This window comes from Pseudophryne corroboree, chromosome 2 (assembly GCF_028390025.1).
Source record: "Pseudophryne corroboree isolate aPseCor3 chromosome 2, aPseCor3.hap2, whole genome shotgun sequence".
Lineage (NCBI taxonomy): Eukaryota > Metazoa > Chordata > Amphibia > Anura > Myobatrachidae > Pseudophryne > Pseudophryne corroboree.
Window position 1 is genome coordinate 847779851 of NC_086445.1, and position 144179 is coordinate 847924029.

Here is a 144179-nt window from a genome sequence, read left to right on the forward strand (position 1 = left end):
TGTAGCAATCTCTGCTATTTAATACCAACCCCTGGCTACTGTTATTGTAAAGAATAACATTGTTGCTTCAAACACCAAAGATACTGAGTACATTCAAATCCTGGCTCTGGTCCAGAACGGACTTTTAGATATCCAGCTCTTTGTCCTTTTATTATAATTTTATTCTAGTATATTGTACAGTTATTTCAGAATTGTTACCATTAAATTGTTATTTAATTATATATGAACCCAGTAAAGGTTTTTTATTAAAAGCAAGTTTCTCAATTATTCAATGAATCCAAACACATTTTACCTATTTTAGCTGACACATAAATAATCATTTGTTAGCACATCAAGCGCACACAATCTGTTGGTTTTGCAAATAAGTTCTTACTGCATGTTGATTTCTCAGATTCTTTGGAGGATCTTGTGGAGGTGCATCTTGTGTTCATCCATCATGGGACCCCAAATGAGGATTCCATCGACAATAATATCACAAGAGTATCCCTCGAAGAGATGCTCCATGCAACATTGCAATACAGTACTTCGCTGTCAGGGCATATGCCATTAGGACTTTCAGAGGAAGGAATACCTGCCCACAGGTATCATGAACATGGTAAACATGTATGATGCCAGTGATGTCCAGTGTGATCTTCCAGAATCTGCATTTGGCTATTACTTGCGCCACAGTTCTGAAAGGGTGTAGCAGTCTCATAAGAGCTTTGCTCACATGCACAGGGTCATTTCTGAACCATCTTTTTTTAGTGCATCCACCACAGCAAACATCCATGGGCTTGCTTCTACCACTAGAGCAATGATGCTGTCATGTGATTTTACTCCACTATCATTTTGTCCTTTTGTCCTTCGAGGCACATATCATGGGAGAAGCAGTCTCATCTAAATGCATAAGATAGGTTCAACAGGTCAGTAAAGTCTTTTAACTCTGGAACATCCTGCTGAATGTCAGCACTTAAAGATTTTAACCCCAATGTTATGCTGTCCAGAAAACCTAGGAGTGGTTTGATCATACTAGCCACAATATGAAGCTGCAGCAGGTAAGATTGTAGATTGCAGCATGGCCACACCCATGTTTTTGATTACCTGGCCAATGTGAGCAATTGGATTCACAGTGTGAGAGCAGTCAATAGATTGTTTTTGGGGCTTGTGCACTGGACGCATTCATAAGACATGATGTTACACTTGGAACCAGTGTAATTTTTTTAGATGACATTATTTGTCTCATTAACATTATGGTGGTAAATATTTCATTCTTTTTGGCCCTGAGGTCAATACTTTCACAGTGGAAATTGGTGTCAGGGGTGTTTTCAGGTGGAGCATCTACCCTGAGGGGAAAGGGGTGACCCGATGCCGTGAGGCAGAGGGAAGCCTCAAGACCCTTTCCACCTAGGCGGCCTTTTGGCTCCAGGGGTCGGGAATTAAAGGGGTCCCTTCGAGCAATGGGGGACCTGAAGAATCTCTTTCCCCTCATTGGGCCTTTTGGCTCCGAGCAGATGGGGAGTAACGGGGCCCTTTTCCTTTTGTAGAGGGTCCAAAGTCCCATGTCCCCAGCACAAATGTTTTGCACTGCACTTGGTGATTTGAAGTCACGCACCTTGGGCTTCATCAAAAAAGACAAATCTAAAGTGTGAACTGATTCAAATGTGGTTGGTATAGCACAGCTGCTAGGAAGCATCCATGCAATTTTGCTGGGTCCAAGACATCTGTGAATAATATTTTAGACCCTGGTCTCAGTACACCTACAAAAAAGATATTTTCTCCTGCAGGGTCCACAGTGTATCCACAGGATACATTGGGATATGGTTGAGCGATAGCAGATCTTGCACCAATCAGTCAAAGCTTTCTGGCCTCCCAGCATGCAGCGGGCCCGTCCATATATCCCTGCCTCCTGGCTTAGGCAAATCAGTTTATTGTTTGGTGTGGCAGGAGGCAGACCATGGTCTAAGGGCTGCTGGTTTTTAGCAGCCATAAGCTTTTTTATTTTATAATTTACTATTTTTTTCTGTGTGATCTTTCTAAACCTCGTCTTATAAAGAGTCGCTCCAACAACTCCCAACCGGGTCGCGACAACGCTTACCCACGAGTACAGTGCTGTTTCGGCGGGCATCTGTGTCGAATACAACTAGCAGGTCCAGCAGATGCTACCAGGCTGTGGCCGGAGCAGGGGGGGGAAGGTAAGGCATCGGTTTTGCTTAGAGGGGGAACACGGACACAGCCGCACTGTTTGGGGGGAGACTACCAAACAGTCACTGATGCGGCTGCCACCTAGAGTGCACCAGCACTAGGCCTTAGGAAACATAGGCTCCAGGGGTAGCATGAGGCTGCGATCCCTAGGGTTGATGTTAGCAGTGGGGAGTCAGATGCTCCCATGGTCAACCCTCCCCTTGTTCATAACCAGTTTCCTCCAAGTCTCCTGCCATAAAATGAATTCCCGCTTCCGACCAAGATGCTTTGTACTAAAGGACCCAATAGCAGCATAGGTGGCTGTGTTCACTATAGGTTAACGGAGCGGCGGTGTACACTTATTAGTAGTGATGAGCAGATTCGGTTTTACTCGGTTTTACTCGGTAGTGATGAGCGGGTTCGGATCCTCGGAATCCGACCCGCCCGAACTTCACCTTTTTTTTACACGGGTCCGAGCGACTCGGATCCTCCCGCCTTGCTCGGTTAACCCGAGCGCGCCCGAACGTCATCATCCCGCTGTCGGATTCTCGCGAGACTCGGATTCTATATAAGGAGCCGCGCGTCGCCGCCATTTTCACACGTGCATTGAGATTGATAGGGAGAGGACGTGGCTGGCGTCCTCTCCGAGTCCGTTGTATTATATTAGAACTTAGTTATAATTGTGGGGAGGATTGGGGACGGGGAGCAGCTGTTAGGGAGTACAGTGCAGGGTTTTGAGTTTAATCCGTTGTTTCTCTGCCTGAAAAAAAACGCTCCACCATATCTGTGCTCACTCAGTGTGCTGCACTGCTGCATGATATATCTGTGCTGAGTGCACTGCTCACACTGCCTAATTGTGGGGACTGGGGAGCAGTTATAGCAGGAGTACAGTGCACAGTTTTGCTGACAGTGACCACCAGTCCAGTATACGTTTGTCTGCCTGAAAAACACTGTGGTGTTTTTTTTTTTTTTTCTTTCTTCATGCTAGTTTGTTTAGCAGTCTGCTGACACTGCAGTGTCCACCAGGTCCGTTATACAGTATATTATATATATAATTAAGCACTAAGCAGCAGTACGGTAGGCCACGGCTGTACCTACCTCTGTGTCGACTCGTCACTCGTCGTCCATAAGTATAAGTAATACTATCCATCCATCTACATTGTATACCTGTGGTGTTTTTTTTTTCTTTCTTCATACTAGTTTAGCAGTCTGCTGCTGACACTGTCCACCAGGTCCGTTATACAGTATATTATATTTATATATAAGCACTAAGCAGCAGTACGGTAGGCCACGGCTGTACCTACCTCTGTGTCGTCACTCGTCCATAAGTATAAGTAATACTATACTATCCATCCATCTACATTGTATACCTGTGGTGTTTTTTTTTTCTTTCTTCATACTAGTTTAGCAGTCTGCTGACACTGTCCACCAGGTCCGTTATACACACAGTATATTATATTTATATATAAGCACTAAGCAGCAGTACGGTAGGCCACGACTGTACCTACCTCTGTGTCGTCAGTGCACTCGTCGTCCATAAGTATAAGTAATACTATACTATCAATCCATCTACATTGTATACCTGTGGTGGTTTTTTTTTCTTTCTTCATACTAGTTTAGCAGTCTGCTGACAATGTCCACCAGGTCCGTTATACAGTATATTATATTTATATATAAGCACTAAGCAGCAGTACGGTAGGCCACGGCTGTACCTACCTCTGTGTCGTCAGTGCACTCTTCGTCCATAAGTATAAGTAATACTATAATATCCATCCATCTACATTGTATACCTGTGGTGTTTTTTTTTTCTTTCTTCATACTAGTTTAGCAGTCTGCTGACACTGTCCACCAGGTCCGTTATACAGTATATTATATTTATATATAAGCACTAAGCAGCAGTACGGTAGGCCACGGCTGTACCTACCTCTGTGTCGTCACTCGTCGTCCATAAGTATAAGTAATACTATACTATCCATCCATCTACATTGTATACCTGTGGGGTTTTTTTTTTCTTTCTTCATACTAGTTTAGCAGTCTGCTGCTGACACTGTCCACCAGGTCCGTTATACAGTATATTATATTTATATATAAGCACTAAGCAGCAGTACGGTAGGCCACGGCTGTACCTACCTCTGTGTCGTCACTCGTCGTCCATAAGTATAAGTAATACTATACTATCCATCCATCTACATTGTATACCTGTGGTGTTTTATTTTTCTTTCTTCATACTAGTTTAGCAGTCTGCTGCTGACACTGTCCACCAGGTCCGTTATACAGTATATTATATTTATATATAAGCACTAAGCAGCAGTACGGTAGGCCACGGCTGTACCTACCTCTGTGTCGTCACTCGTCGTCCATAAGTATAAGTAATACTATACTATCCATCCATCTACATTGTATACCTGTGGTGTTTTTTTTTTCTTTCTTCATACTAGTTTAGCAGTCTGCTGCTGACAATGTCCACCAGGTCCGTTATACAGTATATTATATTTATATATAAGCACTAAGCAGCAGTACGGTAGGCCACGGCTGTACCTACCTCTGTGTCGTCACTCGTCGTCCATAAGTATAAGTAATACTATACTATCCATCCATCTACATTGTATACCTGTGGTGGCTTTTAGTTGTGCGCAAAATATGGAGAACAAAAATGTGGATGTTAAAAAAATAGGGAAAGATCAAGATCCACTTCCACCTCGCGCTGAAGCTGCTGCCACTAGTCATGGCCGAGACGATGAAATGCCATCAACGTCGTCTGCCAAGGCCGATGCCCAATGTCATAGTACAGAGCATGTAAAATCCAAAACACAAAAGATCAGTAAAAAAATGACCCAAAAATCAAAATTAAAAGCGTCTGAGGAGAAGCGTAAACTTGCCAATATGCCATTTACGACACGGAGTGGCAAGGAACGGCTGAGGCCCTGGCCTATGTTCATGGCTAGTGGTTCAGCTTCACGTGAGGATGGAAGCACTCATCCTCTCGCTAGAAAAAAGAGAAGACTTGCGGCAAAAGCACAGCAAAGAACTGTGCGTTCTTCGAAATCCCAAATCCCAAAGGAGAGTCCAATTGTGTCGGTTGCGATGCCTGACCTTCCCAACACTGGACGGGAAGAGCTTGCGCCTTCCACCATTTGCATGCCCCCTGCAAGTGTTGAAAGGAGCACCCGCAGTCCAGTTCCTGATAGTGAAATTGAAGATGTCAGTGTTGAAGTACACCAGGATGAGGATATGGGTGTTGCTGGCGCTGGGGAGGAAATTGACAAGGAGGATTCTGATGGTGAGGTGGTTTGTTTAAGTCAGGCACCCGGGGAGACACCTGTTGTCCGTGGGAGGAATATGGCCATTGACATGCCTGGTGAAAATACCAAAAAAATCAGCTCTTCAGTGTGGAAGTATTTCAACAGAAATGCGGACAACAGGTGTCAAGCCGTGTGTTGCCTTTGTCAAGATGTAATAAGTAGGGGTAAGGACGTTAACCACCTCGGAACATCCTCCCTTATACGTCACCTGCAGCGCATTCATAATAAGTCAGTGACAAGTTCAAAAACTTTGGGCGACAGCGGAAGCAGTCCACTGACCAGTAAATCCCTTCCTCTTGTAACCAAGCTCGCGCAAACCACACCACCAACTCCCTCAGTGTCAATTTCCTCATTACCCAGGAAAGCCAATAGTCCTGCAGGCCATGTCACTGGCAAGTCTGACGAGTCCTCTCCTGCCTGGGATTCCTCCGATGCATCCTTGAGTGTAACGCATACCGCTGCTGGCACTGCTGTTGTTGCTGCTGGGAGTCGATCGTCATCCCAGAGGGGAAGTCGGAAGACCACTTGTACTACTTCCAGTAAGCAATTGACTGTCCAACAGTCCTTTGCGAGAAAGATGAAATATCACAGCAGTCATCCTGTTGCAAAGCGGATAACTGAGGCCTTGACAACTATGTTGGTGTTAGACGTGCGTCCGGTATCCGCCGTTAGTTCACAGGGAACTAGACAATTTCTTGAGGTAGTGTGCCCCCGTTACCAAATACCATCTAGGTTCCACTTCTCTAGGCAGGCGATACCGAGAATGTACACGGACGTCAGAAAAAGACTCACCAGTGTCCTAAAAAATGCAGTTGTACCCAATGTCCACTTAACCACGGACATGTGGACAAGTGGAGCAGGGCAGACTCAGGACTACATGACTGTGACAGCCCACTGGGTAGATGTATTGCCTCCCGCTGCAAGAACAGCAGCGGCGGCACCAGTAGCAGCATCTCGCAAATGCCAACTCGTTCCTAGGCAGGCTACGCTTTGTATCACCGCTTTCCAGAATAGGCACACAGCTGAAAACCTCTTACGGCAACTGAGGAAGATCATCGCAGAATGGCTTACCCCAATTGGACTCTCCTGGGGATTTGTGACATCGGACAATGCCAGCAATATTGTGAGTGCATTACATCTGGACAAATTCCAGCACGTCCCATGTTTTGCACATACCTTGAATTTGGTGGTGCAGAATTATTTAAAAAACGACAGGGGCGTGCAAGAGATGCTGTCGGTGGCCAGAAGAATTGCGGGCCACTTTCGGCGTACAGGCACCGCGTACAGAAGACTGGAGCACCACCAAAAACACCTGAACCTGCCCTGCCATCATCTGAAGCAAGAGGTGGTAACGAGGTGGAATTCAACCCTCTATATGCTTCAGAGGATGGAGGAGCAGCAAAAGGCCATTCAAGCCTATACATCTGGCCACGATATAGGCAAAGGAGGTGGAATGCACCTGTCTCAAGCGCAGTGGAGAATGATTTCAACGTTGTGCAAGGTTCTGCAACCTTTTGAACTTGCCACACGTGAAGTCAGTTCAGACACTGCCAGCCTGAGTCAGGTCATTCCCCTCATCAGGCTTTTGCAGAAGAAGCTGGAGGCATTGAAGGAGGAGCTAAAACAGAGCGATTCCGCTAGGCATGTGGGACTTGTGGATGGAGCCCTTCATTCGCTTAACCAGGATTCACGTGTGGTCAATCTGTTGAAATCAGAGCACTACATTTTGGCCACCGTGCTCGATCCTAGATTTAAAACCTACCTTGGATCTCTCTTTACGCCAGACACAAGTCTGCAGAGGTTCAAAGACCTGCTGGTGACAAAATTGTCAAGTCAAGCGGAACGCGACCCGTCAACATCTCCTCCTTCACATTCTCCCGCAACTGGGGGTGCGAGGAAAAGGCTACGAATTCCGAGCCCACCCGCTGGCGGTGATGCAGGGCAGTCTGGAGCGACTGCTGATGCTGACATCTGGTCCGGACTGAAGGACCTGCCAACGATTACTGACAAGTCGTCTACTGTCACTGCATATGATTCTCTCACCATTGAAAGAATGGTGGAGGATTATATGAGTGACCGCATCCAAGTAGGCACGTCAGACAGTCCGTACGTATACTGGCAGGAAAAAGAGGCAATTTGGAGGCCCTTGCACAAACTGGCTTTATTCTACCTAAGTTGCCCTCCCTCCAGTGTGTACTCCGAAAGAGTGTTTAGTGCCGCTGCTCACCTTGTCAGCAATCGGCGTACGAGGTTACTTCCAGAAAATGTGGAGAAGATGATGTTCATTAAAATGAATTATAATCAATTCCTCCATGGAGACATTCACCAGCAGCAATTGCCTCCAGAAAGTACACGAGGACCTGAGATGGTGGATTCCAGTGGGGACGAATTAATAATCTGTGAGGAGGGGGATGTACACAGTGAAAGGGCTGATGAATCGGACGATGATGATGAGGTGGACATCTTGCCTCCGTAGAGCCAGTTTGTGCAAGGAGAGATTGATTGCTTCTTTTTTGGTGGGGGCCCAAACCAACCAGTCATTTCAGTCACAGTCGTGTGGCAGACCCTGTCGCTGAAATGATGGGTTCGTTAAAGTGTGCATGTCCTGTTTTTACAACATAAGGGTGGGTGGGAGGGCCCAAGGACAATTCCATCTTGCACCTCTTTATTCTTTCATTTTTCTTTGCGTCATGTGCTGTTTGTGGAGTATTTTTTTGAAGGGCCATTCTGCGTGACACTGCAGTGCCACTCCTAGATGGGCCAGGTGTTTGTGTCGGCCACTAGGGTCGCTTAGCTTAGTCACACAGCTACCTCATTGCGCCTCTTTTTTTCTTTGCGTCATGTGCTGTTTGGGGAGTATTTTTTTGAAGGGCCATCCTGCGTGACACTGCAGTGCCACTCCTAGATGGGCCAGGTGTTTGTGTCGGCCACTAGGGTCGCTTAGCTTAGCAATCCAGGGACCTCGGTGCAAATTTTAGGACTAAAAATAATATTGTGAGGTGTGAGGTGTTCAGAATAGACTGAAAATTAGTGGAAATTATGGTTATTGAGGTTAATAATACTATGGGATCAAAATGACCCCCAAATTCTATGATTTAAGCTGTTTTTTAGGGTCTTTTGAAAAAAACACCCGAATCCAAAACACACCCGAATCCGACAAAAAAAAATTCGGTGAGGTTTTGCCAAAACACGTCCGAACCCAAAACACGGCCACAGAACCGAACCCAAAACCAAAACACAAAACCCGAAAAATTTCAGGTGCACATCACTAACACTTATAGCGTCTGGATCCACTCAGCGTTAGCAAACGTATTGGCCAATCCTGGAAGCAGGGTAAGTCTCCCTGTATCCCACTCTCCTGGGTACGGGCTATACAGCACTAAGTCTCTATCTACCCTTGTTATGAATAGTTGGATAAGTGCATAATGCATATGAGTTTGATAATATTACTGTGGTTTCTTTCGCTATGCGTCTGAATACGGCTAAAACTTTTTTATAAGGTAATGCAGTAATATGTTTCTCCTACATACTTGAACTGTATCTGTAGTTGAATATGTAATCATATTACATATTATACTAATGTATAACCTGTGACTAACTGCTAGTGTGATTGCTGACTTTGCTATAAATTCTGTCAGTTTTCTCTGTTTACTCCAATCCTCAATGCTGGTGCTAAGCGGGGTAGGGTCGGATTGCATGTCACTTTAACACATTTAAAGTGATTACAGTCACAAATTGTGTATTACACTGTCAAAGTGTCTGATTATTTATAATGTCTAAGAGCGGCAAAGGTGAGGAAAATACACTTACAGCAGCATCGACACTTATATCATGTTTGTTATGTAAAGCTGGGTTAAACTCTCAGGATCTGGTTCAGGGTGGGTTGTGTGCAAACTGATTTAGCTTTCACCAAGGTCTCTTGAAAAATTCAAGGCAGACGCAGGTGCAAGTTGATCCCCCATGGGTTATGTTTGCACAGACATTATCCAGTATAGCTGAGCGGATAATTCCAACTTATGTATCAGCGATAGGTTACACTATTAACCCTTATGTGCAGCATTCCACCTGCGGTTTATAATTTCCAACAGGGGAAGCAGTAGCCTCTCAACAAAAACAGGCTGAAAAGCCAGTGTTAAGCAAATCATTTAGACACAAAACAACATCTTCACAGTCTACACGTTTCAGATGAGGATTCATCGGAGGACGAAGACTCATTACACTCTGGTTCTGCATATGAGGATAAGGAAGGAGGTCTCAGCTCAGTTGACATATCTGAGTTGATTACTGCAATGAAATCCATTTTATCCTTAGAAGAATCAGCAGAGCCTGTGTTAAAAATCCAAGGCACCTGTATTTAAATGTCCCAAAACAGTTAAGACTGAGTTTCCTGGATCAGAACAGCTGACGGAAATTATGGAAGAGGCTTGCGCTTCGTCCAGTAAGAAATTTAGAATACCTAGGAAATGGAATTCCAATTATCCTTTTCCGACTGGGGACTGTTTAAAGAGGGAGGTAACCCCTAAAGTAGATACACATGTTTTGCGTAGTGCGAAAATCTACATTACCTCTGCCTTCAACTTCTTTAAATGATGTCACAGATAGGAGAGTAGATAGTTTGCTAAAAAAACATTTTTTCCCGGTCTAGGGCAATCATTAGACCAGCCATGGCCTCAGTCTGGATGGCTAAAGCAGTGGCTGCCTGGGCGGATGCATTGGAAGGGGAAATTTCAATGACATCTAGAGAGCAAAAATCCCATGTGGCACATATCAAACAGGCTGCAATATTCTTGGAAGAAGCAGCCTTAGATATGGGTACTATTGCCTCTCAAGCATCAGCCTCAAAATTAGCTGCTCACCGAGCAGTTTGGCTACGCACCTGGAAAGCTGATTCAGAATCCAAAAAAGTTTTGGAGTTGTTACCTTTTACTGGAGATATTCTCTTTGGTAAAGAGTTAACCAGTATTTTGGAGTCAGAAGCAGACTCCAAGAAAGTTAAGTTTTCTTCTACTTACAAATTTAAGCCTAAAATTCCAGCTTTTCAGCCCTTTTGGTCTCAAGGAAAAGCAAAAGGAAAGGGTGATAGCAAACAATCCCAGTATATCAGGTCTGGTAAGACTAAAAAGCATTGGGCAACCAGAAGCCAAGCTTCTAAAGCAGAAGATAAGCCATCAGCCTGACGGTACGGGCCTCCACCTGGGGGACCCCAGGGTGGGAGGCTGACTTCTTAATTTTGCACAAATCTGGCAGCAGTCTACCACGGATGCCTGGGTGCAAGAGGCGGTATCTCAGGGTTATGCATTTGCTTTCAGGAAAAACCCTCCTCAAAGGTTTTTTGTACCAGCCCGTCTTTGGTAGAGATGAAGTCCAGGGCTTTGCAAGAGGCAGTTCAGAAATTGCTTCAGTCAAGAGTAATCATTCCGGTTCCTCCTACACAACGAGGACAGGGTTTCTACTCCAACCTGTTTTTAGTCCAGAAGTCGAACGGGTTGTTCCGGCCCATACTGAATCTAAAAATGCTGAACAAATACATTTGGGAACCTCGGTTTCATATGGAGAATTTACGTTCCACCATTTTGGCTATGGAACCAGGGGATTTTATGGTGTCCCTGGATATACAGGATGCTTACCTACATGTTCCTATAGCCCTGTCCATTCAGCGCTATCTCAGGTTCACTATCCTCCAACTGCAATTTCAGTTTCAGGCTCTGCCATTTGGTCTTGCCACAACCCCCAGAGTATTCACTAAAATTATGGTAATTATGGCAGCTTATCTCTGCCAGCAGGGGATAAGAATATTTCCATACCTCGACGATCTTTTAATCCTGGCACAGTCTCAGGAATTGCTTCTGTGTCATCTGCAACAGACAATAGCGTGTCTGCAGAAGCACGGTTGGCTCATAAATTTGGCAAAATCATCTTTGGTTCTGTCACAACGGATGACTCACTTGGGGGCTGTATTGGATTTGAGCCTTCAGAGAGTAATTTTACCTCTGACAAAATTAACCAAACTTCAGTTAAGGATCTAGGAGCTTCTACACAGTCTAAGAGTATCCATTCACGCAGCAATGTGTGTGATGGGATTAATGGTGTCAACATTTGACATGGTAGAGTATGCTCAGTTCCATTCAAGGCCTCTGCAACGTCTGATCCTTACCAAGTGGAATGGTTTTCATCAGACAATAAAAACACAAACTATAGTTACATAGTTGTTGAGGTTGAAAAAAGACAAATGTCCATCGAGTTTAACCTATATTATAATTTTTTATGTTAATTAAATGCTGTATCCCTGGATATTTTTTTCCACTAGGAATTTATCTAATCCATTTTTAAACTTATTGATTGAGTCCACTATTACTACCTTCTCTGGCAGAGAATTCCATATCCTTACTGCTCTGACTGTGAAGAACCCTTTTCTCCGTTGAGTATGAATTTTTTTTTCTTCTAACCTCAGGGGTTGTCCTCGTGTCCTATGTAGTGTTTTTTGGTAAACAAATAATTTGATAAATCCTTGTATTGTCCCTTAATGTATTTATAAATATTCATAATGTCCCTTCTCAGTGGCCTCTTTTCCAGTGTGAACATATCTAACCTTTTAAGTCTTTCCTCATAATCCAGTGCCTCTAACCCCTTAACCAGTTTAGTGGCTTGCCGCTGAACCCTTTCGAGTTCCATGATATCTCTTTTTATAGTATGGTGCCCAAAACTGTACACTATATTCCAAGTGTGGCCGCACCAATGATTTATACAGTGGCAGGATTACACTCTCATCCCATACCCCGTTTTAGGCATGCTAACACCTTATTAGCTTTTGTTGCTGCATTATGACATTGCGTATTGCCACCAAGTTTATTATCAATGAGCACTCCCAAATCTTTTCAACTACCGTAATCCCTACATTTTCCCCATTTAGTTTATATGCTGCCTGATTGTTCTTAGTCCCAAAGTGCATAACTTTACATTTGTCTATATTGAACCTCATTCTCCATTTATTCACCCAGTAATAGTAGTAATAACCTTGGAGGTATCAAAGTACTGTAGTATGCTATCCCTTAATATACCTACTAGTATTTTCCCTACTATAGATGTCAAACTTACCGGTCTATAGTTCCCGGGAAGCATTTTAATACCCTTTTTAAATATTGGGGCTACCTCTAATTGACTCGCTGAAAATCAAATATAGAGGTTTCGATATCTCTACGTTGAGTTCTATAAGAACCCTGTTGTGGAGTCCATTGGCCCAGGAGATTTATTTATCGTAGTTTTATTTAGTCTCTCCCGGACTACTCCCTCGTTTAACCAAGTACCAAGCAACGGGTCATTTTTATAGATTATGTTATGCTCTACTCTCATCAACCTGTCCTCTTTCGTGAATACTGATGAAAAGAATTTATTAAATAAATCCGCTTTTTCCCTATCATCATTAATCAAGACATCCAACTCGCCCTTTAAAGGCCCAATATTCTCCCTTTTTAACCTTTTACTGTTTATATACTTTAAGAACTTTTGGGGGTTTGTTTTAGTTTCCTTTGCGATTTGTTTTTCGTTTTCTATTTTAGCTGCTCTGATTGCTTTTTGGCATTTTTGTTACATTCCATGTAGAACTGGAATGATTCCACCATTCCATCAGACTTAAATGCTTTGAAAGCACACCTTTTTTTATCCATTTGTTCCTTGACCTTCTTATTAAGCCACATCAGTTTGAATTTCCTACTTCTGTTTTTGTTGACTTTGGGAATATATAAATTAGTGTACTTATTGGGGGTGATTCCGAGTTATTTGCTTGCTAGCTGCTTTTAGCAGCATTGCACACGCAAAGCCGCCGCCCTCTGGGAGTGTACCTTAGCTTAGCAGAATTGCGAACGAAAGATTAGCAGAATTGCGAATAGAAATTTCTTAGCAGTTTGAGTAGCTCGAGACTTACTCACACATAGCGATCAGTTCAGTCAGTTTCGTTCCTGGTTTGACGTCACACACACGACCAGCGTTCGGCCAGCCACTCCCCGGTTTCTCCAGACACTCCCACGTTTTTCCCTGACACGCCTGCGTTTTTCCGCACACTCCCAGAAAACGGACAGTTTTCGCCCAGAAACACCCACTTCCTGTCAATCACACTCCGATCACTTCAACAATGAAAAAGCTTCATTCGGGCGTGAGTAAATCTACTAAGTTTTGTGTTAAAATACTAACCGCATGCGCACTGCGAACCACGCGCATGTGCATTTTTGCTTTAATCGCCTTGTTGCAAAAATCAGCAACGAGCGAACAACTCGGATTGACCCCCATTGAGCGCAGTTGTAAAAACGTCCCACATTTCAGCAGTATTCTTACCATGAAATACAATTTCCCTTTGTCCTGGAGGGACCACTCCTCTGTTTGCTAGAGGGAACGGTATCCTCCAGTGCCGTCAAATTTATTGGGGTTTGGCAGATCAGAGAAGTCCTGTCTCCCACTCCCCCTCTTCTTCTTCCTTCTAACCGTGACCCAGCTAGGTACTTGATTGTCCTTGTCCTCGTCTACCGGTGGCCCCCCTGCAACTCCTCCACCGTTCTATCTAAGCTCAGTTCGAGATTGTGAATACTCCTCAGTCGCGTAACGGTTTGCTCTAGATCAGTTACCTGGGCTTCCATGGCAACCGTTCGTGTACACCTCGCGCAGATGTATTCACACTGGGCTGGTTGCTCCAGGTGCGCATACATCATGCACGACATGCACTGAGTGAGATTCCCAACCACGGACTCCCCCATTTTGTCTAAAGACTCTAACTCCCTGTACCTTTATAAAAACAATACAAACAATACCAACTATGTATTACAATGCAAACAGTACAGACTATGCTACACAACACAATACTATAGCCTAGCTGTGGAGAGAGACAATTTTCAACACACTAAACTAATTGCTAGTGCAATGTATAATGTATAAGAGTGTATCAATGGAAAACAGTCAAAAAACAAAACAAAACGGTCAATACAATAATAAATATGATACTTGCGTGTCCGGGGGGAGTCACGACCACCTGCAGCAGCACCTACTTACTGGTACCAGCTTCCCCTGGTTGGCTCTTTCCAGCAGCCCTGCACCAGGTTCTTCCTCTGGAAGTAAGAAGGTCATTAGCCTGGTGGCTACTGACAGCCCATCTGGACAAAGGGAGACCCTTTTGGATATCAGAATGGGAAATTCTGACAACAGATGCCAGCCTTCAGGGTTGGAGAGCAGTGTCAGGAAGAAATTGCTTCCAGGGGCAGTGGACCAAGAAAGAAAGTGGCCTGCCAATAAATATATTGGAACGTCTTCAAGCATTATACATAGTGCTGAATCAGGCAAAGGACATCCTTCAGGGGAAACCAGACCAGATCCACTCGGACAATGCAACGGCAGTAGCGTACCTCAACCATCAGGGAGGAACTCGTAGCCGGAAAGCAATGAAAGAAGTAAGTCACACGTTAAAGTGGGCAGAACATCATCTTCTAGCCTTGCCAGTGTTCTTTCCAGGAGTCCTAAACTGGGAAGTGGATTTTCTCAGTCGGCACACCATTTATGTAAATGAATGGGCTTTAAACCCGGAAGTCTTCCAAACCCTGGTCGACAGATGGTGGTTGCCAGAGATAGATCTCATGGCATCTCGTCAGAACCACAAGGTGCCCACATACGGATCAAGAACAAAGGATCCCAAAGCGATCTTTGTGGATGCCCTGTCAGTGAGATAGGACTTTCATCTGGCCTATGTGTTTCCTCCCATTGCACTGTTACCCAGGGTGGTGAGAAAGGTAAAAATAGGATTTTGGTACTTACCAGGTAAATCCTTTTCTTTGAATCCAAAGGGGGCACTGGAGTACTCTTGGGATATGGACGGCTTCCACAGGAAGAAGGCACTGAATAAATTAATTTTGAAACTACACCTCCCCTCCATATCCCTGAGTACCTCAGTGTTTTTTACTGAGCCGAACAGGAGCGATAGAGAGGTTGACAATGGAGAATTACATATAACATAACGGACAACAATAAAGTTGACACAACATTACTGACAACTAAACAGTTGACACCATAACCGATTAGAACTTGTTAATCTGAACCAGTCGGTGAAAATGTGTTACCATAAGATCTACTGAACCTACCCCAACCAGGTAAACTGCTCTGGGTGGGCGTCCAGTGCCCCCTATGGATTCAAAGAAAAGGATTTACCTGGTAAGTACCAAAATCCTATTTTCTTTTTCATCCACAAGGGTCACTGGAGTACTCTTGGGACGTACCAAAGTTTCCCCCGTGGGCGGGACAGCTGTTTGGCACCTGTAACACTAGGCGGCCAAAGCTAGATGCTGATGCCGCAAACGTATCAAACTTGTAGAAGCGCACAAACGTGTGCACCGAAGACCATGTAGCCGCCTGGCAAAGCTGTGTCGTAGAAGTTCCACGACTCACTGCCCATGACGTTCCCACAGGACGTGTGGAATGAGCTGTTACTGATGTAGGCGGCTGTAACCTAGCATGAAGGTAAGCCTGACGTATGGTCAGTTTAATCCAACTGGATAAGGTCTGCCTAGAAGCTGGCCAACCCATCTTGGCAGCATCATAGAGAGCAAACAACGTATCCGTCTTACGAACTGTCGACGTTCGGGATACATAAATGCGTAATGCGCGTACCACATCCAACCTACCAGAGACTCCTGTTAACACAGGAACTACTATTGGTTGATTGATGTGAAAAGATGACACTATTTTTGGTAGAAAAGCGGAATTCGTCCGAAGTTCCGCTCTGTCATCATGAAACACTAAATACGGTGGCTTGCACGACAAAGCACCCAAATCTGAAACACGCCTTGCTGAAGCTAAGGCTAAATGAAAAATTGTTTTCCCAAGTGAGAAATTTAATATCCACTTGTTGTAAAGGTTCAAAAATAAAAAGACTGTATGAAATCTAAAAACCAGATTCAAGTCCCATGGTGCAGTAGGTGGAGTGAATGGAGGCTGAACTCTGAGGACATCCTGCATAAAGGTGTGAACCGACGGCAATAGGGCCAATCTACTATGACAATAAATTGACAACGCCGATATCTGCACTTTTAGTGTGGATAAACTCAGACGTCCATCTAACCCCATCTGTAGAAATAACAAAAGATGGAATAACTTAAAAGATGATGTCGGAAACTTCCGAGCTTCACACCAACCTACGTAGGCACGCCAAATTCTGTAATAATGAGCTGCCTTAACCGGCTTCCTAGCTCGTAACATGGTTGGTATAACCGATTCTGGAATGCCCTCTCCTCTTAAGAGGGCTGTCTCAACAGCCACCCCATCAAACGCGGCCGCGCTAAATCGAGGTAAAGGAACGGACCCTGCTGTAACAGGTCCGAACGTAGTGGGAGCGGCCAAAGACCGACTGCGAGTAGACCGCGGAGATCCGAGAACCAAGCTCTCCAAGGCCAAAGAAGCGCCACTAGTATAACTGTGACGGACTCTTCTTTGATCCGTTTTAGCCACAGAGGGGGCAGCGGAAACGGTGGAAACAGATACACGAGACTGTATGGCCACGTGATTGTGAGAGCATCCACCGCCACTGCCTTTGGATCTCTCGTTCTGGACACGACCTGGGGCGTTTGATGATTGTGGCGAGATGCCATCAGGTCCACCTGCGGGTAACTCCACTTCTGGACTAGCATGTGAAACACTTCTGGATTTAATGCCCATTCTCCTGGATGAAAATTCCGACGGCTGAGATAATCCGCCTCCCAGTTGTCCACTCCCGGAGTGACTACTGCCGACAATATAATTTGGTGATACTCGGCCCAATAGAGGATTCAAGCTACTTCCCGCATTGCCATACGGCTTTTCGTTCCTCCTTGTTTGTTGATATATGCGACCGCCGTCGCATTGTCTGACTGCACCTGAACAGCCTGAGCCTGCAGCCTGTGCACTGCTTGTCGTAGCGCATTGTAAATTGCCCGGAGTTCCAGGACATTTATAGACAGCAATCTTTTGTGACCTGCCCAGAGACCCTGGAGCTGATAATTTTGAACTACAGCTCCCCAACCTCTGAGATTCGCGTCCGCCGTGAGAATTATCCAATTCCAGGCGCCGAACCGTTTCCCTGCGGTTAGATTCTGTACTTTGAGCCACCAGAGTAGAGACACTCTGGCCCTTGGAACCAACCTCACCCTGCGGTAAATCTGCAGATGCGAGCCCGACCATTATGCGAGCACATCCAATTGAAAAGGACGTGAGTGAAGTCTTCCGAACTGAAGCGCTTCGAAAGCCGCCACCATTGTGTCTAATAGGCGAATGCACAAATGAACCGAGACTGTGCGTGGCTTGAGCACTAATTGTACCAGATGACGAATGACCTGTACTTTCTGTTCGGGTAGGTAAATTCTTTGATTTACCGTATCGAGAATCATACCTAGGAATTGAAGTCGTTGAGACGGAATCATTCAGGAATTCGCGTAGACAATGGTAGGAAATCTGATTCCCCCCCCCCACTTTGTCTGCGATCTATCTCGTTTGGAATCCGACTCCGCCTGTTAGGAACGTAGCCAAAGTGGACGTTATGCGCCACTAGCGAAGCTGAAAACGCAAGAACCAACTGCCAATGTCCAACGAAGCTGTAGGCAGCAAGAAGTGTAAGGTGGTCTTTATTTAGGGCAAACCTGAACTGGAGTGTCCTGCCACTGCAGCCTTGTTACCTCAAACCCTTACCAAAGCAGGGCGAAGCAACAGCCCTACTGCTGTGTAGGGTACACTCCGATAGGTAGTTAAACACCCAATAATTGCAATTGTCTCTCATTGAAAATTGTTCAGCCTTCGCTGAGAACCTGACGTACTGGCCTGGTGCTATGAGGGCTGGCGGTAAATCGACCGCAACAAACTAACTGAAACAGTAAAAAAAAAAAAAAAATTTTCTTTTTCAGGCAGTACATGCCCCCGCATTCCCCCCAAAGAGGACCGGTAAGGGTCTGTCTGTGCAGTTTTTACGCAGAGTACTAACCACTATACGATCACGGCAACTTAAACGAGCCAGGTAGGAGACGAACTACAATCTTGTTATCCGTAGTCAGATGCGTTATACATTGCGCCACTGGCCCAGATTCGTATTTGTCCGACACACTGTGTGACCGACTTTGCAGCGAAGCTGCTTGTTTGACTATGCATTAGACTTAGTGATCATGTACCCCCACCAGTAAGTACACCACGGAAGTAACGTGTGTATAAACCTGCATTACCGTGCATGTGGTTACCAGCAATAGTGAATCTTCCTGTAGAGTCATGCTGTACAAAAACAATCAATAAATTAAACTCCTAACAACACCCCGCTCCTCCAGAGGCTAAGTGTTGTAGGGCAGCAACCTCCGGGAAAGAACCAGGAAGTAACGTTAAAAAATGGTGTCCTACCATGTTTTTGTTTTTTTTTTAAACACCTGTTAAACCAGGATCTGAACCAGTGTCCATGCAATCACAATGTTCACTGTGGCCGGGAAGCCTAACCACTTGGCTACAGAGCCACCTGTAAAAACAATAAGCAAAGCTGCTGCAGGTGAGCCTGAACTCACCATGTTTGCAGTGCTCAACGGTTACTGTTTAATAAGCACTGTGTGCTGACCAATTAGTCTTGCTTACTGCAAAACTAGATTTTTAATGTCAGCATATTATATATATATATATATATATATATAAATATATCTACACATACATACAACAATGTATATTCACACATACTCAGACCTTAATAAATATATATATATTCCATATACGCATACATACACATATATATTATATACCCATATACATATATCCAGATACATCCTGATACAGGACCTCACACAGGCTTAAAACCTGAGATGACTGCTGCATAACCACAGCTTAGTTAATGGGCCCTATCTAGTGGCCGGCGCCGGCAGCGCGCTCTTGGGAGCGGTCTCTGGAGAGCTATCATGACTGTAAAACCTATGGTAGGTTTATATTGATAGTGTAAGCCCAAACTGAGCTACCAGAATGTTTTTTTTTTTTTTTACAGTTTAAACTAGCATGCATTAGTATGCAATCTAGTTGGATCACCAGTCTCCCCAGATGGCAAACAATATGCAACACTGCTTAGCTTCCAAAATCAGATGAGTTTGGGCGTATCCAGTGTGGTGTGGTTGTAGATTAAAAAATACCTACAGCACCTTGTACTCCCAGGTGGCTAATCAGGCCCAAAACTGCTTAGCTTCCAAAATCAGATGAGATTGGGCGTATCCAGTGTGGTGTGGCCAAGTGAATTAAGCCAAAGCTGCTGCAGGTGAGACCTGAACTCACAATGCTTGAAGTGCTCCACAGATACTGTTTTATAAGCACCATGTGCTGACCAATTGTTATAACATATTTTACTTTACAACAGTGAACAAAGCCAGTATTTGGCTGCCATGGCCATGATTCAGATTTGCAGACTTTAGGATAATATCATTATAAACAGTTATGATATGAATAATAGTAAGGGAAGTGAGTGTATATCCATGTTTTAGACATGGCAGGGAAACTGCTTATTAGTAACTGCTGGTGTCTTACTCATGCAGACAGACAATACAAAAAAAAATACAAAGACAGACAACTTGCGCGACTCAGTAAATAGCACTAAGGTGTCTCTATAAATATATATCTGGCCAAGTGCAGTCCACGCCAGCAATATTCCTGATCCCAAATTCCCCTTAACACCCCTGCGCTTTCAATGGAGGAGAGATGTAACACAGGAAATTCTGGAAATACAACAGGAAAAACAACAGGAAGCATGGTTAATATGTCCCCATGCTCACAGTATAACACAAAGTGCCGACTTATAATTATGTAGGCAGATTTAATAAACATCTTATGTTGCACTCAAACTTGCACATATAACTTGTATCCTGTTTTAACAAAGACTTCATAGCCTATTGTAATACATATGCAGCGCTGCTGTATTCCCTTTATCAATAAGAGTTGAATCATGAGCTTTTATCCAGTGACCCTGACATTTCTGTGTGCAGGGAACATCACTGTGGCAGCAAAGTTACTCATGGAGCGGCCTATGCATAAAACCATGTGGCTGACGCGGCTCAGATCGGCGGGGGACCACACACACACACTATCCCACACAGTGGGGCGGCAGCGTGAGCTGACTGCCCCGTTCAACATACCTGGACCCTGTGGTGAGGGCTATGACGGGGCTTCTCTGTAAGTTCCGTCCAGCCTTTACTGCAGGTTTTAGTCCTGCACGTGGTAGTGAGGGAGCTCTTTTTAGAGAGGTCCGACACCCACAGCTGCTAAAGCAGCTTTCACTATCCCGGACCCACGCCTATTGGAAGGGGGGAAGGGATGTGGTAAATCGTTGAAAAAAGAAAAACTTAGAAAAAATTCCATGAAATGTGGACAAACTCCACAAGCCTTCTAACTGTGTCGAGCACAGAAAAAACACTGAGGTACTCAGGGATATGGAGGGGAGGTGTAGTTTCAAAATTAATTTACTCAGTGCCTTCTTCCTGTGGAAGCTGTCCATATCCCAAGAGTACTCCAGTGACCCCTAGTGGATGAAAAAGAAACAAGGAAAAAGTGCCGTGATACTAATAGCTCCATCTTGGCCCAGAAGACATTGGTACACAGATCTGCAGAGGATGTTGATGGATGCTCCATTCCTACTACCTCAACGTCCTGATCTACTGTTTCAGGGGCCTTGTCATCACAGACATCTGGATCGACTGTCTTTGATGGCGTGGCTCTTGAGACCTCCATCCTGAAGTCAAGAGGATTCTCACAACAGGTAATTCAAACAATGCTTAGAGCAAGGAAACCCCCCTCAGCTCGCATTTATCACAGAATATGGCAAGCCTATATTCAATGTAGCAGTGAACGGAAACTTGACCCCAGGTCTTTCAGAGTTTCCAGAATCCTAGCGCTCCTTCAGGCAGGAATGGATAAAGGTTTAAGGGTAGCTTCCTTGAGAGTGCAGGTGTCAGCACTAAATGTATGGTTCCAAAAGAAAATTGCCAACCTACAGGATGTGCGCACTTTTTTCCAGTGAATGCTGCGCATTCAACCTCCATTTGTTCATCCTATAGTGCCTTGGGACCTAAGTTTAGTTCTAAAGGTCCTTCAAGTTGCCCCATTTGAACCACTTAAAAGAGTGGATTTTAAATGGTTGACAGCTAAAGTTCTCTTTCTACTGGCCATGGCTTCAGCTAGAAGAGTTTCAGATTTAGGCGCATTGTTATATCGTCCTCCATTTCTGATTTTTTTATCCAGATAGAGCAATTCTCAGAACTAAATCTGGGTATCTTCCTAAGGTGGTGTCTAAATTCCACCTTAACGAAGAAATTGTAGTCCTGGCTTTCCAGGGGCCGGACCTATCTGCGGGAGAGGCATCGTTGGACGTAGTCCGTGCCGTAAGGATCTATGGAGATCGTACCAGTGCTATCAGAAAGACAGATTCTCTCTCTGTTCTCTATGAATTTCACAAGAGAGGATGGCCTGCTGATAAGCACACACTGGCGAGGTGGCTTCGGATGACGATTTCGGAAGCATATTCTCAGGCTGATCTCCCGGTTCTGGATAATGCTCTGCTCACTCTACTCTTAAGGTAGGTACATCATGGGCAGCACAATGTGGTGCTTCAGCAGGACAGATATGTAAGGCAGCCACATGGTATTCCATTAACACATTCATGCCGTAGATACAGTACCTTTGCTTTTCAGGACGCTGAATTCGGGCGAAGGATTCTCCTGTCTAATCAGGAGCGTCCCCACCACTAAATTGCTTTGGGATATCCCAATGTATCCTGTGGACCCTGCAGGAGAAATATAGGTTATGGTAAGAACTTACTGTTGACAACGGTATTTCTCCTAAGTCCACAGGTACCACAGGGATCCTACCCTGATGCACCTGATTTGAGGATCCTTTTACTCACTAACCTCTTCCCTCTTGTACGGAAGGGTGTGCATGTGTGTTCTTCTCGCCTGATTAGGGCTCTACATGATGCTCCTGCCTTAAGCTTTGGAAAATAACTGATTTGCCTGAGCCAGGAGGCTGGGATATATGGATGGGCCCGCTGCATGCTGGGAGGCCAGAAAGCTTTGATCGATTGGTGCAAGATCTGCTGTCGCTCAACCATATCCTAATGTATCCTGTGGAACCTGTGGACTTAGGAGAAATACTGTTATCAACGGTAAGTTCTTCCCATAACGTATATATCTGACATGAATTAGGCCACACAAACACACTATCTGCTTAAGGCAAAGGAACATTGGGAGTCATTCCGAGTTGTTCGCTCGTTGCCGATTTTCGCAACGGAGTGAGTAAGGCGAAAATGCGCATGCGCATGGTACGCAGTACGCATGCGCTAAGTATTTTAGCTCGAAAATTACTAGATTTACTCACGTCCGAACAAATAATTTCCATCGTTGAAGTGATTGGAGTGTGATTGACAGGAAGTGGGTGTTTCTGGGCGGAAACTGGCCATTTTCTGGGAGTGTGTGGAAAAACGCAGGCGTGCCAGGAAAAAATGCGGAGTGTCTGCAGAAACGGGGGAGTGGCTGGCCGAACGCAGGGCGTGTTTGTGACGTCAAACCAGGAACGAAACGGCCGGAGCTGATCGCAATCTGTGAGTAGGTCTGGAGCTACTCAGAAACTGCTAAGAATTTTCTATTCGCAATTCTGCTAATCTTTCGTTCGCTATTCTGCTAAGCTAAGATACACTCCCAGAGGGCAGCGGCCTAGTGTGCAATGCTGCTAAAATCTGCTAGCGAGCGAACAACTCGGAATGACCCCCATTAAGTAAGAAAATCCTCTGTAATAGGTGAGATATAATCCTTTTCTCAGAATAGTATACCACTTTTACATATCTGTGCTAAAGGAAACAACTAGTGCCATACTGACGTCATTGTGTACCAACCAATCTCTAAGATTCTTATTCCAGGTATCCATAGTAGACGGTCAGTTGTATACCGATCTATATGGGAAACCTACTGATAAAAACATGGCATTACATGCCAGCAGCTTTCATCCATCCGTTGCTGATTACTACATTATATTCTTTGTCCATGATTATTTATTTTTCTATTCAGGTTACTCTTTACCTATGGTTGCCATTGGGGATATGTTGTTGCGAGCTGCACTACTTTGTGCCTACATTTATTTAGGATACAACTAGTTTTATGTCTTTCATACTAGGTCCCAGACCACATTGTTTCAGTTTGTGCTATTAAGTATTCCTATATAAGTACAATATGCTCCTATGAACAGCTTGTCATTGCTTGTATTCAATTGTATGTCTTGCTCTTCCTCCTGCCGCTCTGTGCACTATCTCTGCCTTACTCTGTTTACACAGTTTCCAAGGCAACCTGGGTGTGATGTCTGGGCCTGACACAGGATGCCGAGTGATGATGTCATGGCGCCTGCACACTGCCAGGGTGCACACTGTGGGTGATCAATTTCACTGGTTATGGTATCTATTTAGGTAAGTTGTTGTGTACAATTTCTTTGTACTCTGATGAAGGGTTAAACTCTGAAACGTTAGTACTGTACTTGTGGTGGTGCAGTGTCTATTATTTGTAGCTACTGTATAAGTGCAGTGAGTGCAGCCTCAAATACATTGTGTGTGTATATATATATATATATATATATATATATATCCTTTGTAGAAAAGCCGCACTCACATGTCGTTCATAATCACAGCAGCTGGGGTGCAGAATCCAGGAACAGGACCAATCCGAACAAAGTTCCACAATACATGTGCACAAATGAGGATGCACTCACCAGACTTCTCCAGAAAACGATAAACTTTAATCCAGACAGCACATACTCACAAAAAGAAGGTCAACGTTTCGGCTCACAGCAGAGCCTTTCTCAAGACCAAATTACCAGGTTGGCAACCTGGTAATTTGGTCTTGATAAAGGCTCTACTGTGAGCCGAAACTTTTACCTTCTTTTTGTGAGTATGTGCTGTCTGGATTAAAGTTTATCGTTTTCTGGAGAAGTCTGGTGAGTGCATCCTCATTTGTGCATATATATATATATATATATATATATATATATATATCTGCATGTAGAATGGCACTCTTGGTTCAGATAAATAAATACAGCCGGGATGCCCTCTGCAGAAATGCGTATATATAAAGAGGTGTCCATGTACAGTAGACCAGGCGGCACTCCTTCAGTCTCTTCTAAAGAGTAAAGTTGAATTCATTATACAGTAGTCAACGTTTCAAGGCCGTGCGGCCTTTTCGTCAGGCTGTGACTTTATAAAAGACCAAAGTTGTAGCAAATCTTACTGCATGTTACAGGTTCCAACGTTTCAATGTCACTGTGGCATTTTTATCAAGAAGTACATGCACAAATAAGCTACAAGAAAAAATAAAAAATCTTATTTGTGTATGTACTCCTTGATAAAAATACATGTCAATCCAGTAGATGGCAAACCAAGCATTTTTTTTTGTGTTAGACCCTGAAGGAAAGACTGCAAATATAGTTTACAAAGACATTTTATGATCAATGTGTACAATATAAAATCTACATCACAATATTAGATGCAACTACTGTGTTTGTAAAATTAGTTCCGCTAAGCAATAACAGACATCCACATGAGCGAAGCCGCAGGCAAGCGCTAGATATTAAATATTTCTGCTCTTCGCTGCACCGTTATGCTGTGGTAAGTGGTGCCTTTAGTTGTGTTGGATATACATACTATAACCACCGATGTGTTAATGTTCCTTTACTAATTCAATAGGAAAAAGGGGAACAATAAAATAACATTCAAATATCCACAGTCATATGTACATAAAAAATAATCTTGTTGGTTGCTGTGCAATTATTTAATTTGTCCCTGTGTGCAGAGGTTGGTAGAAGTCAGTCACAATGTTAATAATGAAAGATGTGCTGCCAGCCGGCAGTAATAAATACTGAGTGTAGATGGAAGTGGTAAATTGGTCCCTTAAGGACCAACTCTAGATGACCTATTCTAACCCTGCCTATTGCATGTCACTTCTTTTAAGTCTGGCGTGGACTTCTTGTGATGATGTAATCCCAATTGGTGTGCTCTGTCTCTGATCCATATGTTTTTTTCTATGTTCTTTTTGTATTTCTCTTATGTAAATAGCAAAATTTAAATAGACCATGGGGGTGATTCAGACCTGATTGTAGATGTGCCAAATGTAGCACATCTACGATCAGTTTCTCTAACATGCGGGGGGACGCCCAGCACAGGGCTAGTCCACAACGAATGTCAGGCCCTGCCCCCCCTCGCACAAGTGCGAAAGCATCACACGGCGCCGATGCTTTCGCACCCGCCAAGTAGCTCCCTACCTGTGCAGCCTAGTTGTGCTGGCAAGCGGCTACCCTCTGCATTCTGGCCCTCCCACGCAATGGTCCGGACACACCTGTGTTGTCCAGACCGCGCCTCACCAACGGCGTTCTAATGCCGTTGGCACGCCCCCTCCCGCCCCACGACCGCCTCTGTCTGTCAGCCAGGCAGAGGCGATCGCACCAGTGAGATGCTTTTGCATCTCACTGGGTGCGCACACGCAGTGCGACCGCTGTGTGTGCGCACTGCGAAAGGGCATCGCGATACAATCGCTGCAGCAATCGGGTCTAAATTAGGCCCTAAGTACAGCTCACCATTCAGTAGAGTTGGCATTTGTACTGTAAGAGTTCTTCTGCAAATATTAATGAGATATTAATGCTCTAGCAATTGATGCAATTGAAGATGTGACCTAGTGACAAAAGAACAGTATTTGTGTTATCATTGGAGTATGATGTTACTTGGGTTATGGCATGGTCCAAAAAAGGACCGGAAATATATCAGAAAGCAGACAAAGAGGTAGGAAACCCAAGTGCAGAGTTGATTTGTACTGTAGCATGTAGATAGGGATAATAAAATAGTCTAACATGGCCATTCCCCAATGTCAGACACAATCAATCACAGATAATGTGGTTTAAGGGACTTCCATTTCATCAAATAATCGCATGCTAGTATTTGGTTTCCACATATTTCCCCCTTGTTTGCACAACGATTTTACTAATTCTTATGTAACGCAGAAAAATGTCTGATTGAATTTGAAAGCAGTTTATTCACGGACAGCCTCAAGTGAATTCTCAGTGCTATTGCAAACAAAGGACCAATTTATGATCTAACAAACAAAATTTAATCTCTGGACTATATAACATCTTATCTCTTTCATAACTTCAAATACTTTGAGGAATTTATTTTCAGAGTATTTTCTTTTATCACTTCAAACTATGCAAAGTTTGGACAACCCCAACATTTCAAAATAAATATAAAAAATTCTATGACATTTCCTGAAATAAAAGTAAAAGACAATACATGTAACATCAGCGTTATTTTCTCTTCCTGGGGGAAAAAAATAGATCTTGTTAATTTATCTAGCAGCACTTAATGTCTGTTGGGATCTTTTCAAAGGATTTGTAGCTAATTTGAGAGATTGATATGTGGCTACAAAGTTTACACGTTTATTTATTGCTTGAGTCCCTATGTTAAGATTTCTTGAACAATTTTTTACAGTACTGAACATTTCACTTTCATCTCCAGGAGACAAAAACAGAGAAATGAAACTGATACTCTCAACAGCTCTCTATATCATTTTGTCAAGTGCCTCTCCTTTAGAACCTCTTCAGTGGTGCTGGCACTAATGGGCCCTACACAACATCTGTCGATCCATTGCCGAGCTGCCCGATGACTGATACGGGTGACGGGCGACCCGGCGGCGGAGAAAGGCAGTGACGGGGGGGGGGGAGTGAAGTTTCTTCACTTCCCCCGTCACCCGGCTCCATAGCAGTGCAAGCAAATATGGACGAGATCATCCATATTGGCCTGCATGCGCAAGCGACGGGCACCAGCGATGAATGAGCGCGGGGCCGCGCATCGTTCATCGCTGGTGCCTCCACACTGAAAGATATGAACAGTATCTCATTCATTAATGAACGAGATCGCTGATATCTTTCAGTATTCTCGCCCAGTGTGTAGGGCCCATAACACGTCACTCTCATCTTAGCTGCTGTGTTAGACAAGTTGCAGAGGTGCTTTAAAAGTTCGGAAAATCCTACTAAAATGGAACCCCCTATAGCATGGTGTGGTCCCCGAACAGCAGTGGAAAGCTTAACACTAATAAGAGGAGACTATGAGATGTTGGGTTAAACATTGAGCTATACATGCTGTTAGAGAGGAGCAGCAAGAGAAGGGCAAAGATCAAGAAGCGTCATGTGCTTGAAGGGATATGTGAGTGGGGCCTCAGTCGTACCATTGAAAGTTTGACCAGCTCTATGCTAAGTGCAGATTATGTGTCTGAGTATTGGCTCCAATGTGAGTGATTCAGCGTCTCTATATGCAACCACCCCATACTACGTTACAGATTAGTTTGATTAGCCAACCCCATGTGACTGCCCAACACATTTTTAATATATATCTTAGTGCATGCATCTGAATCTGTAATGCACCTCTCTACGAACCCCATTAGGAATGCATGAACAGTGCAACTCAGACACAAGCACAGATGAAAAATATAGCACAAGAAGAAAAAACACACTGGCCAATAATGTCCACTTGATGGCAGATGTATGACAGATCACCAGGCTGCCTGGGCTGTGGCAGTGTGTGTGGCAGTGAGAGGCAGAGCCTGTCCTGGCAGGTGTACGGCACAATTAGTGATGTGCACCGGAAATTTTTCGGGTTTTGGTTTTGGGTTTGGTTCCGCGGCCGTGTTTTGGGTTCGGACGCGTTTTGGCAAAACCTCACCGGAAATTTTTTGTCGGATTCGGGTGTGTTTTGGATTCGGGTGTTTTTTTCAAAAAACACTAAAAAACAGCTTAAATCATAGAATTTGGGGGTCATTTTGATCCCATAGTATTATTAACCTCAATAACCATAATTTCCACTCATTTTCAGTCTATTCTGAACACCTCACACCTCACAATATTATTTTTAGTCCTAAAATTTGCACCGCGGTCGCTGGATGGCTAAGCTAAGCGACACAAGTGGCTGACACAAACACCTGGCCCATCTAGGAGTGGCACTGCAGTGTCAGGCAGGATGGCACTTGAAAAAAATAGTCCCCAAACAGCACATGATGCAAAGAAAAAAAGAGGCGCAATGAGGTAGCTGTGTGACTAAGCTTAGCGACCCAAGTGGCCGACACAAACACCTGGCCCATCTAGGAGTGGCACTGCAGTGTCAGGCAGGATGGCACTTGAAAAAAATAGTCCCCAAACAGCACATGATGCAAAGAAAAATGAAAGAAAAAAGAGGTGCAAGATGGAATTGTCCTTGGGCCCTCCCACCCACCCTTATGTTGTATAAACAGGACATGCGAACTTTAACGAACCCATCATTTCAGCGACAGGGTCTGCCACACGACTGTGACTGAAATGACTGGTTGGTTTGGGCCCCCACCAAAAAAGAAGCAATCAATCTCTCCTTGCACAAACTGGCTCTACAGAGGCAAGATGTCCACCTCATCATCATCGTCCGATTCATCACCCCTTTCACTGTGTACATCCCCCTCCTCACAGATTATTAATTCGTCCCCACTGGAATCCACCATCTCAGGTCCCCGTGTACTTTCTGGAGGCAATTGCTGCTGGTGAATGTCTCCACGGAGGAATTGATTATAATTCATTTTAATGAACATCATCTTCTCCACATTTTCTGGAAGTAACCTCGTACGCCGATTGCTGACAAGGTGAGCGGCTGCACTAAACACTCTTTCGGAGTACACACTGGAGGGAGGGCAACTTAGGTAGAATAAAGCCAGTTTCTGCAAGGGCCTCCAAATTGCCTCTTTTTCCTCCCAGTATACGTACGGACTGTCTGACGTGCCTACTTGGATGCGGTCACTCATATAATCCTCCACCATTCTTTCAATGGTGAGAGAATCATATGCAGTGACAGTAGACGACATGTCAGTAATCGTTGGCAGGTCCTTCAGTCCGGACCAGATGTCAGCACTCGCTCCAGACTGCCCTGCATCACCGCCAGCGGGTGGGCTCGGAATTCTTAGCCTTTTCCTCGCACCCCCAGTTGCGGAGAATGTGAAGGAGGAGCTGTTGACGGGTCACGTTCCGCTTGACTTGACAATTTTCTCACCAGCAGGTCTTTGAACCCCTGCAGACTTGTGTCTGCCGGAAAGAGAGATACAACGTAGGTTTTAAATCTAGGATCGAGCACGGTGGCCAAAATGTAGTGCTCTGATTTCAACAGATTGACCACCCGTGAATCCTGGTTAAGCGAATGAAGGGCTCCATCCACAAGTCCCACATGCCTAGCGGAATCGCTCTGTTTTAGCTCCTCCTTCAATGTCTCCAGCTTCTTCTGCAAAAGCCTGATCAGGGGAATGACCTGACTCAGGCTGGCAGTGTCTGAACTGACTTCACGTGTGGCAAGTTCAAAGGGTTGCAGAACCTTGCACAACGTTGAAATCATTCTCCACTGCGCTTGAGACAGGTGCATTCTACCTCCTTTGCCTATATCATGGCCAGATGTATAGGCTTGAATGGCCTTTTGCTGCTCCTCCATCCTCTGAAGCATATAGAGGGTTGAATTCCACCTCGTTACCACCTCTTGCTTCAGATGATGGCAGGGCAGGTTCAGGTATTTTTGGTGGTGCTCCAGTCTTCTGTACGCGGTGCCTGAACGCCGAAAGTGGCCCGCAATTCTTCGGGCCACCGACAGCATCTCTTGCACGCCCCTGTCGTTTTTTTAAATAATTCTGCACCACCAAATTCAATGTATGTGCAAAACATGGGACGTGCTGGAATTTGCCCAGATGTAATGCACGCACAATATTGCTGGCGTTGTCCGATGTCACAAATCCCCAGGAGAGTCCAATTGGGGTAAGCCATTCTGCGATGATCTTCCTCAGTTGCCGTAAGAGGTTTTCAGCTGTGTGCGTATTCTGGAAAGCGGTGATACAAAGCGTAGCCTGCCTAGGAACGAGTTGGCGTTTGCGAGATGCTGCTACTGGTGCCGCCGCTGCTGTTCTTGCAGCGGGAGGCAATACATCTACCCAGTGGGCTGTCACAGTCATATAATCCTGAGTCTGCCCTGCTCCACTTGTCCACATGTCCGTGGTTAAGTGGACATTGGGTACAACTGCATTTTTTAGGACACTGGTGACTCTTTTTCTGACGTCTGTGTACATTTTCGGTATCGCCTGCCTAGAGAAATGGAACCTAGATGGTATTTGGTACCGGGGACACAGTACCTCAATCAAGTCTCTAGTTGGCTCTGAATTAACGATGGATACCGTAACCACGTTTCTCACCGCCCAGGCTGCCAAGGCCTCAGTTATCCGCTTTGCAGCAGGATGACTGCTGTGATATTTCATCTTCCTCGCAAAGGACTGTTGGACAGTCAATTGCTTACTGGAAGTAGTACAAGTGGTCTTCCGACTTCCCCTCTGGGATGACGATCGACTCCCAGCAGCAACAACAGCAGCGCCAGCAGCAGTAGGCGTTACACTCAAGGATGCATCGGAGGAATCCCAGGCAGGAGAGGACTCGTCAGACTTGCCAGTGACATGGCCTGCAGGACTATTGGCTTTCCTGGGTAAGGAGGAAATTGACACTGAGGAAGTTGGTGGTGTGGTTTGCAGGAGCTTGGTTACAAGAGGAAGGGATTTAGTGGTCAGTGGACTGCTTCCGCTGTCACCCAAAGTTTTTGAACTTGTCAGTGACTTATGATGAATGCGCTGCATGTGACGTATAAGGGAGGATGTTCCGAGGTGGTTAACGTCCTTACCCCTAATTATTACAGCTTGACAAAGGCAACACACGGCTTGACACCTGTTGTCCGCATTTGTGTTGAAATAATTCCACACCGAAGAGCTGATTTTTTTTGTATTTTGACCAGGCATGTCAAGGGCCATATTCCTCCCACGGACAACAGGTGTCTCCCCGGGTGCCTGACTTAAACAAACCACCTCACCATCAGAATCCTCCTTGTCAATTTCCTCCCCAGCGCCAGCAACACCCATATCCTCATCCTGGTGTACTTCAACAGTGACATCGTCAATTTGACTATCAGGAACTGGACTGCGGGTGCTCCTTCCAGCACTTGCAGGGGGCGTGCAAATGGTGGAAGGCGCAAGCTCTTCCCGTCCAGTGTCGGGAAGGTCAGGCATCGCAACCGACACAATTGGACTCTCCTTGGGGATTTGTGATTTTGAAGAACGCACAGTTCTTTGCTGTGCTTTTGCCAGCTTAAGTCTTTTCTTTTTTCTAGCAAGAGGATGAGTGCTTCCATCCTCATGTGAAGCTGAACCACTAGCCATGAACATAGGCCAGGGCCTCAGCCGTTCCTTGCCACTCCGTGTCGTAAATGGCATATTGGCAAGTTTACGCTTCTCCTCAGACGCTTTTAATTTTGATTATTGAGGCATTTTACTGATCTTTTGTGTTTTGGATTTTACATGCTCTGTACTATGACATTGGGCATCGGCCTTGGCAGACGACATTGATGGCATTTCATCGTCTTGGCCATGACTAGTGGCAGCAGCTTCAGCATGAGGTGGAAGTGGATCTTGATCTTTCCCTATTTTTTTAACCTCCACATTTTTGTTCTCCATATTTTAATGCGCACAACTAAAAGCGACCACAGGTATACAATGTAGATGGATGGTTAGTATACTTTATGGATGACGAGTGACGACACAGAGGTAGGTACAGCAGTGGCCTACTGTACTGCTATATACAGTATAATGGACCTGGTGGACACTGTCAGCAGACTGCTAAACTACTAGTATAAAAAAAAAAGCCACCACAGGTATACAATGTAGATGGATGGATAGTATACTTTATGGATGACGAGTGACGACACAGAGGTAGGTACAGCAGTGGCCTACCGTACTGCTATATACAGTGTAATGGACCTGGTGGACACTGTCAGCAAACTGCTAAACTACTAGTATAAAAAAAAAGCCACAGGAGTGTTTTTCAGGCAGACAAACGTATACTGGTGGTCACTGTCAGCAAAACTCTGCACTGTACTCCTGCTATAGCTGCTCCCCAGTCCCCACAATTAAGCAGTGTGAGCACTCAGCACAGATATATCATGCAGCACACTGAGCACAGATATGGTATGGAGCGTTTTTTTCAGGCAGAGAAGAGAACGGATAAAAAACTGGTGGTCACTATCAGCAAAACTCTGCACTGTACTCCTCCTAACAGCTGCTCCCCAATCCTCCCCACAATAGTAAAATAAACAAGCAAAGCAAAGCAATCAGATCAACAGTAGTGTCTCGTATAAACGGAGAAGACGCCAGCCACGTCCTCTCCCTATCAATCTCAGTGCACGTGTGAAAATGGCGGCGACGCGCGGCTGCTTATAGAATCCGAATCTCGCGAAAATCCGACAGCGGGATGATGACTTTCGGGCTCGCTCGGGTTAGCCGAGCAAGGCGGGAGGGTCCGAGCCTGCTCGGACCCGTGTAAAAAAAGGTAAAGCTCGGGTGGGTTCGGTTTCTCGGAAACCGAACCCGCTCATCACTAGGCACAATATGACAGATCATCAGGTTGCTTGGCCTATAACAGTGTGTATGGCAGTAAGGGGACTACAGCTACAGGAAACATGTCTCTATATTACTAAAAATATATATGGCCACACTCATACTCACTAGACTTGCAGTAAGAAAGCACTCAGTGGGTCAGCACACAGAATACATTATTTGGGCACTATTATAGCGTGTTACCCAGCGCAAGCAGTGTCGCGCTGGCCCGAGGGGGGTGGGGGGGTGGTGGCGAGGTGCCATCTGCCCCTCAGGCCGGTACAGTTTTGTGCTTCAGGGCATCATTCTGCATTTACAAGCCTGGCTGCAGGAGGCATGAAGGAGGCAGGCAGAAAGGATGCTCCCCGTCAGCTCTGTGCTAATACACAATCAGAGCAGCCGGCAGCTCCGCCTCCCTTACCTTCATTCTCTCAGTCTCACTCAGCAGGCTATAGTAGGTGTAGGTACAACCGCATATGTCCATCATGACATCCGAGCAACCCGTTGCCAAGCAAGAAGAACCGTGAGAACTGACTACAATAAAGCATGTCAGCTTTCTTACACTGCCGTAGCGGATGGGGGGTCATGAAGTGTGGGGGGGAGTACTGTAGGGTAGATATTGAAGGGGATGGGGTAAGCTTGGTTGTGTTGCCCAGGGATGGGAGTGGGGGGTACAGTAGATGATAATTGGAGGGTCCGTAGGGAGTGGTGTGGGGCAGTTATTAATAGATGCTGGGGTGTGTGTGTGTGTGTGTGTGTGTGTGTGTGTGTGTGCTGTGAAGTGTTAATTGAAGGGTGCTGGGGGGTAGGGGGTTGCTCTAAGGTGGGTAGTGAAGGGTAGGGGTGTATTGAAAAGGGTAGTGGGGTTAGAGGTGGACATTGAAGTGTGGGAGTGCTGTGAGAGCTGGACATTTAACAAGAGGAGTGCTGTGAGAGGTGTACATTGAAGAGGGGGTGCTTTGGAAGGTAAACATTTAAGAGGAGGTAGTGCTGTGAGAGTGAGAGGTGGACATTGAAGAGGGGGTGCTTTGGAAGGTGGACATTGGAGAGGAGGTAGTGCTGTGAAAGGTGGACATTGAAGGGGCTGAGGGAGTGCTGTGAAGTGTACACTGGTTGGGTGGGGAATGCTTTGAGGTTGTTATTGAAGGTAGGGAGTGCTTTGAGATGGACAATGAAAATACCATGGGGCTGCTGTGTGGTGGGCAGTGAAAGGGGCAGTGAGTGCTGTGAGGGGGTCAGTGAGTGCTGTTAGGTGGGCAGTGTGTGCTGTATATCAGCGTGTGGTGCAAGGGGCTGAGTGTAATATAAAAGCTATGGAGGGGGTTGTAGTATCTATGTAAATAGTTTATGTGCTAGATGAGGTAGTGTACCTTTAAGAATCTGGCTGCACAGATGAACATGTGATCAGGAAGTAGAAGGAAGTAGGAAGTAGAAGGAGAGTAAGGAGAAGGAGAGCAGCATGTGGAGTTGATGTCTATCTATAACCATGCAAGTACTACTTACCAATAAGAAATAAAATACATAATCTTCATACTGTATGATTCATTAAAGTAAAGATATGTACATCAGGACATAACAGGGGTAATGAGAGACAGCTATAATCAGGGATATACAGTATGCAGAGGCCACTTGATTGCATTTTTCCCCCAGACTGATAGTTGCCAGTCAGCCCCTGGGCGCAAGTCACTGCCACTTACTGTTTCACTCACGGCTGCTACATCCGGAGTGTGGCTGTGTTATTGCTTGTGCTGATGTGCCAGTATCATACAGCTGTCTTCTACCTATCCTCTTGCCAGGCAGGAGAGGGCAAAGAGCAAGGAAAGCCTGGTGATGCCTCTGCTCCTGGCTAATGGCACTGCCGGGAGCTGATGGCAACTTCTGGTTTGTGTTTCACAGTGTAGAACACAAATCCCGGAAGTGCGGCAACCGACCGGGCAGTCGCATGAATCAGCCCTTCTCGGTAGGCAGGATGGGCAGGCCCAGCAGCTGTGAAGGCCAGCCTGACAAAGGGACTGGCCTGGCAGAAACCCTTCCAGGTATCCCGGTGGCCCAATCCACCTTGATGTGAGGGATGTCTGGGTGCTGGTAGGGTGTTGGCAGCAAAGGCAGGGTGATGTATGACTAGGTACTGCTTAGGTGCTGGCAGTGACGGCAGGGTGATGTATGACTGGATGCTGCTGGGGTGTTGACAGTGAACGTAGAGTGATGTATGACTGGGTGCTGCTGGTGTGTTGACAGTGTAGGTGGGGTGATGTATGTCTGGATTTTGCTCGGGCATTGGCTTCTCGGATTAGGGTGTTTGTACTTTATGTGAGCGGGGGAGGGGGGGCACCAACAACTATAAAACTATCTTGCCGCTGGGTTTCTAGTATTAAAGTTACGTCCCTGGGGTCCTGCAGATAAACGTAGCTACCACAGCATTCAAGGTCAGTTGAAATTAGTGCTGTGGATAGTTTGGCTGTGTTAATAAATTGTTCCAGCCAGCAGTTTACACCCCATTGCATGGGGCTGGTTAGCACCAAAGAGAAGTAATTAAGGGTAGATGTATCAAAACATTGAGAGAGATAAGTGGAGAAGTTGGATATAGCAACCAATCAGCTTTTATCTATAATTTATCTAGCACAGTCAATAGAATGATAAGAACTGATTTGTTACTATGGGCACCTTCTCCACTTTATCTCTCTTGAAGGCTGTTTACATCTCCTATTAAATGGCTGAGAAAAGTAAATTGCTGATAAAGGAAAGCAATATGTACTGCTAGATGCGTGTATTGCAGCACGTTCCTATCTATAGCAGAGCATAGGTAAGTACGAGTGGGAGTACGGAGGGCCAAAAGTGCTGCCACTATGCCTTAAGAAGAATGAGGCACTAATGGGTCTGACATCATGGATCCCTACTGCTGCCTGAAAACAAGGTACAGTATGTGGAGCGCAGCGCTCCACATAAACCCCACCAGAGACTCACTGCCAGTCAGAGGCATCACTTACCTACTGGACACCCGGTGCGGCAGTGAAAAAAAGGGGACGAGGCTTCTCTGTAAGGGGTGGGTCTTCACTTGAGGGGCGGGGCTTCACGGCCCTGCACCCGTTTTCACTACTTGGGGATCCAAAAAGGGGCAGGGCTTTGCTGGAAGGGGATGGGGAATTTGTGTCCCGACACCCATTTTTTTGTCACTTGGGGAGTTCGGAAGGTGCGGGCTGCCTCCTGGGAAGTGCTGTGCTGGCTCCTGCACAGTGACAGGAGCCAAGTGCTGCATATAATGTAACAGTGCCACACTCGGCTCCTGTCACTGAGCAGAAGCCACCATTTTGGTGTCACCCCTCGACGGGTGACACCCAGGAGCGGGCCTTACCCCCCTTGTGATGCCACTGCTTCCAGTAGTAAATTTATTACAGAAAAAGACACATCGGGAGAGATGTATCAAGCCTTGGAGAGACATAGGGGTTTATTTACTAAGATTTGTGTTCCTGCCGAATTGGTGGGCGTTTAAACTCAAATTTTATTGGCTGTCTGTTTCTGCAACTTTTTGAAATTATTTTCGGTAATTTATACAAACAGCACTGGACTCTTGGGCCGACCCTGGTTCCAAAAATACGGGGGACAAAAGACATAGGGGTCCCCCGTATTTTTAAAACCAGCACGTTCCAGGGGTGACTAGTTGGGGGGTAATGCTACGGCTGCAGGGACCTTTATTAAAGTGTCCCCCGGCTGTGGCTTTATCTTCTCGGCTAGTGGAGCCCGGTGCTGGTTTTAAAAATACTGAGGACCCCTATGTCTTTTGTCCCCCCATATTTTTGGACCCAGAGCCGGCCCAAGAGCCTGGTGCTGTTTGTCTAAATATGGGGGGACCCCAGTCATTGTTTCCCCAGTATTTAAACAACCAGGACCGGCTCAAAGAGCCCGAGGCTGGTTATGCTTAGGAGGGGGGACCCAACGCAATTTTTTTTTTACATTTTTAACTCTTTTAGACCCCTTGCCACAGATAAGCATGCACGGATCTCGCTGATCCATTCATGCTTATCTGAACACACCACCAAAATGCAGGTCTATTTTAAACCAGCTTTTTTTTACGAATTGTATGCTTTCCTGGCAGTGTTTGGCTATTCTCGGCAGTGATTGTGAATACGAATTCTTAGTAAATTACAGAGTTGTATCAAATAACAGGAGTGTGTGACCGATGGTCTATTAATTCGTATTTGTGAACTCAGCCGGGGAAAAAATATGAATAGCCCCAACACTGCCGAGATTTGTTTTTAGTAAATTCCCGAGATGACACTTAGAAAAAAAAAAAAAACTCTGACAAAATCGGGACCTTAATAAATATACCCCATAGAGTCCTATCCACTCAGCACCTGTCATTTTTCAAACACAGCCTGTAATGATACAGCCCTGGTTCAAAGCCACAGAGATGAATTGGCATGCAAATTCTTACTACATTTACTACAAGCACTTAAAGATGATATCCACAATTGCCCATTGGTAGATTGGCACTGTATAGAGGACACTAAACTGAGCAACATATATATAATTTATTATGCTAAAGAAACACTTTCACGCTTGCATACTGTTTACACATGAAAACCCCTTTACAGCTTTTCGGGTAGCAAAAAGTTTGAAGGAAAGCACAGGGCTACGAAAGTAGGAAAGCTGTAAGAACATATATACAATAAAGACACTACTCTTTATTTTTTCGTTTAAGTGACAGAGGTAGAATGTTTCCTCCCCAGGTACAGCTCCAGCATGCTTCTATGGCAAACACTGCATATTTACAGAAAACAGTTTTCAACAAAAATACAAAAGGTTACTGGGATTTAGGTCCCATGGAAGTTAATAAATAAAATAAGGAAACAGAAAGAGTACCGTGTCACTTCCCTCACCTCGTAAATCCATCATGACTTGGTGCTCAAAGCCTAAATAGGATTGACAATTCCTTAGTGACAAGATTGTGTATATGAGTAATAGTCTAAAAGCTCAATTTATCCTTTAGAAGTGTGTCAGCTTCCTCATGAAATATCACCACCACAATATCTTTAAATTCAAGTTAATAGTGGAAATAAGAGTCTACAAATAATGTCTCCCTTACACAAACAATGTTATCTCTTCTCAAGATACTGTTAGACCTAAAAAGGAAAATAAATGGGCAAGTTATGTTTTTTACATTGTTACAATTAATCACCAAAACAAATAAAGAAAGCTTTCTGTATACTTCATTTTAAATTAGCATTACATGCCCACAATACCCTAAAATGTCTTGGGGTGAAAGCAATTTATTTCCTATCCCATTAAACTCGGTAGACAAGATTGATTGAGTGAACCTCACATAACGCGATTACATTGCAGCATTGCGGAGGTGATCGGATTTTACCAGAGATTAAATATCATGTGTAGCTGAGAACATTGAAAACAATTAGTTACAAAATGAGACGAGATGAATCATTGAAGATCACAGTTCTGAGATGCTCTGTAGCCCAGCCCATAATAAGATGACCATGAGATATCTTACAATATAAAGAATTCAGTTATATTCCCAGCATATTTGTCTTAAGAAAATCATCAATACTTTTTGATCCTAAAGATCTACAATCAGACTTTATGTTTATTCTAGTGCAAACATGATGTAAATATTTTATTTGGCTAGATAATCAGGCATAATAACGATATAACTGATAAATACTGAATTAGAGATCATGGGCGTCTACTAGTATATGGTGAAATAAACATAGAGTTGATATCACCAAGTGCAACTCTCTATCACCAACTTCTGGTGCTGCCATTGTGATGCTTTTCAAGACTTTGAGGGTCAAGCTCAGTATTATATGATTTGTTTTTAATTATGTTATATACATCACCTTACAGTATTTAATATATATCTGAAATGTTATGGGAGGAGGGCCTAGATTGCAGACCCTAATTCCAAACATACAGTGGGATCTAATGGAGTCCGAGATCGTTGGACATTTTTTTTAAAGGTGCAATCACTTACAAGGCATGGTTTTAAGTGTTAATAAGATGCATAAGCTATGTATTAAGAGTGTGATACAGTGTATGGGTGAAAGGTAATGGTAATAGGTGTTACATAGGAAATAAAATAATACGGTGCTAACAAGGGTTGGACTGGCCCTCAGGGGTTATTAAGAGGCCCAGCCCATGCACTCTCTAATTGTTAGCCAAGCCTCTGTGGCAGCTGACCACACCCCCTCTAGAAACTGGCCACACCCCTACCACAGGCATTCCCCTGGTGGGTCTTCACGCCCCAGTCTGACACTGGTGATGCCTCAAGGCATCCAGGCTACACCAACCCAGGGGGCTCCATGCCCCAAACTCATCCCTAAAACTGACAAGTTGTATAAATGTATTCAGGACTTACCACAACACAGCAATTTATAGTATTTGATATATCTGAAATGTTAGTTTCCTATCAAAGGCAGCTGACTAATTCATAACAATGATGCTGATACTGAGTTAGATACATCTCTTTTCCTGCATGCAGCTAGTGAGTTTTAACATACAGCACATGTGCAGAAGTGATTTTAAGCCTACACTATTTGCGTTTCTCAATCAGATTCTGAGTTGGACAGATCTTTGTCAGATCTTGCTTTACGTAAAATGGGCATTTTGGGGTGGGACATGAACAGCGATAATGCGATCACACTGGACTGTTTTGTCTTGTTGCGAGAATCATGGGCAGGTACCTAGAGTTCTGTGCTATACTGAGACATGCACATGGAGATGTGAAGCATGCGGCCGGTGCAATTACTGACACCAATGATGAAAGCTGCTGCTGTGGACGGGATTACAGTTGTCGGAACGCTTTCTACTTGAAGACGAACAGATCCTCACATTAGACTCTCGGAAACTTGGAATAGCATAAGGTAGTAATTCAGGCAGGGCCGGTTCTAGGCCTTTTTGCGACCCGGGCGGGAAATAGGGGCGTGGCTTCATACAGGGGGCGTGGTCAGTTACGCCCCCTGTACAGTAGAGTAGCGCTGCTGAAATGCTGTGCGGTGCGCGAGGACGTCATCGCGCACCGCACAGCAAAGGTCCTCTCGATGAAGGGAAACTAGACGCTTAGCGTATGCGTCTAGTTCCCTTTGTGGAGAGGACCTTTGCTGTGCGGTGCGCGATGACGTCATCGCGTACCGCACAGTAAAGGTCCTCTCCACAAAGGGAAACTGGACGCTACGCGTCTAGTTCCCTTCACAGTGGGACACAGAGGGCAGCAGCAGCGGGACACAGCGGGCAGCGGGGGGCACAGCAGTAGTGGATCTTGCTATGGTGCGGCGCCCTCCGGATGTCGCCGGCGCCCTCCGGAAGGCGGCACCCTGGGCAAAAGCCCTGCTTGCCCGTGGCAAGATCCGCTACTGAATTCAGGTTGCCGCAACATCAAACGCACAGTCACTTTGTGTCTCATGCAGAATCAGGCTCAATATGTGCAACAGCTGCAGAATATGAACTGCTTAAATATAGTGATTTTCCCCTTAGTTGGGAATACAGCTTTAAGTGATAATAATTAATAGTTAACCAATTTTCTCTGAAACTGGTAAGATAAGTAATAAATCTGCACACTAATGCATGATCTAGACTCTGTTCCAGTCACTGCTTTAGTGAGGTCCCTAACCATTCTGAAGCCAGAACTCTGAATGGATGCTGCAATTCCGTCCCTCTGAGACTTGCACAATATGTAGCCCTGGAGATACAAGCTATATTTATCTTATTCTGCATAGTAACCACTAAATTGTTGTACGCTCCCGATTTCCTTTCATCCACATCAACCTCTATTACCTTTTAGTGTCCACAGTCTTAAACTACTGTCTAAATAGCTGTTAAAACACTTGTCAATACTGGCTTGTTTAAAGAAGCATTAACAGCAAAGCTGAAAATTACTAAACTATATAACTTCTTAGTTACACTTAACCCTTGTGTTTCCTTGTAACCAATGTGCTGAAATATAGCTTGCATTAAGCATCCATAGTAATCAGCGATGTTTATTGTCTCCATACATGTCCTCGGCGTCCCTGGTTAGCCACTGGTTAATACGTTAGGTTATTCAGTGAGAGTAATCATTGGTGACAGCGCAGCTGTGGGTGTCAGGAGCGAGCAGGTCAACAATAGAAGATTCCGCTGAATGGTTTTATAAGACGTGTTGCTCAAAACAACATGAAGATAGATTCCTATATTGTTGTTCAATATTTAGCATGGATTTTGCAGACATGACAATAATATAATTTGGTATATTATCCCTCAGTGCACAGACTGTAATATGCTGCGTGGCCAAACTCCAGATCACATTTACCGGAAAGCCCAAGAAATACAGAACTGGAATGTACATTGTACATGATGTGCACTTGTACATAATGGAGCTGAAGCAAAGTAGTTAGTAAAAAAGGAAGCAGGATGATACAAAAAAAGAAAGGTGTACAGAAAAAAAGTGCATGCAAAAAAGTGTATGTTCACCATATGGGTAGCTAGGAAAGGACAGACAAAGGCACCCACTGACTGATTCTGTGAGTAACCAGGGACACAGCTGTCACAGGTGACAACAGGCAACTGAGGCTAGAGGCCAAAAATCTAGAAGAAGCAAAACTGACGGTGAAGAAATTCGTATACTTCCAAAGATAATATAATAATAATAATAATAATAATAATAATAATAGTAAAATGATATATGAATGTTAAATAATAATAATAATAATTTGCTGGCTGTCGGGATCCCGGCGTTTAGGATACCGACGCCGGAATCCCGAAAGCTAGCAATGCCGGCAGCCGAAATACCGGCGCAACAGGACTATTCCCATTTGTCCACGACACCCATAGAGTGGGAACAGAACCTGTGGCGAGTGCAGCAGCATGCCCACAAGGGGACTCTTTGTGCTCACCATGCTGACGGCAAGCTGGCGGCACACTGGCGGCCGGGATGTGCTGTCATTATATTGACGGCAGGCAACCCGGCCACCGGAAAATCATACTGAAACCTTTTATATAAGTATCTATACCAGCATAGTCTGAAGAAGATTTATCCACAAATAGCAAATATGTATGATAAAACCTCAATTGTAAAAACAGAAGAGCAAAATAGGTAAATTGTAGAAGTAATCGTTGGATCCATTCAATTAAAACAATTGGTTAACTCAGTTTGCTGAAATGTAGGTGTTATCCTAATGTTAACTGCTGGTAGATGCAGGTTACCAGTTAGGTAAATGTACGTGACGTCTGAACATTAGGTATCGGTCGGTGCACGTACCGAACCACAAGGAGCAGTCACTAATGTAAGTGTAATATGTGGCCTACCTTGCATCCCGCTCACCCTCAATGCAGCACGTGTAGCAGACGATCTAGGCGTGCAGGCTGGAAACGGACACGAAAGGAATTCTAGGAGGAAGGACACTGTGTGAATACCATCTGTGAAATGCATAATATTTATTGCTAGTATTTATATGAACATATGTACAAATTGTTGTCTTATTTTTGCCTAAGCAACCTGGCATGTACTCATATACAGTATGTGATGATTGTCTATTAGACCTACATACAGATTGACATTTATTTGGTTCAAACCCTGGATATACTGTATGTATAAACCAGTGATTCCCAAACTTTCATGTATCAGGGCATCCTAGAGTATCAGCATTTTTTCATGGCACATCTAGGTCAGAAGATTCTTATTAAGAAATTCAGCTAGAGCTTCCGGTTCCGGCAGCCTGATAAGCGGACGCTGAGCCTGTGAGCTCCGCTACACTGGCCACCCCAGCTTCTCTTTTCAAGGCTACTAAGCCTCTCAATGACGGCTCTCGCTGCCGGAGACTGTGGGGGACGAGTACCGCTGCATGGAACGGTACTTATCCATTGTGCCAGGGGGTAAATCACGCAGCAGGAGGAAGGAATCAAAGATGGCGATGGGCGCTGTCTCCTCTCAAGTGCAGCACGACCAGGCTCACCTCTGCCAGGAGGACGGCTCCCACACTGCAGAATCTGAGGACTGCTCAGAAGAAGAACCTCTTCCAGCCCAGCAGACTAAAGCACAAGGTGGGAAGGTTAAACCTCAGGCAGTGAAGGTAACAATGCCTGATAAAACACTGCAGCAGCCTCCAGAAAAAGTTTGCTCATGCAGATATGGTGACAGCCATTAGCAGGCTATCAGTCCCTTGTTTAAAGAACAGACGCCCGATATTAATAACCAACTCGCACAACTCACACAGAGAGTCCTTGGCATAAAACAACGTTTAGGAGAGACTTTTACAGACGTAGCCAATCTTAAAAAATCTACATCTAGAAACACTAAAGATATCTTGCAATTACATAACAAAATTCAAGATTTAGAAAATAGATCTCGTAGAGGGAATCTCAGAATTATAGGCCTGCCAGAAGCTGTCAAGGGTCAAGATTTATTTGATTGCATAAAAAAATCACTACCCGAAATGCTCATGTGCAGGATAGATGCTCTGATCTGATTTTAGAATGGGCTCACAGGTTAGGCCCGATTCGGCCACAGGAAGGCGCCAGGCCCCGGGCAGTGATATTCAAACCTTTGAATTTTCTTCACAAAGAATTACTATAGTCAACGTCTCGCAAGATAAAACAGCTCGTCTGGGACGGACATAAAATTCTGCTATTTCAGGATTACTCAGCCGAGTTGTCCAAAGCTAGACGTGACTTTGCTCCTTTATGTTCCCGCCTCATCCATGAAAAGAGAAAGTTGGCTCTCCTCTACCCAGCGCGGCTGCGCTTGTACAATGGTTCACAATTTGCTGATTTTCTATCCCCCTTGGATGCAGAGGCATATCTCAAGGAGGCATCTGGGGCCGTTGCGAATAATTCAAGGCTGTCTGACTGTGAATGATCTTTAGCATAATTTTTACAGGTGTTCGGACTGTTATTCTTCCTTTCTGGATTTTGTTGCTATGTTATTCTGATTATCATTACCAGATGATGCGGTAATTGGATTGAAAACTGCCTGACTGAACCTCTACACCCCACGGAACTTTTATATCCCACTTTTACATATGTACTTTTGGAGATCTCCACATCAAACCTGTATTCCTATTGTCCAGGCACAGTATATTTGATAATCCACATACAGGCCTGCGCTGTTGCTGAACTGTCGTATCTTTTCTATAGGGTAACTAATTGCTATTTTGCTTAAAGATAATATCGTTTCTAGTGTATACTAGCTGCAAATGTATACAGTTTTTACTATAACACTTACTATGCAGAATTAGCCTAACAGGTTCAATTGATCAACCTTGACTGGTGCCCTGTGGCCTCCTTTCCCACATTTGGCATGGAGGCTACAGCTTAATCTCAGCTTGATTTGATGTTTAGATATTTATAAGCGGAGACTTTTTTGTACTAAACCTTATTCCACACAACCTTTATTTTCTTGTTAAGCCTATTAGTATTTCCATACAGTGGGGTTGCTGGTAATTGTGGGGACCCAATCCCCCCCCCCCCCCCCCCCTCTGGAGTTAAATTGATTGGTTAACTTGCTGGAACAACTCAAAAATGTTTTGCATTATGTTACAATCTGTGATTTTGCTGATTCCTCCATGGTTATATGCTGCTTTCTTATAGCTTTGTATAGGCTGGTGGCAGGTTGGAGGCAGAGTTCAATGTTTTGCGGTTTCCACCCTAAGCGACTGGTGGTGCTTAATGTATATGGAAGTGATCCCACTGTTGTTGGAAAAGTTATTTCCTGTTCTTTTCGTTTGTATTTTCGAACACCACTTGGTGTTCTCCCCCCCTTTCATCCCCCCCCCCCTCATCTCCTATGTATCTATATGTCATTGATAATGTCCCCAGTATTGAAGTCATTTATGCATTTGTTAGAATGTCCCCAGGTATAGTCATTGGAATACATATAGGTAACTGGAATGTGGGAGGACTTAACTCCCCTAAGAAGCGCAAATGTGTTCTCATGTATTTAAAAAAGTTACATTTAGACATTGTATGCTTGCAAAAGACGCACCTTTTACAAAGTGATATCCACAGGTTGAATATTCTAGGCTGGAGAGTCCTGATGTCTGCCTCTTATAATTCAAAGGCGCGAGGGGTTGCACTTATATCACGATCTTCCTTATCGATAGAGATCTCAGATGTCAACATTGATCCTATGGGTCGTTATATTGTAGGTAAATTATCATATGGAAAGATGATATTTGCTTGTGCTTCTATATATGCGCCAAACGTATACTCTTTACAATTCCTGACGAAACTTGTCTCTATTTTACTGCCAAACTCTCACTTACCCTTGATAATTGGTGGGGACGTAAATCTAGTCTCCCTCTCCCACCTTGATAGACAGGCTCCCACTCCCTCCAACGTTAAGCTTCCAAAATTCGGAGTGCCAGAATTTGCACGAAACCTCCAAATGGTCAACTCGTGGAGCACGCTACACCCGACTGACAGGGATTACTCCTGCCTGTTGGCAGCTACTGGCCGAATGTCTAGGATAGATTACATACTGACGTCAATAACTCTTCTTCCAAATATATCCAGAGCTGTGATGGAGCTGATAACAATTTCAGATCATGCGGTTGTCTGGATTGAGATACAGTTAGCTACTGATAAGGGTTGCTCAATACGGTGGAGGTGTCCTTCAAATATTAACACTTCTCAATCCCTGAAGGACGCAATATTTAGATTCTGGGATGATTTTGAAATAGACAATTGTGAGACGAAATTGACTAATCCCACACTGTATTGGCAAGCCTTTAAAGCAACGCTCAGGGGGGTTATAATTTCACATACTGCTACCCAGAAAAAATATGCCATTTTACAGTTCACTTAAGCGCAAGATACACTAACTTCCTCCTTTCAGCTATATAAATCTAACCTGTCGGTGGCTACTAAAACCTCCTATAATAAGGCCAGACAACAATTTGAAAACCTATTCATCAAAATGGAGGCGTCTTATACTTTTACAAAAGGCTGCAAATTTCATCGGTTTGCCAATAAGTCTAGTAAACTCCTTTCCAACCTGTTGAGCGGACAACGAAAACTGTCCACAATTTACCCCTTGAAAAAGGGGGATGGGACTACTACCTCATCAAATACTCATATAGCAGAGGTTCTGAAGGATTTTTTACTGCCTTATACTCAGCCCCACAGGTAGATAGTCCTCAGGATTCTTCTTTTTGGGAGCGTTTATCTATACCGCAAATGTCAGATCCTTTGGGTGAATCATTCATTTCTAAGATTTCCACAGAGGAGGTTGCCTCGGCAATCTCTAATTTAAAAATGGGTAAAGCACCGGGCCCGGATGGCTTTACCCTTGAGCTCTATAAAATACTAGCACCCTGCATTATACCCATTCTGGTGATGCTTTTTAATTCTATATTAGACTCTGGGGACTTGCCACTGCATTATAACACAGCACATATCAAAGTTCTTCTTAAACCCGGCAGGGATCCCTCTGAGCCTGGTTCATACAGGCCAATTTCGTTATTGAATATCGTATACAAAATGTTAACAAAAATTTTAGCAAATCGATTGAAGTTGGTTCTTCCAAATCTTATTCATGAGGATCAGACGGGATTCGTGCAGGGTAGAAGCTCTGCAATCAGTGTGCGAGGGGTGTTGCTGGTGGTGGGCGGCTCCCGGAGTGCCATGTCGAACACTCCACAGGCTATACTCTCTTTGGACGCGGAAAAAGCGTTTGACACGGTGCTCTGGGACCACCTATATGATGTACTGCTGCGTTTTTCCTTCCCTAGGAGATTTGTAGGCTTTCTTTACACACAACCCAAGTCACAACTGATATGTAATAGCTTACTTTCAGACCCCTTCTGAATAATGAGAGGCACCCGTCAAGGATACCCCCTCTCCCCTCTATTATTTATACTGGCATTGGAACCATTGGCTATTGCCATACGGCAATTTCCGTTATACCAAGGAATTAGGATAGGCAACAGAGATTTTAGAGTATCATTGTTTGCAGATGATATGCTGCTTTACATTTCTAATCTGGCTCATTCTATACCAGTAATTTGAGATTTAATTTCTCAATTTGGAAACATATCGGGTTACAAAATAAATGTAAGCAAATTGGAGCAATTGTTTATAAATGGGAAGAACCATCACACAATGGGGGTCATTCCGAGTTGTTCGCTCGTTGCCGATTTTCACAACGGAGCGATTAAGGCAAAAATGCGCATGCGCATGGTACGCAGTGCGCATGCGCTAAGTATTTTAGCACATAACTTAGTAGATTTACTCACGTCCGAACGAAGAATTTTCATCGTTGAAGTGATCGGAGTGTGATTGACAGGAAGTGGGTGTTTCTGGGCGGAAACTGGCCGTTTTCTGGGAGTGTGCGGAAAAACGCAGGCGTGCCAGGAAAACACGCGGGAGTGTCTGGAGAAACGGGGGAGTGGCTGGCCGAACGCAGGGCGTGTTTGTGACGTCAAACCAGGAACGAAACGGCCTGAGCTGATCGCAATCTGTGAGTAGGTCTAGAGCTACTCAGAAACTGCTAAGAATTTTCTATTCGCAATTCTGCTAATCTTTCGTTCGCTATTCTGCTAAGATAAGATACACTCCCAGAGGGCGGCGGCCTAGCGTGTGCAATGCTGCTAAAATCTGCTAGCGAGCAAACAACTCGGAATGACCCCCAATGATGGAAGATAGAGAGTGGAACATAAAAATTATGCCTTCTCACTTAAAATACCTTGGTATCCTTATTTCTAACAATGTATCTACTATTTATAGCTTGAATTTTAGCTCCATCATTTCAAAGATGGAAAAATCACTAGAGCAGTGGCATGATTTACCTTTATCTCTTTTAGGCAGAATAGAGGTGGTTAAGTCTATTCCCCTACCCAAACTGATGTACCATATGCAAATGTTGCCCCTTAAACTGACTAAGAAGGACATTAAACACATTGATAAGATCTGTTCTAAATTTATTTGGAAATAAAAAAAGCCTAGGATTGCTTCATGGAAATTGAGATGCCCAAAAACGAGTGGGGGATTGGGCTTACCAGACCTTACACATTATTCTAGAGCACTTTTATTTAGATTTGCGCTTGATTGGTTGACGGAGAGCAGTACGTTCACAGACTGAATTAGAACGAGGATATTTCCACCCATACTCTCCAGGAGCTCTATTGCTCACCCCGAGACGTCTTATCCCTAAACATATTGGTACTAATTTGTTATTTAAGGATATTTACGAAGCTTGTGGCGCAGTAAACACCACATTGCATAGACAGACGACTAGAAGAGAATGGATACCCATTTGGGGTAATCCCTCCTTTACACCAGGTTTGGAGAACTCTGCTTGTTTGAGACTGATCTCAAAGGGTCTTAAGGCCGTGTCACAACATCAAACCCTTTAGAGTTTTACAATCTGAATTCAATCTCCCCAGTAGTAGTTTGTTCTCCCTGATGCAAGTAACACATTTCGCCTTGTCTATACCCTCGGGCCTCGAGACAGAAACATCTTTAGATCCCTTGAACCACATTATCTCCCGATATACCAAAAAAAACCAGGATTTTAATACCTACCAGCAAATCCTTTTCTACTAGTCCGTAGAGGATGCTGGGGTCCACTTCAGTACCATGGGGTATAGACAGTTCCGCAGGAGCCATGGGCACTCCAAGACCTTTCAAGGGGTGTGAACTGGCTCCTTCCTCCATGCCCCTCCCCCAGACCCCAGTTATAGGAACTGTGCCCAGGGAGATGGACATTTCGAGGAAAGGATTTACTTTTATACTAATGGTGAGATTCATACCAGCTTACACCTCAACCATGCCGCACAACATGGCATTCAACATAACACACGCCAACAGGAATGAACCATTTGCAGCAACATGCTGAAAACAAATGTAACACAACTTGTGTAACTATAATGAAACAAACTGCAGGTAAAGTACACACTGGGTCGGGTGCCCAGCATCCTCTACGGACTAGGAGAAAAGGATTTACCTGTAGGTATTAAAATCCTGTTTTCTCATACGTCCTAGAGGATGCTGGGGTCCACTTCAGTACCATGGGGTTATACCAAATCTCCAGTACGGGCGGGAGAGTGCGGATGACCCTGCAGCACCGATTGACCAAACTTGAGGTCCTCATCGGCCAAAGTGTCAAACTTATAAAATTTAGCAAATGTGTTTGACCCTGACCAAGTAGCTGCTCGGCAAAGTTGTAAAGCCGAGACGCCCTGGGCAGCCACCCAGGATGAGCCCACTTTCCTAGTAGAATGGGCCTTCACCGACTTCGGTACCGGCAAGCCTGCCGTAGAATGAGCGCGCTGAATTGTCCCTTTGATCCAGGACACCCAATCTTGCTGGGAGCATACAGGACAAACAGAGCCTCTGTTTTCCGTAACCGAGCTGTTCTTGCGACATAAATCTTCAAAGCTCTAACCACATCTAGAGACTTTGACTCAGTGGAAGTGTCAGTAAAAACTGGCACCACAATAGGTTGGTTTATGTGGAAGGACGAAACCACCTTTGGAAGAAATTGTTGACGAGTTCTTAACTCTGCCCTATCTTCATGGAAGATCAGGTAAGGGCTCTTGTGAGACAAGGCCCCCAACTCAGACACCCACCTTGCGGATGCGAAGGCCAAAAGCATCACCACTTTCCAAGTGAGAAACTTCAATTCTATCTCTTGCAGAGGTTCAAACCAATCTGATTTAAGGAACTGCAACACCACATTAAGGTCCCATGGTGCCACTGGAGGCACAAATGGAGGCTGGATGTGCAGAACCCCTTTCACGAACGTCTGAACTTCAGGAAAGGAGGCCAATTGTTTTTGAAAGAACACTGATAAGGCCGAAATCTGGACCTTGATTGACCCTAATCTAAGGCCCGCATCCACACCAGCCTTCAGAAAATGGAGAGAACATCCAAACTCAAACTCTTCCATAGGAGCCTTCTTGGATTCACACCAAGACACATATTTTCTCCAAATACGGTGGTAATGTTTAGACGTTACTCCTTTCCTGGCCTGAATAAGAGTGGGGATGACTTCCAATATCTCTGAAGATTCTTGTTTAGACGAGATGCCATCATGTCTACTTGAGGAACTCCCCAAAGACTTGTCACCTCTGCGAAGACTTCTTGGTGTAGGCCCCACTCTCCTGGGTGGAGATCGTGTCTGCTGAGGAAGTTTGCTTCTCAGTTGTCCACTCCCGGAATGAAAATTGCTGACAGAGCTCTTACATGTCTTTCTGCCCAGAGGAGAATCCTTGTCACCTCTGCCATTGCCGCTCTGCTTTTCGTTCCGCCTTGCCTGTTTATGTACGCGACTGCTGTTACATTGTCCGACTGGATCTTCACGGAACGATCTTGAAGAAGATATACCGCTCGTAGAAGGCCTTTGTAAATGGCTCTCAATTCCAGAACTTTTATGTGAAGGCAGGCTTCCTGACTTGACCATTTTCCTTGGAAGCTTTTCCCCTGTGTGACAGCTCCCCAGCCTCGGAGACTTGCATCTGTGGTTATTAGGACCCAGTCGTGAATCCCAAACATGCGTCCCTCTAGTAGGTGAGAACTGTGTAGCCACCATAGGAGGGAAATCCTGGTTTCGGGGGACAGGATTATTTTCCCGTGCATGTGTAGGTGGGATCCGGACCACTTGTCCAACAGGTCCCACTGGAATACTCTGGCATGAAATTGGCCAAACTGTATGGCCTCGTAGGCCGCTACCATTTTCCCCAACAACCGAATGCATTGATGGATCGACACGCTTGTTGGTTTCAATATTTGTTTGACCATTTTTTGGAATTCCAGAGCCTTTTACACTGGAAGAAATACTCTCTGTACTTCTGTATCCAGAATCATCCCTAAAAAGGACAATCTTGTCATCGGTTCCAACTGCGACTTTGGAAAATTCAAGATCCGACCGTGTTGTTGGAGTATTGACAGGGAGAGTGCGATGTTCTGCATCAGCTGTTCCCTGGATTTCACTTTTATCAGGAGATCGTCCAGATAAGGAATTATATTGACTCCTTTGTGACGAAGGAGGACCATCATCTCCGCCATCACCTTGGTGAATACCCTCGGTGCCGTGGAGAGTCCAAACGGCAACGTCTGGAACTGATAATGGCAATCCTGTACTGCGAATCTCAGATAAGCTTGGTGAGGAGGATAAATGGGAACAAGCAAGTAAGCATCCTTTATGTCTACTGACACCATGAAGTCCCCCTCCTTCAGACTGGAAATCACTGCCCTCAGGGATTCCATCTTGAACTTGAACCTATTCAGGTTTAAAATCGGTCTGACTGAGCCGTCCGGCTTCGGAACTACGAAGAGGCTTGAATATAAACCTTCCCCTTGCTGTGACAAGGGTACCAGGACAATGACCTGATCCTGACATAATTTTTGAATTGCCGTTGTTACTGGCTCTCTTTCTGGAAGGGAAGCTGGCAAGGTCGATTTGAAAAATCGGCATGGGGGGACGTCTTGAAACACTGGTTTGTACCCATGGGACACTGTTTGTAAGACGCATGGGTCCAGGCCAGATTGATTCCAGATTTGACTGAAAAGTTTCAGATGTGCTCCCACCCGAGCGGACTTCCGCAAGGGAGCTCCAGCGTCATGCTGCAGATTTGGCAGAAGCAGGGGTGGACTTCTGCTCCTGCGAACCGGGAGATGCTGCGGATTTCTTTCCTTTTCCCCTTCCCCTACCTGCAAAGAAGGGGGAACCCTTGGCCTTTTTGTATTTGTTGTACCGAAAGGACTGCATGTGAGAGTGATGTGTCTTTTTCGCCGGTGTAGGAGCATAAGGCAAGAATGTTGACTTACGTGCGGTAGCCGCCGAGACTAATGCATCCAGCCCATCACCAAACAAGGCCTTACTTTTATACGGGAGAGCCTCCATATTTCTTTTGGAATCTGCATCAGCATTCCACTGGCGAATCCACAACACCCTCCGAGCCGATACTGCCTTGGTAGCGGCTTTTGAACCCGAGTCCAATATCCTTCATAGCTTCCAGCATGTATGCGGCAGCATCTTTGATATGACCTAACGTTAGGAGTATCTCATTTCTATCAACTGTTTCAATTTCCGATGACAAGTTATCTGACCATTTTTCGATAGCATGACTCACCAAAGCGCAAGCAATGGTGGGTCTGAGCAGCGTACCATTGGCCACATAAATAGATTTTAACGTAGTCTCCATTTTGCGGTCTGCCGGCTCCTTTAGTGAAGCCGTCCCAGGTGCAGGGAGAATCACCTTCTTTGTTAACCTTGACAGTGCACTGTCTAACACCGGGGGTGACTCCCATCTTTTCCTGTCCTCTAATGGGAAGGGATAAGCAATCTGAATCCTTTTGGGAATATGAAATTTCTTTTCAGGATTCACCCAAACTCCCTCAAAAAGAGTATTTAGCTCGTGGGAAGGAGGGAAAGGTACCTTACATTTCTTTTCCTTATAGAAATAAGCCTTCTTCTGAGGTACAGTAGGGGTTTCCATAACTTTTAAGACCTCCTTTATAGCAACAATCATATATTGTACGCTTTTTGCCAATTTGGGATCTATCCCCCTGGAATCACTATCGTCGACACAGGAGTCAGAGTCCGTGTCGGTATCAGTATGTACAATGTTTGCAAACGGTCTCTTATGTGACCCAGAGGGGTCGCCTGCGGATGAAAAAGCAGAACACTGAAAAATCACATCTTCCACTGATTTTCTCCAGCTTTCTGCATGAGACTCAGACTTATCTAATCTCCTACTGATATGATTCACACTATCACGTATTTCTTTCACCCATTCAGGCTCGTGGTGTGCCGGCAGCGCCACCACATTACAACTCTGCGTCCCTAAAATGGCTCCCTCAGGGGAAGAACTCCCTGCCTCAGACATGTCACATACGTGCACAAACACCCCACAGACACTCCGGGACTTATAGGGGACAGACCCACAGTAAAATCTTTCAGAAGGACACAGATAGGAGCAGCCAGTTCACAAACCCAGCGCCAGTAACACAATGCCTGTGAAACATAAAATGCCCACTGACATGTAGCGCTTTTTTATAATGTAAACACACAATATAAAGCACCAATTTCACTGTGCCCCCCCCCCTGTTTTGCACCCTGATACTTGTATTCAGTAGTGGAGGAGGACCAGCGTTGTCTCTGCAGCCTGAGGAGAGAGAGAAAAACGAGATTTGTGGTAAGAACTTACCTTTGTTAAATCTCTTTCTGCGAGGTACACTGGGCTCCACAAGGATAGACATTGGGGTGTAGAGTAGGATCTTGATCCGAGGCACCAACAGGCTCAAAAGCTTTGACTGTTCCCAAGATGCATAGCGCCGCTTCCTCTATAACCCCGTCTCCCTGCACAGGAGCTCAGTTTTTAGTTAACCAGCCCAATGCAGTAGCAGGAAAAGAGACGACAACAGTTAGTAGCCACATACACCAGACTCTCACGACAGGAGAAGTGTCAGCGGCTAATGTCATACCAACCCAAAGAAGCTAAGTGCATCAGGGTGGGCGCCTTGTGGAGCCCAGGGTACCTCGCAGAATTAGATTTAACAAAGGTAAGTTCTTACCATAAATCTGCTGCGGGGTACATTGGGCTCCACAAGGATAGATATTGGGGATGTCCTAAAGCAGTTCCTTATGGGAGGGGACGCACTGTAGCGGGCACAAGAACCCGGCGTCCAAAGGAAGCATCCTGGGAAGAGACAGTATCGAAGGCATAGAACCTTATGAACGTGTTCACTGAGACCACGTAGCCGCCTTGCACAATTGTTCAAGGGTCGCACCACGGCGGGCCGCCCAAGAAGGTCCTACAGACCGTGTAGAATGGGCCGTAATATGAGCAGGAGCTGACAGACCAGCCTTCACAAAAGCATGTGCAATCACCATTCTAATCCATCTGGCCAAAGATTGCTTGTGAGCAGGCCAGCCACGTTTGTGAAAACCAAAATGAACAAAGAGAGAATCAGATTTCCTAATAGAAGCAGTTCTCTTCACATAGATACGGAGAGCCCGTACCACATCCAAAGACCGCTCTTTGGGAGACAAGTCAGGAGAGACAAGGGCCGGAACCACAATCTCCTGATTAAGAAAAGCACTGAAGCCGGCGCTGGTTGTTTCTCCAATAATAAATAATTAGAAAACTATGGATGATTGTAAAAACACACTTGAATTTATTAGCTAAACATCAAATAATGAAGCTAAAATTAAAATACACATATACACATGAAATTTAGGGCATATATAGAGCTGTGAAGCTATTAAAATGGCTGCTAATAAGTGTCCACTATGGATCCCGGACTAGAACACTGGACAAAGTTCCCTGGGGAAAAATAATCAGTACAGCTGGTGTTACCCGTGAGGACGGAGGCTTCCAGAGGCTTTAAATTGACAGCAAGCAAGCTGTGCCACTTGTATTCAAGCTGGGTCTCTCCAGTCGGTGCTGTAATGTGAATGTCCCACAGAGAAAATTCCAAAGCAGGTGTTCCAAAGCTGATTGTTATAAGTCCATATCTGGATCCGTTGTAGCGTGGAGCACTTGTAATAGTAGTAATAGCAGCTTTTACACTTAACGCGTTTCCCTAGGCTCGGTCACCTAGCTTCATCATTAATCTCCTGATTAAGGTGGAATGAAGAAACCACCTTAGGTAAATATCAGGGACGAGTCCTAAGAACCGCCCGGTCACGGTGAAATATTAGATATGGAGAATTACAAGACAAGACACCCAAATCCGACACTCTTCAAGCGGAGGCAATAGCCAGCAGAAACACCACCTTAAATGAAAGCCACTTTAGATCAGCTGAACGAAGAGGTTCAAACGGAGACTCTTGTAACACCTCCAAAACCACCGACAAGTCCCAAGGCGCCACAGGCATGACATAGGGAGGTTGGATACGCAACACACCTTGAGTAAAGGTATGAACATCAGGTAAGGTCGCAATTTTTCTATGAAACCACACCGACAAGGCAGAAATATGAACCTTGAGGGAGGCCAGGCGCAGGCCTAAGTCTAGGCCCTGCTGAAGAAAAGCCAAAGCTTGGCTGTACTAAACTTGGAAGCATCATAATTGTTAGATGCGCACCAAACAAAGTAAGAATGCCAGACCCTATGGTAAATCCGAGCAGAAGCCGGTTTCCGGGCCCGCAACATAGTTTGAATGACCGCCTCAGAAAACCCTTTAGCCCTCAAGACGGAAGCTTCAAGAGCCACGCCGTCAAAGACAACCGAGCCAGGTCCTGGTAGACACAGGGGCCCTGAACGAGGAGGTCTGGGCATTGTGGAAGTAGAATTGGATGCTCTGACGAGAGGCCCTGAAAGTCTGAGAACCAGTGCCGTCTGGGCCACGCTGGAGCTATGAGAAGCAGGATTCCTCCTTCCAGCTTGAACTTCCGAATTACCCTGGGCAGGAGTGACACCGGAGGGAACACGTATGGCAGCCGAAACTTCTATGGCACCGCCAGCGCATCCACGAACGCTGCTTGAGGATCCCTTGTCCTTGCTCCGAAGACCGGAACCTTGTGATTGTGTCGAGACGCCATCAGATCCACATCTGGAAGGCCCCACCTTTCCTCTAGGAGTTGAAACACTTATGGATGGAGGCCCCACTCTCCGGCGTGTACGTCCTGGCGACCGAGAAAGTCCGCTTCCCAATTCAGGACTCCCGGAATGAATATTGCCGATATGGCCCGTAGATGGCATTCCGCCCATTGAAGAATCCGTGAGACTTCCTTCATTGCCAAGCGGCTTCGAGTGCCGCCTTGATGATTTATGTAAGCCACTGTGGTGGCGTTGTCCGACTGTATTTGAACAGGACGGTTCTGTATTAAATGCTGGGCTAGGTTCAATGAGTTGAAGACCGCCCGCAATTCCAGAATGTTGATCGGGAGGAGAGACTCCTCCTTGGACCACCGACCCTGAAGGGAGTGTTGCTCCAACACCGCGCCCCAACCCCTTAAACTGGTATCCATCGTCAACAGGACCCAGTCGGGAATCCAGAAGGGATGACCCCTGCACAATCGTTGGTCCTGGCGCCACCAGTACAGCGACAGATGGACCTCCGGAGTCAATGAGATCATGTGAGACCTGATCCGGTGAGGCAGGCCGTCCCACTTGGCCAGAATCAGCCTCTGGAGAGGGTGAGAATGACATTGAGCATACTCCACCATGTCGAATGCTGACACCATGAGGCCCAGCACCTGCATCGCCGAATGTATCGACACTTGCGGATGAGAGAGGAAGCAACGAATCTTGTCCTGAAGCTTCAGGACTTTCTCCTGAGACAAGAACAACCGCTGGTTGTGAGTGTCCAATAGGGCTCCCAGGTGCACCATGCTCTGTGCAGGGACCAAGGAGGATTTCTTCCAGTTGATGAGCCACCCATGGGCTTGCAGAAACTGGACAGTCAGATCTAGGTGATGTAGGAGAATTTCCGGGGGAATTTGCCAGGATCAACAAGTCGTCCAGATACGGTAGGATCCTGACCCCTTGACGACGGAGTACCGCCGTCATCACCGCCATAACTTTTGTGAAGACTCGCGGAGCCGTGGTTAAACCAAAAGGTAACACCCGAAACTGGTAATGGAGGTTGCCAACCGCAAACCTCAGGTATTGCTGATGCGACACAGCTATAGGAATATGCAGGTAAGCATCCTGTATATCCAGGGAGACCATATAATCCCCAGGTTCCAAGGCCAGAACAATAGAGCGAAGGGTTTCCATACGGAACTTGGAGATTCTCACAAACTTGTTCAATGCCCTGAGGTTGAGAATGGGCCAGTAGGACCCATTCGGTTTCGAGACTAGAAACAGCTGAGAATAGTACCCCTGGCCCCTCTGAGCAAGAGGCACCTGTACTACCACTCCTGTGTCCAGGAGGGTCTGTGCCATCGAATGAAGAGTCTTCGCCTTTGTCTGGTCCGAAGTGACCTCTGTCAGGCAAAATCGATGAGGGGGACGGTTTTTGAAGGCTATGGCGTAACCTCGAGTGATGACTTCCCGTACCCAGGCATCTGAAGTGGTCTTCAACCATTCCTGGGTGTACCCTAGAAGCTGGCCCCCCACCCTGGGGTCCCCCAGGGGGAGGTCCACCCCATCATGTGGCAGGCTTATTGGTCTTGGAAGCTGGCTGACGGGCAGCCCAGGCTCTTTTGGGCTTTGGCTTATCAGGTTTGGAAGTGCGGGCCTGTTTGTGGTATGCCTGACCTTTTGCTTTACCTGAAGGACGAAAGGGATGAAAGGAAGTACTTTTAGCCTTCAGCACAGAAGGAGCAGTACTTGGCAGACAGGCTGTTTTGGCAGTAGCCAAATCAGCCACTATCTTATTTGAGTCCGAACAGGATATCTCCCTTAAAAGGGAGTACCTCCAGGGTTTTTATAGAATCCAGATCCACAGACCAAGATCTCAGCCACAATATCCGGCGAGCCAGGACTGATGTAGTAGAAGCCTTGGCAGCCAGAACACCGGCATCAGAAGCCGCCTCTTTATTATAGTGAGAAGCTGTGACAATATATGATAAGCATTGTCTAGCATGGTCAGAAGAGATTTCAGCTTCCAACTCTTGGGCCCATGCTTCAATCGCTTCTGCAGCCCATGTCACTGCAATAGTGGGCCTCTGTGCAGCACCCGTGAGGGTGTAAATCGCTTTCAGACAACCCTCCACACGTTTATCCGTAGGCTCTTTCAGAGACGTGACGGTAGTGACAGGTAGAGCTGAGGAAACCACCATCCTTGCCACATGCGAGTCCACTGGAGGAGGTGTCTCCCAATTTTTAGACAGCTCTGGGACGAGGGGATAGCGAGCAAGCAGCTTCTTGTGAGGCACGAACTTCTTACCTGGATTTTCCCAGGATTCCTGACGTATATCAACCAGGTGATCAGAATGAGGTAAAACTTGTTTAACCACCTTCTGATGCTTGAATCTATCTGGTTTCTTAGGAGGAACGGATGGCTCGGGATCATCCGTAAACTGTAGAATCAACTTTACAGCCTCCAATAGATCAGGAACATCCACTTGTGAACTACTATCCTCATCAGTATTATCAGTGTCAGAATCTGTGGGGTCAGTGTAAACGCCATCTTCATCAGACGAGGTGTCAGTGACAGCAGTGGATTGTGAGGAAGTAATGGCCCGCTCAGAGGACCCCTTGGTCTTAGGCGAGCGAGGGTCAGACTTTTTAATAGTCAGTGACTGGTTCAATTTCTTTAACTGAGCGGACAAGTTATATGCCCACGGTGGATTAACCGCGGGGACCATATACGGATGGACCGGCATAGGAGGTCCCATAGGGGGCGTTAGTTTAGTAACTAGTGTATTCAGTAGTATGGAGAAGGTAGCCCACGGCGGGTCATTCTGGACCCCCGTTGCCACAGTCCCACTGGGGGGCAAGGAACCCCCAGAACCAGAGCCCTCAGCTGCTATATTTTCCTCAAAAGTAACTGCGGCTTCAGCACCACTCCCAGTGTGTTCAGCCCCAGAACCGTTATCCTCATAAGCAGACATGTTATAACTTGCAGTATAAGGTAACAGTACAATTTGTCAGCAGCACAATACCTGACCCAAACCCCTGCGCAGTGTAGTCAGCACAAACAGGGATTCGGGAGAGATACGGTGACTAAAATCACAGAGAAAAATACAATGAAAGTATATCTTCTGATTATCCTATATTATTATAATAAACCTGACGCACCTAGCCCCCACAGGTTATAGAATATAGGGATAGCAAGCTGAGTGAGAGATACGAAATGAAAGTCACCCAGCAGGCCAATGCACACGCAATAAAGTCACAGTTTGTACAATGCAGACGTTATGACAAGCAATAATACTGCACTGGACTAGCTTATATATAGCTATGTAATCAATAGATATAACACTGCACAGTAAAGACTGGATGTATATCACAGGGTACTTGTACCAAATAACCCTGACCAAATACACTTTTTCTTAACTATCACTGTCTAAATGACATGTAGAATACTTAAGTGTCTTGTAAAGGCACAGCGCTGACTGTCAGGCGGCTTTACAAAGGAGGATTTGCCCAAGCAGTCCCAGGAACAGTGTAGCAGAGAGAAATGGCGCCCAAACACTGACTGTGAGTAAGGGAGAGAGAGATATGCAGCTCCAGGGCGGGAACATTTACTGTAAATGGCGCCCTGGGGCTGGGGGAGGAGCTACAGGTCTAAGCCCAATCCCCCTGCTGGACATAACCACAGGTACTATGGGCTTAACATAAACTGGTTTATAGGAGAAACCGACCTGTGCCCGCGCCCTGGTGGCCTAGAGGGGTCGCCTGTACTGTCAGTGTCCACACCAGCGCGTGCGGCCCGCCTCCCACCGGCCACGCTGGATCGTGAAAAAGAGCGGGTCCCACGAACGGGACCCACTTACCACCTTCCGAAGTGCGGCCACGCAATCCAGGAGAGCCCCAGCCATGTGTGACTAACGTGAAGAAAACCGGAGCCTCCTGCTGTAGGTACCCGACAACCAGGACACGGGAGTGTACACCGCCCAGGGCCGGATTAACAATGGGGCTGATGGAGCTGCAGCTCCAAGCCCAGCATCAAAATAGGCCCACAGCATCTTTAGACTGCTATGCTGCTGCAGACAGATAAAACAAATTCCTGCTACAGCAGCTTGCCAGTATTCGAGGACCTGCCGTCTTCCGGCTTCAGAGACATCCCCTACATCCCCCGGCCGCCAGTCATGGGGCATGCAGGTACCCCCCCCACTCCCTCCATAGATGAGGAGAGAGAGCATTATTTTATTAAGCCCCACCCCTCGCAGCAAAATGCCGCGATTCGCGGGTCCATCTGGAGGGGGCGGAGCCAATATGAAAGATACCTCTAATATCATCATGTCCTTTTGGCCCCGCCCCCTCCTGATGGACCCGCGGAAAAGCGGGTTTTAGTCGCGATGGTGCCTATGTCTAGTTCACTGGGCCGGCTCAGAAGTACCTCCCTGACAATAGGCAGACTGAGCCAGGGGAGCAGTGTGAAAGTGTTCCCTGGACGCCCACAATGCGATCCTTGGCCTGCCGCTGATGAGAGCTGGAATGAGCAAGCCTATGCCGAAACGCTGACAGAAAATGCTGCTTTGATGTGTTTGTGCTAATCAGCAGCTTTGCTTATTGGAGCGGAGCTGCAGCTGTGCTGACTGGCAAGTAAGTCTCACAGAATGCAGCGGCAGCCTTGTGGCTCTGCCTCTTAGCTGCTGCTGACAGAGAAGTGGCACTTTGCAGCATTAGGGCTACCTGCTGCAGCTACAGAGCAGACAGCACTGTACATCACCAGCTCACCAATGAATGAGGAACTGGAGGATTGGGAGTGGAGAAGAGGAACACTTGGTTATTGAGGTATGGGCCAGAGGACAAGATATACATTTATGATGTCATGAAATTCGTTCACAGCTTTTAAGATGCTGCATTTCCATACAGTGCGTTTGTAGACGTATCATCAACATATCATTGGTCACACCTTCGAAACTTGCACCAACCCTATGGCAGGTGCTTTTTCTCAGTCTATGGGGGTATTCAATACGTGCCGTTTCTTTCGACACATTCAAAGCCTGGCCTGATTTTTCGACTTGTCAAAAACCACGTGGATCTGCGAATTCGCCACTGATCCACGTGTTTTGTCAAATTTGCGGACGTTTTCTACAGTTGTTTGGTCCGTTTTCGACTATGCCGATTCTACACACTAAAAATTGAAAAGGCATGTTGAAAATTGAGCAAAATCATGTTGAAAACGCCCGCGATTGAATAGCCAATGCTTGAATTAGTGCCGGTTTTCTGACTGTCTGAAAACTCTGCACGAATTGAATACCCCCTAAGTCCTCATATGTAAGCTACTGTGTGTCTTTCAGAGACATGCCCCCGACACTCCCATAATACACATTAGCATGCGTCAGTTTTGCTACCTGTTACCTCACAGGAAGTCCCATAAAAATTCCCAGAATTCCCTGCATCCAAATCTATACTGTGGCTCTGCGCAGACAATCGGGACACGTGTGACAAAATATTGCACATTTGCTTGCATATTGCCACTTTGTCCACCTCTGAATTAGCTCAAGATTCAGCCCACGGCTAATTGTTGGGTAATTACCATGAGGGGCAAGGAAAAGCTATTCAATTAAATTGCCTTTTCACTGTGCCTAAAATCGGGGATTACGGTGTGGAACTCACTTATTCCGCGTAAATAGTAGAATCAATGGGTTTAACCCACGCATGAATCCCTGATTGTGCCATTTTCTCAGAATTGTTTCCTCAAAGCTCCTGACGCATCCCTGGACATTCTATGACACTCCCTTCCCCCCATTTAGGATGAAAACTGGAAAAAAAAATTATGATTTTTATTTTGGGAATTTTTCTATTTTCTCTGTATGTAATGACGTCCGAGTTCATAGGCCGTGCGGGATGTCGGCCGAATTCAGACATTTTTTTAAAGGGGCAATTACTTACAAGGCATGGTTTTGCCTTTAAAAAAAATGGCCCGCGCGGCTGCCAAACTCTGGCGTCATTACATCCGGCCCTATGACTCTGTTTCAATAATTGATTTGTTGCAGATATAATTTGACATTCCAGTGCTGAGATTTTTCCATGTTTCAAACACACACACATACACGTACATACACACACACACTTATATATACACCACTCGTTACACCCCCATATCAATATCCACACCCCGCCATGCTGGTCACATCCCTTGCAGCGGCACACAATAGGCCCTTTATAAATTTCAGCTCCAGGCCCACGAGGACCTTAATCTGGCACTGACACCGCCGCTGGGGAGTGATGGAGCTGCAGCAGGGAATGTCTCCTGACATCTAAACTCTGCTGCAGCCCTTGTAGTCTTCACTTTTCTTCACAAAAAAAGCTCTTCTTAGGGCTGCCAGGAGCAGCCCCTCTGTTACGTGCCTGCTATCTGCAGCACCAACTACAAAACTGAGCTCCTGTGCAGGGAGGCGGGGTTATAGAGGAGGCGACGCTATGCATCTTGGGAACAGTCAAAGCTTTTGAGCCTGTTGGTGCCTCGGATCAAGATCCTACTTTACACCCCAATGTCTATCCTTGTGGAGCCCAGTGTACCCCGCAGCAGAAATGGCACTGAGCAGTGTGCTGGCTGACTGAGGAGGAAGCTCCGCCCCTGCAATGGCGCGTTTCTCCCCAGAGATTCTGATCATTATATTTATACAGGTGGGTGTAGGGCTGTGCCTCGGCATCTTATGCCCCCTTTCTACCAGTTTTATAAGGTTTCATGCTGCCCAGGGCGACCCCCCCCCCGCGCCCTGCAGTGCCTGTGTTGTGTGGGCAGTATGGCGCACTGCGCTCCCGCCAGCCGCATGGTACCTTTAGCCATCACCTTTATTGAAGATCTCTCTTCTAACACTCACCTGTCTTCTGACTTCTGGCTCTGCAAGGGGGGTGACGGCGTGCTGTGGGAGTGAGCATCTAGACACAGCTAGTGTTCAGTACCCTTCAGGAGCTAATGGTGTCCTGTCAGCCAGAAGCAGAGCCATGAAACTATTCAGGAACTTGGTTCCTACTTCTGCCCCCTCAGTCCCACGAAGCAGGGAGACTGTTGCCAGCAGTCCTACCTGAAAATAAAAAACCTAACATAAATCTTTTCTGAGAAACTCAGTAGAGCTCCCCTGGAGTGCATCCAGTCTGCCTGGGGTCTGGGGGAGGGGCATGGAGGGAGGAGCCAGTTCTCACCCCTTGAAAGGTCTTGGAGTGCCCATGTCTCCTGCGGAACCGTCTATACCCCATGGTACTGAAGTGGACCCCAGCATCCTCTAGGACGTATGAGAAAAGTATAAAACCAGATTAATGTATGGGACATTGATGAAACCTAAAGCGCCCAAATTAATTTATCATACACAAATGATCTGGTTCAAAGATATACCGTCTTTGATAACGGACACTGCTTTATTTAAATATTATGACAGAACCCTTTGGGCACTAAGGGCTTCCGTCTTACAGGAGGTTCATGTTAAGACGCTTTTTAGAGCGTATATTGCCCAAGGTCAGAGAAAACATTTTGTAGAAGATGAATCTGGCCGGTGTCCAAAATGTGATGCATCCACAGCGACAATATTTCATAATTTATGGGCCTGTGGAAATTTTTTAAAATTTTGGTATAAATTGGTTTATTATATAAATTCCACCTTAGCATTACACATAACTTTAGACCCTATCCCCCTACTTTTCGCGAATTTTGACAATTGGACTTTTTGTGAATTCCGTTCTTGCTTGATTCCCTTTCTGACGAACCTTGTGACAGTGGCAAAAAAAAGTGATTATGAATTCTTGGATTTCTAATCAAACCCCATCACTGCAGGAAGTTGATGAACTCCTTATGAGATATATGTATTTTGATCGCTACGAGACGACTCGGGATGCCTCAGGGAGGGGTTCGAGTTTCCTTCATAAGTGGGGAGTGTTCATCGCCTCAAAACCGGTGGAGCTACAGAACCAAATTTACATTTCTCTAGATACTTCTAGGAAATCATAGATATATGAGAAATGTTGGTCATACCTGTTCTTAGGATGTTTAACATAATTGGCGCTGCCCCTTAAATAACTATCTGATTTAATGCACTCAACGTAGTTGATATGGAGATGGGACTGTTATGGTCTTCGTGTTCGATCTGGATAGACTTAGGAGATGACACCTAACCCCCCCCCCCCCAACCCTCCCCCCTATTCTTTCCTTATATTTTGTTGAGTTGTCCACATTTCTCACTCTTTCACAGAGTATACAGTATATGACAGTCATGATATGTCGAGTTATACTGCCGGCATGAGAGGTATATTATTGTCCCGCTTATTCTTCAAACAGTCCTGATGATGCTTAGCATTGAATACTACATACTTCAAAGCGGATTGCCTTTATTCTTTCTTTTGCCTTTTATATGTCATATGTAAACCATTTTATGGATGAGTCAACATTGTTATTATGATTTCTGTTTCTAATATTTTGTTGTTATATATTTGAAAAACCCAATAAATATATTAAAAATAAAAAATAAAAAAGAAATTCAGCTAAAATTGTAAAATTACGTAATTTGTGCTTACTGTACCGGTCATCTTTAGGTTAAATTAAGTGGTGATGGACAGGACTTGCTTCTGTTTGTCCACATATTTTATGATTGGCAGCCACCAGTAATGCTTTTGCTTATTACATTAACCATAAATACTTTCTGGTCCTCTACCCTACCATCAACTGGTGGAACCCCTGCTAATGTGTTCCGCACCACGTAATGGTGCCACACCACCCAGTTTGGGAACCACTTTTGTAAACCATTATTGTGCATTTGTTATTTCCTAAATATCTAGGTATAGACAAATTTATACTTGCAATTTAAGAAAACAGGTCTTAAACTGAAAGTGATATGGAAATATAAACAATGTATTTAATCATATATATTAAAAATGTTACAATACTAAAATGCAAATAAAATATCAATAGTCTGTTGCAACAGTATATGAATAGAACAGGCACTATTAGCACAGCTCATTGAATTCAGCTTGGCACTTATAAATTGTGGGCAGTTCTTAGGGTAAGACAATTCACGGTCCTGGGAAAAAGTTATATTCAACCTGCAGGTGTAATTACCGACTCTGCATTCTGACCCTCCAAATGGCTCGTTGATGGACTGATGATGGAGTCCTAGTTAAAGCCTCGGTCTTTGGCTATAGTCCGACTTAAACATGCGGCAACTCCCAATAACGGACCCACAATATCTGTTTGTCTCCCAATATGTTGTCCAGTACCCAGTGGAACTTACACACACACATGCTAGGGTTAATTTTGTTAGGGGTCAATTAACCTACCAGTATTTTTTGGGGATTGTGGGAGGAAACCCACGCAAGTACGGGAAGAATATACAAACGCCATACAGTTAGAGCCATGGTAGGAATCGAACCCATGACCTCAGTGCTGTGATACAGCAATGCTAACCATTACTCAATCCATACTACCTGAAACATGACATGACCGAAACTGCAGAAAATGAAAATGAATTAACAAAGGACACTTTGTCATAGACAATGGCCCTCATTCCGGGTTGATCGCTAGCTGCTGTTGTTCGCTGCGTAGCGATCAGTTGAAAAAACAGCAAAACTGCGCATACGTATGCACCGCAATGCGCACGCGTGGCATACGGGTACAAAGAGCATTGTGGTTTTGTACAGGTTCTAGTGACGCTTTCAGTCACACAGCTGATCGCAAGGAGATTGACAGGAAGTGGAAGTTTCTGGGTGGCAACTGGCCGTGTTTGGAAAAACGCAGGCGTGGCCGGGCGTTTGCTGGGCGAGTATCTGACGTCATTACCGTGTCATTCGTCGCAGCCATCATCGCACAGAATAAATAACTACTGGGCTGGTCTTGTTCTGCACAAAATGTGTTTGCAGCCGCTGTGCTACACAGGCGTTCGCACTACTGCAAAGCAAAAATACACTCCCCCGTGGGCGGCGACTATACATTTGCATGGCTGCTAAAAGTAGCTAGTGAGCGATCAACTCGGAATGAGGGCCTATATTTTCAGTGATAGTGACCAATACAAATTCCTTAATATCCAGAGAAAAAATGTACTTAGATTCTAACAGTGGTCACTATGCAACAAGTTGTGCCGCTATTTATACTGGATGGCAACAACTAGTCGGGGAGGTGTACACATCTCCACATGTGTATGGTTCTGATATGTGCCAAAATATTTTTGCATGCCCTTTTCTTGGAACAATGTATGCCCTTGTTGCTATCATTTCTGCACTATATATGTAGGGCTGTGTCTGTCGTCGTGCATGTTTGTGTCAAGATTTGCATACAGAGTGGGTATAGAACGGATTCAAAGGTCATCTATATACTGTAAAAATGTAATTCACATAAGCATGAGTTCTGGTAATGGTCATGCAGGTTACACAGGAAAACATCTGGATGGAGAACAATTATTTTAGTCAAAGGGGTAAATTTACTAAGGTGGGAGATTTTTAGAACTGGTGATGTTGCCCATAGCAACCAATCAGATTATATCTATTATCTGCTAGAAGCAGCTAGATAAATGTTAAATAGAATCTGATTGGTTGCCATGGGCAACATCACCAATTCTAAAAATCTCCCACTTTAGTAAATTAACCCCAAACTGTGCTATTAGTGCCAGTCGCATAATCTGTTAATTATTTTTGTACTTCTGACAGTGAGAGAAAATCCAGCATGTCTACTGAAGTATGGGCGTTAGTAGATCACGGTATACTGTAGTTCAAGAAAATAAGGTTATACTGAGGAATTGGAGGGTACTGAAAGATAGCGTAGTGTGATACATTTTTTTTACTCATCTATTTAATTGAAACCTCTCAGATGTGGTGGGATGTTATACAGTCAAATAATTAGAAACATAATTATGGGATAAGGTATATGCCTATTATGAATTATATAATATAATAATAAATAAACAATTAAATATTCTAAAAATCATATAATACATATGCAGTGAATCTGACAGATTACCTGCAATAGTATGTTTTTCTGTTTCCATAGTTGCAACGTTCTTCAAACCTGTGTGCTATTATTAATCAAAGTTCTTTCAAAAAGAAATTGTCTTGATTTGACAATTTAAAACTTTGCATACTGATGTGTTCTCCATTTACATTACTGAGTTTTAGTATGTGTTTTGGCACATTAATTGGCATTCACCTGTCACTGTATCTGGAATGCGCAGTGCAGAATTCCAATCCATATGCAGTATTGTTAGCACTGCTATTTATATTATAACTCTGCCAGAGTTTGAACATGCTGTAGGATGGATTATTTACTAATTACTGTATAAATAGGCAGTAAATAGGCAGCACTTGAGTTTATAAACACCACAGATTACATGATTATTAACAACAAATCATAAATCACTTCTCTTTCTGTGGGATTAAGCTGAAAAAAGAACATTAGGCTCATGTGGGGTTGGACGTAATTATCTTTTGTGTCTTTTCCCCGTTAAGTGCATCTTGTTTTATATGGTGCACGCATACCAAATGGCCATATGCTTGCAGAAAGAGTCACATATAGCACTTATGACTCCTTACTGAGACTGCGATGGGAGGAAGTGTGTCCTACGCTGAGTCCCATACAGACACATACAGTAGGTGTCTTTTTGAAAGCTGATCACTTGTGGATACGAACGACATGTATTCAGCTTGTAAAGGATCCCACCTGAACCAGACTCTAGAGAGTGCCCTTGATGAAGTGGCTCCAGCTACCCATTACATTCCACGTAGGCTTAGATGCCAACAGTGACTTTCTCACATACCAAGTGACTCTCTCACATATAAGACCACGTACCACTCCTTTCATCGGGCCCAGGACACTGCCAACAAACATATTTCCAATCTGTCATCTCTTCTCATGCCACCAACCCCAAGCAAATTTTTAATACATTTAAATCACTTCTTCACCCTCCCTCACCTCCCCCACTAGCTACTATCTGTGCACAAGAACTTGCTTCCTACTTCAAGGTTAAGATTGATAAAATCTGAGATAAAATGGTATGCTCTAACTTAGCCAGTGACCTGCTCAATTCCCTACCTGAACCATCTGGCACTTTCTTTTCATTTGATCCCACAAGTTAAGATGAAGAATCAACACTCTTTTCATCCTCCTACTCCACTGCCTCTCCTCTTGATACTATACCCTCATAAGTCAGTAAAACTTTGTCTCCTGTGCTTATCCCTACCTAAACTAAAATCTGTAATTTCTCTATCTCTACTGGTATCTTTCCTTCTCTGTTCAAACATGCACTGATTACTCCCATTCTGAAAAAACACAATTCTGATCCAAACACTCTCTCTACCTACCATCCCATCTTTCAGCTCCCATGCCCCTCCAAGCTACTTGAGACTTGCCTACACTTCCCTTACACACTTTCTTAACTCACACAACTTACTGGACCCACTTCAGTCAGGCTTTCATGCCCAACACTCCACAGAGACAGCACTGACCAAAGTAGTGAACAATCTGGTCGCTGCAAGATCGAAAGGCCATTACACGCTTCTTATTCTCCTAGATCTCTCCGCTGCTTTTGACACTGTTGACCACTCTCTTCTCATACAAACACTAAAATCCCTAGGTCTCCAGGACAAAGCCCTTACTTGGTTATTATCCTACCTATCTAATCGCTTTTTCAGTGTTCACTTCTTTGATTCTACCTCCTCTTTGCTACCTCTATCAGTTGGAGTACCGCAAGGCTCAGTCTTAGGTCCTCTGCTTTTCTCAATCTTGGTAAACGGTTCCTTCGTATTTCAGTATCATTTGTATGCTGATGATACTCAAATCTACCCATCCTCCCCAGATTTATCACCATCTGTATTGGTCCGTGTCACTGAATGTCTGTCTGCCATTTCATCTTGGATGTCTTCTCGCCACCTCAAACTCAACATTTCCAAAACAGAAATAATTATATTCCCGCCAGCCAAGAGTAGTTACCAACCTGATATCTCCTTAACTATTGACAATGCGACTATCAACCCTACCCCACAAGCTAGCTGCCTAAGTGTCATCCTTGACTCTGAACTGTCCTTTGTTCCACACATTCAATCTGTCTCTAAATCATGTTACATGCATCTAAAAAACATATCCAAAATACAACCATACCTTACACAAGACACTGCTAAAACCCTAATCCATGCTCTCAATATCTCCCGCATTGATTATTGCAATAGTCTACTTACTGGTCTTCCCAAGAAAAGACTCTCACCACTACAATCCATTCTGAATGCAGCTGCAAGGCTAATCTTCCTAGCAAGACATTCATCATCTGCTGATCCACTATGTCAGTCCCTCCATTGGTTGCCCATAGTCTACCATATTCAATATAAAATACTTCTGCTCTCATATAAAGCTGTTAACCAAACTACAACAACATTAATCTCTTCGCTTATCTCAAAATATCTCCCAACTCACTCTGCTCTGCACAAGATCGAGGTCTCTTATCTGCACGGATCACTCGCTCCCATTAACAATTGCAGGACTTTCTTCGGGCAGCACCCACCCTATGGAATGCCCTCCCATGCACAATAAGACTCTCCTTTAGCCTCCAAACCTTCAAGTATTCCCTGAACACTTACCTCTTCAGACAAGCCTATCAAATTCCTGAATTGCCCACATAACCTTCAGAAGCATTTATATCTAATAACATCCCATCAGGACTGTCTTTGCAATCTGGTGACTGATATGCTATAGATAGAGCCTATCCTTGTGTATCCTTCCTATTTCCCTATAGATTGTAAGCTTGTGAGCAGGGCCTTCCTACCTCTATGTCTGTTATTACCCAGTTTGTATTATGACTGTTGATTCCAATTGTAAAGCGCAACGGAATATGCTGCGCTATATAAGAAACTATAAATAAATAATAAAGGATAAAAGCTATTTCTAAGATTATTATTATACAATACATATATTTTCATCTTGTTGGGTTTTCATTTACATGCTCTCTGCATTTTTGCTACCTATGAATTCCATTACCTGACCATGTGCTGTAATGCATATGCATTGCATATTGATTATTATGATTTTTTTACCATCACTGTGAAGCCACAGCTCGTGCCGTTTTGCCTGTGCATCTGTGCATGTTATTAGTCAGAAAGTGCATTTTGTTAAATATGCTGAGCTGGATGTATCGTGCATCTACAAACAGCTCTGCGCGGGTAGCATAAATGTGTTTGTTGTTTCTTTGTTGGAAATAATTATCTAAATCATGTGTTCAGAGCAGGGACATAAGTTCATAACAGGCATCTGGGAGGCAAAATAGACGGTGGTGACCCTCATCGGCGCGATAGCACATATACCCAGTTTCTGCAGCTCCAGTTCCGCACTGTTTCTCCAGCCAGCTCCCATTTTGTCACAACAGCCAGCAAACCCTCTTTCTGTCTCACCAGCCAGGCAGCCCCCTCCTGTCTCACCAGTGAGACAGTCGCCTTTCTGTCTCACCAGCCAGCCCCCCTTCTGTCTCACCAGCCAGCCCCTCTTCTGTCTCACCAGCCAGCCCCCCTTCTGTCTCACAAGCCAGCCCCTCTTCTGTCTCACCAGCCAGCGCCCCTTCTGTCTCACAAGCCAGTCCCCTTCTGTCTCACCTGCCAGCCCCCCTTCTGTCTCACCTGCCAGCCCCCCTTCTGTCTCCCCAGCCAGCCACCTTCTGTCTCACCAGTCAGCCCCCCTTCTGTCTCACCAGCCAGCCAGCACCACTACCTCTAATCCTAACCTTAACCCACCCATCCCACAGCCTAACCCCGACCCATCACTCCCACAGCCTAACCCTAACTGTCCCATCCCCCACACCCTAACCCCAACTGTCCCCTCCCCTAGGCAAACCCTAACCTTCCCCTAGTGCCTAACCTCAACACAGGGCCGTTTCTTGGGGCAGGCGAGCAGTGCAACCGCACTGGGCGCCCGCCGCAGCACTAACTGTGGCTCCCTGCTTCCCCCTCGTATTTCTCCCCGAGTAACTCGCTCGGGGGGTGGAGTTTCACGGAATGACGCGGTTGCGTCACGACGCAACCCTGTCACTCCGCAAAACTCCCCCCCCCCCCCGAGCGGAGTACAGAGGGGGATCCAAGTTAGGAAGAGGGAAAGGCCAGCGCAAGGAGCGACTGGTGAGGTGGGCCGAAGAGCGGTAATCGCCTCTGTAAGTATTCTCTCTCTCAATGTGTAAAATGGGGACACCTGCCGTAATGTGTGAAATGGGGACTCTTGCCTGCCGTAGTGTGGGGATTTAATGTATCAAGGGCATTGCGGTGTGTGGCATAATATGGTGCAGGGTGCATTACTGTGTGGGGCTTAATATGGTAGACTTTTTTTCCTGTGGTGGTCGTGATCTGTTGGAGCAGGGTCAAAAACTGGATTGTGAGGTAGTCTTTTCAGACGAGGCCATGCCCATTTAAATGAGGCCACACCCATTTAGATGAGGCCACGCCCCCTTGCCGGGTGTGCGCGCACATTTTTTTCCCCCATCTAGGTGTGTGGGGGGGGGCACATTTTTTATGTCATGGGGGGGCGCATTTTTAAATCTCGCACTGGGAGCCAAATTGGCTAGAAACAGCCCTGCCTCAACACCAACCCCAGTACTTACATTTGGTATCTGTTGGGATTGTGACCGTGGGGATCACGCAGTCAATATTCTGACTGTTGGGATCCTGAAAGTATACTAAGTTTCTATGTTGAAGTACATTTCAACCAACTAAATTTAAAATTTTCTCTGACCGGCAGCCCCAGGGCAAACAGCCAATCAGAAGTAGCTAGACAGTGTTGCTAATAGTCATCATCTTTATCAACACAAACTTCCTGACACTTGTATCCTAATCAATGTAACTGAGGATGTATACACATCTATTTTATGTTGTACAGGGCTGTTTAATAAAATTAAAGTGTCCCTATTAAGAGCAATCTGGAGCATATTCTATGGCTCATAATGAAGAGAAAGGTTATCCACATATCTCTTCATTATGAGCCATAGAATATGCTCTAGAGTGCTCTTAATAGGGACACTTTAGGTACATCAGAGGATGCACTACCCATTTATTGAAAAAAATATATATATAAATATATATGTGTGTGTTACAAGTTTTCTTACCAAGTGGCGATGTGGTGGTACACCATTTTGCATGAATATGATAATCTGGAGGTGCGTGCATTGTTACATTTCTGGTATTGTAAAATCTGTCAACATATCATGCCGTTGTCATTGACAAAATAGGTTTCAGTTAGTGTTACATGTTCAAAAAATCACCCAAAGGCTCTTTATGTAATTTGTATCACCACATTGCTACCTGGTGATCAAGTTTGTAACCAAGATTTTAGGTTATTCAGTAATAAATGGCTACTAACGCGTTCTCTTCAATACTAGCTGGTTCCAGAGTAGTTTTAACAGCCCTGTACATAAGTGAAATACCAGGAGTAATCTGCGCACTGTGGTGATGAATCTGTACTGTTAGGGATGTGCTGCTTGTTAACAGGTGTCCTTACCCTCTTACTACTACACAAACAAAGCTCACCCCTACAGTGGTGTCTGCTTATGAACATATTGTGCAACACGAATATTGATGAATAAAAAAGATAATATTAATTGAATGGTAATAACCCTAAGCAAGTATTTTGATGCTACTGTGGGCAAAAAAAAGGAAATAAAGATCATTGATGTAGGGAAAATAGAAGAACTCTTTGAAAAAAAAAACTTGAAAGGTGCAAGTCTGCACTATATCAATTAAACAGTGAAAATGAGGGAAAATGCAGATATGATCATGCGTTATAAGTCATAAATGTTGTCACTTGTTATGGATTCTTCACAGGTGCTCTGTCTGTATACCACTACAGCTGGTAATGAGTCTTTAAGTCTTATCAACTGATGCTGACTCTAAAATGAGGCATAAATTGATGAATGGGTTAAAGAAAATTAAATGAAAAGGTCCTAGTCCTAACCGGACTGTGATTGTCCTTGTAAGTCTCTTTACAGATAGAGGATGGCGTCCCGTACCTCTAACGTTTGGGGGCAAGTGATGGTGCACTGTCGTTGCGGCCGTGAGATAAGGGGCACAGGTGCGGGTGGGCTGCGGGATCTCCGGGCTGCTCCGGACTGACTTACCCCTCTGCGTCCGTGCCTTCCCGCAGTTCATCCTTTTACGGATCTCCCCGTGAGTTGGTTCCGTGCGCTGGGTTAGTCATTGTCGGGGGAGAGGGTGCTCTGCCTGCAGGGTCTGAACGGAACCTGCGGCTGGGACACACTTCTCCACTACGGAGACTCACCTGCGGGATCCTCTTTCTGCCAGTCCGTCTGTGCGGCTTACCGGTGACATGTCAGCACCGTTGCTCTCGATCTTTTCATGCACTTTGCCGCTGTCTGTTGATGCGGATTGGGTGTGATATATTCTCCAACGCGTTTCAACCGATTTGGTCTTCCTCTGGGAGTGAGCACATAGTAACAATATAGCAGCATAGTTTCTGAGGTTGAAAAAAGACAATTTACCCATCAAGTTCAACCTTTTAGTGATCTCCTACACTGTACTATTTTTCTGACTAACTTTTAACTGTGTGAATGTTTAGCCATTATAACTATTGTGCATTATTTACCCAGCATAACCCTGTATATTCTTATCCGATAGGAATTTATCTTGCCCATTCTTAAAAGCAATGACCGAGTCCGCCATTACTACTCTCTCAGGTAGTGAATTCCAAATACATATTGTCCTTACTGTGAAGAAACCTTTCCGTCTCTGTGTGCCATATCTCCTCTCCGCTAACCTAAGCAGGTGTCCACATGTCCTTTGTGTTAATTTTACCAAAAACAAATCCCCCGCTAGCTTTGTGTATTGTCCCCTTACATATTTGTAAATGTTAAACATGTCCCCTCTTAATCTCCTTTTTTCCAGTGTAAACATGCCTAGCCTAGCAAACCTTTCCTCGTATTCGAGCGTCTCCATCCCCTTAACCAATTTGGTCGCCTGTCTCCAAACCTTTTCTAGTTCCAGGATATCCCTTTTTGTAGTATGGTACCCATAATTGTGTACAGTATTCAAGATGTGACCTCACTAGTGATTTATGTAATGGGAGTATAACATTCTCATCTCTTGCATTAATTCCCCGCTTTATGCATGCTAATACCTTGTTTGCCTTATTTGCTGCATTCCTAGTTTTGGTACTACTAAGTTTGTTATCTATGTGAACATCTAAATCTTTTTCCAGTACAGAATCCCCTAGTTTTTCTCCATTTATTATGTTGGTAGCATTATTGTTCTTGCTACCTTACATTTGTCTATATTGAACCTCATTCTCCATTTTACTGCCCATGCTTCCAGTTTAAATAAGTTGTTCTGAAGAGACTCGGCATCCCCTTCCGAATTTATAACCTTACATACAGTAGTTTGGTATCGTCTGCAAAAATTTACACTGCACTCTCTAGACCTACCTCTAGATCCAAGTACAGACCCTTGTGGCACACCACTTGGTACTTCAGTCCATTTCGAAAACATTCCATTTACCACCACTTGCTGCTCCCTATTAACCAACCAATTTCTAACCCAAGTGCATATTGAGCTACCTAGCCCCAGGTCTCGCAAATTTATAGATAAGTCTCATGTGAGGTACAGTGTCGAAAACTTTAGCAAAGTCTAAAAAGATTACATCCACCTCTTTTCCCTGATCATTATTGTATCCAGCTCACATCTGCCTGCCCCTACCTTGCCTTGCCATATTAGGGCTCTTCTACTATGCACTCAGTGGCAAACTACCAATGGTGCAGCCGGTGTATTGCACTGGGGCCCGCAGCATTGAAGGGGCCTGCAGCTGGCAGCATTATCAGCAGTACTGATAATGAGTTAAGTCATAAAGAAGAAGGAGGAGATGGTCCATCTGGAACAAAGGAGGGAGGGGGTGGCCTTCTCTCTTTCCTCTACTCCAAATTCCCCTCCTTTCTGTGCCCAGCTCCCCTGAGCAATGTCGCGGACATTATGTTATTCATTGCGATGTTGCCTATAGCTTGCCACCTCCCCTGTCAGGCTGTCACTGGAGAGAGATGAGATTGAAAGCCAGAACAGAGAGGATCATCACACGTGCAGAAATCACCAAATAGCAATTTCTGCACAATTGTGTCCCATGCTGAATCAGGGCCTTAGCATTTAGATGTCCAGAATGCCCAGGTGCTTTTCAGATGCCCCTATGCATTTAACTAGGGCCGGCTTTGTGCCCTAAGCACGCTAGTTCCACCACTGAATGCACAAAAATCTACTGTAGATATGGACACATATTTGTTGCATAGTATAGGAATGATTACACTATCTTATGCAAACATTGTCATACATCCAGCTTTTAACAGAACAATGAAATAACAGCAACATATCATTTATCTGTCTACTGCATGTTAGACAATTACAGCAAACATCTGATTCTTGGGCTATAATCAAAACGTCGGCAATAACAATCAACACAACAATGTCAATAGTTATGTTGCCAACAATGTTAAAATGTCGTCAGGCAACAATGTCGACATTGTCAGAATGTCGCCATTAGAGTAAGGCTGTGGGTGGTAAGAATAGGGTTAGGCTGTGCTGGGAGGAAGTTAGGGTTAGGCTGTGCTGGGAGGAAGTTAGGGTTAGACACTAGAGTTGTTGGTTAGGTGTTGGGTTAGGGATAGAGTAAAATTACACTTACTGGAACACAGGAGGATAACAGCTCTGACCTGAAAGTGAAGGTCACAAGTCTGCCAGGATCCAGAGGTGAAGGTCATAAGATTGCCAGTACCCAGAAATGATGGTCACAAGCCTGCCAGAATCCGGGAAATGATGGTCACTAGACGGCCGGGATCCAGAAGTGACAGTCAAAAGACGGCCAGGATCCAGAAGTGATGGTTGCAAGACTGCTAGGGCATGAAAGTGATAATCATAAGACTGCAGGGGCCCAGAAGTAATGGTTACAAGACTTCCAGGATCCAGAAATGATGGTCACAAGATTGCTGGGATGTGGAAGTGATGGTCACAAGACTTCCGGGACCCAGAAGTGACAGTCACAAGACTGCCCAGGATCCAGAAGTGGTGGTGATAAGACTCCCGGGACCTGGAAGATACTGCTGCAGCTGATAGGAGCAATTAAGTAATCGCCAGGCCCAAGTTCAGCAACAGAAATCTTGGCTATCTCTGGAGCTGCCCTACCCTTGACCCCCGCACCCACACATCGCTTCCCTGGGAGCGAGAGAGAGAAAGAGAGTGTTGGAGAGAGAGAAAGAGAGGTTTCCTGGAAAAAGAGGGAATAAGAGAAAGAGAGGGGAGAGTTGGTGTCAGGTAGAAAGAGACAGAGCGAGAGGTGCGCACGAAAGAGAGGGTGTCAGGGAGAGAGACAGAGAGGAGCGCACACGAGAGGGTGTCTGAGGAAAAAGGGATGATAGAGCGGAGAGAGAGGGTATCGGGGAGAGAGCAAAAGAGAGGGTCAAAGGGAGAAGAGGGAGTGGGAGAGAGTTCCAGGGAAAGAAAGAGGGAGAAACAGAGAGAGACTGTGTCAGGGAGAGATGGCGAGACAGTGTCAGGGAGAAAGAGATACACAGTGTCAGTGAGACAATGGTGGTCATTCCGAGTTGTTCGCTCGCTAGCAGTTTTTAGCAGCCGTGCAAATTCTATGCCGCCTCCCACTGGGAGTGTATTTTAGCTTAGCAGAAGTGCAAACGAAAGGATCGCAGAGCGGCTACAAAATATTCTTGTGCAGTTTCAGAGTAGCTTCAGACCTACTCAGCGATTGCAATCACTTCAGACTATTTAGTTCCTGTTTTGACGTCACAAACACACCCTGCGTTCGCCCAGCCACGCCTGCGTTTATCCTGGCACGCCTGCGTTTTTTCGAACACTCCCTGAAAACGGTCAGTTGAAGCCCAGAAATGCCCTCTTCCTGTCAATCACTCTGAGGCCAGCAGTGCGACTGAAAAGCTTCGCTAGACCTTGTGTGAAACTACATCGTTCGTTGTTATAGTACGCTGCGCATGCGCATTGCGCTGCTTACGCATGTGCAGAAGTGCCTTTTTTTGCCTGATCGCTGCGCAGAAATGAAAGCAGCTAGCGAACAACTCGGAATGACCACCAATGTCAGGGAGAGAGAGACAGTGTCCGGGAGAGAGTGAAGGAGAAAGAGAAAGTGTCAGGGAGAGAGAAAGAGGGAGAGAAAAACAGTGATAGAGAGAGAGAGAGAGAGTTTCAGGGAGAGAAAGAATGATAAAGGGAAAGACAGTGTCATGAAGAGAGAGAGCAAGAGAGAGACAGTGTCAGAGAAAGAGAGAGACAGTGTCAGGGAGAGAGTGATGGAGAAAAAGACAGTGGCCCTCATTCCGAGTTGTTCGCTCGCAAGCGGATTTTAGCAGATTTGCTCATGCTAAGCCGCCGCCTACTGGGAGTGAATCTTAGCATCTTAAAATTGCGAACGATGTATTCGCAATATTGCGATTACACACCTCGTAGCAGTTTCTGAGTAGCTCCAGACTTACTCGGCATCTGCGATCAGTTCAGTGCTTGTCGTTCCTGGTTTGACGTCACAAACACACCCAGCGTTCGCCCAGACACTCCTCCGTTTCTCCAGCCACTCCTGCGTTTTTTCCGGAAACGGTAGCGTTTTTTCCCACACGCCCATAAAACGGCCTGTTTCCGCCCAGTAACACCCATTTCCTGTCAATCACATTACGATCGCCAGAACGATGAAAAAGCCGTGAGTAAAATTCCTAACTGCATAGCAAATTTACTTGGCGCAGTCGCAGTGCGAACATTGCGCATGCGCATTAAGCGGAATATCGCTGCGATGCGAAGATTTTTACCGAGCGAACAACTCGGAATGAGGGCCAGTGTCAGACAGAGAAAGACGGAGAGAAAACAGTGTGAGGGATAAAGAAACAGTGTCAAGGAGAGAGAGAGGGAGAGAGACAGTGTCAGGAAGAGTGAGAGAGCCAGTGTCAGAGAGAGAGCCAGTGTCAGAGAGAGGGAGAGAGACAGTGTCAATGAGAGTCAGAGAGAGGGAGACAAAGTGTCAGGGAGGGAGAGAGAGAAAGGATCGTTAGGGAGAGAGAGGGGGAGACAGTGTTAGTGAGATAGAGAGTTTCAGGGAGAGAGATAGAAAGTGTCAGGAAGAGAGAGGCAGTGTCAGTGAGAGAGAGGAGAGAGAGTGAGTGTTAGGGCAGGAGGGGGAGAGGTAGACAGTGTTAGTGAGAGAGAGAGAGAGAGAGAGAGAGAGAGAGGGGGGAGCGAGCAGCTGAAAGATTACCTGACTACAGCACACGACTCTCATGGGAGCAGACACTTCTCTGCATTAGGCTCCACCCCTTAAACACCCATGAATCGCAGCAGGGAAGAGGCCCTTGTAATCGGGAATGGGGTGGTGCCTTGGTAACTTGTTTTTGCCTACTTGCGGGCAGGTGTCAGGATGTGCTGGAAGAGCGCCACTCACTTTAGAAACCAATAATAGGAGTCGCAGCCCCATTTTGTGCCCGTGAACTCTAGGGCCCCTCGGAACCTTGGAGCCAGGGAAGGGGATACCCCTTCTACCCCCATGTTGCCGGGCCTGGCTATGATACCAGGATAAAATGTTGACATTCCATCGCTATCTACATGATGAATGTTGACCTGGTCAACATCGACATTATAACCATCGATATTTCATACCCACCCCCTGATTCTTAGCATGCACATTTCACCTTTGAATTTTGTTAGCAAATAACATACTCATTTGAGCTACATCCAACTGCAGATTTTTTAACTTGTGCAACAACATTATTAAAGCAGAAAAAAGCCTTTATTTGTATTGTTTGTATCTTCTTATAGACCTACTTCAATATTCTCTCTCAGTGCAGTACTGTATGTGTGATTAGTCTTCATGGTTACAGGAACTCTTCCTGTGAACAAGTTCTCCCAGTGTGTAGCTTGAAATCTATCACAATGTAACACCAGGAGACATATGCTCTCTCCCAGGATGATATCACATTGCTCATTTGTACCCTACGGATTCAGAGTGTGTTTACTTTTCCTCATACCCAGTGATTTATCATGAATAGCAACTTTATTTGCAATACAATGGCATTATAATGCAATAAAAGACAGAGATGCACAATGTCACTATAGATAGATATTTTTATTTTGCCTGCTCAAATTTTCAAATCAAACTTGATTTGATTTTGTTGTTGATGCTGTGTGGTTAAGCTAAGATACATGAGAATGTACTGATAGGATATGTTCTTTATTTTATTTCAGTTTTTCACACTTTGGCGTGTACTAGAGAAGATATAAACTGTGTGTTGACAGTTATTGTAGTTATCCCATTGGAATTTATGGGATGCGACCATTCCGACGCCGGAATCCTACGTGGTGTAAATGCCGACTGACGGACTATTCCCGTGGGTGTTCACAAGGGGCTTTATTGTGCCCCCTCGGCTGTCTAAACACCAGGATTCTGGCGTCGGTATGGTGATCGGCGGCACAGGCGTGCGCAGAGACTGACTGGCGGGTGCCGCTCCGGACTCCCCCCCCCCCCCCCCCTCTCCACGGCATTATAGTGTTCTCTCACCTCCCCTGTCCTGGATATAGACTGCTCACCTGGGCGGCCGTGGAGGGGGGGAAGTCCGGAGCGGCGCCCGCCAGTCAGTCTCTGCGCACGCCTGTGATCGGCGGTTTCCCAATCTTATATCCTGCCAAAGACATGCAGACACTAACGCCAATTTAGTAAGAGGTAAGTGATCCTTCCAGTATGTTTTTGGACCATGAGAGAAACTGGAAGCCGCCAGAGGGAACCCAGACTGACATGGAGGTGACATACAAACTCATCAGATGTACAGTACAGTACTGATTAGAATAGAGCCCTCTGCCTTATTACTGCCCTTATAGAGCAGCACAGATGGTGTAATGGTTAGCATTACTGCCTCACAGCACTGAGGTCATGGGTTAGATTCCCACCATGGCCCTAACTGTGTGGAGTTTGTATATTTTCCCTGTGCTTGCGTGGATTTCCTCCGGGTATTCTTGTTTCCTCCCACAATCCAAAAATATACTGGTAGGTGATTTGGCTCCCTACAAATTAACCTTAGCGTGAATGTGTGTGCATGTACGTGTCGTAGGGAATATTGACTGGGGCAGGGACTGATGTGAATGGCCAAATACTCTCTGTAAAGCGCTGCGGAATATGTGTAACTGGTAATAATAATATACAGTACCTTATAAATGGGATTCTTTATTATAGCAATAATCATTTTAGTCACTTTTTGCAAACTTATTTTCCCTTGTTTGGTGCTCCTAATATTTATAGATAAATTCCTGCACATTATGAAATAACTGTATGTTTTGCTTAAGTTATACTTATTTTCCGATGTCCAATATTTGAGGAAAGATCTTCAAGTCTGTTTCTTAAGTAGTTCTGAAAATCCCTATTGATAGTGGGGTCAATGTACAAAGCCTTGGCGAGAGATAAAGGGAATGTAGATACAGGGGTCTTTTTACTAAGCCCTGGATGGAGGTAAAGTGGACAGAGATAAATGACAAAATGACAGTTAGGAGCTGACTGGCTAGTACTTTATCTCCATCCACTTTACCTCCATTCAAGGCTTAGTAAATAGACCCCAAAGTACCAGCCAATCAGCTCCTAACTCATACCACCCAACATGACCCTCTCCAGGAGGGACAGAATGCTCTGCTCTTGGACTTCCCTCTGAAGTTATGATTGCCGTCACCTGTGCTATAACACCTTTCTTATCTATTCATCTGTTAAAATCAGGTGATGGCAATCACAAATTAAGAGGAAAGTGCAGAAGCAGAGCATTTTGTTCCTCCTGGAGAGGGTCATGTTGGGAGGTATGCCTATCTGTTAAGCTGGACATACACTGTACAATTATCTGGAAAACGGACAAAAAGTGTTGCTCATCCAAACTGGTTAAACCACAGTTTTAACCAATTTGTCTGAAGGGCAGGTTTTGTCCATTTTCCAGTGTTTGGGTGCAAATGGTTAATTGTTTTTTGCTCTCATCCATTACCAGATTTTCATTCCAACCAGACAGACAATTGTATAGTGTATGCCCAGCTTTAGGGCTAAAACACACCATACTTGCCTACCTGACCCTCTCCATGAGGGAGAAAATGCTCTGTTCCTGGACTTTCCTGGTAATGTATGATTGCCATCACCTGTGGTGAAACGCCTTTCTTATCAATTAACTACTGTAGCTCACCACAGGTGATGGCAATCATACATTACCAGGAAAGTCCAGGAACAGAGCATTTTCTCCCTCATGGAGAGGGTCAGGTTTGGCAAGTATGAAACACACGAGCCGGCTGGCACCACCCGGCAAAAACCCGTCCGGCTTTAAACCGCTGCCATGATGCAAAGACACATGCAGCACAATGTGTCCTTACACACGGCACGGTCCCGGCCCGGCTGCCGGGTTGCAGCCGGCTCTCACCCCTGGAAGGTCCGGCTGCCAGGCCGGCTTTGCAGCCAGTAAACCGTGTGTGTGAAGGGGAGCTTTCACACACAACGGTTTTTTCTCAAGCCGTGTCTGATGCTGCGCATGCGCACAGCATGACACACGGCTCAAAGCCGTCCTGTGTGACAGACTCTGACGGTTTCTCCCGGATGGCAAAAAGCCGGACAAAGTTTGTCCGGCTTTTTGCCATCCGGGAGAAACCGGCCAGTGTGTTACAGCCCTTACAGGCTGTGTTTTGAAAAATGTCAGCAGGCTGGTAGGCTTTATCTCTGTCTGCTTTATCTCACTCCAAGGCTTACTACATAGACCTCAAAGAAAGCAAATGCTGAGCAACCAACAAAGAGCAAAGACTTTGTACAGTTTAAATTAGTGGTAGCAGAGAGTCCCTGTGTATTGTACAAGTTTATTGCAGAGGTTCTCAAATGCGGTCCTCAAGGCACCCCCAACGGACCAGGTTTCAGGTATATCCATGGCCAGCACAGATGGTTAAAATTAAATTGACAAAAGTGCTAATTAAGTCACCTGTGGCCAAGCATGAACAAACCTAAAACCTGGACCGTTGGTGTACCTTGAGGAACATGTTTGAGAACCTCTGGTTTATTGTAAGCTATAACAAGAAACATAAAATCAGCAAAAACACAAAGGGGCAGATTTATTAAGCTTTTTTTTTACTAAAATTATTTTTCACACACTTTTCACGTTATTTTAGTATTGCCTGAAAGTACTAAAGGGGTTTTGGGGCAGTTTTCATGAAAAACTGCTCCAAACCCTTTTATTCTCATTATTTCAGCAACCAAATTGTATTTCCCATACTTATAATGGGAAATGCGATCTGGCCAAATTTACTAAAAAAAATGTTTTTTTCAAACATGGACAAACAAGCTGAACACTTTGAACTAAAAGAAAAAAGTTGAATATATATATACAAATAATAAATCCTACACCACGGGACCAGTGATCGATGCTTTGGTGAGGGCTGATGGTCATCTGGTCCTCCTGATCTGCTGCATGACCCCTAGTGCTGTGAAGCGGAAGCTCACTTTGCAGCATCAGTGATCACTGCAGGAAGGGGATCCAATGATAGGCAGCCCTCCTGCAGCACCGATCACCGATCCCTGGGTGTAAATGAGTATAAGCATCACTGGGTGGGGCGGGTGGGGGGGGGGGGGGTCAGAGTGTGTGTGGGGAGGGGGAGTTAGCCGCGATGGAGGAGAAAGTGGTTGGCGTCGAAGCTGGTGGCGGCTTATGCACAGCACATACTCTAAGGCTGCGGAGGGCATTCGCAGGGACAGTTTTCTCGCAAGCTCTGTCCCCATATGCAGTAATTGATACATCCATGAGATATAATCAATTATCGCATTGCGGATTGTACCAATTTTATAATCATCAGATGCAGATGGTGATTAATCGGCCCCAAAGGGCTGATTCGGAGTAGCACACAGGTGTGGTCGTGACTGCATCTTCATGCTAATACCGTCAGCCACCCCAGTTACATCCCAGGAGTGCTCACTAACCATAGTTTCTCCATCCACATCCATTGTGCATCCCACTACGGTTACAGTTGGGATGCATGAACAGAGCAACCAAGAAGTGCTCATATGGGCATAGCGTGTGACTCTAAATCAGGCCCAGTCTTACAATAATCCAGTGCTTTATTCTCGCTATGTACCTGTGAAAGCAGTATATTTCTACTCTCGCACTGCCTGAAGAACAGCAGAAAGCACCAGCCTTTTCTCTTCCACATGGGAGACAGCATGGAAAATGAGGCACGCTGTATACAAGTGCAATATATCAGCTAGAGAGCTGGGCCTCATACAGAATTATGCTGTGGATTAGAAAACTTTCATATGATTTTCTCAGCACAGTCATTTGTGGTTTCTCTACCAGAGGTTTTTTTTTTTTTTTTAAATCTAACTTGTACAAAAGCGATTCTCAGATAATGTCTTGGCATTCCAGGGTGGTGACTGGGAGGTGGCTAAGCGGATGCTTGGAGATGTATATTATAGGCATGTCATGGAAGTATCACGGGTGTGTTGCTAAAGCAGCTACATACAAAGATTCTTAATTGCTTACATTGGAGGCCATGGGTGGTGATTACGAGTTGTTCGCTATTTTTTTCGTTCGCACAACATATTCGCACAATTGCGAATACATTGCACAATAGCGAATATCCGCCCCCAACGTGTTTTTGCTATTTCGTACGCAGTAGTACACAAAGTAGGCGTATGCCAAATGACATCGCACTAATGCGAACCCATCGCATTACCACAAACCTCATCGTAAAAATCCTAACTTCTCGTAGATTTACACATTCTTCTTAAAATTACACACGCTTTTGCTAAAAAACGCACAGCAATGGCCCTCATTCCGAGTTGTTCGCTCGGTATTTTTCATCGCATCGCAGTGAAATTCCGCTTAGTACGCATGCGCAATGTTCGCACTGCGACTGCGCCAAGTAACTTTACTATGAAGAAAGTATTTTTACTCACGGCTTTTTCTTCGCTCCGGCGAACGTAATGTGATTGACAGGAAATGGGTGTTACTGGGCGGAAACACGGCGTTTCAGGGGCGTGTGGCTGAAAACGCTACCGTTTCCGGAAAAAACGCAGGAGTGGCCGGAGAAACGGTGGGAGTGCCTGGGCGAACGCTGGGTGTGTTTGTGACGTCAACCAGGAACGACAAGCACTGAAATGATCGCACAGGCAGAGTAAGTCTGGAGCTACTCTGAAACTGCTAAGTAGTTAGTAATCGCATTATTGCGAATACATCGGTCGCAATTTTAAGAAGCTAAGATTCACTCCCAGTAGGCGGCGGCTTAGCGTGTGTAACTCTGCTAAATTCGCCTTGCGACCGATCAACTCGGAATGAGGGCCAATGTTTTTTTTTTTAAGTTTAATTTCAACACCTTTCAGTTCAAACTCAACAAGCCTTACTCAATTACGAGTCCAATTATTGTAATGATTGATAATGGTCATGACCAATTAGTTCTTCAAAGAATACCTGCAGAACACTTTGTAGCCATAATTGTCAATTAACATGTTCTAACATGTTATTTTTAAAATTAGTGAAATAGATGTAGAAATTGTGCCTGCCCATAATGTTATCTGCTTTTTGTGTAGTGGTGTAGTGTGTGAATAAATGTGTTTACCTGTTTTTAGAAACAATAAGCTCCTAACTGTCACAAAAATTATTATTTTTGGGCCAAAAAAAACTATTCTTAATTTAGATGTGTGAAATGTTTAAGGTAAGCAATTTCTGCTAGCCAATCTGCTGTTCCTTTATTGCATTAATAAACACAACACCCGCTTAAATGCAAACCAAATTTTTTATTTGAAAACAGTGTTGTTGTTTTTTTGTTTTTTTTTCAAATAATTTTTTTATTTTAGTTTTTAAAAAAACTGCTCCATGCGCTCCACGTCCTCAAGCACAGCCCGCAAATTTGCCTTTAGGCTTGCCAATATCCCAGGAAGACTTGTGGGATCTCCAACTGCACCATCTGAAATGAAGACCACAAATAAACATTACTAACTTACTCACATTACCTATTATACAAGCAAGGCACAAAGCACACTTTAATGGCAAAGTGACTACATCATGTATGTTTGAATGTTAAAACAGTAGCATACCAACACACAAGCATGCTCAGCAATGTTTGTTATTGCCAAATAAAAAATTTAAAAAGTGTACCACACCATGGGGTACATTTACTAAAATGGGAGTTCTATTTAAGATGGGACGTTGCCCATAGCAACCAATCAGATTCCACATATTATCTTCTAGAAGGTGCTAAATAAATGAGAAGTAGAATCTGATTGGTTGCTATGGGCAACATCCCATCTTAAATAGAACTCCCATCTTAGTAAATGTAACACCATGCTGGGATTCATTCACATCTGGAGCGAAGTAGACTTCTTTTTTGGGGGGGTTGGCCCTGCATCATCACACTGCATATCAACATCTTTAGAAGGACAAAATATCCTAGCATGCCCACACTCCCTGAAAGCCTGCCTTACTACATACGGTCAAACAGGTTTTTTAATTAAAAAATATTATTTTTTTGAGTGTAACTTTCACAACACAAATGACTGTGTCCTTAGCCTGCCTAACAAAGTGAAGCATGCGAGTTCAATGTGCAAATATTGGAATACCCAGGCACAAGTGTAAAAGTCCAACAACATACCAAACTCCACTCAGGTCTAACTGTTTTGCTGATAATCTTGCACATATAAACCCTGTTGTCCAGCCAACCCTATCGACATAATGAGTGTCGACCTAGAGTGGGCAGCCTAAACATTGCAGACGTAGACACTTTACATCTAATGATCCTCACACAAATGTAAATGCAACATCCATACCATGATGAAGAAGACAAACATTTTACCTTGGCACAAGATTGGCCCCAGCACAACACTGCATTTATTAGAATGTGAAGTTAAATTAAGTAACAAATTAAATGTCAATGTGTGTCAACTTACTCTCCTCTGCCACTTGAGCACCTCCCTGAAGTGCCTCCGGGGCCTCTGCTGCCCATTCAGAAGGTGGGGATGGCGGCTGGATGGGGGAAGGAGTCTGGATGGGGGAAGGAGTCTGGATTGGGGAAAGAGGATGGAAGGGGGAGCTGGTTACAGAGGGTGGGTCAGATTGAGAGGGGGAGGGTGGCGGAGAGGTGGGTTGGGCCACAGAGGGGTGCGGAGAGGTGGTTTGGGCCACAGAGGGGGAGGGTGGCAGAGAGGGGGATTGGGAAAGAGAGGAGGAGGGTGGCGGAGAGGTGGGTTGGGCCACAGAGGGGTGCGGAGAGGTGGTTTGGGCCACAGAGGGGGAGGGTGGCAGAGAGGGGGATTGGGAAAGAGAGGAGGAGGGTGGCGGAGAGGTGGGTTGGGCCACAGAGGGGTGCGGAGAGGTGGTTTGGGCCACAGAGGGGGAGGGGGGCAGAGAGGGAGATTGGGAAAGAGAGGGGGAGGGTGGCGGAGAGGTGGTTTGGGCCACAGAGGGGGAGGGGGGCAGAAAGGGGGTTTGGGAAAGAGAGGGGGAGGGGGAGCGGAGAAGGGGTTTGGAAAAGAGAGGGGGAGGGGGGCGGAGAAGGGGATTGGGAAAGAGAGGGGGAGTGGGCCGGAGAGGGGGGGGCAGAGAGGGGGCTTGGGAAAGAGAGGAGGGTTGAGAAGGGGCTTGGGAAAGAGATGGGGAGGGGGTGGAGAAGGGGATTGGGAAAGAGAGGGGGAGGGGGGCGGAGAAGGGTTTGGGAAAGAGAGGGGGAGGGGGGCAGAGAGGGGGATTGGGCCACAGAAGGGGAGGGGGGGCAGAGAGCAGGATTGGGCCACAGAAGGGGAGTGGGGCGGAGAAGGGGATTGGGAAAGAGAGGGGGAGTGGGCCAGAGAGGGGGCTTGGAAAAGAGAGGGGGAGGGGGGGCGGGGAGGGGGATTGGTCCACAGAAGGGGAGGGGTGCGGAGAATGTGCTGGGCCTGGGCGTGTAATTCTCCGCCTTGCAGACGCTGCTCGACGTTGTGTTTGCCCTAGAATGAGATATGTAATAATTAGGTAGTGTCTTAAAAAAAAATAACATCAGCATTTTAAAATTACATTATTCTGTCCCATGTTAAAGACACAGAGCAAGTTATTAGGTTCAGGCGACAGCCTGTGTAGCAACTCAGTACAACAACATTAACTATTTCCAAAGCACTTTGCTACAGTCAGTACTGCTTCCCATAACCACACACACTGTGTAAACTTGGCATGTTTGTTCTACAATAGTCTAACAGTCTGCTAATTTTCTCACTATATAACTTCTTAGTGAAAATGTGCAGTCTTTACATTGAAAGTGTATGGTAATATTCTCAGTGTAATACACATATTTAATGTAATATGTTAAACTTACTGCGTATATGTCTTGCGCGGATTTGTTGGCGCAATTCCGCCAACAGGTCCGGCGTGCGTCGGCGGAGGTCGATCCAGCGCCTCTCCAACTGTATGATGGTCCTCCTGCTCCGGGTGCGTGTTCGCAGTAAGCGGCGGACCTCCGCGTAGGCCTCTCGCTTTACCCTAGCTGGGATAAAGGGCCCTGCGCGGCCTACGCGGCGGTCCATTACCACGACCAGCACGCGCAGCTCCTGTCGTGTGAAAGCAGCTGTGCGCATGGTGCCAATGGCGTTTTCCATACATCGGCATATATTTATAGTGTGGTGCCATTTGATTGATTGTAAATTGATGGTGTCATCTGTAATAAACTTTATTGATATGTGTGCATTAATGTGAAATACAGTGGGTACAGTTCGCATTAGCGGAAATTCGCACCAGCGGAAGAAATAATAAAAATAACACACACACACACACACACACACACACACTCACTCACAATCACACTCACACACTCACATACACACACACACACACAAACACTCACAATCACACTCACTCACAATCACACTCACACACACACAAACACACTCACAATTACACTCACACACACTCACATACACACACACTTATTGAAAAGTAATTGTTACAATCTGTGTACTCACCACATTTTGCATGAACAATCAGCTGCACAAAGTCACAAAGTTATCGACATTTAGGATCATATGTTGTGTCATTTGTAATGTTAACAGATGCACAAGCCAAACAAAAAAAAATATATATGGTTATTAACACAATTAACCAAAATATAGTTAATTATAAATTACAAAAAAAACATTGTCAACAACAATATTCGAACAAAATACATAATAAGGAGAACATTACAGATTAATTTATTAAACAAACAATAATATAGACTCACAAAACAAAACCAACACACTATGAACTTTACCAAGCTACCTAAATGACATCAGTCCAAAATTACAATACAAATACAGAGACTTTTGGAAAATGAAAATAAATAATGAAAAAACAAAATACCTGAAATATACACGGACAATTCTTGCCCTTACTTCATTCATGTCTTGGTGCAACAATAGCAACATGTGTTCCATCCACAACCCCAATAACGTATGGGAAGCGACTACCGCCTTCCTGAAATTGCCGCTTCACCACATCCAGGGCACCAACATCCAAAGGCATTGCTATGAATTGTTTGACTCTCTTTATGAAAGCATGGCTGACACGCCGCAGGACCTTACTGAACTGGCCCTGCGACATGCCAACCAGATCTCCTACCACATGCTGATACAAACCAGTGGCCACAAAATGTAACACAGCAAGGAATTGTGTCAATGCCGGTATTGCTGTAGGATACCTAATGGATTGTTCTAGATCCCTCTCTATTACGGAGAGAGTGTCTAGGATTAGATGAGGTGGCAGTCTGTATCTGTGCAACACTACATCATAAGGCATCCCAAAAAGGAGGACACGGGTACGGAAAATTGGTGGCCTAGCACGCCTCCGTTGCCTTGGAGGATGAGGAGCCGGTTGGGGTTGGAGGGCTTGCGGCGGTTGGGGTGGGAGTGGTTTCGTGGGTTGTGGTGGGAGGGCTTCAGCTGCCACATGAATGGACATCACCAACTTAAAATGAAAGAAAATCATTTAAAACCCCAAACAATTAACAACACACATTGTCAACCAAAATCTAATTCAAAGCGTATGGGTGTTCACTTACTGCAGGAGCGTACTCCATTTCTTCAAGATGAAAATACGGGTCCAAAACACATAAATGAAATTAAAAAATTAATAAAAATTTAGCTAATTACCTCCAACATAGGTTAACATCACAAATAACAAACTTTTTGAGATTCAAAACATACCCATATAATTACTGCAAGAATATATTTAAAAAATACTAAGTATGTATTATTTTATCAAACCCCCCCCCCCCCCAAAAAAAAAAAAATCCTAAAAAAACACATCCGAAAAGAAAGGTGCTCTTTTTGTAGCAAATAGAGCAAAAATCTGGCCTACTTTGTCAAAAGTAATTGCTTTGTAAACAAACAAGAGAATAGACACCTACAAGAGAGAGAAATGGACTATGAGAAATCAGATACACACTTGCAACAAACACACACCATGACACCCAGGGACGGGCAACTTACCTGCTCAATAAATAAACAATCAACTTTTGTAGAAAAAAACAAAGCAAATGAGGGCTACTTTGGCACAAAATAAATTTCTGAAAATAAAGCAGAAAAGAGACACCTACAAGAGAGAGAAAGGGACTATAAGAAATCAGATACACACTTGTAACAAACACACACCATGACACCCAGGGACAGGCAACTTACCTGCTCAATAAATAAACAATCAACTTTTGTAGAAAAAACAACGCAAATGAGGCCTACTTTGGCACAAAATACATTTCTGAAAATAAAGCAGAAAAGAGACACCTACAAGAGAGAGAAATGGACTATAAGAAATAAAATATACACTCTCAACAATAGAACGGACATACTGTAAATTACAGGTAACAAAACTATTAGACAGTATATGATATTAAATTTATTGGCAAAAACATTAACCACCAAACTACTAATACCCTGTTTAAAACACTACAAAGGACCATTGCACACCCATACATACTTGGTTTGTTAATATCCTAATTTATTTATATTTATAAAAAAAAATTAGCAGAAAATAAGCACTCCGCAACAGAACAGTAAAACATTTGCAAGCAAACAAACGCACATTTTTCTGCAATATACTGCAATAAAAACTCACTCAGAAATGTGTGAGCAAACAAGACCACCTTGCATGAAACACGTCCAAACAGCATTTGGCATCATACACCCACTCACACAGGCTGCAATCCAGGCTTTTAAATAGGCTGTACAATTACTGGAAGTATTAGCATAATTGACACCTGTGCGACTTACCGCACTGGAAACCACACGCAGCTATAAATCGCTAGACACCTGTGCAAACACACATGCCACCAGCAACATGGCTACTTGTGAGCAGATGGCAGCAGAGATGGACTCGGTGCAGCAGCAGATGTCCGCTTTGACACATAGGCGCCTAGCACTGCAGAGGCAGATGCTGGAAGCTGCAAGTTCGGATTTTCAAATAGTAGGACCCAGTACTGTACACACTCCATCTTCTGATACCCAGGAGTTAGGAGTGAATCCCCTGCCAGACATAGATACTGTGGAAACTGAGGGAGATTCCGGAATACCATCTCAAACACAAAGTACACAAGCAGCTAGTGAAGAGGAAGATGGTGAGGAGGGACAGGATGATAGCTCACAGGCTACATCCAAAAAAAAAAAAGACAACCCGCCTTCACTAAGAGGGAGTAACGTGTTTTTGTCACACAGGCCATGGAAAAAATTAATCGAGGACCCAAAAACATGGGTGCTGTATCCAAAGAGCGAATCTGGAGGGACATCACTGATTCTGTTAATGAAGTCGGCTCAATAGTCCGCACATCACAGGAAGTTAGAAGACGGTAAGTGTATATTGACACACCATTTTCTGACCCAAGTATTATTAAAAACTTAGCTAGATGTGATGTTGCCTATAGCAACCCAATACATAACATGTGTAATATCAATTAAAGCAAGTATTCATAACTTTTCTGTACCTTGCCCCTATTTTTCATCACATATGTAGTTGGGCCGACTTCAAATCCCGCCTGAAGGGCAAGAGGTCTGCGGAGTGGAATGCCTCGAGGGCAACAGGGGGAGGTCCAGCTGCCACTGTGTAGTACACAGATCTTGAGGAGATGGCGATGGACTGTGTGAGTTACGAGGAGGGGGTTGGGGTGTCTCATATGGACACGGACCTGCCTGAAATACTGAATGCACATGACTTGCCAGGTAAGTTTACACACATCAAAAAAAGAATGAAGACACAATTTAACCGGCGCTTCCTCGATATTCTAAATGGTCACTTCTTTTCATTCACCATCTCCATATATAGTATGGAGGAGGAGGTTATCCGGTCGTTAAGAGCAGGAGGATTGCGCTGTACCAAGCGGTTCTGACGGTGCCGGCAGGGTGGTCCCGGGATCCCCACCATCACCTATTTGTGTCATTACCAAACTGTCTAACCCACAGTTCCACCAGAGCTGGTAATTACCCACTGGTTGATTTGGCTGGATAACCTTCCTTATTAAGAAAGATTTATGCCATACACTGCACTTTTTAAACTGGAATTATTGTATTTTATCTTGTTTTGTTTGTTTGTTTTTACCTGCTGAATTAAACTGTGTTACACTATATTGCATATCTTTTTCTCCAATTTATATACTATATATGGAGATGGTGTATGAAAAGAAGTGACCATTTGGAATATCGAGGAAGCGCCGGTTAAGTTGTGTCTTCATTCTTTTTTTGGTTTGCACTATTAGTGAGGGGTTGAGGATACCTCTAGAAGCATATTACTGACTGGCTGATTCTGCGCACAGGATAGTTCTTCAATTCTTTTTTTCGATTGTAAAGTTTACACACATATTCCTAAACAACTAATTTAGTGGTTCAAAAAAGTCTCATGTTGTTTTTTTCTACTCTTTTTCCACTCATTCTTATTTTTGATTTGAACATAACACAGCACAGGTGGGTGAGCAGGTAGAGTCAGAGGAGGGTTATGTGGCTGAGGCTGAGGTGGGGGGACCTAGTGTCTCTGGCACTGTGGGACCACAAATTCCATCTGTCCAGATTCCAACTGGCCACCCCACCCAACCCTTTGCTATCCCGGACATCCTGTCTCAAATTGCAAGGTATGGTGAGAGCCTGAATGTTTTTCAAGATAGGGAGGTAAGTCAGATACCTATCCGGCTCACTGAGCACAGAACCAGTGTGGAGCAAGGTGTAGCTCAACTCTGCCAAGGTCTGGCAGGGCCAAGAGCAACTCGCCTCCTCCTTCCAACAAATTGCAAATTCCATTCTGCAAGGGCTCCAGGACATCGCTGTCTCCCTTGCCCACAGTGGCAGAGAGCCAGCCACATCTGCTCCCTCCCCTCCCTCTGCCCAGGAAGAACATCCCACTGGGCAGGGCCCTCGAAGGTCGCTTCGCAGACCGAGCCGTGAAGAACTACATCAGGAGGGAAAAAGAAGAGAAAGTGATGTCTCTCCAGATGTGCAGCACCCATGTTTTACATGTTGCCTCGATGTTTTTTTTGGGGGGGGCTTGTGTGGCCAGAATGTACAACTCCCTCAAAGTGAAAGGGTATATTTGTGTTTATTTAAATTGTAGCCTGTGAGTTATTTTCATCTACACCTGAGCCATCTTCCTCTTCCTAGCATGCTGTGTATGGTTGTGTTTGTGTGTTGGTTCCAGAATCGACCTCAGTTCCCCTAAAAGTTTCGTCTAGCTGGGGGTTCACAACATATACTTAGTAAATATTAAACATCATATTTTGTCAGAAGATGGTGTTACCATAGTACTGGGTTCTGCTATGTGAATTTTGGCACTGGCATCTGCTTGTTGCTATGTCCATCTTTGTATGTGATGCTCATCTGTAGCCATGTTGTGTTTCTGATTTAATATATTTTTTGAAGTAAAAAAATATTGATTACAAAATTGTTTGTGTGTTTTATTAAAGGTTATGCACTATGGAAAACTGAGCCCTGTAAACTTTAACATGGCATATAGACATTTGTGGAACAAGGGAACAATAAGAATATTCATACAAACATTGCATATTATAATTTAAAACATGTATGCCTTGCACAACACTTAACTGGGCATATAAATAATAAAAAAAAAATAGGACCTTGGGTTACTAGGGGCAACATGGCATAATATTAGATATGGACACATATTCCCACCAAATTAAAAAAAAATGTATTAAGTAACATTAAGTGTAGGCTGCATTATGTTGTTCATGTTATTTGGTATGTACAAAGGAATATGTCTATGTCGAGAAGATTTAGCTGATGTAGTTTAGAAGTTGGTTTATTCACACTGTCAAAGTCGAAAAATATTGCAGTACACACATCACGTACGAACTACACACAGAGGGCCTCCGCGCGTGTACTTGTTCTGCTGTGCTTGCACATATTCGCAATTTGCGTATGGTCGCTCCCACGGTCGTGCGCATCAGTGCGTGGTATGGGTATTTACGGTAGAGTTTGTGAACGCATGGAAAGCTATCAAAACACATTACATATTTAATCCAAATAGTGCACAATGTACACATAGTCCCCCTGCACCACACCAGAAAATAACAACAATTTAAATGGTTAAATGGTTTCAGAACAAGGGGATTCACCTTTACAGAATAGGAGGGTACAGAACAAGGTCATAAGGTGGTGTTTGGTATCCAGCTGTAGGGTATTTTAAGGGTAACATTCCGGTGTTGGTTTGAGGAAGATCGCATGTTCCTGCAGATAGTTATGTGCAGAAGCAAAATATAGATATAAACTGTATTTACTGAACATTATGTATGCGGCGGGAATCCAGAGGAGACCACCCACAAGAGCAGTTAGAACAGACATCGCTCACCAATTCAAATCGACCTATGACCTCTCCTGTACTGTAAAAGTGCATTCCTGTGTCCAATGGACAATGGGATTACAGTATCCATTGTATTGCTTTTGGAAGAATTGTATAAATAAAGCCTGCTGCCGCCTGGTCTGGCACAAGACTCGCAACGTTATCTATTAGATTATGGAGGACCGGACCGGGAAGCGCACGCGAATATACTCACGTATGTACCATTGACTGTAGCCATTATTCTGTTATATTGTCTTATATTGTATTGTATATATTGTAACCCCCTTTCAGCAATATTACGCTGTGGTGTCGGAACCCAGTGATTTAACTACAAATCGGTGTTGTGTCTTCCTTTCCCCGGTATGGTTTAAAAGTGTATTAGTAGCGCATTGCATTGCTGTATAAGGTTTAAAGCATATTCATTGGGTGTGTACGCACTGCAGGTGCATTGTACCGTCAGCGCGGCGATTGTACATAGAGTCCGTACATCGTACGTGACTCTGTACGCTAATAGCGTAAAAAGTACGTAGCGTGTGTACCAAGTATAGCGGCCGCAGCGGCTAAAGGTTTAAGGTGTGTTTAGAGTGTATAGAAGGTATAGCTTTTAATTCCTGTATATAAATCGACATTATCAATTGAGGGCATCGTCCGGTTTTCCACATATCCACAGCCTAACAGGTCACAGCAGACTTAACCTATCAGCAAAAGGGTGGACAGGTATCCTACATATCCTTTTCTTGGCCGGTGGATGCACTGAGAAACCCTATTTATTTGCTGATTAGATGACGTCTTCTCTGTATGGTTTGTAGGGATGCTGGTAGAACTCGTAAAGGTAAACAGAGAAAAAAGCTATTTAAAATCTGTGAATTTATTTTTGGCGCCAAATGCGTACACAACAAAAGCGTACACCCATACTCTTTGTACACCCGCTCACATTGTTGCCATAGGACTGATTACTAGATTCATAATATAAATATTAAGGAAGTAAGTGTAAAACACGAACGCAGTCTGGCCTAGTTATAAAGGTTTATACAGAAAGAAACTGTGTGGCGTGTTAAGTGAGCGATTATAGTTAATATTGCTCACATTTATAGAAATTGTGTGAGTTGTTTTATTGCGTCCGCACATTGGTACATGTGGTACGGAACGTGAGGACAGCGTACACAAAAATGTGCACGTGGCGCAAGGTCGCACACGTGGCACAGAGGTACGCACGGTTGCGTAATTACGCAAGCTTGCGTAGCGTTGTGTGTGCAGAATAAAACCACACGATAGTTTGTTTAGTTTAAAGGTGGGACAGTAGCCACGCTACAATAGCACAAAATTGCCCAGTTTCCAAAGTTTAGTATAAAACTCTTATTTACTGTATTGCCTCTGGGAGTAAAACTGCTTGTCTGAATGAATGATAATTTTCTGTACAGAAAAACAAAAGTGTATTTGAGTGAGCGAACGTAGGAGCGAGTGGAAATTTGAACCCCGGAATTCGGGATCCCGTCGTGCGGTACATCAAGTGAGTGGAGACTTGGTGGCGTGAGGCGGCTGACTCACGTTAGTATAAGGTTTAAAACGCAAATCGTGAGGTGATTTGTAAAGGAGCGTGATAGTGCATTGTATTGCGAAGTATTGAAGTTAAAAGGTTTTTGGTATTACGCTCCAGACTGAGGGTCCCAGTTTGTACAATGACCCGTGATTGTACGGCAGATAGGTAACAAGTACCTATATGCTGTGCGATTGGACCGCGCATTTGTGGATGCGAGATATATAGCACAACTGGATACCCCTTTACGTGCTTTGCGTAAAATCGCGGTACCATTAGCACTGTATAGAGCATACGCAAGTGTGATTTGTGTATAAGTGTATAGGGAGTTTTCGCTGGTCTCTCTCAGGAAAATCTTCAGCGGTGTATATTCACTGGAAATAGGTAAGTCGCTCCTAAACACTTCCAGTGAATAGAAATCAGATAGAGACCTCACTGGGTACGTGGTGGTCATTCTTGGAGTGAGTCGTGGTACCCGGCCGAGAAGGAGTGGGTGAAAGCGCTTTAAGAACTTTCACCATCTATTCGTATTGTGCATTAGGGATTGCGTAATAGGAAAAAGTCTGCAATGGGATCCAATTGCACAAGTGGTGGATGTTTAACCAGGGTTCAGGTTGAGGTGCCGCGGCCCAAGGGGTCAGCGAGGTTTGTTATGTGTGGTAAATATGATCACACACTGAAGACTTTTGTCTAAAGTGGGCAGTTTTGAACCAGAGGTATTGCAGAATTTAAGGATAAGGATATGTCTAATAAAATCCAGAAAACAAAGGATTAGACATACAGATTGTTTAAATTTATGGCAGCAAGAGGGGGATATACAAAGAGAATTAGCTCGCGCAGCAGGTTCCAAACCTAGCGGGAAAATAATGGCGACCGCACCACCACCACCACCACCGTATATTGTGGGGGAGAAAGTGGCTACAGACAATGGCACATTGGTACAAGATAAGAGTGTAATTGATAAATGTACTAATGCTATCCCTTGCCAGTTGTATCCCATTTTAAATTTTCCCCAGGACTGCGAGCAGGAAGATGAGCCCAGCACGATATCGGCACTCTCTCTAGCAGCCACCATACAAGACATTCAGGTGGGCACGGCCCAACCAACAAGAGCAGTAGTCAGGCCCCCTAGCGGAGGGATAAGTGAGGTCATGTCCACAGGTAAGTACGGTACCGTACAATATGCAGAAACCATAGCACCCCACATTGTAGAATCAAACCAGAATGATGTAATTGAATTAAATCCTGTCAGGGTGATTGCAGTCCCCAATTGGAAGACTGACGCTCAGGGAGTAACTCCCATCAGGAACATTGCCATGCATTGTCCCTGGTCCCGGACAGAATTAAGGTCAATTGTGTCAGAATTTCCTGATCCCAGAAAAGATCTAGTCGCATGCCAGAGGTTCATTAAAGAGTTAGGTAACGCCACCGAACCCACAAACAAAGATTGGCGAACAGTGCTACGGGTATGTTTACCCTCCAATATTGACCCCGCGAAGTTCATAACTGATTGTAACCTAGACGCAGAGGTACCTCTCACTGAGGAGTACACTCAGGAGAATGTGCGGCAAATAAATCTGCAATTAGGAGTATATTTCCCTACTGTTGTCAAATGGAATAAAATCTTTTCATAAGACAAAAAGAAGGTGAAATGGCATCTGAATATTTCCATCGAGCACTGCAGGAAATGGCTAGATACACTGGGGTTGAGGATATTAAGGACAATGCACATCACAGGCAGGTAGCCATTTCTGTATTAATGGATGGGTTGAAGGACACACTGAGGACAAGGGTACAGACCTCCCTACCAAACTGGAGAGGTATCTCAGTGGCTGCATTGAGAGAGTCCGCTGTCGAGCATGATAGGAACATCGTTAAACACAGGGAGTCACAGGGGGGAAAACTGATGACTGTAAGTATAGATGCACTTACCACAAAGCGACATAAGCCGAAACCCCAGACCCCTGATGGTAAGTCACGTGAAGCAACATGCTATAATTGTCACAAGGTAGGACATTACTCAAGGGAATGTAGGAATAAAGGTTCACATAATGTATACCGACCCCCGAGACCAGGATATGAACCACACTACAATACACATAATTGGGATCAGGGACCGCATAGGAGAAGTTACGAGCCACACGCAGGGGAAACAAGGAGGTACCCACCTAGGAGGGACTGGCAGACCTCTGAAAATTCTCAGCTACCCCCCTCACATATTGTAGCTGCCCGTGCGCTGCGGGAGGGTCTCACACACAATAGGGGTTGGGCCACACCTGTAGTCTGCAGCTAGTGAAGTTGATTGCTAGCCTTGGAAGTGAACCTGAGGTCACGGTTGATGTAGCTGGTATACCATTACCTTTTCTTGTAGACACAGGGGCGGCCAGGTCAGTGTTAAATTCGACTGTAGGTATAAAAGCCACGGGTAAAACAATTGCGGCAATGGGAGTAACAGGAACAGTGCAACACTACCCTTTGAGTAGACCTGCAGAGATTACGATAGGGCCCTTGCAAACCAAGCATTCTTTTTTGCTGGCTGCAGCAGCTCCGACTAACCTGCTTGGAAGAGATTTATTGTGTAAAATGCGGTGTGTCATATACTTTACTTCTGAAGGTGTCTTCTTGGATATACCTGAGAATCACGTTCAGGAAGTACAAGATATATTAGACACCCCTCAAAGGCTAATGTCGCATTCTGCTGTTATAAACAAGTGTCCAGCAAAGGTAGAGGAAATGATCTCACAAATACCAGGTTCCCTTTGGACCAAAGATGGACAAGACACTGGATTGATGGTGAATGTAGCTTCGGTAGTAGTGCAAGTAAAAGACGGTAGGATAGCTCCAAAAATCCCCCAGTATCCTCTGAAGCCAGAGGTAGAATTAGGAGTGTGCCCCGTCATAGAGCGGTTGCTACAACAGGGCATACTAGTCAGGACGTCCAGCACGGCCAATAGTCCCATCTTCCCTGTGAAAAAGAGTGAGGGGAGGGGTTACAGGCTAGTGCAGGATCTAAGGGGGATAAACAAGATAGTTGAGACACAATTCCCCATAGTGCCCAATCCAGCTGTCATCCTCATGCAAATTCCCCCTACTGCAAAATTTTTCACTGTCATTGATCTCTGTTCTGCCTTTTTTTCTGTCCCTCTGCACCCTGACAGCCAATACCTCTTTGCATTTACATACAGGGGAGTACAGTACACCTGGACTCCTCTTCCCCAAGGTTTCATTGACAGCCCAAGTATTTTCTCCCAGGCTTTGCATGACTGTTTACAATCCTTTCAACCTGAGAGTGGATCAGTGCTAATACAGTATGTCGATGATTTATTGTTGTGTTCTGATTCACTCGAATCGTCCTTGAAAGACACGAAACAGCTTCTGTTTCATCTTTCTCATACAGGACACAAGGTTTCTAAGGATAAGTTGCAGTTGTGCCAGACCAGGGTAAAATATTTTGGACATTGCTTGACTCAAGGACTTAGACAGCTCACCGCTGATAGAATACAGGCGATTCGCGACATGACTCTGCCACAAACCCAGCAACAGATCTGCACTTTCCTTGGAATGTGTGGGTACTGCCGAAACTGGATCCCAGGGTTCTCCATGCTGGCTTTACCTTTGCAAGAAATGGTCTCTTCGAACAAACCAGATCGGATCTCGCACACAGATGAGTCTGAACTGGCATTTGAGAGACTCAAACAGTGCCTATCACAGGCACCTGCATTAGGTATCACAGATTATGGGAAGCCCTTTGAATTATACGGTACAGAAAGTGCAGGGTGCACGGCAGGTGTCTTAACCCAGAGACATGGTGATGCCAGCAGGCCGGTAGCTTACTACAGTGCACAGTTGGACACTGTAGCGCGGTCTCTCCCCATATGCTTGCGAAGTGTTGCAGCGATAGCTTTGCTAGTAAGTAAAAGCGAAGACGTAGTCTTAGGACACAACCTGACCATCCATACACCTCATGCAGTATCAGCCTTACTAAACTCCGCCCAAACCAGACATGTCTCATCGGCACAGTTTACAAAATGGGAATTATCACTGATGGCCCCTGTAAACATCACCATTAAGAGATGCAGCGCACTAAATCCTGCAACTTACTTGCCAAGTGTGCCTGGACAGGCACAAATGGTGGAGGATGAGAATGATGGTGAAGGAGGATTTAGTGCAGAGACTGATATGCATGATTGTATGGAATACCTGAATCACACTTTCACTGCGAGACCTGACATCAGTGACAACCCACTGGAAGGCGTAGACTTTACCTTTTACACTGACGGTAGTTGCCACAGACAGACAGAATCGGGAGACTTGTGTACTGGATACGCAGTTGTAGATGACAGAAGTATCATAGAAGCTGAACCCCTGGGCCCACCGCACTCAGCACAAGTTGCTGAGCTGGTCACTCTAACCAGAGCGTGTGAATTGGCCAAGGGTAAGTCAGCTAATATATACACAGATTTTAGGTATGCCTTTGGAGTGGTGCATGATTTTGGGACCCTATGGCACCTCAGAAATTTCATGACGGCAGCTGGCACACCTGTAGCGCATGCATCCCACATAAAAAGACTTCTAACAGCGATACAAGAACCAGACAGAGTGGCTGTTATCAAATGCAAAGTACACACTTACAACCAAGACCCAATCTCACTTGATAACAGTCGTAAAGACGAAGCTGCTAAATCAGCAGCCAGCACCCCCATACAAACGAACATCACATCACTGATGACATTCAACACAATCAACACACAAAAATTAATTGAAATGCAAAATTTGTGTTCTTCACAGGAAAAGGTGGTCTGGAGGTCAAAGGGGTATGGCCAGGAGTCCTCAGGACTCTGGACAGGTGGACACGGTAAGCCAGTGGCCCCCAGAGCATATCTTCCAGGTCTAGCTGAGGTGGCACATGGTCTGACTCACCTAGGCAAAGAGGGTATGTGCAAGCTAGTGAGAGCCTACTGGTGTGCGCCAGGATTCTCTTCTCATGCAGGTAAGAGAGCAGTGACATGCCTTACTTGCTTGAGGAAGAATATTGGAAAGTCAATACCAACAGAGCCATCCCATATCCCTCCGACAGACGGACCTTTTCAGGTAATACAAATTGATTTCATACAGTTACCACCCTGTAGGAATTTAAAATATGTGTTAGTCTGTATTGATGTATTTTCCAATTGGGTAGAAGCGTTCCCTGCTGCCACAAATACTGTTACGTTCACTGCAAAGAAAATTGTGCAGGAATTTGTGTGTAGATATGGTATCCCTAGAATAATTGAAAGCGATAGGGGTACCCATTTTACAGGTGAAGTCTTTCAGGTTATGTGCAAACTAATGGGAATTAATAGCAAGCTGCATACTCCGTACCGACCACAGGCAAGTGCGAAGGTGGAGAGAATGAACAGCACTATTAAGAACAAGCTGAGCAAAGTGATGGCTGAGACTGGATTGTTGTGGCCAGAAGCTTTGCCACTAGCATTGTACAGCATCAGAACCACTCCCAGGTCTCCCCTTAACCTATCACCCTTTGAGATTATTTTTGGTCGACAACCTCATGTAATGATAGACCCCCAGGATGATTTGAAATGCAATAATGAAGTGACTGTGAAATATTTGGTTGGGATGAGCCAGCAGCTGAGAAATCAAAATAGAAATCTAAAGCTGGTGATTCCTGACCTACCGAACAGTAATTGTCATGACATTGAACCTGGGGATTATGTAATGATTCGAAATTTTCTACGCTCAGGTTGCCTCATTGACAGGTGGGAAGGACCGTACCAAGTCTTGCTAACCAGCATGACAGCATTAAAGGTTGCCGAAAGAGAGACTTGGGTCCACTCGTCCCACTGTAAGAAGGTCGCTGACCTGGAGAGAACCCGTGACAAAGAGCAGAGTGTAGAGAACATCGTATCACTGGAGTGTCTGTTCCGGGAAAGCTGAGAGGCAGGACTGTTGAGACGACACCTAAGCGCGGAGAACAACAAGACCAGAGGCGGTTGTCGCACCAGTTTTTCTTTTTCCACCTCCCACTACCCTCCTTCTCTTCTTCTCTCCCCCCCCCCCCTTCTTGTCTCCCTTCTCTTCCCTTAACAAGATGGATCTACCCCAAGAGACTGCATTTCGGGTTTTCCTGTTAATCCTGTTGTTGACCAGAACAGTCTGTCTCGGTGAGGGTCCCAGAGAGGTCGAGCAAGGATCTGGAATGGGTTCTGATGGCGAGGATGGATTTGTAGAAACTCAGGAGCAAAACATCACTCGAGCAAAGGCGGGTATCAGAAAGCGCTCTGGTAGTCAGGGAGCTCGGAGGCACTGTGAAGGGTTATTGTCTGAGGAAAATTGCATTTGTAGGAATTGTGAGAACATAGTCGAGGATGGGTGCATCCAGAGATGTCAGTCCAGCCTTAATATCGACATGGACCGTCATCCATTGAGTGATTACCACTCACTAGTGGGTAAGGTCTTAAACCAGACAGAATGCTGAGTGTGCTCACAAGTACCTCAAGGTCAGAGCAAGTCAGGATTAGTACCATACCCTTTAGCAATAGATGAGGTACTTGAATTACGGGGTGGGAGACCGGTGGCCAAGAAATTCAATATTTCTAGGCCCCCTAGTTTGAAGCTCCACCAGTATCATGTAGATAGATTCTTATTATGTTTCAATATTTCCAATTACCAAAAACCGGGAAATTGGGAAGTGACGTGGAATAACCTGTTAGGGTCTCCTGCTCTGTGCTGCCACGTCGTCATGGCAACCGGGAGACAAGTGCTAGCGGAGTAACCTGAGCGTAGCTGATACTCCGGTTCGGGTCTTTTGCTGTGCAGTGGTTACAGGCTCTGTGCACGGCAGGGGATCCGGTGCTGGTTTTTGTGCTCACAGTCTGTGAGGTCTGAGTGGGGCGTGGACAGCACCTGCTATATAAACCCTCTTCTCAGGTTAGGCAGATGCTGCTGAATCTTTGTTGGTTAGTCAGTTCCTGAAAGCTAGCTAGTACTATGTAAACTTTGTATTTGTTTGTTGCTTACTGCAAATAGGCCTTGGGATTTGGTATTACACTCTGCCAATCCAGACCTAGCAGTAAGACTGGAGTCAGTCGTTTAACCTGCTGGGGTTCTTTTGCTACTCTGTGAACCTAGCAAGTTTGCGGCTGTATTCTCAGACTTGCCTGTCAAAATCCTTTCTCACTGTGCAAGGTGTTCAGGTGTCAGTTTAGTGGCAGTAAGCTGAACCAGTGCACTGCAAGTGAGGACTAGGATTGTGGAGACTCTCCTTGTGTCTATTATTCCATCTCTGACCAAGGAGTTTACTGCCACACCCGTTGGTAACCCTTTAGGGTTTTGCTGTTGCCCTTAGCAACAGCATTTCGGGTTCTCTACGTATTAAATCACTACATCTTGCTTCTTTCCATCTGAGCATTCCTAATACTAGGGAGACACCCAGTTTCTTAGCCTTTGGGCTTCTCTGTTCACTTTGTGTTTATTTTGTTACCCTATCACCTTCTGTGTATGTAATGTCATATTCCCCAGTCTGTCTGTGAGTTCATTTGTTTTGCATCCCTCACCGTTCAGACACCAGTACATTCCTGCTGGCACTGGTGTGCATAACATAACCAGACAATGACCTTTTCACACAGAGCTGATAGGATACCCATTGACTCTGAACTTGTACGCCAAATAGCCAACAGTGGGAGGTATTTTCGGTATAGGTATACTCGTGGAAGCAAGACCATGTGGGTTGGAAAAGTATCGCCAGGGTATTGTGCCCATATCATCCAGCCCGATACTTGTACTGAGCAGATGGGAGAACTAGGGATTGGTTTCTTCACTTGGAAAGTTTGTAATATGGTGATGTCATATTCTGTCCCCTATGTTCTCCCGGATGATGCCTATTTCATGTGTGGGAGGAAGACGTACAAGTGGCTTACCCCGAGCTCAGAGGGATTGTGTTATATTGGGAGAGTACTGCCAGAGGTCATGACCATAACCCATGTTAAGATGAAAGATATTCACCGCAGTGCTCAGGCTCCTTATACTCATACTCACTATGAACACATCGTCAAGAGACACCTCATAGATAGGACAGAGCACGCAGCCTCTAATTTGATCCACGAATCCACTGGGATTCAATTCCTTCTCGCATTAGACATCACCTGTACTGCCAGAGGAATTATAAATTATAGGTATATCCATGCGCTAGCGAACTTGATAGATAATATCACTGAGATGTATGACGACACCTTCAGGTATACGGGAAGGGAGTTACAAGCTTACAAGAAGGAATTGATCCAGCACAGGATGGTCCTTAATTATATCACAGCCGTGACGGGTGGGTACTTTGTCACTTTGGCAACTCAATATGGTGTGAAGTGCTGTACGTATATTACAAACAGCACTGATGACCCAACCGAGATTATTGATCGAAAGATGGACGATATCTTGCAGTTGAAGTGGGAGTTCCGGAGGAGACACAACCTTACCCTGACTGCTGTGGGTAATGAACTGACCGGCTGGGTCATATGGTTGAACCCACGAAATTGGTTCTCAGGATTAGGAGAGTGGGCTCAAAATGTTATTATGAGTGTAGGGAAGTTTCTCCTTTGTATCCTGGTAGTCGTCATAATTATTGGCTTGATATTTAGGTGTGTTCGAATTCTAACGCGGCGCAAGCACGGCACAAATTTGATGAGTTTAAGGAGCGAGGGCATTGTTACAGCAACAGATTTAATTTACAACCCATCCATAGAGACAGTGTTATGATAAGGATTGCAAATTAATTCCATGGCTTGTTTCTTTCACCCATTTTTCTTTTGTCTCCCCCTCTGCCCAGATACACCCATCCGGAAAATACATCAGCCCTACCCAAGAATGTTTATGTAAATGTTTATGTGAATGTATTTTAGATATGTGTCTTATCTTCATCTCTGCAACCTCCAGTTAATAGCACACATAGTCGACAGGTGATATCTAAATACAGGTTGAGTATCCCATATCCAAATATTCCGAAATACGGAATAATCCGAAATACAGACTTTTTTGAGTGAGACTGAGATAGTGAAACCTTTGTTTTTTGATGACTCAACGTACACAAACTTTGTTTAATACACAAAGTTATTAATAATATTGTAATAAATGACCTTCAGGCTGTGTATATAAGGTGTATATGAAACATAAATGAATTGTGTGAATGTAGACACACTTTGTTTAATGTACAAAGTTATAAAAAATATTGGCTAAAATTACATTCAGGCTGTGTATATAAGGTATATATGTAACATAAATGCATTCTGTGCCTCGACTTAGGTCCCATCACCATGTTATCTCATTATGGTATGCAATTATTCCAAAATATGGAAAAATCCCATATCCAAAATACCTCTGGTCCCAAGCATTTTGGATAAGGGATACTCAACCTGTATACTAGCACTCACATATGTTCCCCCTCCATGTATCATCAACTAAATGTGCACCACATTTGTTTTAATAAGAAGCCAAAAAGAGCTCGGTAGTGTTTGTTGGCCCATTTACAGACCCTTGATACGGGATGAGAAGGATTTAATGTATACTTCTCAATACCTCAAAGCTTATTTAGAACATATGCGGCACGATGATACATGCCCCTCAGACATGGAATCATACATACATGCTTTTTACTATCCCACTAGGTCCTACATTTCCTACCTACCACTCTCCCCCGACCATCCAAAACTTCTGTAGATATTGTGTAGATATTTTTCTGTTTAGTGATTAGATAGTGGCAGTTATTGGTGACTGCCGAAGGGTGCACTGTCAAAGTCGAAAAATATTGCAGTACACACATCACGTACGAACTACACACAGAGGGCCTCCGCGCGTGTACTTGTTCTGCTGTGCGTGCACATATTCGCAATTTGCGTATGGTCGCTCCCACGGTCGTGCGCATCAGTGCGTGGTATGGGTATTTCCGGTAGAGTTTGTGAATGCATGGAAAGCTATCAAAACACATTACATATTTAATCCAAATAGTGCACAATGTACACATAGTCCCCCTGCACCACACCAGAAAATAACAACAATTTAAATGGTTTCAGAACAAAGGGATTCACCTTTACAGAATAGGAGGGTACAGAACAAGGTCATAAGGTGGTGTTTGGTATCCAGCTGTAGGGTATTTTAAGGGTAACATTCCGGTGTTGGTTTGAGGAAGATCGCATGTTCCTGCGGATAGTTATGTGCAGAAGCAGAATATAGATATAAACTGTATTTACTGTACATTATGTATGCGGCGGGAATCCAGAGGAGACCAGACCACCCACAAGAGCAGTTAGAACAGACATCGCTCACCAATTCAAATCGACCTATGACCTCTCCTGTACTGTAAAAGTGCATTCCTGTGTCCAATGGACAAAGGGATTACAGTATCCATTGTATTGCTTTTGGAAGAGTTGTATAAATAAAGCCTGCTGCAGCCTGGTCTGGCACAAGACTGACAACGTTATCTATTAGATTACGGAGGACCGGACCGGCAAGCGCACGTGAATATACTCACGTATGTACCATTGACTGTAGCCATTATTCTGTTATATTGTCTTATATTTTACTGTATATATTGTAACCCTCTTTCAGCAATATTACGCTGTGGTGTCGGAACCCAGTGATTTAACTACAAATCGGTGTTGTGTCTTCCTTTCCCTGCTATGGTTTAAAAGTGTATTAGTAGCGCATTGCATTGCTGTATAAGGTTTAAAGCGTATTCATTGGGTGTGTACGCGCTGCGGGTGCATTGTACCGTCAGCGCGGCGTTTGTACAGAGTCCGTACATCGTACGGGACTCTGTATGCTAATATCGTAAAAAGTACGTAGCGTGTGTACCAAGTATAGCGGCCGCAGCGGCTAAAGGTTTAAAGTGTGTTTAGAGTGTATAGAAGGTATACCTTTTTATTCCTGTATATAAATTGACATTATCAACACTTGATTTCATTTGATAGTATTAAAGAAATAATTACAACATGCATTTAACATCAAAGTTTATTTTGAAATGTAAAAAAAAATGCATTATTTGGTAGCGTGTCAGATTTATAGGTGCTAACAATAAAAATGTTATGTGGCCAGACAATTGCTGTTTGTAGTATTTTGTCAGAGCAGTGTTTGCCAAGTAATTGGTCAACAGGTGAATTCATTTGCAAATTAATTGCTAATTTGGGCAGACACACTTGTAACAGTACTTCGCAAGTGCAGAGTAGCTGCAGACTTACTCCTCGGCTGCGACAAGATAGCGAACATTTGTTGTGTACATTTCTGCTAAAAACGCGCCTACTGCTGGTTGCATACTCCCACACTAGCCGCCCCCTTTCACGCCCATTTCGTTAGATAGCGAAGCCGAGCCTCTGTCACGCCTCCGTCACTCCCTGTTTTCGGTGGTGTAGTACGAGAAGATGTTCAATTAGTAAGTTTGCACAAGCGTTGTATTACTCCCTGTGCGCACGCGCACTTCAGCATTCGCGCATGCGCAGTTTACGATTTTTCGTCGTTTGCGATGCGATGAACTGCTGCGAACAACTCGGAATGAGGGCCCATACTCAGAGAGAACATCAGCACCTACTGTACCATAGGGCTGGTGCAAGTTTCCAAGGTGTTACTGATGGTGGCATCTAAAGATTTACCAAACGGATTTCACAGCATCAGAAGACGCTCAAAGTGGACGTCTGAGTCTTTGCATATTTACTTACACCAGTATAATGCTTTTACTAGAATTAGCATATAATCGCAGACAGGACTATGGCAATAGAACCTAAAGTGACCGCAGCAACGTGTGATTTACCATACGCCCCACATTGTCATGTTGACCTTTTGAAACTCGACCTTAAGCGCTGTCTAACTTTTACCTGTTGACCTTTTGACATGTCGATCTTGTGTGCCTGTCAACCTAATAGATGTCGATTATATGGGATTGACCTATTGACTCTCATCCTATACATTTTAACTCCTTCATGTTAGGTTCAGGAGATCCATCTGAATTTGGCTTGCAAAATGCATACGGCCTTCTTGGAATACTGGGTTGCTCTGGCTACATGGCCATGAGACAAACACACACACACACACACACACACACACACACACACACACTGGTTCTCTTGCATGCATCCACATTATTGCCACCCAGATACCCCATGTAGCCGCCTGAAAGAAACAGTTGATATGTGTGTACTAATCTGAATCATCTCCGACTGCAAAGATGCGCATGCAGCCCAGGGCACATGTGCAGTATGGTAAAACCTCTGCATACGGCTGCATATTAGGTTGCACATTACTCAAAATTAGGCCTGTACTTGTCTCAGCTCTGTTATACCCCTTTCACATCGCCAAATTAACCCAGGTTATGCCCGGGTCGACCCAGATCGAAGTGCAGTGTGAAAACCTGGGTCGAGCAACCCGACATTTCAACCCGGGTTAAAAGAAGGGTTAGACACGGGTCGGACCCGGGTCGCTGTGCAGTGTGAAAGCCTCTGACCCAGGATATTCAACTGGGTCTCAGAAAAAAGTGCTGATTGGCTGTTTATTTGTCTGCTCAGAGCAGTCCCCAGCTCTTCCTTTTATTTCCTTTGAAAGCTCATCAATGTGAGCCAGAAAAGTCCATTTTAAATCACATCACAGTGTTTAACATGGGTGACCCAGGTTCAGAGTGAAAGGCACCAAACCGGGAATAACCCAGGTTGAAACTGCAATGTTGAAGGGTCTGAGGCTGCACAAATCCGAGTCGGACCCAGGTTCAAAAGCCACGTCCAACCTGGGTTTGCGATGTGAAAGAGGTATTATTCTACCAAAGTGGTCAGATCTGACATAATGCAAAAAAATAATAATAATAATAATAATAATAATTATCATTGTATTGTAATACTGACTAAAAAAATAGATATAATAAATCTCTTTAAAAAAAATTACTAAAAATATATCTCTATTGTGACCTTCTATGATTTCACCCAAGGTTTTGTTCTCCGACCTAAATTTCTGGGGGGATCAGCTAGCACTTAATACAATGCTTAAAAATAATATATTAAGATAGTTTTGGCCAAGGAGGTTACTTTGTTGCAAATGCAGCATGACTTTAGCATTAGTCATATATAATGCTTTCTAAAGGCCCCTAGGAAAAGAATAAGTGTTATGAGTACAACAAACAATATGGTTGATTTAATGTTGCCATAGCAGCCTTTACTTGAACCTAGCAGTGTTGGTTCCTCAGTATTGATATATAAATTGTTGAACCCATTCTCTTACTTTCTTTCAATTTCACTTAATCAAAACAACATTATGCACCATGAAATAATACTGCACAGAAAAATAGCATCTTTCACAGTCAATCTCCTCTAGTATACAGTTGGAACACATTTATTATGTTTGGTATTCAGTAACTGCCACCATTTCCTTCAGAGGACTGGCATTTTTACAAAGTTACAAACCACTACCTCTTATTCTTATGACAGCTTCAACATTTCCCTGCAATATAAGGCATCATATAAACTTACATCCCTGACTATTGTGTAAGAGAAGCACCTTCTTCTACCATAGCAACCTACTGGAGTGATAAAGAGCACTGTAGGCATACTTAGGGGGACATTTACTAAGCAGTGATAAGAGTGGAGAAGTGAGCCAGTGGAGAAGTTGCCCAAGGTAACATCTATAATTTGCATACTATAAAATAATACAGAGCTGCTGATTGGTTGATGGGGCAACTTCTCCACTGGCTCACTTCTCCGCTCTTATCACTGCTTAGTAAATGTCTCCCTTAGTAAAGTATAAATCTCCCCACTTCCCCACTTGACCCTATTCCCTCCCTCCTTCTCCGCTTCCTCTCTTCTTCTGCCTGTTCCCATCTCGCCCATCTACTCAATCTCATCAGGCACTATCCCTTCTGTCTTCAAGCATGAACTTGTCTCCCCTATTCTTAAAAAAACCTACCCTTGATCCAACCAATCTCACCAACTACCGACCCATCTCTCTTCTCCCTTTTGCCTTCAAACTCCTTGAGCGTATTGTCTACAACCGCCTCACTGTCTTTCTTTCTTCCCACTCAATGCTTGACTCTTTCCAGTCTGGTTTCCGTCCTCAGCACTCCACTGAAACTGCCCTCACAAAAGTCTGCAATAACCTCCTTGCTGCTAAATCCAGAGGCCACTACTCTCTGCTTATTTTCTTTGACCTCTCTGCTGCTTTTGAGACTGTAGACCACCCTCTCCTCCTGCAAATCCTTTACTCCCTTGGTTTGTGTGATAATGCTCTCTCCTGGCTGTCCTCCTACCTTTTTGACCGTTCCTACTCTGTCTCCTCTCATGACTCCACCTCCCCCCCCCTACTTCCTCTATCAGTAGGTGTCCCCCAAGGTTCTGTTCTTGGGCCTCTCCTTTTCTCTCTCTACACATCCTCATTAGGTGAGCTCATTAGCTCTTTTGACTTAAAATATCATCTCTACGCTGACGATACTCAAAACTACCTTTCCTCCCGACCTCTCCCCTGCTCTCCTCACTCGTATCTCCAACTGTCTCTCTGCTATCTCCTCCTGGATGTCCCAGCGCTTTCTTAAACTTAACATGTCTAAGACTGAGCTGATCATCTTCCCTCCCTCCCGCATAACCTCACCTCCCACAATTTAATTATCCATTGATGGCACAATTATCTCCTCTATCCCCCAAGTGTGATGTCTTGGAGTAATCCTTGACTCCACCCTCTCCTTCAAACCACACATTCAGTACCTCTCACAAACCTGCAATTTCCATCTCAAAAACAACTCCAGGATCAGACCCTTTCTCACCCACATCCAGGCCCTCATCCACTCACTGGTCATCTCCAGATTGGACTACTGCAATCTCCTCCTATCTGGCCTCCCTCAAAAATGCCTCTCTCCACTTCAATCTATCCTCAGTGCTGCTGCCCATCTCATCTTCCTCGCCAAATGTACTACATCCACATCCCCTCTCTTGCAGGACCTTCACTGGCTACCCTTCCCATTCAAAATCCAATTCAAGCTTCTCACACTTGCCTACAAAGTCCTCACTCACACTTCTCCCTCTTACATCTCTGACCTTATCTCTTTACATTCCCACCCATCCTCTTCCCTCTGCTAATGCACGCCGTCTCTCCTGCCAACTGATTACCTCCTTCCACTCCTACCTACAAGATTTTGCACGTGCTGCTCTCTATATCTGGAATGCTCTACTTCTCCCCATCTGACTCTCCCCCTCTCTGCAAAACTTCAAACGGGCGCTCAAGACCCACTTCTTCACCAAAGCCAGCCGACTCTCCTCCTAACCCTCTTGTCTATGCTCACTGTCTACCCCTTCTGTGTCACTCTGGTTAGCCTCTCACCTTTTATATTGTAAGCTCGCAAGAGCAGGGACTTTCCTCGTGTGCCTTTCCTTTTCTTACTTACACTATCTTCTACTCCATACTCCCTTTGATGGCACCTAACCCCGAGTTTTCTATACCTGTCCTATATTGTTTTGTACTGTAAGTGCTGTTTTCTTGTTTGCTCATTTGATTATGTACTGTGTAATTGGCACTGCGGATCCCTTGTGGCGCCATATAAATAAAGGATAATAATAATAATAATAATAATAAAAAATCTTTAATTTAGTACCAATTTACTTACAGCTCAGTAATACTTACCAATATCAAATAATGGCTTTACTTGCACTGTAACAAGTATTTATTAAAAGACTATAATTATAAAACAAAAAGTTCTGTAAATTTGATGGTCTCAGCATGAACTGCAACAACTGAAAATCTAAATGATATTAATTACATTTGATAAACGTGTCATTTTCTAGCTCTTGAGACTGTAGATTTGTCACATCAATGAGACAATAATATGTGTCTGGAATACTTCCTCCTTGTCTCTTCCCAGTTCATCTCCAATTCAACCCCCAATCCTTAAGACTGTAAGCTCTCACCAGCAGGGCTCTCCATCCTCATGATTCTCACACTGCATTTTCCCAATCTCCTGTCTGCCTCCACTTTGAGATACAGTCAGTGACTCTGATCCCATCTGTCTGGCGAGTGATCACAGATTGCTTCAACGATGAAAATTCTTCGTTCGGACGTGAGTAAATCTACTAAGTTTTGTGCTAAAATACTTAGCGCATGCGCACTGCGTACCATGTGTAGCATGCGCATTTTAGCCTTAATCGCTCCGTTGCGAAAATCGGCAACGAGCGATCAACTCGGAATGACCCCCTTAGAACACTAATAATCGCTTCCCTCCCCTGCTATGACCCCCTGATACCACTGAGGTAATCTGGAGTCACACTGGAGGAGCTGCGCGTCCCTGTCAGTCAGCGTCTGAGTCCACTGCAGAGGGAAAATGGCACTGGTGAGCTGCTGGATCCTCTCATAGTGAAGCCCCGCCCCTTCAGTGGCGCTCCCCCCCCCCCCCCCGCTTTTTTTATACTTGCTGAGTAGTCTGCTGCTTAAAATGGAGAGAAAACCATTTTAAGGCTGTTTTTGCCAGTGTGGGTACTGTGGCCCTCATTCCGAGTTGTTCGCTCGCTAGCTGCTTTTAGCAGCATTGCACACGCTAGGCCGCCGCCCTCTGGGAATGAATCTTAGCATAGCAGAGTAGCGAACGAAAGATTAGCAGAACTGCTAATAAATAATTCTTTGCAGTTTCTGAGTAGCTCCAGACCTACTCACAGATTACGATCAGCTCAGTCCGTTTAGTTCCTGGTTTGACGTCACAAACACGCCCTGCGTTTGGCCAGCCACTCCCCCGTTTCTCCAGCCACTCCCGCGTTTTTCCCTGACACGCCTGCGTTTTTTAGCACACTCCCGGAGAACGCTCAGTTACCACCCAGAAACGCCCCTTTCCTGTCAATCACTCACCGATCAGCAGTGCGACTGAAAAGCGCCGCAAAGACAACAGCAAAACTACTACGTTTTTTAGTGAAATAACTAAGCGCATGCGCCCTGCGTGCCTTGCGCATGCGCATTTTGTAACAAATCACAGCATAGCGAAAATCGGCAACGAGCTATCAGCTCGGAATGACCCCCTGTGTACAGTGTATTGAGACGCAGCTGTGTACTGTGTCTGGAGACGCAATCCGCCCCGGTTAGAAGCCGTACGTCTCCGTACCCTCATGCCGCCATAATGGTCGGTGACCCGCTAGTCGGGACGCCAGCTTAGTAGTCACCACTCTTCTTTCTTCTGGCTTTGTTAGGGGTGGCGGCGTGCTGCGGGAATGTACGCTCGCTGTGGTGGGGCTTGCGAATAGTTCCCTCAGGAGCTCAGTGTCCTGTCAGCAGGGAGCGGGACCATTAACCCTTCAAGAGGTTGGGCCGTTCCCTCCCCCTAAGTCCCACGAAGCAAGCAGGCCCCCAGCCTGAAAATAACAAACATATAAAATAAATGCAGAAAACTCTTCAGGAGCTTCCAAAGACGTGACCGGCTCCTCCGGGCACATTTTCTAAACTGAGTCTGGTAGGAGGGGCATAGAGGGAGGAGCCAGCCGAACACTATCAAATTCTTAAAGTGCCCATGGCTCCTAGTGGACCCGGGCCGGCTCAGGGTCTTTTAGCGCCCCGGGCGGTCATGGGGGCGTGGCTTCATACAGGGGGCGTGGTCAGTTACGCCCCCTGTACAGTAGTAGCGCCGCTGAAATGATGTGCGGTGCACAATGACGTCATTGCGCACCGCACAGCAAAGGTCCTCTCCATGAAGGAAAATTAGACGCTATGCGTCTAGTTCCCTTCGTGGAGAGGACCTTTGCTGTGCGGTGCGCGATGACGTCAGCTCGCACCGCACATCATTACAGAAAAGGTCCTCTCCACGAAGGGAAACTAGACGCTACGTGTCTAGTTTCCCTTCACAGCGGGCAGCCCACGAAGGGAAACTAGACGCTACGCGTCTAGTTTCCCTTCACAGCGGGACAGCGGGGACAGCGGGCAGCGACAGCGGGCAGCGGCTGCGGGGGGCACAGCAGCAGCGGATCTTGCCGTGGTGCGGCGCCCTCCGAAGGGCGCCAGCGCCCTCCGGAAGGCGGAGCCCCGGGCAAGAGTCCTGCTTGCCCGTGGCAAGATCCGTACTGGTCTGTACCCATGGTACTAAATGGAACCCCAGTATCCTCTAGGACGTAAGAGAAATAAGGAATACTAATTTAAATAAATAAATATACTGTATTATTGCTGAACTCTTACAGTACTGTATCCTGCCAGCAAATAACAAGGAAGAGCCATTCTTATAATGCATCCTGGCTGGTGAATAAGGATCCATTCAGCTTTCCTTATATATACACATAAATCACATAATGACCTCTGCATAGTACAGTATATAAATTATTTGGGCTTTTCTGCTGGCTTGTACAGTACTGTATATAAGGAAATCATAAGAGCTATTTTGACTGGTATGTAATCCATACATAACCAGTGGCACAGAGGGTCACGGGTCCCGCTGTCGTCCTCCTTTCTCTGATGTAGACAGCGCAGGCATGGAACCTGGAGAGAGGGGACACTACTACATCGGCAGGCTCTCTCCCCAGTGCAGCACACAGTGAATTGCACTATCCTGGGTGATCCCCTCCAGTGAAATCGCTAAGAGTCTGTGGTCTGCACCTGGGCGTCATTCTCTGATGGGAGACACCAAAATATCGGCTCCTTCTCAGTGACAGGAGCCTGGTGTTGCACTGCTGCACATGACCATAGTGACACCCCTGATCCCAGGGGCGTAGCCCAAACTTTGTGGGCCCCATAGCAAAATTTTGAAGGGGCACCTGTCCCAATGCTTCTATAGAAACACCTTTCTGCAGCTGTTTTTAATTATATGCTCTATTGTAGTGCCTTAGTTCATTTTCAGAATCATAGTAGTGCCCTTGTTAATGTTACACCGCATAGTAGTGCCATTTTTAATGTTATGGGCCATAGTAGTGCCCTAGTTCACACTATGCCATATTGTAGGGCTGCCAGTACATATTATGCAACACAGTTCCCCCTATCACAAAATAACATACAGTGTACCAAATTCACATTATGCAACATCACAATGCCCCAAGATCAAATTATACCACACTAAGAGCCTCCACCTGATATTGTGACACATTACAGTGCCCCAGCTCATATTATGCCACACTATGGTGCCTCCACTTCATGCTATGCCACACTATGGTGCCTCCACTTCATGCTATGCCACACTATAGTGTCTCCATTTCATATTGTGTCACATTACAGTGCCCCCAGTTCATATTATATAACATTATAATGCCCACCAATTCATTTTATACCACATTACAATGATCAGGTGCAGGGGTATACCTATACTGCAGGCCCCAAGACAAGTCTGTAAGAGCCCCTGCTGTATGTACCATCCAATTTTTTTTATTTTTTTTTTAAATGTATATGACACATATACCTTTGACAGGTAAGGTGGGCCCCTCTCAGCTCTGGGCCCTATAGTGTAAGGATGGCGGTGCGGTGTAATGCCTGCAGCCGTGCAGGTCTGATTCGCTTCTTACCCCAAGATGCCCTTTTCGCCTTCCACAGTCTTTGGATCAGGAACCTCTCCTGGAACCTCGACACTGCGATTTGGCCTGGCAGTCCAAACCAGCTAGGGGGAGAGAAGTACTAGTTAACGCGTATCAACTCTTTCCGCGGTGAAGAAAAGAGGACACAACTGGGGTGGCAGCGACCATCACCGGTTAGGTGTATGTCATCCTTGGCCCTAGGGCCTCAGCCATCCAATCGTCACCTATTGGTACTTGCGCACCAGGTGAAGGCGAGCCTCACTCGGCATAGCGAGGTCTCGCGAACCGGCGCCCAACACAGACCAAGACACACTGGGAGGGAAATACTCACACCGTCACTCTTGTCACCTTGCCTGTTGCGGGTCACTGCTCCTGGAGAGAAAATGACAGCAGCCTCCCTACAAACGAGTGCATAGGCTAACAACTAACCTGGCCTATGGTACTTCAACTCTAAACAACAACAATAACTTGGGTAAACTGCTACACCTGTCTCCAGCTAACAGAACATACACATACAAGGTGACAACAGTAATGATATACAACAAAGTACGAGTTACCTTTGTACCGGGTCTGGTGAATGGTCTAGCCGCTTCGTTCAGGCTAGTGAGCGCCTACACAAACGAGTTCTGTCGTGGATAGCCGTCCACTTCAGGTTCACGAGATGGGGGACGTGTGGGGCGGGACCAGCTCTCTGCAGTCTTCCCAATCCCAACCGGAGTACAGAAGTAAGGGCCAGCCAGCCCTTCACATCCAACCAGCAACAGGCCTCGAGCAAGCTACCGTACAGCTTACTTGCTGCGGAGACCCGGCCTGAAAGGGGTCTGCACTGTATGAGCTTTCCCACTGGTGAGGGTAGAGCCCTGCTATACACACATGGGCCTAGTGCCCTTTATTGGAGCTCAGGCCTAATGCCTGCCTACCTGAACAACAGTGGTCTTGGCCTAATGCCAAGATCACTACCAGAAAAGTACTTCTAGCTGACCCGCAGGCTTAGTGCCTGGGTGGTATTCAGTATGCCGACTGTCGGGATCCCGGCGCACAGTATACCGGTGCTGGGATCCCGACAGCCGGCATACCGACACTTATTCTCCCTCGTGGGGGGGTCCACGACCCCCCTGGAGGGAGAATAAAATAGTGTGGCGCGCGTAGTGCGCCACCGTGCCTGTAGCGTGGCGAGCGCAGCGAGCCCGCAAGGGGCTCCTTTGCGCTCGCCACACTGTCGGTAAGCCGGCGCCGGTATGCTGGTCGCCGGGAGCCCGACCGCCGGCATATCGTAGTGAACCCCTAGTGCCTGTATTGCACCACAGGCCTAGTGCCTGCCTAATGGAGGAATAGGAATCCTGGCCTAGCGCCAAGATTCCTGTATGGAGGAGGGAGGCCCACTACTCCTAACTACCCCTCAGGCCTAGGGCCTGTATGGTCTCACAGGCCTAGTGCCTGCCTAACAGAAGAAGAGTAATCTTGGCCTAGTGCCAAGATTACTACCTACAAATTACTGGACCCCTTCTCCTAACTAGCGCTCGGGCCTATTGCCCGTCAGTGCCCACAGGCCTAATGCCTGACAACCCGGTGGTCTGGGGGACTTATAAGAAAGAGGTGAGGGCCCAAGGCCGCCTACCCGGATCGGTGGGAGAGACTGCAGTGGGGAGCTTCGTCAGCTCTTTTGCGTCCCACACACTGTAGCACCCTCCGCCGGTCCTCCGCCGCTGGGCTCCGGGCTCCGCCTCTTCTGTCTTCACGGCCGCCGCCTCTTCTATCTTCTGCGGTGGGGTCTTCTCCCTCCGCTGGATCTTCCCTCTGCGCCGCCGCGTCTTCTGCCGCTGCTTCCTCATCCTCTTCTGGAGCTCTTCTCTGCTCCTGCTCCGACACTCGACTGAGCTCCGCCTAATATAAGACGCTGGGAGGAGGCGGAGCGATGACACGGCGGGCTCCCATTGGTCTGCCACGACGAGCACTGTTTGGCCCGCGGCGGCAGCTTCCTATTGGATGCCAATCCGTGAGCCGGGATTGGCTCGCGATCGGCGCCAAGTTCAAATCCCAGGGCGCTGATTGTAGGATCCCGGATCCTTTCGGATCCAAGCTCCTCCATGGTCGCGCCCCGTCGCCGTCCCGCTGCCTGCCGCACCCCATTGCTGGAACCAGCCACGCACCCGCCTCACATTAGCAGCTACACTCCCTACACCTATGGTAGCTATGCCCTTCCTGATCCTCTCTCCTAGCTGCTAGCACAATATGTACCATTACATATACAGTATATTTGCAGCTACAAGATACAGAGCATATTGTGGTAAATGGAGGGCAAACATTATTTCAACACAGGGCTCTCTGATGCCTAAATTAACCACTGACACAATAGTCATATATTAATACAAACTGTACTTTGCTTTCAAGGCAATTTTAAATGGTCAGAAAAATGTATATGTTTTAAAATGTTGTTTTCCATAGACACACAACATTGCAGTTTACTGGTATAACCAATATGAAGACAGAATAGCTAATATGCAATGGACAGAGAACTGCTTGTTTGCAAATGTGAAGTGATCTCCAGAGTAAAGCAGTGTTAAAAAAGATAACTGTATCAGCAAAGCTGTAATCTCCCTTCATCTAAAACTGCTGCCTCAGTAAGCACTGTGTTTTACAGCGGTATTGGCTGTTACCAGAGAAAGCAGGAAGATATGGCGGAGATATTACAGATAATATAGTCAGCTCACACAGGACTGTGTTTGTGTATATCTGCTATATCAAACAAAGGCAAGTTGGATTTTTCTCATTAGGAAATTCACATTTAACACCTCATGTTCATAATTTTTTTCCTTTCACCCTCTTTCCTTAAGAAGGCTTCAGTTGTTATTAAGTGCACCAGTCACATGCATACACTGGACGCAGCCATTTTTCATGCCTATTTTCAGCGCACACTGAGGCAGCCAGTTTGAGAACCAATATGCCGCCTATCAATTCATTAGGAACTAGTGACATTACTGAGTCATGATATACAAAGTTCCTAGTATGTTGCATTCATATAATCTTTGAGTGTGCAAAATGTTTACCTCTGTATGTGTAAATAACAAGTGCACTGAAGCGGTTATAACATTTGCCTACTGTCTCGTAGAGATGAGCGGGTTCGGTTCCTCGGAAACCGAACCCGCCCGAACTTCAGGTTTTTTTACACGGGTCCGAGCGACTCGGATCTTCCCGCCTTGCTCGGTTAACCCGAGCGCGCCCGAACGTCATCATCCCGCTGTCGGATTCTCGCGAGGCTCGGATTCTATCGCGAGACTCGGATTCTATATAAGGAGCCGCGCGTCGCCGCCATTTTCACACGTGCATTGAGATTGATAGGGAGAGGACGTGGCTGGCATCCTCTCCGTTTATAGAGAGTGAGACTAGAGTAGAGAGAGACACAGTATTATTTACTTTAGTAATTTTGGGGAGCATTAGGAGGAGTACTACTACTTGCTGAAGTGATAGTGTGACTGTATATCTGACTTGTGGGGGAGACAGTGGGGAGCAGTTAGAGTCTGAGAGCAGGAGTACATATTTTAACGTACAGTGCACACTTTTGCTGGCACTCTGCTGCCAGAGTGCCACACTGCCATAGTGACCACACTGACCACCAGTATATATTGTGATTGTCTGCTTAGGAGTATTACTTGCAAGTTGCAGATAGTGTGACCAGTGACCTGACCACCAGTTTAATTAATCACCACCAGTTTAATATATATATATATATATATATATATATATATAATTGTATATAATATATATATAATTGTATATGTATACCGCACCTACCCGTGTTTTTTTTTTTCTTTCTTCTTGATACATACTTCTATAGTAGCTTACTGTAGCAGTCTGCGGTGCTGCTGAGCTGACAGTGTCCAGCAGGTCCGTCATCAGTCATTACATAATAAATATATATACCTGTCCGGCTGCAGTACTAGTGATATTATATATATATATATATTAATTTCATCTCATTATCATCCAGTCTATATTAGCAGCAGACACAGTACGGTAGTCCACGGCTGTAGCTACCTCTGTGTCGGCAGTCGCTGGTCCATCCATAATTGTATACCACCTACCCGTGGTTTTTTTTTTTTCTCTTTCTTCTTGATACATACTACTATAGTAGCTTACTGTAGCAGTCTGTGGTGCTGCTGAGCTGACAGTGTCCAGGAGGTCCGTCATCAGTCATTACATAATAAATATATATACCTGTCCGGCTGCAGTACTAGTGATATATTATATATATATATATATATATATATATATATATATATATTAATTTCATCTCATTATCATCCAGTCTATATTAGCAGCAGACACAGTACGGTAGTCCACGGCTGTAGCTACCTCTGTGTCGGCAGTCGCTGGTCCATCCATAATTGTATACCACCTACCCGTGTTTTTTTTTTTCTCTTTCTTCTTGATACATACTACTATAGTAGCTTACTGTAGCAGTCTGCGGTGCTGCTGAGCTGACAGTGTCCAGCAGGTCCGTCATCAGTCATTACATAATAAATATATATACCTGTCCGGCTGCAGTACTAGTGATATTATATATATATATATATATATTAATTTCATCTCATTATCATCCAGTCTATATTAGCAGCAGACACAGTACGGTAGTCCACGGCTGTAGCTACCTCTGTGTCGGCAGTCGCTGGTCCATCCATAATTGTATACCACCTACCCGTGGTTTTTTTTTTCTCTTTCTTCTTGATACATACTACTATAGTAGCTTACTGTAGCAGTCTGCGGTGCTGCTGAGCTGACAGTGTCCAGCAGGTCCGTCATCAGTCATTACATAATAAATATATATACCTGTCCGGCTGCAGTACTAGTGATATTATATATATATATATATATATATATATATAAATTTCATCTCATTATCATCCAGTCTATATTAGCAGCAGACACAGTACGGTAGTCCACGGCTGTAGCTACCTCTGTGTCGGCAGTCGCTGGTCCATCCATAATTGTATACCACCTACCCGTGGTTTTTTTTTTCTCTTTCTTCTTGATACATACTACTATAGTAGCTTACTGTAGCAGTCTGCGGTGCTGCTGAGCTGACAGTGTCCAGCAGGTCCGTCATCAGTCATTACATAATAAATATATATACCTGTCCGGCTGCAGTACTAGTGATATTATATATATATATATATATATATATTAATTTCATCTCATTATCATCCAGTCTATATTAGCAGCAGACACAGTACGGTAGTCCACGGCTGTAGCTACCTCTGTGTCGGCAGTCGCTGGTCCATCCATAATTGTATACCACCTACCCGTGGGTTTTTTTTTCTCTTTCTTCTTGATACATACTACTATAGTAGCTTACTGTAGCAGTCTGCGGTGCTGCTGAGCTGACAGTGTCCAGCAGGTCCGTCATCAGTCATTACATAATAAATATATATACCTGTCCGGCTGCAGTACTAGTGATATATTATATATATATATATATATATATATATATATTAATTTCATCTCATTATCATCCAGTCTATATTAGCAGCAGACACAGTACGGTAGTCCACGGCTGTAGCTACCTCTGTGTCGGCAGTCGCTGGTCCATCCATAATTGTATACCACCTACCCGTGGTTTTTTTTTTCTCTTTCTTCTTCATACATACTACTATAGTAGCTTACTGTAGCAGTCTGCGGTGCTGCTGAGCTGACAGTGTCCAGCAGGTCCGTCATCAGTCATTACATAATAAATATATATACCTGTCCGGCTGCAGTACTAGTGATATTATATATATATATATATATATATATATTAATTTCATCTCATTATCATCCAGTCTATATTAGCAGCAGACACAGTACGGTAGTCCACGGCTGTAGCTACCTCTGTGTCGGCAGTCGCTGGTCCATCCATAATTGTATACCACCTACCCGTGGTTTTTTTTTTCTCTTTCTTCTTGATACATACTACTATAGTAGCTTACTGTAGCAGTCTGCGGTGCTGCTGAGCTGACAGTGTCCAGCAGGTCCGTCATCAGTCATTACATAATAAATACATATACCTGTCCGGCTGCAGTACTAGTGATATTATATATATATATATATATAAATTTCATCTCATTATCATCCAGTCTATATTAGCAGCAGACACAGTACGGTAGTCCACGGCTGTAGCTACCTCTGTGTCGGCAGTCGCTGGTCCATCCATAATTGTATACCACCTACCCGTGGTTTTTTTTTTCTCTTTCTTCTTGATACATACTACTATAGTAGCTTACTGTAGCAGTCTGCGGTGCTGCTGAGCTGACAGTGTCCAGCAGGTCCGTCATCAGTCATTACATAATAAATATATATACCTGTCCGGCTGCAGTACTAGTGATATTATATATATATATATATATTAATTTCATCTCATTATCATCCAGTCTATATTAGCAGCAGACACAGTACGGTAGTCCACGGCTGTAGCTACCTCTGTGTCGGCAGTCGCTGGTCCATCCATAATTGTATACCACCTACCCGTGGGTTTTTTTTTCGCTTAGCTTACTTAGCTTAGCTTACTCACACAGCTACCTCATTGCGCCTCTTTTTTTCTTTGCGTCATGTGCTGCTGTTTGGGGAGTGTTTTTTGGAAGGGCCATCCTGCGTTACACTGCAGTGCCACTCCTAGATGGGCCAGGTGTTTGTGTCGGCCACTAGGGTCGCTTAGCTTACTCACACAGCTACCTCATTGCGCCTCTTTTTTTCTTTGCGTCATGTGCTGTTTGGGGAGTGTTTTTTGGAAGGGCCATCCTGCGTGACACTGCAGTGCCACTCCTAGATGGGCCAGGTGTTTGTGTCGGCCACTAGGGTCGCTTAGCTTACTCACACAGCTACCTCATTGCGCCTCTTTTTTTCTTCTTTGCGTCATGTGCTGTTTGGGGAGTGTTTTTTGGAAGGGCCATCCTGCGTGACACTGCAGTGACACTCCTAGATGGGCCAGGTGTTTGTGTCGGCCACTAGGGTCGCTTAGCTTAGTCATCCAGCGACCTCGGTGCAAATTTTAGGACTAAAAATAATATTGTGAGGTGTGAGGTGTTCAGAATAGACTGAAAATGAGTGGAAATTATGGTTTTTGAGGTTAATAATACTTTGGGATCAAAATGACCCCCAAATTCTATGATTTAAGCTGTTTTTTAGTGTTTTTTAAAAAAAACACCCGAATCCAAAACACACCCGAATCCGACAAAAAAAATTCGGTGAGGTTTTGCCAAAACGCGGTCGAACCCAAAACACGGCCGCGGAATCGAACCCAAAACCAAAACACAAAACCCGAAAAATTTCAAGTGCACATCTCTACTGTCTCGGAATGTCCTGAATATTAGGGAGTTCTCTAGGACTACTGGGAATACAAAACCTACCTCCCAGATCCTGCTTCCACAGTGAATTAGTGGGAAGCTTAATAACACTATTCACAGCAAAATGCGCTACTGGAGCCCCAACCATTGCTGCAGCAGATATGGTGATATGCCCCACATAGTGATATGCCCCCCGTAGTTTCACTACTAAGTTGAAACTATCCCTGGGATCTCTCAGAGAGGAGGAGGAAAAAATAGGCAAGCATGCTGTTATAGGAAAAAAGTAGTTAGTGTTACATTTTACAACAATTTTTCTTTTATCTTCAGCTAACCAAAATTGAAAACAGGTATGGACCTTATGTATTAAATTAGCTCTGTGTATGCATAGTAGTGTGACACTCTACACAGTAAATAAGGTGCCATGTGCACATGCTCAGTAGCCCAGGGGTGGAGTCAGCAGGTCATAGGTCAGGCCTCAGGGTGTTGGTGCCTGTTTGTATACAGCATAAAAGACAATGCCAGAGCACATTGCTCTTTAGCTGTTATTATCTATTACTATATACATTCTGTGTAGCATATTATGAGGCAACAGTGTAGACAAGTTTGTAGAACTATATTGTTACATGATGTCTTTTCTGACCATACAGATGTAGCCACGATCATCGTGGGTTTGCCGCAGCAATACATGTGCGCTGGGTGCACATAGTTGCGCCCGGCCAAGCCTAACTCCGGCAATTGCCGCTCAATATATTCTCAAAAGGGTGCAGGTGTGACTAAGACGCACGCGCAGGCTGGACGTGCACATGGTCGCGGAAAACAAGATGCATTCATGCCTAGATGTAGCCACACTCTGTATATTGTGTTCAGTGATGCATCCTGCCTGGTATACCTAACAATACCCTGTGACCAGTACACAGTAGTATAACTTTTTGGATCACTTATTTGGATCACTGCTTCCAAAGATTCTGAGATTTAGGGGTCTTTACATCATACCTTAATTTCTACAAAAGTAGGTGAAAATTAACATTTTCACTAGTGATGTGCACCGGACATTTTTCAGGTTTTGTGTTTTGGTTTTGGATTCGTTTCCTCGGCCGTGTTTTGGATTCGGACGCGTTTTGGCAAAACCTCACCGAAAATTTTTTGTCGGATTCGGGTGTGTTTTGGATTCGGGTGTTTTTTTCAAAAAAACCCTAAAAAACAGCTTAAATCATAGAATTTGGGGGTCATTTTGATCCCATAGTATTATTAACCTCAATAACCATAATTTCCACTCATTTCCAGTCTATTCTGAACACCTCACACCTCACAATATTATTTTTAGTCCAAAAATTTGCACCAAGGTCGCTGGATGGCTAAGCTAAGCGACACAAGTGGCCGACACAAACACCTGGCCCATCTAGGAGTGGCACTGCAGTGTCAGGCAGGATGGCACTTCAATAAAATAGTCCCCAAACAGCACATGATGCAAAGAAAAAAGAGGCGCACCAAGGTCGCTGTGTGACTAAGCTAAGCGACACAAGTGGCCAACACAAACACCTGGCCCATCTAGGAGTGGCACTGCAGTGTCAGACAGGATGGCACTTCAAAAAAATTGTCCCCAAACAGCACATGATGCAAAGAAAAAAAGAGGCGCACCAAGGTCGCTGTGTGACTAAGCTAAGCAACACAAGTGGCCGACACAAACACCTAGCCCATCTAGGAGTGGCACAGCAGTGTCAGAAAGGATGGCACTTCAAAAAAATTGTCCCCAAACAGCACATGATGCAAAGAAAAAAAGGCGCTCCAAGGTCGCTGTGTGACTAAGCTAAGCGACACAAGTGGCCGACACAAACACCTGGCCCATCTAGGAGTGGCACAGCAGTGTCAGAAAGGATGGCACTTCAAAAAAATTGTCCCCAAACAGCACATGATGCAAAGAAAAAAAGAGGCGCACCACAGATATAGAATGTAGATGGATAGTATACTTAATGACGACACAGAGGTAGGTACAGCAGTGGCCTTCCGTACCGTACTGCTATATATAGTATACTGGTGGTCACTGTGTCAGCAAACTGCAAAACTAAAATGCACCACAGGTATAGAATGTAGATGGATAGTATACTTAATGACGACACAGAGGTAGGTACAGCAGTGGCCTTCCATACTGTACTGCTATATATAGTATACTGGTGGTCACTGTGTCAGCAAACTGCAAAACTAAAATGCACCACAGGTATAGAATGTAGATGGATAGTATACTTAATGACGACACAGAGGTAGGTACAGCAGTGGCCTTCCGTACCGTACTGCTATATATAGTATACTGGTGGTCACTGTGTCAGCAAACTGCAAAACTAAAATGCACCACAGGTATAGAATGTAGATGGATAGTATACTTAATGACGACACAGAGGTAGGTACAGCAGTGGCCTACCGTACCGTACTGCTATATATAGTATACTGGTGGTCACTGTGTCAGCAAACTGCACAACTGAAATGCACCACAGGTATAGAATTACAATGTAGATGGATAGTATACTTAATGACGACACAGAGGTAGGTACAGCAGTGGCCTTCCGTACCGTACTGCTATATATACTGGTGGTCACTGTGTCAGCAAAACTCTGCACTGTACTCCTCCTATATAATATTATACTGGTGGTCCCGACTCCCCAGTCCCCACAATAAAGCAGCACACTGAGCACAGATATGGAGTGTTTTTCAGGCAGACAACGTATAATGGTGGTTACTGTCAGCAAAACTCTGCACTGTACTCCTGTACAGCTGCTCCCCAGTCCCCACAATTAAGCAGTGTGAGCACAGATATATGCAGCACACTGAGCACAGAGATGGAGCATTTTTTTCAGGCAGAGAACGGATAACTGGTGGTCACTGATCAGCAAAACTCTGCACTGTACTCCTCCTATAGTATACAGCTGCTCCCCAGCCATCCCCACAATTAAGCAATAGTGCACAATCAAGTTCAACAATAACGGAGAGGACGCCAGCCACGTCCTCTCCCTAACATTTCCAATGCATGAGTGAAAATGGCGGCGACGCGCGGCTGCTTATATAGAATCCGAATCTCGCGAGAATCCGACAGCGGGATGATGACGTTCGGGCGCGCTCGGGTTAACCGAGCCATACGGGAGAATCCGAGTATGGCTCGGACCCGTGTAAAAAGGGTGAAGTTCGGGGGGGTTCGGGTTCCGAGAAACCGAACCCGCTCATCACTAATTTTCACTAGAAATGTGTGGCAGGTACTTTTCGTGTTTTGGTTCTAATTCTACTTTCGTGTTTTGGTTTTGGCTTGGTTTTGCCCAAACCCCCTTTCGTGTTTTGGTTTTGGATCTGGATGATTTTTTTGGGGAAAAACATAAAAAAGCTAAAATCACAGAATTTGGGGGGTAATTTTGCTCCTACGGTATTATTAACCTCAATAACATTCATTTCCACTCATTTCCAGTCTATTCTGAACACCTCACACCTCACAATATTGTTTTTAGGCCTAAAAGTTGCACCAAGGTGACTGTATGACTAAGCTAAGTGACACAAGTGTGCGGCACAAACACCTGGCCCATCTAGGAGTGGCACTGCAGTTGCAGACAAGATGGCACTATTCAAAAACTAGTCCCCAAACAGCACATGATGCAAAGAAGAAAAAGAGGTGCAATGAGGTAGCTGGATGGCCAAGCTAAGCGACACAAGTGTGTGGCACAAACACTAGAGATGAGCGGGTTCGGTTTCTCTGAATCCGAACCCGCCCGAACTTCATGGTTTTTTTCACGGGTCCGAGCAGACTCGGATCCTCCCGCCTTGCTCGGTTAACCCGAGCGCGCCCGAACGTCATCATGACGCTGTCGGATTCTCGCGAGACTCGGATTCTATATAAGGAGCCGCGCGTCGCCGCCATTTTCACACGTGCATTGAGATTGATAGTGAGAGGACGTGGCTGGCGTCCTCTCCATTTAGATTATAAGAGAGAGAGATTTACTGGAGTTTAGGACTAGGAGGAGTACTGTAGAAGTGTAGAGAGTGCAGAGAGTTTACTAGTGAGTGACCACCAGACAGTGCAGTTTATTTAATATATCCGTTCTCTGCCTGAAAAAAGCGATACACACAGTGACTCAGTCACATACCATATCTGTGTGCACTGCTCAGGCTCAGCCCAGTGTGCTGCATCATCTATATATATTATATATCTGTCTGACTGCTCAGCTCACACAGCTTATAATTGTGGGGGAGACTGGGGAGCACTGCAGTGCCAGTTATAGGTTATAGCAGGAGCCAGGAGTACATAATATTATATAGTGAGTGACCACCAGACAGTGCAGTTTATTTAATATATCCGTTCTCTGCCTGAAAAAAGCGATACACACAGTGACTCAGTCACATACCATATCTGTGTGCACTGCTCAGGCTCAGCCCAGTGTGCTGCATCATCTATATATATTATATATCTGTCTGACTGCTCAGCTCACACAGCTTATAATTGTGGGGGAGACTGGGGAGCACTGCAGTGCCAGTTATAGGTTATAGCAGGAGCCAGGAGTACATAATATTATATTAAAATTAAACAGTGCACACTTTTGCTGCAGGAGTGCCACTGCCAGTGTGACTGACCAGTGACCTGACCACACTGACCACCAGTATAGTTAGTAGTATACTTATATTGTGATTGCCTGAAAAAGTTAAACACTCGTCGTGTGACTTCACTTGTGTGTTGTTGTTTTTTTTATTCTATAAAAATAAAACTCATTCTGCTGACAGACAGTGTCCAGCAGGTCCGTCATTATATAATATATAATATATACCTGTCCGGCTGCAGTAGTGATATATATATATTTTTTATATCATTTATCATCCAGTCGCAGCAGACACAGTACGGTAGTTCACGGCTGTGGCTACCTCTGTGTCTGCACTCGGCAGGCAGTCCGTCCATAATTGTATACCACCTAACCGTGGTTTTTTTTCTTCTTTATACATACATACTACTACGACATCTCTTTATCAACCAGTCTATATTAGCAGCAGACACAGTACAGTACGGTAGTTCACGGCTGTGGCTACCTCTGTGTCTGCACTCGGCAGGCAGTCCGTCCATAATTGTATACCACCTAACCGTGGTTTTTTTTTCTTTCTTGTTTATACATACATAGTTACATAGACATCTCTTTATCAACCAGTCTATATTAGCAGCAGACACAGTACAGTACGGTAGTTCACGGCTGTGGCTACCTCTGTGTCTGCACTCGGCAGGCAGTCCGTCCATAATTGTATACCACCTAACCGTGGTTTTTTTTTCTTTCTTCTTTATACATACATAGTTACATAGACATCTCTTTATCAACCAGTCTATATTAGCAGCAGACACAGTACAGTATGGTAGTTCACGGCTGTGGCTACCTCTGTGTCTGCACTCGGCAGGCAGTCCGTCCATAATTGTATACCACCTAACCGTGGTTTTTTTTTCTTTCTTCTTTATACATACATAGTTACATAGACATCTCTTTATCAACCAGTCTATATTAGCAGCAGACACAGTACAGTACGGTAGTTCACGGCTGTGGCTACCTCTGTGTCTGCACTCGGCAGGCAGTCCGTCCATAATTGTATACCACATAACCGTGGTTTTTTTTTCTTTCTTCTTTATACATACATAGTTACATAGACATCTCTTTATCAACCAGTCTATATTAGCAGCAGACACAGTACAGTACGGTAGTTCACGGCTGTGGCTACCTCTGTGTCTGCACTCGGCAGGCAGTCCGTCCATAATTGTATACCACCTAACCGTGGTTTTTTTTTCTTTCTTCTTTATACATACATAGTTACATAGACATCTCTTTATCAACCAGTCTATATTAGCAGCAGACACAGTACAGTACGGTAGTTCACGGCTGTGGCTACCTCTGTGTCTGCACTCGGCAGGCAGTCCGTCCATAATTGTATACCACCTAACCGTGGTTTTTTTTTCTTTCTTCTTTATACATACATACTACTACGACATCTCTTTATCAACCAGTCTATATTATTAGCAGCAGACACAGTACAGTACGGTAGTTCACGGCTATGGCTACCTCTGTGTCTGCACTCGGCAGGCAGTCCGTCCATAATTGTATACCACCTAACCGTGGTTTTTTTTTCTTTCTTCTTTATACATACATAGTTACATAGACATCTCTTTATCAACCAGTCTATATTAGCAGCAGACACAGTACAGTACGGTAGTTCACGGCTGTGGCTACCTCTGTGTCTGCACTCGGCAGGCAGTCCATAATTGTATACTAGTATCCATCTCCATTGTTTACCTGAGGTGCCTTTTAGTTGTGCCTATTAAAATATGGAGAACAAAAATGTTGAGGTTCCAAAATTAGGGAAAGATCAAGATCCACTTCCACCTCGTGCTGAAGCTGCTGCCACTAGTCATGGCCGAGACGATGAAATGCCAGCAACGTCGTCTGCCAAGGCCGATGCCCAATGTCATAGTACAGAGCATGTCAAATCCAAAACACCAAATATCAGAAAAAAAAGGACTCCAAAACCTAAAATAAAATTGTCGGAGGAGAAGCGTAAACTTGCCAATATGCCATTTACGACACGGAGTGGCAAGGAACGGCTGAGGCCCTGGCCTATGTTCATGGCTAGTGGTTCAGCTTCACATGAGGATGGAAGCACTCAGCCTCTCGCTAGAAAAATGAAAAGACTCAAGCTGGCAAAAGCAGCACAGCAAAGAACTGTGCATTCTTCGAAATCCCAAATCCACAAGGAGAGTCCAATTGTGTCGGTTGCGATGCCTGACCTTCCCAACACTGGACGTGAAGAGCATGCGCCTTCCACCATTTGCACGCCCCCTGCAAGTGCTGGAAGGAGCACCCGCAGTCCAGTTCCTGATAGTCAGATTGAAGATGTCAGTGTTGAAGTACACCAGGATGAGGAGGATATGGGTGTTGCTGGCGCTGGGGAGGAAATTGACCAGGAGGATTCTGATGGTGAGGTGGTTTGTTTAAGTCAGGCACCCGGGGAGACACCTGTTGTCCGTGGGAGGAATATGGCCGTTGACATGCCAGGTGAAAATACCAAAAAAATCAGCTCTTCGGTGTGGAGGTATTTCAACAGAAATGCGGACAACAGGTGTCAAGCCATGTGTTCCCTTTGTCAAGCTGTAATAAGTAGGGGTAAGGACGTTAACCACCTCGGAACATCCTCCCTTATACGTCACCTTATACGTGACAAGTTCAAAAACTTTGGGTGACAGCGGAAGCAGTCCACTGACCAGTAAATCCCTTCCTCTTGTAACCAAGCTCACGCAAACCACCCCACCAACTCCCTCAGTGTCAATTTCCTCCTTCCCCAGGAATGCCAATAGTCCTGCAGGCCATGTCACTGGCAATTCTGACGATTCCTCTCCTGCCTGGGATTCCTCCGATGCATCCTTGCGTGTAACGCCTACTGCTGCTGGCGCTGCTGTTGTTGCTGCTGGGAGTCGATGGTCATCCCAGAGGGGAAGTCGTAAGCCCACTTGTACTACTTCCAGTAAGCAATTGACTGTTCAACAGTCCTTTGCGAGGAAGATGAAATATCACAGCAGTCATCCTGCTGCAAAGCGGATAACTGAGGCCTTGACAACTATGTTGGTGTTAGACGTGCGTCCGGTATCCGCCGTTAGTTCACAGGGAACTAGACAATTTATTGAGGCAGTGTGCCCCCGTTACCAAATACCATCTAGGTTCCACTTCTCTAGGCAGGCGATACCGAGAATGTACACGGACGTCAGAAAAAGACTCACCAGTGTCCTAAAAAATGCAGTTGTACCCAATGTCCACTTAACCACGGACATGTGGACAAGTGGAGCAGGGCAGGGTCAGGACTATATGACTGTGACAGCCCACTGGGTAGATGTATGGACTCCCGCCGCAAGAACAGCAGCGGCGGCACCAGTAGCAGCATCTCGCAAACGCCAACTCTTTCCTAGGCAGGCTACGCTTTGTATCACCGCTTTCCAGAATACGCACACAGCTGAAAACCTCTTACGGCAACTGAGGAAGATCATCGCGGAATGGCTTACCCCAATTGGACTCTCCTGTGGATTTGTGGCATCGGACAACGCCAGCAATATTGTGTGTGCATTAAATATGGGCAAATTCCAGCACGTCCCATGTTTTGCACATACCTTGAATTTGGTGGTGCAGAATTTTTAAAAAAACGACAGGGGCGTGCAAGAGATGCTGTCGGTGGCCAGAAGAATTGCGGGACACTTTCGGCGTACAGGCACCACGTACAGAAGACTGGAGCACCACCAAAAACTACTGAACCTGCCCTGCCATCATCTGAAGCAAGAAGTGGTAACGAGGTGGAATTCAACCCTCTATATGCTTCAGAGGTTGGAGGAGCAGCAAAAGGCCATTCAAGCCTATACAATTGAGCACGATATAGTAGGTGGAATGCACCTGTCTCAAGCGCAGTGGAGAATGATTTCAACGTTGTGCAAGGTTCTGATGCCCTTTGAACTTGCCACACGTGAAGTCAGTTCAGACACTGCCAGCCTGAGTCAGGTCATTCCCCTCATCAGGCTTTTGCAGAAGAAGCTGGAGACATTGAAGGAGGAGCTAACACGGAGCGATTCCGCTAGGCATGTGGGACTTGTGGATGGAGCCCTTAATTCGCTTAACAAGGATTCACGGGTGGTCAATCTGTTGAAATCAGAGCACTACATTTTGGCCACCGTGCTCGATCCTAGATTTAAAGCCTACCTTGGATCTCTCTTTCCGGCAAGCACAAGTCTGCTGGGGTTGAAAGACCTGCTGGTGACAAAATTGTCAAGTCAAGCGGAACGCGACCTGTCAACATCTCCTCCTTCACATTCTCCCGCAACTGGGGGTGCGAGGAAAAGGCTCAGAATTCCGAGCCCACCCGTTGGCGGTGATGCAGGGCAGTCTGGAGCGACTGCTGATGCTGACATCTGGTCCGGACTGAAGGACCTGACAACGATTACGTACATGTCGTCTACTGTCACTGCATATGATTCTCTCAACATTGATAGAATGGTGGAGGATTATATGAGTGACCGCATCCAAGTTGGCACGTCACACAGTCCGTACTTATACTGGCAGGAAAAAGAGGCAATTTGGAGGCCCTTGCACAAACTGGCTTTATTCTACCTAAGTTGCCCTCCCACAAGTGTGTACTCCGAAAGAGTGTTTAGTGCCGCCGCTCACCTTGTCAGCAATCGGCGTACGAGGTTACATCCAGAAAATGTGGAGAAGATGATGTTCATTAAAATGAATTATAATCAATTCCTCCGCGGAGACATTGACCAGCAGCAATTGCCTCCACAAAGTACACAGGGAGCTGAGATGGTGGATTCCAGTGGGGACGAATTGATAATCTGTGAGGAGGGGGATGTACACGGTGATATATCGGAGGGTGATGATGAGGTGGACATCTTGCCTCTGTAGAGCCAGATTGTGCAAGGAGAGATTAATTGCTTCTTTTTTGGGGGGGGTCCAAACCAACCCGTCATATCAGTCACAGTCGTGTGGCAGACCCTGTCACTGAAATGATGGGTTGGTTAAAGTGTGCATGTCCTGTTTTGTTTATACAACATAAGGGTGGGTGGGAGGGCCCAAGGACAATTCCATCTTGCACCTCTTTTTTCTTTTCTTTTTCTTTGCATCATGTGCTGATTGGGGAGGTTTTTTTGGAAGGGACATCCTGCGTGACACTGCAGTGCCACTCCTAAATGGGCCCGGTGTTTGTGTCGGCCACTAGGGTCGCTAATCTTACTCACACAGTCAGCTACCTCATTGCGCCTCTTTTTTTCTTTGCGTCATGTGCTGTTTGGGGAGGGTTTTTTGGAAGGGACATCCTGCGTGACACTGCAGTGCCACTCCTAGATGGGCCCGGTGTTTGTGTCGGCCACTAGGGTCGCTAATCTTACTCACACAGCTACCTCATTGCGCCTCTTTTTTTCTTTGCGTCATGTGCTGTTTGGGGAGGGTTTTTTGGAAGGGACATCCTGCGTGACACTGCAGTGCCACTCCTAGATGGGCCCGGTGTTTGTGTCGGCCACTAGGGTCGCTAATCTTACTCACACAGCTACCTCATTGCGCCTCTTTTTTTCTTTGCGTCATGTGCTGTTTGGGGAGGGTTTTTTGGAAGGGCCATCCTGCGTGACACTGCAGTGCCACTCCTAGATGGGCCCGGTGTTTGTGTCGGCCACTAGGGTCGCTAATCTTACTCACACAGCTACCTCATTGCGCCTCTTTTTTTCTTTGCGTCATGTGCTGTTTGGGGGGGGGGTTTTGGAAGGGACATCCTGCGTGACACTGCAGTGCCACTCCTAGATGGGCCCGGTGTTTGTGTCGGCCACTAGGGTCGCTTATCTTACTCACACAGCGACCTCGGTGCAAATTTTAGGACTAAAAATAATATTGTGAGGTGTGAGGTATTCAGAATAGACTGAAAATGAGTGTAAATTATGGTTTTTGAGGTTAATAATACTTTGGGATCAAAATGACCCCCAAATTCTATGATTTAAGCTGTTTTTTAGTGTTTTTTGAAAAAAACACCCGAATCCAAAACACACCCGAATCCGACAAAAAAAATTCGGTGAGGTTTTGCCAAAACGCGTTCGAACCCAAAACACGGCCGCGGAACCGAACCCAAAACCAAAACACAAAACCCGAAAAATTTCAGGCGCTCATCTCTAACAAACACCTGGCCCATCTAGGAGTGGCACTGCAGTTACAGACAGGATGGCACTATTCAAAAAGTAGTCCCCAAAAAACACATGATGCAAAGAAGAAAAAGGGGTGCAATTAGGTAGCTGGATGGCCAAGCTAAGCGACACAAGTGTGCGGCACAAACAGCTGGCCCATCTAGGAGTGGCACTGCAGTTACACACAGGATGGCATATTTAAAAAATAGGCCCCAAGCAGCACATGATGCAAAGAAGAAAAAGAGGCGCAATGAAGTAGCTTTATGACTAAGCAAGCGACACAAGTGGGTGGCACAAACACCTGGCCCATCTAGGAGTGGCACTGCAGTGTCAGACAGGATGGCACTTAAAAAAACTAGTCCCCAAACAGCACATGATGCAAATATGAAAAAGAGGTGCAAGATGGAATTGTCCTTGGGCCCTCCCACCCTCCCTTATGTTGTATAAACAGGACATGCACACTTTAACAAACCAATCATTTCAGCGACAGGGTCTGCCACACGACTGTGGCTGAAATGACTGGTTTGCTTGGGCACCCACCAAAAAAAGAAGCAATCAATCTCTCCTTGCACAAACTGGCTCTACAGAGGCAAGATGTCGACCTCATCATCATCCTCCGATTCCTCACCCCTTTCAATGTGTACATCCTCCTCACTGAGTATTAATTCGTCCCCACTGGAATCCACCATCACAGGTCCCTGTGTACTTTCGCTGGTAAAGGTCTTCCCGGAGGAATTTATAATTCATTTTGATGAACATCATCTTCCCCACATTTAGTGGAAGTAACCTCCTACGCCGATTGCTGACAAGGTTACCGGCTGCACTAAACACTCTTTAGGAGTACACACTGCATGGGAGGCACCTTAGGTAAAATAAAGTCAGTTTGTGCAAGGGCCTCCATATTGCCTCTTTTTCCTGCCAGTATACATACGGACTGTCTGACATGCCTACTTGGATACTGTCACTCATATAATCCTCCACCATTCTTTCAATGGTGACAGAATCATATGCAGTGACAGTAGACATGTCAGTAATCGTTGGCAGGTCCTTCAGTCCGGACCAGATGTCAGCTTTCGCTCCTGACTGCCCTGCATCACCGCCAGTAGGGGGGGCTAGGAAATGTTATCTTTTTCCTTGCAGCCCCAGTGGTGGGAGAAACTGAAGGTGGAGCTGTTGACGGGTCATGTTCTGCTTGAGTTGACAATTTATTAACCAGCAGGTCTTTGCACCTCTGCACACTTGTGTCTACTGGAAACAGAAATACAACGTAGGCTTTAAACCTAGGATCGAGCACGGTGGCCAAAATGTAGTGCTCTGATTTCAACAGACTGACCACCCTTGAATCCTGGCAAAGCTAATGAAGGGCTCCATCCACAAGTCGACATACTTTGCGGAATCGCTCCGTCTTAGCTCCTCCTTCAATTTATCCAGCTGCTTCTGTAAAAGCCTGATGAGGGGAACGACCTGACTCAAGCTGGCAGTGTCTGAAATGACTTCACGTGTGGCAAGTTCGAAGGGTTGGAGAACCTTGCACAATGTTGAAATCATTCTCCACTGCGCTTGAGTCAGGTGCATTACCCCTCCTTTGCCTATATCGTAGGTGGATGTATAGGCTTGAATGGCCTTTTGCTGCTCCTCCATCCTCTGAAACATATAGAGTGTTGAATCCCACCTCGGTACCACCTCTTGCTTCAGTTGATGGCGGGGCAGGTTCAGGAGTGTTTGCTGGTGCTCCAGTCTTCGGCACACAGTGGCAGAATGCCGAAAGTATGCCTTTTTGCAGATGACACAAAGGTATGCAACAGGGTAGACACACCAGGTGGGGTAAAACAAATGATTGAGGATCTAGGTAGACTAGAGGAATGGTCAAGAGTCTGGCAATTACAGTTTAATGCCAAAAAATGCAAAATCATGCACTTGGGTCTCAAAAATCCTAAAGCTAAATACAGTATTAATGGCACTATACTGGAAACTACTGAGGAGGAAAGGGATCTAGGAGTCACTATTTCAGATGACTTAAAAGCAGGTAAGCAATGTAACAAGGCAATGAGGAAGGCTAGTCAGATGCTTGGCTGCATTGGGAGAGGAATCAGCAGCAGAAAGAAAATAAGAATTTACTTACCGATAATTCTATTTCTCATAGTCCGTAGTGGATGCTGGGGACTCCGTCAGGACCATGGGGAATAGCGGGCTCCGCAGGAGACAGGGCACATCTAAAAAAGCTTTTAGGTCACATGGTGCGTACTGGCTCCTCCCCCTATGACCCTCCTCCAAGCCTCAGTTAGGTACTGTGCCCGGACGAGCGTACACAATAAGGAAGGATCTTGAATCCCGGGTAAGACTCATACCAGCCACACCAATCACACCGTACAACTTGTGATCTGAACCCAGTTAACAGTATGATAACAAAACGAAGTAGCCTCTGAAAAGATGGCTCACAACAACAGTAATAACCCGATTTTGTAACAATAACTATGTACAAGCATTGCAGACAATCCGCACTTGGGATGGGCGCCCAGCATCCACTACGGACTATGAGAAATAGAATTATCGGTAAGTAAATTCTTATTTTCTCTAACGTCCTAGTGGATGCTGGGGACTCCGTCAGGACCATGGGGATTATACCAAAGCTCCCAAACGGGCGGGAGAGTGCGGATGACTCTGCAGCACCGAATGAGAAAACTCCAGGTCCTCTTTAGCCAGAGTATCAAATTTGTAAAATTTTACAAACGTGTTCTCCCCTGACCACGTAGCTGCTCGGCAAAGTTGTAATGCCGAGACCCCTCGGGCAGCCGCCCAAGATGAGCCCACCTTCCTTGTGGAGTGGGCCTTTACAGATTTAGGCTGTGGCACGCCTGCCACAGAATGTGCAAGTTGGATTGTGCTACAGATCCAACGTGCAATCGTCTGTTTAGACGCAGGAGCACCCATCTTGTTGGGTGCATACAATGTAAACAACGAGTCAGATTTTCTGACTCCAGCTGTCCTTGAAATATATATTTTTAATGCTCTGACAACGTCCAGTAACTTGGAGTCCTCCAAGTCGCTAGTAGCCGCAGGCACCACAATAGGCTGGTTCAAGTGAAATGCCGAAACCACCTTAGGGAGAAATTGAGGACGTGTCCTCAATTCTGCCCTGTCCGAATGGAATATCAGATATGGGCTCTTGTATGACAAAGCTGCCAACTCTGAAACTCTCCTGGCTGAAGCCAGGGCCAACAGCATGGTTACCTTCCATGTAAGGTATTTTAATTCTACCGATTTTAAAGGCTCAAACCAATGAGATTTGAGAAAATTTAGAACCACGTTCAAATCCCACGGTGCCACTGGAGGCACTATTGGGGGTTGTATATGTAGTACACCTTTGACAAAAGTTTGTACTTCAGGCACTGACGCCAATTCCTTCTGGAAGAAAATTGATAAGGCCGAAATTTGAACTTTAATGGACCCCAATTTGAGGCCCATAGACAATCCTGCTTGCAGGAAATGTAAGAATCGACCCAATTGAAATTCTTCCGTTGAGGCCTTCTTGGCCTCACACCACGCAACATATTTCCGCCAAATGCGGTGATAATGTTGTACAGTCACTTCCTTTCTAGCCTTAATCAAGGTAGGAATAACTTCCTCTGGAATGCCCTTTTCTTTTAGAATCCGGCGTTCAACCGCCATGCCGTCAAACGCAGACGCGGTAAGTCTTGGAACATACAAGGTCCCTGCTGAAGCAGATCCCTTCTTAGAGGTAGAGGCCACGGATCCTCCGTGAGCATCTCTTGAAGTTCCAGATACCAAGTTCTTCTTGGCCAGTCCGGAGCCACCAGTATTGTTCTTACTCCTCTTTTCCGTATAATTCTCAGTACCTTTGGTATGAGAGGCAGAGGAGGGAACACATACACTGACTGGTACACCCACGGTGTTACCAGAGCGTCCACAGCTATTGCCTGAGGGTCTCTTGACCTGGCGCAATACCTGTCCAATTTTTTGTTGAGGCGAGACGCCATCATGTCCACCTTTGGTTTTTCCCAACGGTTCACAATCATGTGGAAAACTTCTGGATGAAGTCCCCACTCTCCCGGGTGAAGGTCGTGTCTGCTGAGGAAATCTGCTTCCCAGTTGTCCACTCCCGGGATGAACACTGCTGACAGTGCTATGACATGATTCTCCGCCCAGCGCAGAATCCTTGCAGCTTCTGCCATTGCACTCCTGCTTCTCGTGCCGCCTTGTCGGTTTACGTGGGCGACTGCCGTGATGTTGTCGGACTGGATCAACACCGGCTGACCCTGAAGCAGCGGTTTTGCCAGACTTAGAGCATTGTAGATCGCTCTTAGCTCCAGTATATTTATGTGAAGAGACGTCTCCAGGTTTGAGCACACGCCCTGGAAGTTTCTTCCCTTTGTGACTGCTCCCCAACCTTGTAGGCTGGCATCCGTAGTCACCAGGACCCAGTCCTGTATGCCGAATCTGCGGCCCACTAACAGATGGGCAGTCTGCAACCACCACAGGAGAGACAACCTTGTTCTCGGTGACAGTGTTATCCGCTGATGCATGTGCAGATGCGATCCGGACCATTTGTCCAGCAGATCCCACTGAAATGTCCGTGCATGGAATCTGCCGAATGGAATCGCTTCGTACGAAGCCACCATCTTTCCCAGGACTCTTGTGCATTGATGTACTGACACAGTTCCTGGTTTTAGGAGGTTCCTGACAAGTTCGGATAACTCCCCTGCTTTCTCTTCCGGGAGAAATACCTTTTTCTGAACCGTGTCCAGAATCATACCCAGGAACAGCAGATGTGTTGTCGGGGTCAATTGAGATTTTGGAAGATTTAGAATCCACCCGTGTTGCTGAAGCACTACTTGTGTTAGCGCCACACCGACTTCCAGCTGTTCTCTGGACTTTGCCCTTATCAGGAGATCGTCCAAGTAAGGGATAATTAATACGCCTTTTCTTCGTAGAAGAACCATCATTTCGGTCATTACCTTGGTAAAGACCCGAGGGGCCGTGGACAAACCAAACGGCAGCGTTTGAAACTGATAATGACAGTCTTGTATCACGAACCTGAGATACCCTTGGTGTGAGGGGTAAATCGGGACATGTAGATAAGCATCTTTTATGTCCAAGGACACCATGAAGTCTCCTTCTTCCAGATTCGCTATCACTGCCCTGAGTGACTCCATCTTGAACTTGAATTTCTGTATGTACAGGTTCAAGGATTTCAGATTTAGAATAGGCCTTACCGAACCGTCCGGTTTCGGTACCACAAATAGAGTGGAATAATACCCCTTTCCCTGTTGTAGGAGGGGTACCTTGACTATCACCTGCTGAGAATACAGCTTGTGAATGGCTTCCAAAACCGACGTCCTTTCTGAGGGAGACGTTGGTAAAGCAGACTTTAGGAACCGGCGAGGGGGAAACCTTTCGAACTCCAGCATGTAACCCTGAGATATTATCTGCAGGACCCACGGGTCCACTTGTGAGTGAGCCCATTGATTGCTGAAAATCTTGAGTCGACCCCCCACCGTTCCTGAGTCCGCTTGTAAAGCCCCAGCGTCATGCTGATGGCTTTGTAGAAGCCGGGGCGGGCTTCTGTTCCTGGGCAGGGGCTGCTTGCTGCCCTTTCTTACCCTTTCCTCTGCCTCGCGGCAGATAAGACTGTCCTTTTGGTCGCTTTTTATAGGAGCGAAAGGACTGCGGCTGAAAAGACGGTGTCTTTTTCTGTTGTGAAGGGGTCTGAGGTAAAAAGGTGGATTTGCCGGCAGTTGCCGTGGTCACCAGGTCCGAAAGACCGACCCCAAACAATTCCTCTCCTTTATATGGCAATACTTCCATATGCCTCTTGGAATCCGCATCACCTGACCACTGTCGCGTCCATAAACTTCTTCTGGCAGATATGGACATCGCGCTTACTCTTGATGCTAGAGTACAAACATCCCTCTGAGCATCTCGCATATAAAGAAAAGCATCCTTTAATTGCTCTAGAGTCAATAAAATACTGTCCCTATCCAGGGTATCAATATTTTCAGTCAGAGAATCCAACCACACTACCCCAGCACTGCACATCCAGGCTGAGGCTATTGCCGGTCGCAGTATAACACCAGTATGTGTGTATATACTCTTCAGTGTAGTTTCCAGCCTCCTATCTGCTGGATCCTTGAGGGCGGCCGTATCAGGAGACGGCAACGCCACTTGCTTTGATAAACGTGTGAGCGCCTTATCCACCCTAGGGGGTGTTTCCCAGCGCGCCCTAACCTCTGGTGGGAAAGGGTATAATGCCAATAACTTCTTTGAAATTAGCAATTTTCTATCGGGGGTAACCCACGCTTCATCACACACATCATTCAATTCCTCTGATTCTGGGAAAAATACAGGTAGTTTTTTCACCCCCCACATAATACCCCTTTTTGAGGTACCAGCAGTATCAGAGATCTGCAAAGCCTCCTTCATTGCCGTGATCATATAACGTGTGGCCCTATTGGAAAATACGTTTGTTTCTTCACCGTCGACACTAGATTCATCTGTGTCGGTACCCGTGTCGACTGACTGAGGTAAAGGACGTTTTACAGCCCCTGACGGTGTCTGTGACGCCTGAACCGGTACTAACTGGTTTGCCGGGCGTCTTATTTCGTCAACTGACTTTTGTAATGTGCTGACATTATCACGTAATTCCATAACTAAAGCCATCCATTCCGGTGTCGACTCCCTAGGGGGTGACATTACCATCATCGGCAATTGCTCTGCCTCCACACCAACATCGTCCTCATACATGTCGACACACACGTACCGACACACAGCAGCCACACAGGGAATGCTCTAATCGAAGACAGGACCCCCTAGCCCTTTGGGGAGACAGAGGGAGAGTTTGCCAGCACACACCAAAAGCGCTATAAATGTATATAAACAACCCTAGAAGGTGTTGTTTACTATATATGCGCTCTTAATATATAAATATCGCCAATTTATGCCCCCCTTCTCTTTGTTACCCTGTTTCTGTAGTGCAGTGCAGGGGAGAGTCCTGGGAGCCTTCCTCACCAGCGGAGCTGAGCAGGAAAATGGCGCTGAGTGCTGAGGAGAATAAGCTCCGCCCCTTTTTCGGCGGGCTTTTTCTCCCGGTTTTTAATAAACTGGCCTGGGTTAAAATACATACATATAGCCTTAATGGCTATATGTGATGTATTTATTTTGCCACTAAAGGTAATTATATTGCTGCCCAGGGCGCCCCCAGCAGCGCCCTGCACCCTCCGTGACTGAGTCAGTGAGCCGTGTGACAACAATGGCGCACAGCTGCAGTGCTGTGCGCTACCTTCATGAAGACTGTGGAGTCTTCTGCCGCCTGTTTTCCGGACCTCCGTTCTGCCGTCTCTTCAGCGTCTGTAAGGGGGATCGGCGGCGCGGCTCCGGGACGAACCCCAGGCTGACCTGTGTTCCGACTCCCTCTGGAGCTAAGTGTCCAGTAGCCTAAGACTCCAATCCATCCTGCACGCAGGTGAGTTGGAAATCTCTCCCCTAAGTCCCTCGATGCAGTGATCCTGTTGCTAGCAGGAATCACTGAGATTGAAACCTAAAAAAAAACTTTTCTAAACAGCTCTTTAGGAGAGCCACCTAGATTGCACCCTCTCGGACGGGCACAAAAACCTAACTGAGGCTTGGAGGAGGGTCATAGGGGGAGGAGCCAGTACGCACCATGTGACCTAAAAGCTTTTTTAGATGTGCCCTGTCTCCTGCGGAGCCCGCTATTCCCCATGGTCCTGACGGAGTCCCCAGCATCCACTAGGACGTTAGAGAAAGAAGTAATAATGCCACTGTATAGGTCATTAGTACGGCCTCATCTAGAATACTGTATTCAGTTCTGGAGGCCATATCTTCAAAAGGATATTAATACATTAGAAACTGTACAAAGGAGGGCAACTAAAATGGTGCATGGCCTACATCACAAAACATACCCAGAAAGACTAAGAAATCTCAATATGTATAGTTTGGAGCAGAGAAGGGAAAGGGGGGACATGATAGAAACTTTCAAATATATGAAGGGTTTTAACAAAGTCCAGGAGGGAAACATTCTCCAAATGAAGAGAAGCAATAGGACACGAGGACATGCACTGAGACTGGAGGGGGGGAGGTTCAGGGGAAATTTGCGGAAAAATTATTTCACAGAAAGGGTAGTGGACAAGTGGAATAGCCTCCCATCAGAGGTGGTAGAGGCTAAGACAGTAGAGCAATTTAAACATGCATGGGATAGACATAAGGATATCCTTACAAAGAAATAAGGATCAAATAAGGTTAGTGATAAAAAATAATATAAAAAAAAAAAAAAAATAAGGGGCAGACTAGATGGGCCAAGTGGTTCTTATCTGCCGACAAATTCTATGTTTCTATGGCCTGCAATTTTTCGGGCCACCGACAGCATCTCTTGCACACCCCTGTAATTTTTAAAAAAAATTCTGCACCACCAAATTAATTGTATGTGAAAAACATGGGACATGCTGGAATTTGCCCAGATGTAATGTACACAGAATATTGGTGGCGTTGTCCGATATCACAAATCCCCAGGAGAGTCCAATTGGGGTAGCCATTCTGCGATGATGTTCCTCAGTTTCCGTAAGAGGTTGTCAGCTTTGTGCCTCTTACGGAAAGCGGTGATATATAGCGTAGCCTGCCTAGGGACGAGTTGGCGTTTGCGAGATGCTGCTACTGGTGCCGCTGCTGTTGTTGCTGCGGGAGGCCATACATCTACCCAGTGGGCTGTTACAGTCATATAGTCCTTAGTCTGCCCTGTTCCACTTGTCCACATGTCCGTGGTTAAGTGGACACTGGATACAACCGCATTTTGTAGGACACTGGTGACTCTTTTTCTGACGTCTGTGTACATTCTTGGTATCGCCTGCCTAGAAAAGTGGAACCTAGATGGGATTTGATAGTGGGGATACACTAGCTCCATCAATTCTCTAAGTCCCACTGGACTAATGGTGGATACCGGACGCACGTCTAACACCAACATAGCTGTCAAGGCTTCAGTTATCCGCTTGCAAAAGGATGACTGCTGTCATATTTCATCTTCCTCACAAACGACAGTTGGACAGTCAATTGCTTACTGGAAGTAGTACAAGTGGTCTTCCGTCTTCCCCTCTGGGATGACGATCGACTCCCAGCAGCAACAACAGCAGTGGCAGCAACAGCAGGCGTACCACTCAAGGATACTACGGAGGAATCCCGGTTAGGAGAGGACTCCTCAGTCTTGACAGTGACATGGCCTGCAGGACTACGGACGTTCCTGACTGAGGAGGAAGTTGACGTTGAGGGAGTTGGTGGTGTGGCTTGCAGGAGCTTGGGAACAGGAGGAAGAAGGGATTTAGGTGTCAGTAGACTGCTTACGCTCTTACCCAAATTTTCACAACTTGACACTGACTTCTGATGAATGCGCAGCAGGTGACGTATAAGGCAGGATGTTCCTAGGTGGTTAACATCCTTACCCCTACTTATTACAGATTGACAGAGGCAACAGATGGCTTGACACCTGTTGTCCGGTTTTGAGGAGAAATAATTCCACACCGAAGAGGTGGCTTTTTTGGTAGTTTGCCAAGGCATCACAATGGGTTTCTTCGTCCCAAGGACAACAGGTGTCTCCCCCGGTTCCTGACTTAAACAAACCACATCACCATCAGAATCCTCATCGTCAACTTCCTCCTCAGCGCCAGCAACACCCATATCCTCATCCTGGTGTACTTCAACAGTGACATCTTCAATTTCAATATCAGGAACTGGACTTTGGGTGCTTCTTCCAGCACTTGCAGGGGGCATGCAAGTGGTGGAAGGAGCCAACTCTTCCCGTCCAGTGTTAGGAAGATCAGGCATCGCAACTGCCGACACACTTGGACTCTTCTTGGGGATTTGTGATACCATCTCAGAGCTCACAGTTCTTTTCTGTGCTCTTTCCAGCTTAACTCTTTTAATTTTTCTAGCATGAGGATGAGGGTTTCCATCGTCATGTGAAGCTGAACCACTAGCCATGAACATAGGCCAGGGCCTCAGCCGTTCCTTGCCACTCCGTGTCGTAAATGGCATATTGGTAAGTTTACGTTTCTCCTCAGACGATTTAAATTTCTTTTTTTGGTTCTTTTTACTGAACTTTGGCTTTTTGGATTTTACATGCCCTCTACTATCACATTGGGCATCGGCCTTGGCAGACGACGTTGATGGCATTTCATCGTCTCGGCCATGACTAGTGGCAGCAGCTTCAGCACGGGGGTGGAAGTGGATCTTGATCTTTCCCTTTAACCTCCACATTTTTGTTCTCCATTTTTTAATGTGTGGAATTATATGCCAGTATCAATAGCAATGGCCTACTACTATATTTACTGCGCAAAACTAAAATGCACCACAGGTATAGAATGTAGATGGATAGTATACTTAATGGATGACGAGTGACGACACAGAGGTAGGTACAGCAGTGGCCTACCGTACTGCTATATATAGTATACTGGTGGACACTGTCAGCAAACTGCAAAACTAAAATGCACCACAGGTATAGAATGTAGATGGATAGTATACTTAATGGATGATGACACAGAGGTAGGTACAGCAGTGGCCTACCGTACTGCTATATATAGTATACTGGTGGACACTGTGTCAGCAAACTGCAAAACTAAAATGCACCACAGGTATAGAATGTAGATGGATAGTATACTTAATGGATGACGAGTGACGACACAGAGGTAGGTACAGCAGTGGCCTACCGTACTGCTATATATAGTATACTGGTGGACACTGTCAGCAAACTGCAAAACTAAAATGCACCACAGGTATAGAATGTAGATGGATAGTATACTTAATGGATGACGAGTGACAACACAGAGGTAGGTACAGCAGTGGCCTACTGTACTGCTATATATAGTATACTGGTGGACACTGTCAGCAAACTGCATGTCAGCAGCTTCAGCACTAGGAGGAAGTGGTTCTTCTTGATCTTTCCCTATTTTATCCTCAAAATTTTTGTTCTCCATTATTTTTTGGGAGTTATATGAGATAATATGCGGCACAGGAATGACTGATGAGACAGGACACTACCACTGGTCTGATGCAGCACAACAGGTTGTTGTTATAATTATTATACTGCAGCAGTGGACATATAGCAGCAGCGTATATCGTCACTGGAATGACTGATGAGATAGGACACTACCACTGGTCTGATGCAGCACAACAGGTTGTTGTTATAATTATTATACTGCAGCAGTGGACATATAGCAGCAGCGTATATCGTCACTGGAATGACTGATGAGACAGGACACTACCACTGGTCTGATGCAGCACAACAGGTTGTTGTTGTTGTTATAATTATTATACTGCAGCAGTGGACATATAGCAGCAGCGTATATCGTCACTGGAATGACTGATGAGACAGGACACTACCACTGGTCTGCACAACATAGCACCACTTTATACAGCTACACTGGATATATGGCAGCAGAGAACACCAACACTGTGACTGGCTGGACTGATCCAGCACAATACACTGACTACACTGGACTGGTCTGCACAACACAGCACCACTTATACAGCTACACTGGATATATGGCAGCAGAGGACACCAACACTGTGACTGATGCAGCACAATACACTGACTACACTGGACTGGTCTGCACAACACAGCACCACTTTATACAGCTACACTGGATATATGGCAGCAGAGGACACCAACACTGTTACTGATGCAGCACAATACACTAACTACACTGGACTGGTCTGCACAACACAGCACCACTTTATACAGCTTCACTGTATATATGGCAGCAGAGGACACCAACACTGTAAGTGGCTGGACTGATGCAGCACAATACACTGACTACACTGGACTGGACAGCACAACACAGCACCACTTTATACAGCTACACTGGATATATGGCAGCAGTGGACACCAACACTGTGACTACACTGGACTGGACTGAGCAGCACAACACAGCACAAGACTCGCCACC